This window comes from Lissotriton helveticus, chromosome 8 (genome assembly GCF_964261635.1).
Source record: "Lissotriton helveticus chromosome 8, aLisHel1.1, whole genome shotgun sequence".
Lineage (NCBI taxonomy): Eukaryota > Metazoa > Chordata > Amphibia > Caudata > Salamandridae > Lissotriton > Lissotriton helveticus.
In genome coordinates this window covers 1,080,662,706-1,080,806,884 of record NC_136069.1, presented here as the reverse complement: position 1 = coordinate 1,080,806,884, position 144,179 = coordinate 1,080,662,706, and positions in this window count along the sequence as shown.

The window sequence follows — 144,179 nt, the reverse complement described above, 5'->3', positions numbered from 1 at the left end:
GGTCCCTCTAAGTGCCCCAGTCCAGCCTGCCCCCTTCGGGGTGGTCCCTCTGGGAGGTCCATCAGGAGTGGTCCCTATGGGAAGTGTTCCTTTGGGTGCCCCGATACTGGTTGTTCCAGCGTGAGAGGCCCCTTTGGGAGGTATGCCTGCAAGGGTGGTCCCAGTAGGCAGCGGTACACAGGTCCAATTGACTGCTGGGGTGGGGATACCCAGGGAAGCCCCCGCTGGCTCCAACCCGGTCCCACCTGATTTAGTGGAACACTTTGCTGCAGTTCTTCCTTGGTTAGGGAGAGCAGGGATGATGTCAGCATCAGTGGGGGCGAAAGAAGTAGGGTAGGACCCTGTGATGGTAGCTCAGTTTGTGGCAACACTTGGGGGATCGCAAAATGAGGGGCAGGGTACTCCTTCTCTTCCCAACCCAACCAGTGGGGTTCCTACATCTGAAGCCATCAAGAACAGGCCGGTGGTCAGCCAGGCGACGGAGAAGTTGACTAAGCCTGCTGGTGCAAGCTCAGTAGGTAAGCAGGAGACACTGCCAATGTTAGGTGTGGGGGAATCCCACACCGGGAGAGAGAATGTGGCTAGACACGTGACACGTGAGGTGAAGGAACTCATATGGTCAGGCAGTTTTGTTAGTATTTTTTCTTTGCTTTTGGATGAGAGAGAAAGAGAGGAAGCCAAGAAACAGAAGGACTGGAAGCTCCCTAGGGAATGGGCAACTGAATTGTTAAAATTTAGGGTGGAAGAGAACTTGAATAACTGGATGAGGGGGTTCTCAGTATTCATGGCAGTGATGCAGAATGATTTCCTAACATACAGGCACAGATGGCATGTTATCAGAATCACATTAATATGGCTCATGACAAATATGGGGGGGTTTGGAAGCAGTATGACATTGACTTTAGGAGGGCTAAGTCATCTGACCCAGCCCTCTCCTGGGACCAGGTAGACACAATCTCCTTGTTGGATCAGTTTGGGGCAGCATAGTCCAATAATCAGTTTGGTACAGCGCAATCTAATAACAGGGGACAGGCAGTCCAACCTTTTTAACCCTTCCAGCCCTTTTGACCTTCCCAAAATACAGGCCCGGCCAATAGCCCAGGTTGTCTGCTCCCTTTTGGGGGTGGTCCCCAAAAAAGAGGAGGGGGAGTTCAGGCTGATTCACAACCTATCTGCATCTAGGCGCAACTCATTGAATGATGCCATCAATGACAAGATTTGTAGTGTAAAATATGCGTCCTTTGACCAGGCGGTTGAAATGCTTTGGGGTCTGGGCCCTGGTGCATTGATGGCGAAATCAGACATTGAGTCTGCTTTTCATTTGTTGCCAGTTCACCCAGCGGACTTTCACCGGCTAGGTTTTAAGTTTCAAGAAAAATTCTACATGGATATGTGTATGCCCATGGGGTGCTCGGTCTCCTGTGCTTACTTTGAAAAATTCAGTTCAATTTTGGAATGGGTTTTTAGACACGTGACCGGGCATCATTTTGTCATGCACTATCTAGATGACTTTCTTATCCTGGGGTCTGCAGGCTCCCGGAGGTGTGCCTGGGCATTGCAGGAATTCTGCACGCTCATGCGCGCATTTGAGGTCCACCTGGCACCGGGAAAGACAGTCCGACCAACAACAACGATAGAATTCCTAGGCATTGAGTTAGATTCAGTCCAGGGGTATTTCCGCTTACCGGCAGACAAGATTAAAAAAAGATCAGGACAGCATTGCAGCAGTGCTTAGCCAAGGATAAGGTTACCTTGCATCAGCTACAGCAGACGGTAGGGCAGCTAAACTTTGCTCTCAGAGTGATACCAATGGCACATTCTCTTTTTTTTAAATAACAATTTTTATTGAATTAAAAACAGTGCGGAGTCATCATTACAATATCATCACGATTTTAAGGATCACTTAATACATACAGCTGTTATTATTACAGTATATGCATCAACCAATGGCACATTCATTCTCCCGCTCCATCTCCCAGGCCATGACTGGTCTCAAAGAAAAGCAGCACCACACCAGGCTTTCGGCTGAGGTTAGGCAGGACATGCAGATTTGGATGGCATTCCAGCAGGACTTCAATGGCAGGGTAGTGTGGGCCGGTCCACCCACTGCCTCTGCAGAGTTAGGTTTATGGACTGACACTGCGGGCAGTGTGGGATTTGGCACCATACTTGGTCATGAGTGGGTGGCACAGCAGTGGCCAGCATCATGGGTGCAGAATGGGTTAACAGCTAACATTGGTTTTGTGGAATTGTTTCCTATCTGGGTGGCCTTAACAGTTTTGCCGGAAAGACTGTATAATCAATCGGGGCTGTTTTGGTCTGACAACATGACTGTAGTCAAACGTATCAATCAACAAGCAGCAAGGTGTACACTGATTCTCTGCCTGTTAAAAGAGGTAGTGCTGTTGTGTATGAAAGAGAACATACTGTTTAGGGTGAAACATGTGCCAGGTGTGTTGAATTATGCTGCTGATACACTCTCTCACTTCAAGATGCAGGTCTTCAGAGCACACCTTCCCTCTGCAGAAGCGAATCCAACATCCTTACCAGAAGGACTTTGGCAGATTGGTGCCTCCAACTACCGAACCTCGTGGCAGCTAGCCTAGCTCCCAGGACCAGGAAAGCTTATGAAGGGGCGTTTTGGGCATATTGTACATTCTTGGGAAAGGATTGGGCGGAGGAGTGGCATGACACAGGAGCACTCTTGCGTTACTTAGGTGCTTTACATGAAGAGGGGCGCTCAGCGGCAGCAGCCATGCGCCACGTGGCAGCAATATCTTTCTTGCGCAAACCAGAGACAGGGGAGATCCCACCAATAGCTTTACTGTCAGGAAGGCTTTAAAGGGTTGGCATCACATCTAAGGGTCAGCACCGGATTCAAGACGTTCAATAGGAGTTGAGTTGCTAGCATCCTTACTGAGTACACTTGACACTGTTTGCAACACCACGGGGGAAGCTCTGCTGTTCAGAGCGGCCTTTTCACTAGCCTGTTATGGTGCTTTATGCATAGGGGAATTAGTGGCCCAGAATAAATAGGATGCGAAAGGGGGTCTACAGTTAGACCATGCAAAAATACAAGGTGACACCTTATTGATATCAAGTAGGAAGTTCAAAACTGACCATTTGGACCGGGGTGAGGGGTCAGTGCTACATCGGGCACATGGTAATCTTTGCTGCCCCGTAGCACAATTAAAGGCATTTTTACAGCACAGACCTAGTACAGGGGGGGGGGGCATTACTAATTAATGTGGATGGTACCCCGCTCACCAGGTTTCAGTTTAAAAGAGTCATGGACATGGCAGTTCAACGGGTAGGTTTGGATCCTAGTTGCTTTGGAACTCATTCTTTCAGAATAGGGGCCGCCACGGAGGCAACAGCAAGAAGTTTTCACAGCAGCAATGTCAAAAATATTAGGAGGTGGTCCTCCAATTGTTACAAATGCTATGTACGGCTGCACATGTTGTGAGTGGGACGTTTGCATGCTACTGATGCATGTCTTTTATGCCTGTCTCTACAGTTTCTCGAACCTGTCACACAGGGGGGAAACTGGCTCCGGCTCTTCAGCAACTACCACCAAAGCAAGGACATGCACCTCCACCGGAACTAGGACCCCATGTGGTTTGATTATAGGCCATTCATATGTGAGACGTTTTAATGTATTTTTCTTTTCAGGAAATTACAAATACAGAGCTGAGCAGCCTGGTTTTAGGGTCTCACTGCATGGTAAAGGGGGTCTCTGCTTGAGTCAACTCAGGGGTTTTGTAAGGGACCTACTGAGCAAGGGGGGCCTCTCTCTAGGATCATTATCTTATACCTGGGAGGGAATGATCTGGTGAATCTGGGTAGAGAGGGCTAGTGGAATCCATAATCACAGAAGTGGGTTGGTTAGCTAAAACATGCCAGGGGTGCACCTTAGCATGGTCACGGTTGGTTCCTAGATGTCAATGGAGGGGGGAGGAGTCTGTGAGGGCACTGAACCACTCAGTAAGAAGGATCAATAACAAAATGGAGAGGTTGTTTACGTCTCCTCAGTTACAGACGATTGCCCACGGGTGCATCAGGGGGATCCGTGCTTCTGAAAAGACGACATCCACTTATCAAAGGTAGGTAATGCAATCCTCTCAGAGAATCTGCTGACATGGTTAGGGGGTTTCAGAAGCAGGGCATGACCTCCTAGTTAGCATAGCGGGGGCCAGATAGTCGGGCAACTATGCTGGCCTGTGGCGGTAATGTCATGATTGGTGAGCAGTAAATTTAAGGTCCTTAGAGGGCGACGCCATTCTTTAATGGGGTCGCCCAAGGGGGACGGACAAGGGGTCCCTCCCTAGAACTCCAGAGGCAGTTACAGGCTTTGGCTGGATGGGCATGCCTCCTACATGATTGGGCATTGGGCCTGATCCGGAAGTGAATCCAATCACTTCTGGGTCACGCAAGTAGCCCCCCAGCAGGCTAGAACCTGTCTAGTAAAAATGTGGCCATAAAAGGCTGGGGAGCAGAGGAATCTTTCTCTCTGCCATCTGCGCTCCCAGGCATGTTATCCAACCTCGCTAGGAGGCTCCTACTTAATTTCCCCACCCACCATCCCCTAAAGCAGAGGTGTGTAGGTATGATTCGTTCCAATCTTAGGTTGTATTATGTTCCAGTAAACATGTTTTTCCCTTTTCTAGGTATTATATTGTCGTATTTTAGTGCGAATCATTGGTCAGGCGGTAAGCTCATGATTGGTGAGCAGTAAATTTAAGGTCTTTAGAAGGCGGCGCCATTCTTGAATGGGGTCACACAAGGGGGAGGGACAACCTTGTCCCTCCTAGAATCCCAGGGGTAGTTACAGCCTTTTGGCTGGATGGTTGCGGGGGAGTGGGGAGTTACGCTTTTCCTAGGCTCAAATATGGATACGCAGAAAAGTAATTGCCATTATGATTATTGACGATGATATGTTTAGATTCGGATAGGAATAAATTGTATTGGAGTTATGTTAAGGTTAGCCATCTGACATCTGTACCTATCAATGTAATCAATGTCAATTGTATGTTTTTCTGTGTAATTTTGTAAATCTGATTTTATGAATTGTTCAATAATTTGTTAATAAATACAGCCGGAGGGTTCTCTACGTCGCCCTTTTCCAAAGAATCTCTTGTTCTTGATATTATGTGGGTCTTGACAAGGGAGGAGGGGGTATAAGTAGTACTAGGCCATATCACCCCTGAAGTCGTGGTAACTTCTCTCACCGCCTTAGGTGTTAGCCTCAAGGCAATGTCAAAGTACAGTTGTCAGCCCTGGGGAACATTACCAGATGGGGGCGATCCACTCCTATTCACAGACTGCCATTCTGGGCACCCACACCTTCGTCGCTGCAGATGTACGCGAGGCTGTGGCTTCGCTTAGCCTCACAGGCTGCACCTTTTTCCCTGCCAGGAGCAGACGTAGGGCATCAGCAGCTACATTTACATTTGCCTCACAGCGCAGCGGGTGACAGGAGCCGCATCAGAAAGTGGCCATCTTTCTCTTTCTCTGCGTTTGGGCACGCTCCTGTAAAATTATTTTTTTTGTCTACAAAATTTACAGTCCCTGTGCAAAATTGAAACAATTTCAGTGCTTTTGCTTATAAAATTTAAGTCCTTTAAAACAAATATATGTAGAAGCAAATCAATGTCAGGTATCATTTAAACGTTGCCGTAAAATATCTTCTGATGGACTTAGAGGAAGTGTTGTATAAAACATTGTGCTTAGTGTGCTTTTACATTCATGTCCTACTGAATCACAGAAGACAAACCCTTATGGGGGCGGAGCACTGTTTTGCGCATGGGAACCCGATAATTCTTGATTTAGCATAAATTTCACCACTCCTCTAGAAAGTCAGCCTTGCTCATTTTTGTTTCTCAAACAACTTTTAATGGAATTCCTTCCAAATTTCACAGCAATTAACATATTTTGTCCGTGAGCAAAGCTGTTCCAGCCAAAATGCGTTTGCGAGTAGTGGACTTTATGAGGAATACCAGTAACAGTTCTTTGAGCACACTGTGTGAGCATGGCTGACTGTCTAGAAGAGTGGTGAGAGTTGTGCTATCTTTAGTGTGCACTGTGTAACAAAAACAATGAGAGTTCAAACGCTTATACTGTGAAAGATAAACACTCTTATCAAAAAAAGGCTGCTTGCATAGGAAACATTATATTGCTGGACTACCAGAACTGTGGAGATGTATGTATTACTGCTCACATTAAATACCTAAAAAATAGAATGGACATTGGATGTGTTTGCCTACTGATTTTGTGATGTGTAGGTATGTTGTGATGTTCAAAGATTTGTGGATCATGCACATCAAATAATAAGGTTGATGTTGATGATTATTGAACAATTTAATTCTGAAATACAGTATCTCTCCTTTTACCACTACAGGAACTCTTGAACAGTTCTGCTAATGTTCAAAGCTGCCCTGAGGATTCCTTCAATTCCAGTAGTGAGACCCACACACTCCTAAACCAGCGCAGTGTATAATTTCAGTACTGAAAATCACCTGCTGCTCTGTAAGGGATACTGTGCAATAGTTCTGTATCTCATCCCTAACTTTCTACAACCCTGGCAGTACAAAGACCAAGAATCAGACCAAATCTAATAGGTCTGTCTGCCAATGCGACTCAATCATACCCAGCCACATCCACTGTTACCTATTCTACTGCCATACCGGATCCACATAGGGTAACAAAATCCGGACTTGCAATATCACTTTTCACCATAGCTCCTTAATGCACCCCATACCTGTAGAAAGCTGGTTCTGTATATACTACACCAAAGTAAGGTATAGTGTGCACAGAGTCCAGGGGGTCCCCAGAGGTATAGCAGAGGCTAAAGTAGGTAAGTACTAACAGCTTTCTTTGTGGTAGTGCGGGAGAGCAGTTAGGCTTATCCAGAGGGTGTGTTAAGCATTGATTGTATTCACTCAATCTAGACCGATGGCACACACTCAGAGACTGAACCCAGATCAACTGGGTAAGTATAAAACAAGGTATGCTTGTATTTTATTTCTAGGAGCAAGCAGGACTTGGTACAGGTAGATAAATATACTTTCAATTGTAAATCTTTACAGAGATATGCATTTGAGGATAGATTTACGATTGTTACAGTTTGGTATCACTTTAAAAAGAAGTGAACATTACACAGTAATTACTATTAGTATGCTTTTTAGTTACTTTTAGATTAATTTGAGTACTGGGGTGGTATGCCTAGATACCATTCCTAAGGATCTCACAATACAAGGTAAGTAAGACTTTCTTGGCTTTGAGTTAAAGTTTCTGTTTTCCCATACAAAAGGTTATCAATTTGGCAGGTAAGTAAATGTCTTACAAGTGGGAGTTTTGGGGGATAGGACCAAGGTTCCCCAAGGTGTAGATAGGCACTCAAGTTGCACCACCAGCTGCACTGTGGCAGTTGGGTGCAGGGGCCTAATCTTAGCCAATAGGACTAAGGGGGTCCTTGGTTAGGGACTCCTTACGAGAAGGCCACTCAGGTGTGGGAGCAAATCTCCTGGGGTTAAGGTCAGCACTGCAGGGGCCAACTACGAGCACAGGATCTGCATCACCTGTGGCACTGGGGCAGCCGGGTGCAGGGTGCCAAAAATCCGTCTGGGACCTTGGGCTTTTAAATGGAGACATTCAGGTCGGTAAAGTTGTTGCAGGCTCAGGCAGGGAGACTTCCTGAAGGTTACCACCAGCTGGAGAGGTAAGTCGGGTTCTTGGGGGATCCCTGGACACTGTCGGTTAGGCAACCCAAGGCCGTAGGCTGTTGGGTGCTGGGTATCTTCTGTCGTTGGATTTTCCAGCTCCGGTTGTGGTCGGTAGGCCCTTCAGCTTAAGGCTGGAGGCGTCGTCTCCATGTGGAGACGACACCTGCACCCTTAACCTCTTTGTGGTGTTGGTCACTCAAACTTGGGCCGTGGGCGTCGGGTGCAGAATGTTGCTGAATCGCGGAGTCGCCGGAACCTGGATTCTGGTCTTAGAGTCTTTGTTGAGCGAATCTGGTGCTCACGGGAGACGGGGGGGGGGGGCTACTGGGCATGCCAGTTTCTTCGCGGTGTGCAAAAATAACTATTGATGGACAGAATGCAGAAGAATGTCATACATTTACCCCAGTACAGAGATCTTGACCTAAATACATTGATTTTTTGCTCACCATGCCATTCCAGTTTGGACCCAGCCATATGTAAATCAGTCTTGACCCTGCGCCCATTGGGAACAGCCCAGCCCGAACTGTCAAGCCAGGTCCTTTCTGGACTGGAAACAAGCATCCTAGGACCGGTTTCGGTGTTTTACCCATCTTCAGCCAGGATACCTTGATTCCAGTGGCATGGAGAGCACGGGACTCAAGTCTTAGCATACCCGTTCCACTCGGGGTGACAAATGCAAAAATAACTATTGAGGAACAGAATGCAGAACAATGTTATACATTCACCCCAGTACAGAGACCTGGGCCTAAAGCCATCGTTTTTTTGCTCACCATGCCATTCCAGTTTGGACCCAGCCATATGCAAATCAGTCTTGACCCTGCGCAAATTGGGAACAATCCAGCCCGATTTGCCAAGCCAGTTCCTCCCTGGGCTGGAGGACCTGGCTGGACCCCTTCCACCATTTTGATTGGCCAGGCCTCGAGGGATGTGGTCTCTGTCCATATATTGGTCCAGAGAGGGGGGTTGCGTGCCCCCTTCCCCATTTAAAAAGGAACAGGTCCTGGGAGAGGGGGTCCCTGAGGCCAATTTGGTCTGTGAAGGGGCGCATGTTCCCCTCCCCCTTATTTTTAGTGGCCAGGCCGTGGGAGATGGGGTCCCTGGGGCCAATTCAGCCCTGGGAGAGGGGTTGCGTGCACTCCTCCAATTTACAATATACTCCCGGGTGCGCCTGCATTTGGGGTGTTGGCATATGGCCATGTCTGAACTGGGGGGGTGGAGTGAGCTAAAGAATGATGATGGATGGAATGGAAGGAGGATTTGTAAAGCGCGGTAGTTACCCTGAGGCGTCCTAGCGCTGACAGATGACATGAGCGGGAGAGGGGAACTGCTAGACTAATCCGGGTGTGAAAAGAGCAAGGTCTTTAGATGTTTCCGAAAGGATAACAAATTGGGTTCTGCACGAAGGGGGAGGGGGAGGGAGTTCCAGAGCCTGGAAGCATTGTACGAGAAGGCTCGTCCTCCACATCTAGCCCTATGGATCTTGAGAACCGTGACTAGGAACGAGGTTGATGATCTGAGCTGTCTCGCAGGGAAATAAGGAGTGACAAGGGAATGATTGATAGGGGGGCCCGTTCTCCAGAATGCTCGATCAGTGGTACATAAGGATTTAAATTCAATTATCCGCCTAACTGGCAACCAGTGTAGGCTCCTCATACCGGCCGTGGCCGAAGTACGGTGAGGAATTTGAAGCAAAGTGCGGGCTGCACAGATCTGGACAGTCTGTAGGATCTTCAAAGTGGACTGGGGGTCACCCAAATAGGGGCATTGCCAAAATGCAGTCTAGAAAGGATAAGTCCCTGGATCATTATCTTCCTGGCTTCAAAAGGCAATACAGGAAGGATCTTGCGTAGAAGCCTGATCAAGCCGAAGCAAGTTGCTGACAACTTGGTAGCTTGGGCATTGAAATTCAGGGCTTTATCAAGCCAAATGCCCAGGATTTTGATTTTATCTTTAGGTGCAGGGGATGGGCCAAGTAAGGTGGGCCAAAGTAACTTAAGTGCAGTAGGGGAAGGATGGCCAAGGAGCATTAACTCAGTTTTTTCACTGTTCAATTTGAGGTGTGACATGGTCATCCACCTGGAGGCCTCTTCCAGGCAGGTAATAAAATTGTCGGGATTGGATTCTAGTTGGTTGAGAGACACCACCAGCAGGGTTTCATCCGCGTAAGTGATGATTTTTACTCCGAACGGGTGGACCACCTCAGCTAGTGGCTCCTTGTACACATTAAATAGCGTCGGGTTCAAGGACGAGCCCTGAGGGACGCCGCAAATCAGTGAAAGGAGCGGTTGGAGAGGAAAGATTCCAACCAGGACCTAGCCTTGCCCGAAACCCCGATATTCCCCAGCCTCCGGAGTAACATGCTATGGATGACAGTGTCGAAGGCGGCACTAAGGTCCAGGAGGATTATGGCCCCTGAACCCCCCCGGTCCAAGATCATCCGTGCCTCCTCCGTCACTGCCAATAGCGCTGTTTCTGTCCCATGTTTGGAGCGGAAGCCGGTTTGTGAGTTATCGAGTAGGTGGCTAGATTCAATGTACTCCATTAATATGGAGTTAACATGTTTTTCGAGCAGGTTGCTCACCCAGGGGAGCAGAGAGATTGGACAATAGTTTTTTGGGTCCGCCTGGTCAAGGTTTGGTTTTTCCAATAGTGCCTTGATCATGGCCTGCTTCCAGGGGAGCGGCACGGAGGAAGAGATGAGGGAGGAGTTAAGGAGGTTCAGCACAATGGGAAGAATGTTGTCGTTCACCATTTCTAGGGTACGTGGTGGAGCCGGGTCAACGGGAGAACCCGATTTTACCTGTGAAACTGTGGAGTTAAGTATGGCAGGAGTAATCGGAGGAAAGAATTGCAGGGAAGGGGAGGCGTGAATCTCGGGGGTGGGGGTAGGGAGGGAACTGGTCACTAATTGGGGAGGAACAGAACTCATCAGAAAAGTGGAGTATATTGAATACATTTTTTCTGAAAAATAGTCAGCTAGATCATTACAGCGAACCTGTGCGTTGAAGGGATCGGGGCACGGTTCTCGTCGTTTTAAAAGAGTCTTACCGATCCTGTAAATTTCTTTCGGTTTGGAGGCTGCTAAATTGATTTCCTCTGCAAAAAAGGCTGATTGCGCAGCTTTTATTCCCCTTTTATAGGACCTGATCATGTCTCTGTAAATGGTTTTACTAGCAGGGGAGAAATCCAGTCTCAATTTCCTTTCAAGACATCTACACTTGCTTTTTAGTACCCGCAATTCAGGGGAGTACCAGGGGGCAGTTTTAAAATTCCGCTTCACCTTCATCCTTCTTAGAGGAAGTATCGAATCTAAGGAATTAGTGATCCATCTATTAAAGTCCTCATTTGCTGAGGTGGGATCCGGGTTGATGGGAGGTCTGGTCTTGTCTAGGGTAGTTTGCCAGTCACATACCGGAAGCTTAGACCACTTCCTCCGAAGAGATAGGTTTGTTTGTTGCGCCAGATGAGGCTTGTGGATAATCCAAGTAAAGGGGATGAGATGGTGATCGGACCAAGGGATGGGGGAGGGCGTGTGTACTTCCAGCCCCTGACAGTTGCTGAATATAGGGTCAAGAAGGTAGCCTTTTATATGGGTAGGACTTGCTACTCGCTGAGTGAGTTCCAAGGCTGCTAAGCTATCAATCAAGTGAAGGGCAGTCGGGTTTGAAACCTCATCCAGATGGATATTGAGATCTCCAAGGAGGGTGAAATTGGCGGGCGTGGTTGCTAGACCCGCAACTAGCGGGGGGAGATTTTCAACGAAGTACGCCATTGTTCCCGGGGGGCGATATATAAGGATCCCCGATAGAGTAATGGTGGGGGAAAGATCTAAGGCAAATATTAAGCTTTCGCAACTCGGGATAAGAGAGTGAGAGATTCGACACTGGAACAAGTCTCTGAAAATGATGGCTAATCCCGCGCCCTTCCCTGTTTTGCGATTCTCAAGTACCACTTGGTACCCTTGTGGAATGGCCTGAACCAGATCTGGTTCAGACTCATTGGTAAGCCATGTTTCAGTCAAAAATACGCTACCTGGGTCAAGATCCCGAATAAGGAGATTAATTTCTAGGGAGTGCTTCACTAGTGATCTGCAGTTCAGGAGAAGCATATTATATTTGACCGTGGGGGTGTTGCTGGTAAAGGTAGGCTTGAACTGAAAGCCGCACACAGGGCAGATGGTTTGAGGAACGTCAGAAGGCCAGAGATGGTCACATGAGATGGAAGGGTGACTCCTAAGTGCATACAGCTCACTCGGGCTGTAGCTCCTTCTTTCTGGCGTCCGAGATGTAGGGGGTATGGCCCCTAGCCCCGGTCGGCCGCGGACGGGCGCAGACGGGCTCGCCTTTAGCACGCCTTTGTCGCCCCAGCGGCGCATCCGCTGCACGGCCTAGACATCAGAGGAATAAATCCCTAAAGGGAGGGGTCAGGGGGCGTGTCTCGCTCTCTCCCCGGTTCGCCCTCCACACAAACAGCCTACAGCTGCGGTGGAACGGGGTCGGAGCGGGAGGCGGGAAGCGTGCGGCGTCAGGAATTTGATTTTTGAGCAAGAGGTTGGTTGTTTTAAAACCAATGACAAAGTGCAAAGTGCAAGTTAAGATACACAAGCAGGGGAACACTCACACGCCGACACAAGGGTACGGCCAACACGCTCACAGGATCTGTAACGCGAGCGCGAGGCTATGAGCCTTATGTAGGTGCAGCGTCAGGGGGCATGTCTCGCTCTCTCCCCGGTTCGCCCTCCACACAAACAGCCTACAGCTGGGGTGGAACAGGGTCGGAGCGGGAGGCGTGCGGCGTCAGGAATTGGATTTTTGAGCAAGAGGTGGGTTGTTTTAATACCAATGACAAAGTGCAAAGTGCAAGTTAAGATACACAAGCAGGGGAACACTCACACGCCAACACAAGGGTACGGCCAACACACTCATAGGATTAAACCCAGATCAGTTGTCTGGGGTTGAGAGTTTGATTTGCTCAAACGCTCTGTCCAGCATCCCCTTTGGTATCGCTTAGTTTCTTCGCTGTAGGCATGTTGGGCAGACAGGCCAGTAGAGCTGTGGGCAAAGCAGTGGTTGTCCTCTTCTTCCTGGTCAGCACAGCTCTTCAGTCCTTCTTGTTTAATCCTCAAATATGAGGATGCAAGGTTCTCAGTTGCCCCTAAATACTAGATTTAGGGATGTTTTAAAGGGGTGTGCAGGTCAGGACCAATGGGTCCCTTCCTTTATGTGTCCCTTCCTTTGGGTGGTACTCCCCCTGTTATGCCACCCTCCAACGGGAGGGGCATGAGCCTCTCTCTAATTGGCTGGGTCCCCTCATCTTCAAGATGGAGGGGAGTGAGATGGGTGTTTCACCTTGCCACATCCACCTAAGGGGTGGGGTTGGCAAAGGTGGGCACACCTCTCTTCCTAGCTTGGTTTTCCTGCTGATTCTCCTGCCCAGAGTGGGGGCAGAATCAGTGATAGGCTGTTGCTAGGGGCAGCAAAAGGCATGGACAGCTTCCAAAGGTGGCAGACCTTTGAAGCTTCCCCTTTGTGGACCAAGCCCATCCTGGGGAGGAGACATGACACCTCTGCCCAGGATGGGCTTTGTCTCTGGAACCAGAGAATGGAGGCTCTTCACCCAGGGTCCAGAAACCTGTCTGGTGGTGGCAAAAGGTGGGCAACCTTTAAGGAACCACACCAGGGCTGGTCGTTTAATAGGGGGCATCTCAAAGAGGCCCTCTGAGTACATTTTACATTATATCCTACAGTGGCATACGTGTGGGATTAATGTGCTGAGAAGTCTGCTACCAAACATCCCAGTTTTAGTAAAGCCATTATGGAGCTGTGAAGTTTGTAATGACCAACTTCTTGACTATGTACGCTTTATGGCTTTATTGCACTTACAATGTCTAAGAATAGACTTAGTTTTACGTATGCTGATATAGTATATCAGTCCCAAGACGCAGCCACCATTGGGATGATAAAAATCATCGTAATTCAAAAAGTAGTCAATCTTACTCCATTTTCATCTTCGTTCAAAGTTTTTTTATTATCCATTTAGTTCAAGTAGATAAAACGCGGTAACTCCGATGTACAAATGCGTGTATAATGCCGAAGCCTTTGATACAGCATGTCGGATTCCCTTGTTTCATAATGCTGTGTTTAACCCAATGCATTTCGGCCATTCGGCCTTCGTCAGGGGTATCTCTGAGATAAAGAATAAACATTGTATCAAGGATTGTTTTCAAATAAACATATTCAATTAATAAACTTAACTGTGTAAACATTAAATGCCCTCTCTGAATAAAATAGTTCCTCATTACATTTAAAGCACCAAACTTAACTACGAATTTGAACTCAACCCGTTAAAACCATTTTGGAATGAAAAAATCATCATTTGTTGTTAAACCCTCGTTAAACACAACGCATATGCTAAGAATAGACTTAGACACTGTAGGGGTACAGGGCCACTGTACCCTCACTTGAGGGCTAGTACACCCTGGTGAAGGTGTAACTTACCAAGGCCTCAGAAAGTGGATTGTAGCATGGCACACATGGATGTGTGCCATGTAGACTCTCCACTTTTCTCTGCAACAAAACATGCCGCCTGCAATGGCAGTGTGTGTGTGTTAAGGTACAAGGCCTCTAAGACTGGCACAATAGGTTCTGCAGCCCTTAGAGGCCTTCCCTGGTCACAGTGCCCTTGGTACCCATGGTACCTTTTACAAGGGCCTTACTTGTGGCCATAGATCTGCCAATTGCGGGTACAAAGGTACAGTTTTGGGAAAGAACACAGGTCCTTGGAACCTGATTGACAGGGACCAGGGCACATAAAGTCTAGTTGCAAAAAGTGGGGGTAACCATGCAAAAAGGGACACTTTCCTACAATACCCAACTTTGTTAATGCTACTGAACAAAGAAAGAAATGGTGTGTGTTTCGAGTACATCCCCATTATTGTGGATAGACTGTTCTTTTATCTTTTTCCATGTAGCCTTCTGGCAAATCTCCCCATAAAAGCAGGTCCTTATTAGAAAAGGTAATAGTCATGGAAAAAGATGAGTCTTGTGTAGAATACTGCATCTCTTGACCTTCAGTTGTAATCAGATGCAAAATCCTATTTAATTTATGAGCTCTAGCAATCTCATTACAGCAATTCTACAAGTTCTTGGCCAACAAATTCCCTTTAGAAACATGTAGAAAGCATAACATAACATAACAAATGGTTCTCAAAAGATCTAAAAACACAGCTTCTCCTGAGAAAGCTACAAAAGTAGTTAAGAAATACCTATCTGGATTCTGATAACATTATTTATAGACAGCAACAGAAACTCGGTAAGAAAAAGCTCGTTCAAGCCAAATCTGACTTTTTGTGCCATCATATCTTAAGGTCCACTAAGGTGACATGGCATTTTACAAGATAGAATAGAACGGAATAAAATTAATAATTCATTTCAAGACTTAGGCCAGTAGAAACTCCTATTATGCTTCTACTTGGAAGGCACAGCTGTTCAGAAGCACCTTGAAATCTAAAAAGCATCCACTGACATTCAATAACTGAGTGACATTAAAGAAGCTCTACCAACACCCCAGAGTCTCAGACTTTTTGACACAGTTGTTAATGACTTTGTGTTTTCGGTAACAGAAGTACTGTTTATGTGAGGAGTGCAGGTATGAAAAATCTTCTCTGGAATGCTCTGTTTAAGCGAGAGTGGGTATCATGATGACAAAGGCATTTTTCAGATTTCTAGCAATAACAATAGTGCATTGTAAGCCCACTGTGCTCATATTGCAAAAACGTGTGTGATGTGTAGATCATTATATTACACAAATACACGTACACAGTTTGTAGCAACCCAGATGTCAACAAGGTATGAGATGTGCCTCACTCTTGATAGGAGCTGTGACTGAGCTCCCATCAAGATAAACAATCTAGCAGCTGTAGAGTAAAAGCAGGTTCCTGGGAATAATCCTGGGCTTTTCCCTGATTTCGTTGGCACAAGCCACAAGCTTCACTGAAAGAAATTGCATGTAAGAATAGCAGTACCAAAACAGTATTACTTTGTTTTGTGTCATCATATCGCCATAGCTTCTGCACACTCAGGCCCTCGACCTATTGCATTTGCATAGGCCCCGCGTCACCAACTGAGCGGAATGACCCGTCACCCATAGCGGCACCTCGATGTAGTCAAAGGACCACTCATTCTGCAGGTTCCAGTACCAGCATACCACTTCACCAATAGAAGTTGGCCCATGTCCTATTCATCCCACCAGGCTTGCCCTCAGTGTCTAACCGACACATCCAGTAAATGGTTTTGAGTCAGTCCGTTACAGAAGGGGGAGAGTGGTCACTCTCTTGGTTAACAGTATAAGATAAAACAGGCCTCTCAGTGCTCTACTTAAAAGGCTGCAGGAGACCACATCCATCCTCATCAAAACCAGCACAAGACGTAGCTGGACATTGACCCCCAAGATGCCCTTTACAGCATTTGCGATATCCTCCCAGAACCCTCTGATCCCATAGCTGGTGCAAAATGAATTCTCATCATGGGCTTTTTAGATAACTACACCTTCTACATCTAGAGATCAGTTCCTGTACAAACTTTGAAATCTATTGAGGAGTCTAGGTAGTCTGTTGATGATAAAAATTTGATTTTGCTTCAAATTGACTGGCTTTACCACAGAATACAACAGCTTCAGAGATGTTTGTCACATAAGTTGTAACTCAGGCCCCTGGATGATTCCTTCCCATACTAACTGTGGTGCTGCCATTTTTATGTCCTTGGCATCCAAGAACTTCCAATACCAGATGGCAACCTCCTTACTTTTAGGCATCACATCCTTTAATAGCGACTCATCTTCCCAAGCATCTCCCATCTTCCTTGCGAGGCCGGGAGACAGCTGTAAATATTTGAACCGTGCTAAGGCTCCCTTAATCCTAGCTTTTAATATTTCCTGGGGTAGTATCCCTGTACTGAAGACAACTCCACCTAGGTAGCTATTCCAGCCCTCCTTAATGGAAGACTCAACCCGTCTCGCAAACACTCTGGGGTGCCTGGAAAATTTCAAATTGATGCAAAATCTAAATAGTAAATTATATTCAAGATTTTCCTGACTCTAAACAATAAGCTCAATGCAGCCTTTAAGACTTTTAATTGTAGTTAAAAAAAAAATTGGGGGCACCAAACTAATAAAATCACCACCAAGGTTGAACTATCCGGGGTACCCAAAAGCATTATTCAGTTTTTAACTGAAAGGCCATACAATACAGTTTCAGGTCCGGGATGGATAGGCCCCGTTCACAAGCCTGCGCCTCAGCTTTATCCACAATAATCTTGCACCACCGCATTCCAAATAAAGCTTGTTATTTTCCACTGAATCTTGGCTATAGCCGATCTTGGGAATGGAAGTGGGATGCATTTAAAAAGATGTCAGCTTAGGGAAGAACAATATTTTAATCAGATTAACTTTCCCGTAGATTGTTAATGGCAGATACATAAATCTGGCGAGTAAAACATCCACTTCCTTTGCCACTCTCCCTAGATTATACAACGGAATTGCCTCCATGGGGGTCAACAATAGCAATAACCAAATACTTAATCTCCACCCCAGCAACACCCTTCCAATCTGCTACATTCCAACACATCACCTCTGACTTTGAGTTGTTCACTAAATACCCCGATAGTGCCCCAAACTCCTCCGCCAGCCTTTCCACCCTAGGAATAGTCCAAACAGGGTCTGATGTATAACTGACCAGATCATCCGCATGCAATGCAATTTTATTGCTATAATGTGGGGAACAGAAGGGGTTTACATGAGTGCCTGTTCTAAGTAGCTGGACAAATGGGTCAATGCAAATATCAAAACAGAGTGGAGACAGGGGGGCACCCCTGCCGCATTCCTCTGTGAATATCAAAACTCCTAGTCAATGCCCCATTAAGCAGAATTGGCCAAGGAATTGTCATACAGCCTCTGAAGAGTCAAAATAAAACAAGGGCTGAAACCCAATACTGCCAAAAAACCTCCCATAAGTAAATCCAACATACTCCATCAAATGCCTTGGCTGCATCCAATGTCACCACTGCCCAGGGAACCTATCAAGCAGTAGCTAAATCAATAGATTCAATGAACTTCTGGGTAAGCTCACAGATCTGTTACATTGGCACAAAGCCCTTTAGGTCTGGATGTATTAATTGAGAATCTAATTTAGCTAATCTCCCCACCAGATTGCTCTTAAAAACCATAAAAGCTCCATTCAACAAGGAGACTGGCTTTCCTTGGGTCTTTGGCAGGCTTTAAATCAATATAATCGAAGCTTCCTTCCATGAGTCAGGGATGTGTACCTTATCCTGATATATTGAATTAAAGAGAACGTCCCATTCTGTAGCGCTCTAGGGGGAATGGCGCTGGGACCTGTCACCTTTCTATTCGTAATATGTGAGAAATGCTCACTCTTTTTCTCCTGAGTAATCTGTGCCTCCACAGACTTTTTACCCTCCACCGTAAGCCCAGCAAGATCCTTACCGCTCAGCCATTCCCTGGGCCTATCCAGATCCGGAGATATGTCTTCTCTATACAGTTATTACTCAGGAGCCACAAAGTACAGTCTGGTATGTGCTTGAGAGGGATGTATGATGTTACAACGCATACTTTTACAACGCCTACCTTTATCTCGCAAGTTTTACAACGCATACCATTACAACGCATAATGCTTTTGGGCGCTGGATAGTGAATAGTTTAATTTACTATTCCAACTCCATTCCCCGTGGATAGTAGGGAAGGTGTTGGATAGTACATTAAACCTATTCCCTATCCTAGAGCGCCCCCCAGCACTATGCGTTGTAATGGTTTGCGTTGTAAAAGTTACGTTGTAATGGTAGTTCGTTGTAAAAGTTTCGTTGTAAAGGCTGTATACCGCTTGAGAGCCGCATTGATGCTGGGCCTTCCCCAAGGAGACAGTGTGGGATGGGAGATAATTGGGACAGTTAAAAACAACACCTTTTCAAAACTGGAAAATGGAAGATTTTGAAAAATATCTGGGGAATGTATTTTCCCAAATGGCTTGAAACTGAGTCAATTTTATGTGGGTGACATCTAATATACTGCTATTTTTTAAATAGAAGATGGGAGCACACTGCTAGCCTCTCCGCCGTATCGGCCCTTTGCATTATGGTCAACGCAGTACAAGTGTTTCAAAAAACGAGTCGAAAGTTCAATGACACTGTTGTAGCTGCCGGCCTGTGTTTTCAGGTTGTAGGCCGAAAAGCTGTGTACTCTTTAATTGCCTCAATAAAGGTTTTGGAAAAAAAAAAAAGTTTAAAAGTGTTTCACCACAATCGGTGCAAGTAGGTACTTGAAGTGTAGTTATCTCTAGACATGAGACATGGCTCGTGTTTCGGGATTGATTCCCTCATAAGTAGAGACAGTTCTGGGGTAGCAGAGCAGGCCGCCAAACATCTGTCAAAGGCTTCGTTGCCCCTCCAGCACGCAGGTGCGTCTCCAAAAAGCTCGTCAGCTTGGATGGCTCACGGGAGCCACTGTAGTAGAAATAGAAGATGGGAGCACACTGCTAGCCTCCCCGCCGTATCGCCCCTTTGCATTATAGTCAATGCAGTACAAGTGTTTCAAAAACGAGTCGAAAGTTCAAAAGTGTTTCACCACAATCGGTGCAAGTAGGTACTTGAAGTGTAGTTATCTCTAGACACGAGACATGGCTCGTGTTTCGGGATTGATTCCCTCATCAGTAGAGACAGTTCTGGGGTAGCAGAGCAGGCCGCCAAACATCCGTCAAAGGCTTCGTTGCCCCTCCAGCACGCAGGTGCGTCTCCAAAAAGCTCGTCAGCTTGGATGGCTCACGGGAGCCACTGTAGTAGAAATAGAAGATGGGAGCACACTGCTAGCCTCTGCGCCGTATCGCCCCTTTGCATTATGGTCAATGCAGTACAAGTGTTTCAAAAAACGAGTCGAAAGTTCAAAAGTGTTTCACCACAATCGGTGCAAGTAGGTACTTGACGTGCAGTTACCTCTAGACACGAGACATGGCTCGTGTTTCGGGATTGATTCCCGAATCAGTAGAGACAGTTCTGGGGTAGCGGAGCAGGCCGCCAAACATCCGTCAAAGGCTTGGTTGCCCCTCCAGCACGCAGGTGCGTCTCCAAAAAGCACGTCGCTTGGATGGCTCACGGGAGCCACTGTAGTAGAAATAGAAGATGGGAGCACACTGCTAGCCTCTCTGCCGTATCGCCCCTTTGCATTATGGTCAATGCAGTACAAGTGTTTCAAAAAACGAGTCGAAAGTTTAAAAGTGTTTCACCACAATCGGTGCAAGTAGGTACTTGAAGTGTAGTTATCTCTAGACACTGAGACATGGCTCGTGTTTCGGGATGGATTCCCTCATCAGTAGAGACAGTTCTGGGGTAGCAGTGCAGGCCGCCAAACATCCGTCAAAGGCTTTGTTGCGCCTCCAGCACGCAGGTGCGTCTCCAAAAAGCTTGTCAGCTTGGATGGCTCACGGGAGCCACTGTAGTAGAAATAGAAGATGGGAGCACACTGCTAGCCTCTCTGCCGTATCGCCCCTTTGCATTATGGTCAATGCAGTACAAGTGTTTCAAAAAACGAGGCGAAAGTTTAAAAGTGTTTCACCACAATCGGTGCAAGTAGGTACTTGAAGTATAGTTATCTCTAGACATGAGACATGGCTTGTGTTTCGGGATTGATTCCCTCATCAGTAGAGCCAGTTCTGGGGTAGCAGAGCAGGCTGCCAAACATCCGTCAAAGGCTTCGTTGCCACGCCAGCACGCAGGTGCGTCTCCAAAAAGCTTGTAAGCTTGGATGGCTCATGGGAGCCACTGTAGTAGAAATAGAAGATGGGAGCACACTGCTAGCCTCTCCGCCGTATCGCCCCTTTGCATTATGGTCAATGCAGTACAAGTGTTTTAAAAAACGAGTCGAAAGTTCAAAAGTGTTTCACCACAATCGGTGCAAGTAGGCACTTGAAGGCTAGCGGTGTGTGATCCATCGTAGATTACTGCTATTTTTTACTTTAAAAATCTGGAGTCTTCTATCTGAATTTGGTCTATAGAAAAAAACACCCAGAAACAGAAAAGAAGTTGCTATGTTAAAAAAAATGACAAAAAACTAAACTCATGCAGCTTTTATTTCTCTGCTGCTCTTTTCCTGAGGTATCTCTCCGGCCGCATGGAGACAGAAAGAATCCCACTGAGACAGATAGAACTCCGGGACGCTGTGATCGGAGGAGCAGGGAGGCCGACTATTTTAATTTGGATGCTCTAGATATCAGAAGGATTACCCCGTAACTAGAACTAGCTGACGAAGCATATCCAGCACGCGGCTACAGTGTCCAACCAAGTCCTTACACTCGAATCAGGACAGCAATACAAAGCTAACCGGTGGCCCCTCTGACACAGTGCTGAATTAAAAGATTTGATAACAAGATATTATCAATCACAAGTACACCCAGTCTGATCAAGCAGGGTATTTGTTGCCTCTAATGTGTACCCAAATCAGGACACCATTTAGTATATGACCTCAGAAGGAAAACCTGAGTGATATATATATATCGTTTGAGAAACTGTCCTGAAGAAGGTTTTTTAACCGAAACGCCGCGTCGACTCTTGTTCTCAAGAACAATTTTTAATTCATTGTGTAACATATTGTATTCTGTGTAATCATGTTTTGTGTATTGTAAAGTAATTTTATGTATTTATTTAAAAAAAAACTATGAAGTGCAATAAATTCATGTTTAATTCTATATTACAGTTTTGCCAAAAATGTATTTGTTGTAGTATTTTTACAGGCTGTCACAAGTCCAAATAGACAATCTCCTAGTGAATGTTCAAATTGCATGCTGTTATCTATTTGAGGTTTCCTACATGCATGGAATGTTTTTATTTAGGATGACATTTTAGGTGTGTGTGGTGGCTGTGCCATTTAATAATTACTGTGGGTAACCAATTCCTTTAGACCACATCTACGTCAGTAGTAGACCTAGGGACACTTCTGTTTTTCTGAGATCTGCCAGGCCACCAGCGGCTTATGGGCTATACTTTGAGTACCACTGGGGTGGAGAATAGTGAAAGCAGCAGCCCCTGCATGTCCTCAGCCTTGTTTGAAACATCTCCCGAGTTAACAACCAGCTCCTTAATGGTATTCCTGCACCTCTCAACCCTCACCTTCCGTTGCCAGTAACACACCAACGTGTTTCTCATACACAAACTGTCTCATGCATCCAGTGTGCCACCTTTCACTACATTTTGTATCCAACTTGATTTTAAAATGTAGCTGTGCCTCCTCCAACTGCTTCAATGTCCTTTCCCTATCGACTGCAATGTTTTGCATCTGCAGGTCAGTCCCTAAATTCCCCACTTCTTGCTCCAATCTGGTTACTTCCGCCTTTTCTAAAGACAAGATTCTCCAAATCCGGATGCTGTAAAAGTCTTGGAAGTAATATGGCGGCAGTGCTCTGAATGGCTGCAAGCTCCCCGGGAGAGAAATGCTTAGAGCCTCAAGGTATGCTTCCCTGCTGCCCCCCTGCCCAAGCGCTTACCTGGCAGTAGTTGATGTATGCTCCCCTGAACCCTGGGTTATTGAGATTGTAGGTCTGAAATACCCTCTGTGACAATTACAGAATTCTCTTTTGATGTGCCAGCTAGCACAGCAGAGACACTGCACAGGAGCTGCAGCTTAGCAGGGCAGCCTGGGCACAAGCTTGCAATAGTGATGGTAGCGCCAGCACAAGTTGAAGCACAAGCATAAGCAGGAGAAGATCCTTGACTGCCATAGAGGCATGCACAGTGGCACACAGTAGCCCCCTGCTTTTGGTGAGTGGCAGGCAGAGAAAGAGGGTTTGGGAGGCTGTAGAAGAAGACAAGAGGGCATGGTGATTTATCCATATGGATAAGAACGGTCAAACTATTGGTAAGGTTGGCAGCAAGACCTCGAGATATAGGATGCATACTACTGCTATAGCGGCTACTAGGGTAAGCCCTGGGCTTAAATTTACTCCTGCTATTTTGACCAAAGCAGTGAAGGGGCGACCTTGCATATTTGGTGGGGTTATTGGAGCCTCTGGCACTAAATCAGGGAAGACAGCTATATATTACCCAGTAAGAGTTCCGGAGGAAGGGGCAGGAAAGTATCTGCTCCCAAGATCAAGGTAACGCCTTCACTCAAATCTTTTTTTAACGTCTTGACCTCATCAGCTCTATGAGTGTTGAGAGGGGCTTTGAAGAGCACATTGTTAGGCAGGGCATGAGAATGGAAATATCCTTTGTTACTGCCGTTCCCGATGCCCCAATGTGTCATTCGGGCCCCTTGAAGTGGAAAAAAGTTCAGAGGATGATGAAGATCTCCGTAATATGGCAGAGATTGTCACTAACAACAGGTTTGAAGCTCATGCTGTATTAGAAAAGGCAAGTTGTTGAGCACTGTCATTGGACCAGCAATAGAAGGTCAGAGCATAAATAAGCAGGACGCAGCCCGAGGAGAAGCTAGCAGCCATTCTCCTGGCTTGAAAGAAGAGGTCAAAGACAGGTTTGAGGTCTCAGAGGCCAATCAGGTGGGCATCCAAGCCTCTTGCTCTGCCTTGTCTCAGAAGCTTGATAAAAGAAAAGCACGCAATAGGGCATTAAAGGAGGAGGTTGATTGGATTAAACAGGATGTTATAAAAAACACCACTGGGATGAGTTTGTTGACCAAGCAAAATCAAGGTTTGAGAGAAGATCTTGAGAGGATTGAGAATCACTCCTGGAGGGATAACCTCAGATTCCTGAATGTACCTGAAGCCAAGGAAGGCTTACATGAAGTCTTTCAAAGTCTCTCTGGCAGGACACAGTTCTAATGGATAGGTCAGACATCCACTTAGAGAAGGAAATATAGAGTGCACACAGAAATCCCTTGCAGAGGAATCCTCAACAGCAGAAGCCAAGGAAGATCTTGGTAAACTTCTTTTCGTATGCCACAAAGGAGGTTCTATTGAGTTCTGCCTTAAGGAGGTGCTCGCTCACTTCTAAAATGTTCTTTTTTACCATTAGATCAGATGTGTGTAAAGAAACAGACCAGTGGCAGTGAGAGCATGGGAAGACATTGGATGAGCTGCACAAGCTGGGGGCTAAGGTGCAATTAAAGTTCCCAGCAATGCTTTGCATCATGTGGAAATCAGATGTTTAACTATCATGCTGTGGTGGATGTAGATGCATTGATGGAGCAAACTCCTGATTTTTAGAAGTTCTTAAATGCCAAGTTTTGTAGGGTGGATGGTGTAGGAGGAACATTGCAGCTAAGTATCATTTGAGGGTGGTTTGTTTTTAGTGTCTCCCAGGGAGCCTCTTAGGCCTCCACAATGCCAACAAGCATTGGGAGGGTTCCCAGAGGTGGAGTGCTGTGGGGGATGTAGGAATGGGCACAGAGTGGTGAGCAGTGGGGAAAACTGAAAAAAGAAATGTCCTCAGGTATGACCAAGCATTAGTTTCCTTTGTGCGCAGGCCCAGGTAACCCACTGGAACAGGGGGCTAAATTCAGCTGAAGATAATAGGAGGTGTTAAGGATTACATTTTCTAACCAGGAATGTCAATTGTCTTAGGAGTTGGGGTAGGCAGAGATTGGTGATGCTGTATCTTGAGAAGCCTTCTACACATATCATTTTACTGGAGACTCACCTGGCTGCAAATGAGAGTAGAGCCTTCTTTTCTAAATTGAGATGGGTGGAGAGGTACGTGGTCTCTGAGCAATAAGAGTATAGTAAGTGGGTTGTGATGCTGTTAAGGATGGGTGGTGGGGTGGAGGTCACAGCCTCAAAAACAGGCAGGTCTGGTAGGTGGGCCTTGGCAAGCATGAGATGTGCTGATTTTGAGTGCCTGTGTGTAGGTTTTTTGGACCGGACTGGGATGACCCCCATTGTATAGGGAACCTGGAGTGGAATTTGATTCATTTAACTGCCCGCTGGTTCTTGGAGGTGATTTGAATGTCTTATTGGCCACCACCCTTGACAGATCAAGTAGGAGAGACTGCACTCAAACACCTCGAACTAAGAAGGCCCTTAGAAATATGCTGCAGGATTTGGGGTAGGTGGATGTATGGAGCTATCTAAAGGGCCTGATCAATCAATCAATCAATCAATGCATTTGTAAAGCGCGCTACATACCCGTAGGGTTGTGGAAAAGTAAATTTTGCCATGTTCTGTGTCCCTACGTGTTCCCCATGTTATGTTGTATGTGCATGATTAATATGCATATGTATTCCCCATGATCGATTAAAGATGCAATTACAGTTGTGTCCATCTCTAGTATGCCAGTTTCCAGTTCTCGTGAAAGCTACGAGTGTTAGGTCTATGTAAAGCTATGTTGCCATGTTTCACAGTGTGCACGTTAATTCAGTAAAAGTCCCCGTTTCTAGGCCTCAAAAGGGCCCGGACACCAGATTCAGCTCCTGTCTCCTGAACTCTCTCCGAGGAGCGATACAGCCCCCACCTGTATCCCTGACCCTTCACTTACTTCCTGCCTCACAGTGCCCGGCTCGGCCTGGCTCTGCCTGTCAGTCTGCCAAGAGTATGTTATGATTCTAGTTATCAGTCCAGCCCTCCTTCTCTGCATTCCTGAGCTACTGAATCGCATCAATAGTTTCCGTCATGGTCTAGCCTTTACGTCTCCATGTAAGAGAAATACTGTATTAATGGTCATTTAATATTCCTCAACACGCACTACATGTAGAATAATGCATGCACCAGTCTTAGAGTCTGTTAGCCTTTACCCTGATAACTTTTGGATTCTATCAACATGTTCTCTAAACATCAGATACTAGATAGTGTTTAGGTACATGTCGCTCTGACTCTCCAGACTTTCGTCTCTCCTTCTAGCGCAGAAGTCATAGCCCCCAGCTTCTCCCTAGTAATACGTCATTGCCAGCTTGCGCGCACCACTAGGTTAGAGGTCCCGGCTCCTTAGGTAGCCCCCTCCATGTTTCCGCCCCATTTATGACATATTCCGTTACGTTTACATCACATGTCTATGTATACGCCCTGTTTACGCCTCTTGTTACACCTACTTTCTGCCTTATCTTTCGCGACTGCTACAGGCCCTGCCCACTGCTACGCCTATTGTATTGAACATCATGTGTTTTGTTTAACTATATATACTTGTGCACTGTTATTAAAAGTTGCTAGCCATCCCAGATCTTGCCCGTGCAGGTTGTCCTGTTCCTGTCCTTTATGCTGTATTAAACCTGCAAACTCCAGCTACCTCGAATCTTGACTCTTATTTATTGAGCTATCTGTTATTGTATATCCAGTCAAAAATAGAGGTATTATTTATTTATTTACCACATAATGGCGCCCGAATAGGTACTTGCCCTTTCCCCACGCGCCGGTGAAGCCACGCAAGCCCCCTGATCCTCTGCAGCCGTGACGGAACCATACCGTGCACGTGCAGATATTTCTGCTTCAAGTATCCCTCAGGCCCACGGAGGAGACGGAGGTTGCGGTCCAGCATCCAGACGAGGCGGTGGAGGAACGCGGCGAGTCCCGACCAGAGCCCAAGCCGAGAGTCCAAGGTCCGAGTTATCCGGAGGCCCACCCGTAACAGAAGTCCGAAGTTCGTCCGTCCGTCATCGTAGCAGTCCAGTCCAGTCCGAGGCCTTCCGTTCTTGCTGCCCGGTGAGTACCGTTGCTGGGGTAGTATCTAGACAGGGTCAATTGCATTGTCTCTGGTCCGTGGGTTTGGGTACACAGATCCAACACGAAGTGTCCACTTAGGTGGATGCGGGTCCTGACGTGTCTCTTTATGAGACCGGTAAGTTTCGTACTGTTTTAGCAGTGCATCTAGTTTCTGTTCTAGTCCGTTCTGTTCTCGAGAAATTCATGTATTCTGTTTTCAGTATTCCAGGTAGTATTTTGTCAGAACTGTTATTTTAAATGTCATTCATGTATTTCAATGTCGTGGTATGAAAGTGGTGTTTCTTCAGTAATTATCTTGTTCATTGTGTATTGTATTGTGTCTAGACTCCAGCCCAGTCATGCCATTGTTTTCCAAGTTACGTCAGTTAAAAACTAGAAAAGGTCTGTTAGAAGAAGCAGTTCCTGTCCCGCCTAGGGACAGTCCAGGTCATTTTATGTATCAAAAGCATGGCATAAGTGCCATATTATATCTAGATTTATGGGTGGAGTACACCAAACAGTTAGAGGAAAAGTATAGATGGCCCGTATCGGGTACATGGGATGCCGAGTGCATCATGCGAGTAGAAGAAGTATTATGGAAAAAGAAAGCCAGACAGTCACAGAAAGATGCCATCGAGTTATGGCGCAAAGAATCTCATAAAAGAACCGAAAAAGAAATCAGAAAGTCAGAATTAAGTAGAGAATCCTTAGAAAGAGCCCAAGAAAGGGAACTAATCGAAATAGGTGAACGAGTTAAAACCGAACAGTCAGACAGACAGAGAAATGCCCTCATTAAGGGTATGTATCCTCTTCTCGCCGAGGGCTTGCCAAAAGCAACCCCGGAGGCATCCAGTAATTTTCCGCCGCCATTAGTTCCGACCAAGCTACGTCACAAACCGACCGCAGCTGATATTTTTCTCTCGTCCTATTTGGACGACACAGTCCCAGAATATGCAAATCCTGTTCCACCAGCTCCTGTAAATAATGTAATTCATGGTCCTCCAGTCACCGGGGCACCTGTTGCAGCACCTGTTACGGTACCCCCGGTCCAGCCCGTAGTACAAATTCCCGCTACATCAGTCACTCTGCCAGCACGAAGAGTATCAGTCGACGATTCCAGTTTAGGGGCCGCGGGAGGAGGTCCTCCTGGTACCCCGCCGCCAAATAGACGTCTAGGGGCAGTCGAGTTACATGAACGTGCGTTACAGCGTACGCCTAAATATCAGTCCATTGCAGAAATCAGGCGAGCTCTTACTGAATGCTGTTATGATCCAGTCCCAGGCGAGGATAGTATGGTTATATATTCCGTACGTATAAGACAGGTGTCCGAGTATTTGGTCACCCTACCGAATATGAAAGAGGATCTAGACAGAATGTATCGTTTCATTCGTACAGGACAAGATCCAGAAAGTATTGGTGAAGTCATGTCTCTCAGAAAATCTGAGATCCAGTTCATGCTATTAAAGTTTCTGATCAATTGTTTAATTAGGGAACAAGATTCCCCGACTAAAGATCCGACCGAAATGAAAGTTCTGACAAGGTGGAGTGATAATATAGCCGAGGGTAAGCACAAGACACTCAATAGTATAGAGAGTATGTACAAGAAAATTCGTAAAGAAATAATAAGGTTACACGAACAACGCAAAGAAGCTCTAGGAAGCGAGAAAGAAAATGACTCTCCTACTGAAGAGGTAGACGACGAGAATACCGCCAGAATAGCGTATGTAGGTAAATCTAGAATTCCAGACCGACATTCACGTCTAGACTACAAGAAAACTGTTCCTCCTCCAGCACCAGAACAAGGTTCTCTAGAACAAGTATTTCAAGCTACCGATCACATTCTGAAATCACGAATCGGTTATAGTGAACTTAGTACCATGCATGAACAAGAACTAGCCCGATCAGCAGTTCGATGGACTACTGATTCTACCACTTTTCCAGACGAAATAGTGGCACAAATGTTTCTGAAACTGCCCCCAGCCGAGCAGCGACTGGTGGGTATGTATATGATCCAGCACCTCATTACGCTGTATGAGGGTCAACATTCTGATCCAGGTCCGTTACATGATATCCTGAACGAGTTACTCCAGTATAGATGGAAAGGTTTAGGTACCGATTTAATTAGTGTCATTCTAGAACAGCGCCACAAATATAGAACGTTTTTGAACCCGCATTTTGTTCATGTCTCACCTCCAGAAAGTAAACCGTTTTACATAGACAGACAGCATCCGTTACGAGAAGTACACCCAGTTAGGACACCAGATGGTGAAATGCAACGAGTATTTGTTTACACCCCAGTTACAAAGATGGAACTCTTAGAGATGAAGAAATTAATTCCCTGTCACGACAAAGATCCAGCAGGGTTCCACCGAGAATTAAAAGACATGCTCCGTATGGGAGAATACACGTATCCAGATATTATTAAAATGTTAAAAGTCCTGTTGCCTGCGGGCATATACGAAAAACTCAAGGAAAAGGATTGGGAGGTGGGAGAGAAAAAGATCGATTGGACAGCTCTAGAAGCTGAAGATAAGATACGAGTACCGGGTACCGGTCTTGGAGATAAATGTAAAGAATTACCTGAACTGTTAATACAAGTTTTGCCTAGATTATTAGCCACTAAAAAGGAAGACTGGGATGCGATCTCAGCCTGTAAACAGAAACAAGACGAAGACACTAGTGATTTTTATTCTAGATTTGAGAAATGTTTTATAATAAACAGTGGTTTAAAGACGAGTAGTGAGTCATACCCTCATCTTTTTGTTACTAAATTAGTCGAGAATTCAAGTCCACAAGTTAAGAATCGAGTTTTGAAAGTCGAAAGTACATGGCAAGCTAATACTCCGTCCCAAATGCTCCAGATGCTCCAGTATCACCAGAATAGAATCAGAGAAGAGCAAGAACACGAGAGAAGACGTATGAAAGACACGAAAATGAAAGTACTAGTTGCACAATCTGTTCCACAGGACAGTCAGAAGAGGGGTCCGAATCAAGCCAGTCATCCTGCAGCTCCCGTTAAAGGGACATGCAATTACTGTAAACAGCCAGGTCATTTTATAAACGAGTGTGCAGTTCTGAAACACAATATAGCCACTGGTAAAACTAAAGAAAGACCACGTCCGCCTAGACAAGAACAAGTTTCACAGACTTCTCAGCCACAGAATGCACAACAGACAGTTCCAGCACCGCAGCCTATCGCTGCAACTCAGCATGTTACACAGCAGATGTACCAGTATGCCCAGACAGAGTATCCAGAGTATCAAGCGTATTCATGAAACAGCCTAGAGAGGGAGGTAGGCTTGCCTCTCATCGAGATTCCTGTAGATCAAGAAGGTCCCTATGTTCACAGTCAAGTATTAGGGAAAGACAGAAAGTTTTTGATTGATACAGGGGCAAGTAGGACGACTATTAGTCATGACGAGGTTCCAGGGGCTCCGCTCTCAGGCTCTAGAAATGTTTCCCTTGGATTTTCAGGGAAGCCTATTGTAAACGAGATTTCCAAACCAGTTACTCTAGAAGTAGGTCCATTGTCCCGAACTACTGATCTATTACTTACGAAGTCCTGTCCAGAAAATTTGTTAGGTATTAAGACACTGAAAGAATTAGGTGCAGTTATTTGCTGTTCCCCAGAGGGAATACGTTTGTTTTTGCGTGACTTCAAGGGTCACTATGTTTTGCGTGATTTTGATCCAAGATTGTCTAATGTTCCGCAGCATCTATGGGCGCAAGGTCCAACTGATGTTGGTTGTATGCAAATCACACCCCATCGTGTGACTCTCAAGCAAGGTATAGTCTTACCACGAATCAGACAGTACAGATTGCCACCTGAGGCTGTAGCAGCCTTATCCAAAATTATTGACGAGCTCATGGCTCAAGGAGTAGTTGTAGAAACTGACTCCAATGTATGTAATTCTCCTATTATTCCAGTTATAAAACGTACTGATCCAAATGCACCCCCAGTATATCGATTAGTGATTGATCTTCAAGAACTCAATAAATGTATTATTCCCCAGTATCCAGTTGTTCCAGATATCTCATCTCTGTTGACAGCTATTGATTCTGAGGCAATATTTTTCACCGTAATCGACCTCAAGAACGCATTTTTCAGTGTTCCAATTCATCCAGACAGCCAGTACCTTTTCGGTTTTTGTTTAAATGGAAGAAGCTATAAATTCACACGAGCTCCTCAAGGTTTCACAGAAAGTCCTAGTATTTACAGTCAAGCACTTAAGAGACAACTAGACAATATTCACATGCCAACTGACACTGCCCTGCTCCAATATGTCGATGATCTACTGATCACAGCCCGTTCTGAACGTGCTTGCGAGCGAGCATCACTTACAGTTCTGTATTTCCTAGCCGAGATGGGGCACAAGGTGTCCCCTTCGAAGCTTCAATTCTGTGTCCAGCAAGTGATCTACTTAGGCCACTTACTGTCCATGTGGGGTAGGCAGTTGACACCTGACCGTATCCAGTTAATAGCGAGTCTTCCTCAGCCCAAGACACAGAAGGAGGTACGTGCTTTTATCGGCCTCACTTCTTATTGCCGACAATGGATTCCTCAGTATGCATTTCTAGCCAAGCCACTGATACAGTTAACGACACAGGAGGCAGCCGTATCGACTGTTCTCCCTTGGACATCTGAACATACACTTAGTTTTAATGAATTAAAGAAAGCCTTATGTCAAGCTCCTGTTCTAGCAACACCGAACTACAGTAAGCCTTTTACACTTTTTGTCACAGAACGTGATGGTACAGCATTATCTGTTCTCACACAAGATCAAGCCGGACAATACAAGCCCTGTGCTTATTTTTCTAGCACACTAGATCCAGTAGCCCAGGCTCTGCCTACGTGCCTCAAGTCAGTTGCAGCCACAGCACTAGCTATCAGACAAAGTGATTCCATAGTGTTAGGACATTCCCTGACAGTACAAGTTCCACACTCCGTGGAAGTTCTTTTAAACCGAACACAGACTCAGCACTTGACCATTGCACGTTTAACAGGTTATGAACTGACACTGTTCCAGCCACACATAGAAATCAGACGCTGCAACGTTTTAAATCCTGCTACACTGTTACCGTCAGTTACTTCAAATCCTGCCACACATGACTGTGTGGAAGTTGTTAACACTATGACAAAGCCAAGACAAGATCTGACAGATATTCCATTACCAGATCCCGACCTGACACTTTATGTGGATGGTTCATGTATGAGAACAAGTACAGGAGAATTAGTAGCCGCGTATGCAGTGACTACTGACACTGAAGTTATTGAAACACACCGTATTGACACCCTGTCTGCTCAAGCAGCAGAGCTAGTTGCTCTGACACAAGCCTGCATACATGCCAAGAACCTGAAAGTTAATATTTACACAGATTCACGCTACGCATTCGGAGTCGTACACGACTTTGGAGTGCTCTGGCAAGAGAGAGGTTTCATGACTTCTCATGGAACCAAGATTCAGCATGGTTTCCTTATTCAAGCTCTGTTAGATGCAATACATTTACCGACATCTATCGCTATCATGAAGTGCAAAGCACATACTAAAGTTACTGACATTATTTCCCAAGGTAATGATCTAGCGGATCGAACAGCCAAGCTTACAGCACAGACTCCAGACATTCCAGTTAACGCAACACTGACACACACTCCAGATCCGACTACATGTATGACAGTTAAGGACCCCACTCAAGATGTCATAGATATCCAGTCACATGCTACTCCCGAGGAAATCAAGAAGTGGTCCGAACAAGGAGGGGTCCAGACAGATCAGGGATGGTTGACGAAGGGAAAAGCCACATGGTTTCTCCCCGACTCAATGGTTCAAGTCATTATTAATACCGCACATAGTCCAGCACACTTAGGAGAAAAAGCCATGTTAGACAGTATCCAGAACATTTGGTTTAACAAGCATTTACGAGCTGCAGCCAAGCAGAAGGTCCGTACTTGTATGATATGTTGCCAGTTCAATCCAGGTAAAAGTGTCCCGGTGGAACAAGGTGGATTCCAACCTCCTGACCACCCTTTTGAAGTCCTCCAGATGGATTATATTCAGATGGAGCGATGTCGAGGTTTCAAGTATGTCCTTGTAGTTGTATGCGCTTTGTCCAGGTGGACAGAAGCATATCCAGTCCCAGATTACACAGCCGCGACCACTGCCAAGCAGTTGGTTCGTGAATTTTTCCTCCCCCGCTATGGACTCCCTAGGGTCGTGTATTCTGATAACGGCCAGCCATTCTCATCTGAACTAATGAAGCACGTTTCCCTTTTGTTAGGGTACCAGTGGAAGTTCCATTGTGTACGCCATCCAGAAGCAGCCGGTCTCGTAGAGAGACATAATCAAACCTTGAAAATCCGTATTGCCAAAGTCTGTCAAGAAAAAGGTGTAGACTGGTTAGTTGCCCTGCCAGTTGCCCTGTTCTATATGCGCATGGTCGCACATTCCAGATCAGGCCTGTCCCCTTATGAGGTCGTATTCGGCCGCCCCCCGAACATGTGGGGTACACCCAGACCCCGAAGTATTACAGATGTTTCCAGTAATATGCTGACAGATTACCTAGCTTCCTTGATGTCTGCCCTACACTCTTGTCATTCACAGGTTGCCGCTGCATTTCCCGACAATACTGAAGTCAAGCCACACGAGGTCCTTCCTGGCTCCCTGGTTTTAATCCGGAATTTTGATCGTTCAAGTCCGCTGGAGCCTCGCTGGAAGGAGCCGAAGTTAGTCCTTTTGACCACCCGTACTGCCGTCAAGTTAGAAGGCAGGAAGGGGTGGGTGCACCTGTCGCATGTCAAGAAATTTCACGGACTCCGACTAAAAACTGTTTCCAAGAACATTTCCAAGGATTGTCAAGATTTTAAAGACTGCCAAGATACTATTCTTAAGGACTGTCCCGCAAATGACATTGATACCAAGCCTCCCCTGTTAGAGGAAACTCCGCAACAGGAGTATAAAAAGAAGTTACGGTCTAGTAAAATAAGTCAGCCAGTTTAATTGTCTAAGTCCTCCCCTAGGTGAAACGGTTAGACAGGTATCTGACATGTATGAAATAGACCCCCATAGTGAGAGAGTTAGTCAAAACTCAATCCGATGTATCGCTTTTCTAAGTTTTATTTTGTTTTTAACTTTGATGGTTACCTGCACGAGTTATGCATTTCATTTATGTTTTCCAATTTCTCATGTAAATAAGTTTTCTAATGCTACAGTAGAGCATACGTTTAGTGATCTGCCTCCTCACGAACTATCCTATCGTCTTGCTATGCGCAACAATACGTTTATCCGTATGTTACATTATTCACACCAGACCAGCAATGCCACTAATTGTTGGGTGTGTGGTCGACTCCCCCCTTTCCAGACACCGAAGGGAGTTCTGCCACTCTTTCCTTATCCGTTTTCACATAATGGTTCCTGTGGAGCCTGGTCCATGTTAACGTCATCTTCAAATGATATGTCTTTTCTGAACAGTACATGTTTTCCAGACAAGCAAGGTCTTCCCCACAGAACAGGGTTAGATCTAGAGAATGAAGTTTATAATTTGGGTAATTATTCTTCGAATTTCATGGTCCTGAATGTTCAGTCTGATCCTACTCCAGATTTACCTGCTATTTCAGTACTACCAGTCAAAGGCGAATTATGTGTCCGAAAAAATGGTTCCGCACATGTAGGACATAGTGATTGTACTACTATTGTTAAGTATAGTGACAGTGGGAAATCTATTTTCAAAGCTTCACGTCATTCTTATTTTGTTTGTGGTCAGACCGCATATGTTCGTCTGCCCCTCGATTGGGATGGAACCTGTTACATTGCCTTCCTACTGCCACCAGTTTTTCTAGCCCCATCCGATTATCATAGAAACACACATCTAGTACACATTAGACATAGAAGGGAGATCGAGTCCCCGATTGTCGATCAAACTGAAACTGCTCTAGAACAGTATACAGATTTCAATAGAGGTTTCTTTTTCTTTATAGGACCTATCCAGAATAGTAAGTTAATCCGTAGGTTAACAAGAACCCTTGAAGCAGTAGTGAATGAGACTGCCTCTGCCCTAGGTAACTTAACGGAAGAGCAATCTGCTATGAGATTTGTCGTGCTCCAAAATCGTCTCGTTCTTGACGTCATACTGGCCGATAGAGGAGGAGCATGTAGAGTCATCGGATCTAGTTGCTGCATTTTCATTCCTAATAACGCGCCGTCTGTTTATTCAGCTATAACCAGACTTCATAAAATTGCCCATCAGTTACACCAGAATCCAGGCACCTGGACATGGTCCGGTTGGTTTTGAAGTATAATTTCTGCTTGGGGATGGAAAGTACTGTCATTTCTAGGTATTGCAGTAGCGATCATATTCAGTTGCTGCCTCTGTATACAATGTGGCCCTGCGATTTGCGGCATTTGTGCTACCTCTTGTATTCCTAGTCCCAAGTCCCGTCCTAAATCCCGTTCCAAGAAAATTCGAGACGAGCAAATGATACTGTATGAAATGATAGATGGTATCATGAATATTGATGTTTCTTGATGGAAACGTAGTGACAAGGAGGGAATGTGGAAAAGTAAATTTTGCCATGTTCTGTGTCCCTACGTGTTCCCCATGTTATGTTGTATGTGCATGATTAATATGCATATGTATTCCCCATGATCGATTAAAGATGCAATTACAGTTGTGTCCATCTCTAGTATGCCAGTTTCCAGTTCTCGTGAAAGCTACGAGTGTTAGGTCTATGTAAAGCTATGTTGCCACGTTTCACAGTGTGCACGTTAATTCAGTAAAAGTCCCCGTTTCTAGGCCTCAAAAGGGCCCGGACACCAGATTCAGCTCCTGTCTCCTGAACTCTCTCCGAGGAGCGATACAGCCCCCACCTGTATCCCTGACCCTTCACTTACTTCCTGCCTCACAGTGCCCGGCTCGGCCTGGCTCTGCCTGTCAGTCTGCCAAGAGTATGTTATGATTCTAGTTATCAGTCCAGCCCTCCTTCTCTGCATTCCTAAGCTACTGAATCGCATCAATAGTTTCCGTCATGGTCTAGCCTTTACGTCTCCATGTAAGAGAAATACTGTATTAATGGTCATTTAATATTCCTCAACACGCACTACATGTAGAATAATGCATGCACCAGTCTTAGAGTCTGTTAGCCTTTACCCTGATAACTTTTGGATTCTATCAACATGTTCTCTAAACATCAGATACTAGATAGTGTTTAGGTACATGTCGCTCTGACTCTCCAGACTTTCGTCTCTCCTTCTAGCGCAGAAGTCATAGCCCCCAGCTTCTCCCTAGTAATACGTCATTGCCAGCTTGCGCGCACCACTAGGTTAGAGGTCCCGGCTCCTTAGGTAGCCCCCTCCATGTTTCCGCCCCATTTATGACATATTCCGTTACGTTTACATCACATGTCTATGTATACGCCCTGTTTACGCCTCTTGTTACACCTACTTTCTGCCTTATCTTTCGCGACTGCTACAGGCCCTGCCCACTGCTACGCCTATTGTATTGAACATCATGTGTTTTGTTTAACTATATATACTTGTGCACTGTTATTAAAAGTTGCTAGCCATCCCAGATCTTGCCCGTGCAGGTTGTCCTGTTCCTGTCCTTTATGCTGTATTAAACCTGCAAACTCCAGCTACCTCGAATCTTGACTCTTATTTATTGAGCTATCTGTTATTGTATATCCAGTCAAAAATAGAGGTATTATTTATTTATTTACCACAGGGTTTCAAGGTATTGGGGGGGGCTGCTACTGATCGAAGAGCCAGGTCTTGAGAAGTCCTCTGAAGGCAAGCAGGTCCTGAGTCTGTCGTAGGTTGGTAGGAGAAGGATGTGCCTCCAGTGGTGGTCTTTCGGATGCGAGGGACTGAGGCAAGGGTGAGGTTGGCAGAGCAGAGGCAAGGGTGGGGGTGTAGAAGCTGAGTTGGTCGTTGAGGTATGCTGGTCCGGCGTTGTGTAGGGCCTTGTGTGCATGGATGAGGAGTTTGAAGGTGATCCTCTTGTTGACGGGGAGCCAGTGCAGGCCTCTCAGGTGGGGTGTGATGTGGCTGCATCGGGGGACGTCGAGGATCAGTCGTGCCAATGCGTTCTGGATGCGTTGCAGCCCTCTCAGGAGCTTGGTTGTTGTTCCTGCATAGAGGGCGTTCCCGTAGTCCAGTCTGCTGGTGACTAGGGCCTGGGTCACCGTTTTCGTTGTGTCGGAGGGGATCCATTTGAAGATCCTGCGGAGCATTCGGAGGGTGTTAAAGCAGGACGCGGAGACGGCGTTGACTTGCCTGGTCATGGTGAGGGCGGAGTCGAGGATGATCCCCAGGTTGCGTGCGTGGTCGGTGGGTTCTGGGGCTGTTCCTAGCGATGTTGGCCACCAGGAGTCGTCCCAGGCTCATGGGGTGGGGCTGAGGATGAGGATCTCCATCTTGTCTGAATTCAGCTTCAGCCTGCTGTCCTTCATCCATTCGGCGACGGCCTGCATTCCTCTGTGGAGGTTGGCTTTGGTGGTGTGGGGGTCTTCGGTGAGGGATATGATCAGCTGGGTTTCATCGGCATAGGAGATGATGTTGAGGTTGTGTTGTCGTGCGACGTGGGCAAGTGGGGCCATGTAGATATTGAACAGCTTCGGGCTGAGGGAAGATCCCTGTGGGACGCCGCAGATGATCTCGGTGGTCTTGGAGCGGAAGGGTGGGAGGCGGACGCTCTGGGTTCTGCCGGTGAGGAAGGATGTGGTCCAGGCCAGGGCCTTCTCTTGGATTCCGGCATCATGGAGGCATGCTGTTAGGGTGCGGTGGCAGACCGTGTCGAAGGCTGCCGACAGGTCCAGAAGGATGAGGGCGGCTGTTTCTCCTTCGTCCATCAAGATCCTCACGTCGTCGGTGGCGGCGATGAGGGCGGTCTCGGTACTGTGGTTGCTGCGGAAGCCGGACTGGTATGGGTCCATGATGCTGTTGTCTTCGAGGTAGCGGGTTAGTTGTTTGTTGACAATCTTCTCCGTGACTTTCGCCGGGACAGGGAGCAGGGAGCTGGGCCAGAAGTTCTTGAGGTCCTTGGGGTCCACCTTGGGTTTCTTCATTAGGGTGTTGATCTCGGCGTGCTTCCAGCTCTCCCAGAAGGTTGCTGTCTCGAAGGAGGTGTTGATTGTTTTCCGGAGATGGGGTGCGATGGCTGTGCTGGCTTTGATGAAAATGTGCTGATGGTATGGGTCCGACGGTGATCTGTAGTGGATAGAGTTCATGGTCTTGATGGTGTCTTTGTCGTTGATTTTGGACCAGGCGGTCAGGCAGCTGGTGCGGGTGGAGGTTGCAGGGGTAGTTTTGGTCTCGGCGGTGGATGTGGGGGTGTCGGAGTTGAAGCTGTCGTGGATGTTGGTGATCTTGTGGTGAAAGAAGGTGGCCAGTGAGTCACACAGGCCTTGTGATGGTGGGATGTCGTTGGTGTTGGAGCTGGGGTTGGAGAGTTCTTTCACGATGCTGAAGACGTCTTTGGTGTTGTGTGCGTTGTTGTCTAGACGGAGCAATACAAAAGGGGATGATGGACGGAGCGTTTGAACAAATCAAACACTCACCCCCAGTCAACTGATCTGGGTTTAATCCATCACCATTCTTTAGTTCACTCAGCCACCCCAGTTCAGACATGGCTATATGCAAATCAGTCTGACCCTGTGCCTCATGGGAACAGTCCAGCCCGAACTGCCAAACCATGTCTTTCCTGGACCGGAAACAAGCATCCTGGGACCGGTTTCGGATTCATAATCCTCATCAGCCAGGCTATCTTGAATCCAGTGGCCAAGTGTCAGTCAGTCAGTCAAAACAACTTTATTTGGTTTGTTACAACCATAAAAGTACAATTTACCTCTTATCTTACTAAAACAGAGAAAAATAAAAACAACAGTAAATACATAGCACGGCGGTATCAATAGACATATTACATCTTAATATACGTATACTTTAACTATCATTTTTAAAATCGGAATGTTATAACAATTTAAATAAAAACACTTAATTCATATCTATACAACATCTTCTTAGTCATGCAGCACTATTTTAAACACTAATTGTTTCACATTTATTTGATGTCAGGGACTTATATTATTAGATTTTACTCTGTGCAGCTGAGGAATACCTTAACTTTTTTCATATATTTCCCCAACGCACATGCTATATCTAAGTTCTCCATTTCCATCAACAATTTGGCAGCTTGCATCCTATTTGTAATATTATAATTTTTAAAAATCGGACATAAAATCTCCTTTCGTAAATCTAAAAACCACATACAATCTAATAAAATGTGTATAATATTACAGGTAGTGCCTAAAGTGCAAGAGCAGATCCCGTTACAACTTATCATTTGATTTCGGGCTCCATTATTAGCATAACATCGGTTTATTCCAATTCTCATTTTTAGGACTTCCCGCCTTAAATTATGACTTGGTAGCCGGTCCACATACGGAAAGTGTTGGTCGAGCTCCCAGGCAGATGTCATGTGGGCTACCGAGCTTTTTTGTGAAAGATACTCCCGGTCATAAGTGCGGGACATCTCGGTACCTTGGAGCCTTAGTTCTCTCTTACCTATTATTATATGATCTTGTAGCGGGCAAACCTTCAGATAGATCACCCTGTATGCATTCCTTATTGATGCTCTAGCCTCTTTTGCCCAGGGTAGGTTGCTCTTTGTAATTTCCTCTTTGGCCCACTGAGAGATTTTGAGGAGCTCATCTGTTCCCAATCGCTGCCAGAATCGTACAATGGCCATACAGGCGGTTATCGCCCACGAGGTAATTCCCAACTCAGGTCTGCCCGCCTGTACCATAGAAGATTTGGGCAGTGCAAATAGGCTTTTTAATATATTTCCCTCCTCTCTATCCTAGGAGGTCTTACTGCTTAAGTAAATAACTTCGGCTCCATTCAAGAATTGAGGGGGCACCATTGCTTGATAGGATTTCAGGACCGGTCTGTCCGACATTTCTCCGTAAGTATTGTTTAATCTTTTTAAACCTTTCACGGAAGCCAATGCCCTCATTTTTAGTGCTTGTAAATGAGTATGCCATTTCAGGGTACCAGAAAACCACATTCCCAGATATCTATAATCAGCTACCCTCTCAAGCAATACTGTGCCCAGGTACCAAGAGAACTTTGTTTTTCTCCTACCAAAACAAACAATTTTTGTTTTCTCCATATTTACTACTAGTTTTTTCGGTAGTACAGTATTCTTTGAATCGATTTAAGTTTCTTTGGAGCCCAATCTCCATCTGATCCATGATTACCAGATCATCGGCATAGAGGAGGCATGATATCTGATTTCCTCCCAATTTTGGGTTTGCCCCTCTAACCTCTCTCAACTTTTGAGGCAGGTCTGCTAAGAACAGAGAAAATAGTAGGGGGGGAAGTACACAACCGAGCCTTAAACCGTTGGGATTCTCTTCGTCAATCCTCACTCCTTATACAGGATTATCTGTGCCCAATTTTCTGTTTGCAGTTCTTGGATTAAAGCTAGCAGGTCACCCTGTATTTCATAGCTAACCAGTGATTACCACAGCTGCTCCCGGTCCACCAGATCGAAAGCTGCACGGAAGTCCACGAAACAGGCGAATCATTTTCCCCCCTGATCGATCGACTTCCGTGCAATGGACCAAAGAGCGAAACAGTGGTCAACAGTTGAGTGGCCTTCTTTAAACCCTCCCTGTTCTGGTGGAACTATCTGATTGTTATCCACCCAGTCCTTTACTATACCCAAAATTACTTTAGAAAAGTCCTTTTCGCCTATATCCAATAGGTTTATTAGGCGATAGTTTTTTGGGGAGTTTACATCACCTTTCTTATGTATTGGCCTGACAACTGCCCCTTTCCAATTATCTGGGAACTTGCCTGTGTTTAGGATCTCTTGGAACATATTAGAAAAAAACTCGAACTGCCAAGCCATGTCTTCCCTGGACCGGAAACAAGCATCCTGGGACCGGTTTCGGATTCATAATCCTCATCAGCCAGGCTATCTTGAATCCAGTGGCCAAGTGAACAAGGGACTCACGTCTGAGCATACCCTGCCACACTTAGGGCGAACAAAGCGATACAAAAGGGGATGATAGACGGAGCGTTTGAACAAATCAAACACTCACCCCCAGTCAACTGATCTGGGTTTAATCCATCACCATTCTTTAGTTCACTCAGCCACCCCAGTTCAGACATGGCTATATGCAAATCAGTATGACCCTGCGCCTCATGGGTACAGTCCCGCCCGAACTGCCAAGCCATGTCTTCCCTGGACCAGAAACAAGCATCCTGGGACCAGTTTCGGATTCATAATCCTCATCAGCCAGGCTATCTTGAATCCAGTGGCCAAGTGAACAAGGGACTCACGTCTGAGCATACACTGCCACACTTAGGGCGAACAAAGCGATACAAAAGTGGATGATGGACGGAGCGTTTGAACAAATCAAACACTCACCCCCAGTCAACTGATCTGGGTTTAATCCATCACCATTCTTTAGTTCACTCAGCCACCCCAGTTCAGATATGGCTATATGTTAATCAGTCTGACCCTGTGCCTCATGGGAACAGTCCAGCCCAAACTGCCAAGCCATGTCTTCCCTGGACCGGAAACAAGCATCCTGGGACCGGTTTCGGATTCATAATCCTCATCAGCCAGGCTATCTTGAATCCAGTGGCCAAGTGAACAAGGGACTCATGTCTGAGCATACCCTGCCACACTTAGGGCGAACAAAGCGATACAAAAGGGGATGATGGACGGAGCGTTTGAACAAATCAAACACTCACCCCCAGTCAACTGATCTGGGTTTAATCCATCACCATTCTTTAGTTCACTCAGCCACCCCAATTCAGACATGGCTATATGCAAATCAGTCTGACCCTGTGCCTCATGGAAACAGTCCAGCCCGAACTGCCAAGCCATGTCTTCCCTGGACCGGAAACAAGCATCCTGGGACCGGTTTCGGATTCATAATCCTCATCAGCCAGGCTATCTTGAATCCAGTGGCCAAGGGAACAAGGGACTCACGTCTGAGCATACCCTGCCACACTTAGGGCGAACAAAGCGATACAAAAGGGGATGATGGACGGAGCGTTTGAACAAATCAAACACTCACCCCCAGTCAACTGATCTGGGTTTAATCCATCACCATTCTTTAGTTCACTCAGCCACCCCAGTTCAGACATGGCTATATGCAAATCAGTCTGACCCTGTGCCTCATGGGAACAGTCCAGCCCGTACTGCCAAACCATGTCTTCCCTGGACCGGAAACAAGCATCCTGGGACCGGTTTCGGATTCATAATCCTCATCAGCCAGGCTATCTTGAATCCAGTGGCCAAGTGAACAAGGGACTCACGTCTGAGTATACCCTGCCACACTTAGGGCGAACAAAGCGATACAAAAGGGGATGATGGACGGAGCGTTTGAACAAATCAAACACTCACCCCAGTCAACTGATCTGGGTTTAATCCATCACCATTCTTTAGTTCACTCAGCCACCCCAGTTCAGACATGGCTATATGCAAATCAGTCTGACCCTGTGCCTCATGGGAACAGTCCATCCCGAACTGCCAAGCCATGTCTTCCCTGGACCGGAAACAAGCATCCTGGGACCAGTTTCGGATTCATAATCCTCATCAGCCAGGCTATCTTGAATCCAGTGGCCAAGTGAACAAGGGACTCACGTCTGAGCATACACTGCCACACTTAGGGCGAACAAAGCGATACAAAAGTGGATGATGGACGGAGCGTTTGAACAAATCAAACACTCACCCCCAGTCAACTGATCTGGGTTTAATCCATCACCATTCTTTAGTTCACTCAGCCACCCCAGTTCAGACATGGCTATATGTTAATCAGTCTGACCCTGTGCCTCATGGGAACAGTCCAGCCCAAACTGCCAAGCCATGTCTTCCCTGGACCGGAAACAAGCATCCTGGGACCGGTTTCGGATTCATAATCCTCATCAGCCAGGCTATCTTGAATCCAGTGGCCAAGTGAACAAGGGACTCACGTCTGAGCATACCCTACCACACTTAGGGCGAACAAAGCGATACAAAAGGGGATGATGGACTGAGCGTTTGAACAAATCAAACACTCACCCCCAGTCAACTGATCTGGGTTTAATCCATCACCATTCTTTAGTTCACTCAGCCACCCCAATTCAGACATGGCTATATGCAAATCAGTCTGACCCTGTGCCTCATGGGAACAGTCCAGCCCGAACTGCCAAGCCATGTCTTCCCTGGACCGGAAACAAGCATCCTGGGACCGGTTTCGGATTCATAATCCTCATCAGCCAGGCTATCTTGAATCCAGTGGCCAAGGGAACAAGGGACTCACGTCTGAGCATACCCTGCCACACTTAGGGCGAACAAAGCGATACAAAAGGGGATGATGGACGGAGCGTTTGAACAAATCAAACACTCACCCCCAGTCAACTGATCTGGGTTTAATCCATCACCATTCTTTAGTTCACTCAGCCACCCCAGTTCAGACATGGCTATATGCAAATCAGTCTGACCCTGTGCCTCATGGGAACAGTCCAGCCCGTACTGCCAAACCATGTCTTCCCTGGACCGGAAACAAGCATCCTGGGACCGGTTTCGGATTCATAATCCTCATCAGCCAGGCTATCTTGAATCCAGTGGCCAAGTGAACAAGGGACTCACGTCTGAGTATACCCTGCCACACTTAGGGCGAACAAAGAGATACAAAAGGGGATGATGGACGGAGCGTTTGAACAAATCAAACACTCACCCCCAGTCAACTGATCTGGGTTTAATCCATCACCATTCTTTAGTTCACTCAGCCACCCCAGTTCAGACATGGCTATATGCAAATCAGTCTGACCCTGTGCCTCATGGGAACAGTCCAGCCCGAACTGCCAAGCCATGTCTTCCCTGGACCGGAAACAAGCATCCTGGGACCAGTTTCGGATTCATAATCCTCATCAGCCAGGCTATCTTGAATCCAGTGGCCAAGTGAACAAGGGACTCACGTCTGAGCATACCCTGCCACACTTAGGGCGAACAAAGCGATACAAAAGTGGATGATGGACGGAGCGTTTGAACAAATCAAACACTCACCCCCAGTCAACTGATCTGGGTTTAATCCATCACCATTCTTTAGTTCACTCAGCCACCCCAGTTCAGACATGGCTATATGTTAATCAGTCTGACCCTGTGCCTCATGGGAACAGTCCAGCCCAAACTGCCAAGCCATGTCTTCCCTGGACCGGAAACAAGCATCCTTGGACTGGTTTCGGATTCATAATCCTCATCAGCCAGGCTATCTTGAATCCAGTGGCCAAGTGAATAAGGGACTCACGTCTGAGCATACCCTGCCACACTTAGGGCGAACAAAGCGATACAAAAGGGGATGATTGACGGAGCGTTTGAACAAATCAAACACTCACCCCCAGTCAACTGATCTGGGTTTAATCCAACACCATTCTTTAGTTCACTCAGCCACCCCAATTCAGACATGGCTATATGCAAATCAGTCTGACCCTGTGCCTCATGGGAACAGTCCAGCCCTAACTGCCAAGCCATGTCTTCCCTGGACCGGAAACAAGCATCCTGGGACCGGTTTCGGATTCATAATCCTCATCAGCCAGGCTATCTTGAATCCAGTGGCCAAGGGAACAAGGGACTCACGTCTGAGCATACCCTGCCACACTTAGGGCGAACAAAGCGATACAAAAGGGGATGATGGACGGAGCGTTTGAACAAATCAAACACTCACCCCCAGTCAACTGATCTGGGTTTAATCCATCACCATTCTTTAGTTCACTCAGCCACCCCAGTTCAGACATGGCTATATGCAAATCAGTCTGACCCTGTGCCTCATGGGAACAGTCCAGCCCGTACTGCCAAACCATGTCTTCCCTGGACCGGAAACAAGCATCCTGGGACCGGTTTCGGATTCATAATCCTCATCAGCCAGGCTATCTTGAATCCAGTGGCCAAATGAACAAGGGACTCACGTCTGAGTATACCCTGCCACACTTAGGGCGAACAAAGCGATACAAAAGGGGATGATGGACAGAGCGTTTGAACAAATCAAACACTCACCCCCAGTCAACTGATCTGGGTTTAATCCATCACCATTCTTTAGTTCACTCAGCCACCCCAGTTCAGACATGGCTATATGCAAATCAGTCTGACCCTGTGCCTCATGGGAACAGTCCAGCCCGAACTGCCAAGCCATGTCTTCCCTGGACCGGAAACAAGCATCCTGGGACCGGTTTCGGATTCATAATCCTCATCAGCCAGGCTATCTTGAATCCAGTGGCCAAGTGAACAAGGGACTCATGTCTGAGCATACCCTGCCACACTTAGGGCGAACAAAGCGATACAAAAGGGGATGATGGACGGAGCGTTTGAACAAATGAAACACTCACCCCCAGTCAACTGATCTGGGTTTAATCCATCACCATTCTTTAGTTCACTCAGCCACCCCAGTTCAGACATGGCTATATGCAAATCAGTCTGACCCTGTGCCCCATGGGAACAGTCCTGCCCGAACTGCCAAGCCATGTCTTCCCTGGACCGGAAACAAGCATCCTGGGACCGGTTTCGGATTCATAAGTCTCATCAGCCAGGCCATCTTGAATCCAGTAGAAAAAGTGAACAAGGGACTCACGTCTGAGCATACCCTGCACACTTAGGGTGAACAAAGCGATACAAAAGGGGATGATGGATGGAGCATTTGAACAAATCAAACACTCACCCCCAGTCAACTGATCTGGGTTTAATCCATCACCATTCTTTGGTTCACTCAGCCACCCCAGTTCAGACATGGCTATATGCAAATCAGTCTGACCCTGTGCCACATGGGAACAGTCCAGCCCGAACTGCCAAGCCATGTCTTCCCTGGACCGGAAACAAGCATCCTGGGACCGGTTTCGGATTCATAATCCTCATCAGCCAGGCTATCTTGAATCCAGTGGCCAAGTGAACAAGGGACTCACGTCTGAGCATACCCTGCCACACTTAGGGCGAACAAAGCGATACAAAAGGGGATGATGGACGGAGCGTTTGAACAAATAAAACACTCACCCCCAGTCAACTGATCTGGGTTTAATCCATCACCATTCTTTAGTTCACTCAGCCACCCCAGTTCAGACATGGCTATATGCAAATCAGTCTGACCCTGTGCCCCATGGGAACAGTCCAGCCCGAACTGCCAAGCCATGTCTTCCCTGGACCGGAAACAAGCATCCTGGGACCGGTTTCGGATTCATAAGTCTCATCAGCCAGGCCATCTTGAATCCAGTAGAAAAAGTGAACAAGGGACTCACGTCTGAGCATACCCTGCACACTTAGGGTGAACAAAGCGATACAAAAGGGGATGATGGACGGAGCGTTTGAACAAATCAAACACTCACCCCCAGTCAACTGATCTGGGTTTAATCCATCACCATTCTTTAGTTCACTCAGCCACCCCAGTTCAGACATGGCTATATGCAAATCAGTCTGACCCTGTGCCTCATGGGAACAGTCCAGCCCGAACTGCCAAGCCATGTCTTCCCTGGACCGGAAACAAGCATCCTGGGACCGGTTTCACATTCATATTCCTCATCAGCCAGGCTATCTTGAATCCAGTGACCAAGTGAACAAGGGACTCACGTCTGAGCATACCCTGCCACACTTAGGGCGAACAAAGCAATACAAAAGGGGATGATGGACGGAGCGTTTGAACAAATCAAACACTCACCCCCAGTCAACTGATCTGGGTTTAATCCATCACCATTCTTTAGTTCACTCAGCCACCCCAGTTCAGACATGGCAATATGCAAATCAGTCTGACCCTGTGCCTCATGGGAACAGTCCAGCCCGAACTGCCAAACTATGTCTTCCCTGGACCGGAAACAAGCATCCTGGGACCAGTTTCGGATTCATAATCCTCATCAGCCAGGCTATCTTGAATCCAGTGGCCAAGTGAACAAGGGACTCACGTCTGAGCATATCCTGCCACACTTAGGGCGAACAAAGCGATACAAAAGGGGATGATGGACGGAGCGTTTGAACAAATCAAACACTCACCCCCAGTCAACTGATCTGGGTTTAATCCATCACCATTCTTTAGTTCACTCAGCCACCCCAGTTCAGACATGGCTATATGCAAATCAGTCTGACCCTGTGCCTCATGGGAACAGTCCAGCCCGAACTGCCAAGCCATGTCTTCCCTGGACCGGAAACAAGCATCCTGGGACCGTTTTCAGATTCATAATCCTCATCAGCCAGGCTATCTTGAATCCAGTGGCCAAGTGAACAAGGGACTCACGTCTGAGCATACCCTGCCACACTTAGGGCGAACAAAGCGATACAAAAGGGGATGATGGACGGAGCATTTGAACAAATCAAACACTCACCCCCAGTCAATTGATCTGGGTTTAATCCATCACCATTCTTTAGTTCACTCAGCCACCCCAGTTCAGACATGGCTGTATGCAAATCAGTCTCACCCTGTGCCTCATGGGAACAGTCCAGCCGGAACTGCCAAGCCATGTCTTCCCTGGACCGGAAACAAGCATCCTGGGACCGGTTTCGGATTCATAATCCTCATCAGCCAGGCTATCTTGAATCCAGTGGAAGTTGTCTAGATGGTCCTTGAAGGCGGTCCTATTGGCAGTCCTGATGAGTTAGTGGTGTTTGCGGGTGAAGTTCTTGTGGGCTGTGTGGCTGTCTGGTGTTCGGTCGTGGAGCCATATCTTCTCCAGCTTACAGCAGGTGCCCTTGGAGGTCCGGAGGTTTTCGGTGAACCATGCGGTTTTCTTGTTGGTGTGGTTGGTTGCGGAGGTCTTGAGTGAGGCGAGGGAGTCGGCGCAGTCGTTGATCCACTGTTTGAGGTTGATGGCGGCGGTGTCGGGGTCGGTGGGGTTGGCTGGTGGTCTCAAGGCGAGGGTGGTGGTCAGTTGGTACATGGTGACCTTGCCCCAGCAGCGGCGTGGCAGCTGTTGGGTGCGGTGGTGTGTGGTGGGTTTCTTGAAGGTGAAGTGTACGCATCTGTGGTCGGTCCAGTGGGGTTCGGTGGTGTGGTTGAAGGAGACGTGGGGACTTGCAGACAAGATGGCGTCCAGTGTTTGTCCAGCGGCGTGGGTGGGTGTCATCAGGAGCTGTTTGAGTCCAAGGTTGGCGAGGTTGTCGATCAGAGAGGTGGAGTTGGTGTCGTTGTTGTTCTCGAGGTGGAAGTTCAGGTCCCCAAGGAGGATGTAGTCCATGGAGGTGAGGGCGTGGGTGCTGATGAGGTCGGCGATGGTGTAGTTGAACTGTGGTCGGGGTCTGGGTAGTCTGTAGACGAGTGTTCCTCTGAGGGTGGTGTTGGGGTCGGTGTGGATCTGGAAGTGCATGTGCTCGGCAGTGGTGATGGTGTCATCGGAGTTGGTTGAGACTCTGAAGGTGTCCTTGTGGATGATGGCAATACCCCCTCCCACTCCGTTAGTGCGGTCTCGGCGGGAGATCTTGTAGCCCTCTGGGATGGCTATGGCAATGTCTGGTGCTGAGGTGGCGTTCAGCCAGGTCTCCGTCAGGAAGGTGACGTCAGGGGTGGTTGAGTCTAGGAGGTCCCAGAGTTCGATGGCGTGCTTGCGAGCGGAGCGGGTGTTGAGGAGGATGCATCAGAGGTGGTTGGGTTCTCTGGTTGAAGGTTTGGCAGGCCGGGTGCTGGCCAAGCTGCAGTTCCGGCAGGTGAAGGGCCCTTGGGTGCGCTTCGGGATGGCCTGGTAGCAGGAGCGATCTCGTCCGGGGTTGAGTGCGTGGAGGGTGCTGGAGTCGTATTGCAGTCTGGTGTTGTGGCGGTCTCGGGGTCCGGGGGTTCTGGTGCTGGGCGCGGTTCCGGCGCGGCCTTCGGCGCGCAATCGCCGTGCCATCTGCGCTCGTCCGCTGCGTGTCCTGGTGGCGGACATTTAAGGCAGAAAGGGAGGGGGGAGCAGCTGGGAGGCGGGAGCGGGCGGCGAGGAGCGTGGCCTCATGAGGAGGTGGCGGGGAGAAGAGGGTTACCGAGGGGAGAAGGGGGGAGGGGTGGTGGCTGGCGAGGGAAAGGCAGCAAAAGATAATGGAGAAGAACCAAAGTTAGGAAGATAACACTGGCAGAAACAGGCAAAGAACACAAAATATACTCCAATCACAGGACAGAGACACAATACCCAAGTGGCACAGTGAGCAGCGGCAGCGGTCACCGTAGGCTCGACCTTGTGCTGGGAGGGAGCGGCAAGACGTCAGCTGGTGAGGCGGTGTGGCGGTCGGGGAGCGGCTCGGCCTGCAGGCAGGTCAGAGTGACCGCAGTCGCCGCGCAGCGGGCACCTTTTGAGGCAGGGAGGGGGGAGCAGCTGGGAGGCGGGAGCGGGGCAGTGAGGGGGCGTGGCCTCACGAGGAGGTGATGAAGAAAACACAAAATGCACTACAATCACATGAAAGCAAAGGCAGCAAAAACACTGGAGAAGAAACCGAGTAAGAAGATACCACTGGCAGTACAGGCTAAGGACAAAATACACTCCAATCACAGGACAGAGAGAGAATACTGAGGAAATTCGGTTCCGACTCCATTTTGTGTTTCACCGCCATTTTTTGTTGCTCTCACTCAGGCAGCGCGGCGAACAGAAAACTCTTGGCCTTCGTACTGCCACATATCAAATAACCCCTCTATCCTTGAGATGAAGTCGATTTTAGGAATCAGTCCGACTCACTAATCCTTATCCAAAATGCCTGTTGGCCTTCAGTATTCTTGTCTCGACTCACTAATCCTTGTCTCAGACCATCTGTTGGTTTTCATTGTCCTTCTTCCCGCCTTATCCTACCTTGTAAATTGGCCTTTTCACAATACACAAACATGTCTACCACTGTTGATTAACTCAGGGACGCCATTATTGAATCACCTGTGGGGTTAGTCAAAACATGACCTAGGGGGTGGATAATGTAATCCTGTGGTGTCCTGTTTTTCCCCAAAAACATATCTTTTCATTGGTTTAAATTTTGCGCATTGGGAGTGTTCTTATGCAGGTGTAAAAGAATATAAAAGACTGTGAGCCCCGGAGTAAAGGGGCAGTCTCCTGAGAACATACCATTGGTGTACTTCTAGGATCACTGTGCATAGCTGCAGCTAATAAATCCTGTTGCCTACGCTTAAGAGAGTGTCCCGTGTCTATGTATAACTGAAGCAGGTGAACTCGGAGATTTAGGCGTGCCCTGCGCCGCTAGGCCCTTAAAGGCCTGGTTCTTCAATTGGCGCCCAACGTTGGGCGGTGTCAAAGGTCGTGGTCAAGCCCGAGGGTCGTGAGGAGCTACGTGAGGAAATTCCGGAGGAAGCGCACCACATAAGTGACCCCTGCATGTCAGAAGTGGACCGAAGGTCTTTACCACGCGGCTTCTCCTTTCCGATGGCTGCTGGTGACTGCTACCCTGACTGCCGCCCTGTTTTGGTTCACGTTAGTGATGACTGGCATCTCGAGACGATAGACGGACCTCTGTTGGCGTGAGAGAATACTTAGTTAAGTAATTGTGGGTAGCTTCCACATCTTTGTTTTTGATTTTGCTTTGATTCGATTGTTGCAATAACCGAAGCCGAGGGGTGAGTACATTTGTACTGTGTTAGTCGATTAACCCCTTGATGTTAGTAAGAGGCCATTGAAATACCGATGCCTGGTTTCAGTAAGTGCAAGAGATGGTGTTTTTGTTGTTGTTTAAGAGATTCCCGACTAGAAGACACTTGTCCAGTGCCTTCAGTAGGAACTCCAAAATATGAAATTTATTCCAAACATGGAACTGGTCCTATCATCTTTGTCGACCTTTTGGAAAAATACACTAAGAATGACGGTATTTCACAATGCCCGAAGGATGGTAGTTTTGAGCCATGTGTGTTGGACAATTTAGAGGAAAGACTATTTAAAAGAAAAGCCTGGCCGGCAATGTTTGACTTATTTCGCATTTGGCGAAGGGAGTCAAAACAGAAAGAAATTAAACAAGCAAAAACAGATAAATAAGAAAAATAAATATTATGCAGGCTGCTCAGCAATTTAAAGACGATGAAACTGATCGTACGATTGAAGTTTTAGATAGACAACATCATATGACAGTAGATAAATGTTATCCAGCTTTGCCTACTTCTCCATCATTAGATGAGGAGAATGAAAAGGATCCCTTAATGTCCCTTATGTTGTCTGCTCCACCGCCTTATGTACCAGCTTTGGTTCCTCCTCCAGTACCTGCTATATTACCTGTTATATCTCCACCTCCGCCTCTGCCTATGCCTCAACCTATGATACCAGTCACTTCTGCGGGTTCTGATGTAATACCTCCTGTAACGACACTAGTTTCTACCCCTGTTACTGTGACACAAGTCTCTATTCCACAATCGGTTAGAAGAAAAGATAGTGGGTTCTTTTCAGCTTTAACTCCTTTCATGAATAAAGTACGTAATTCCCCTATCATAAAGAGAACTCTTAGAAGTCAGAGTCATCTCGATCTTCATGAGTCAGCAATACTCCAATCTCAGGCTCAAAAATGGATGACAAATGGTAATATGTATAGGTCGTCTGATATTCAAGATTCAGCTATGCAATGGCCTACATCCACTCAGCGGTATGTGTTCGATCTCATGTGTGAGATTTTGATTCAAATGTGGGAGAGTAAAATTCAAAATGGCCCACCTAAGGGATTATTAGAATTAAGAAGGGAAGTAGCTTCTGGAGCAGTGATAGGACAAGATTATAAAGATGCAATATCGAATTTAGTAACATATAGAGATCTTCTATTTTGTAAAAACTCAGGGGCAGAAGGAATTGTTACAACATACAAATTATACCCTAAGCGAGAGGTACAACCACTATGGCGCGATGCTGTGCCAGGGGCTAACGCCCCTGTGCTTGCTCATTTTCAGCAAGTGTGGGTTCATGTTCCGTGGAAAAGATCAGAGGTTATTGCATTAAAGCAAGCATTACCTGATCCGCGTAAAAATCCGGCAGAATAATATAAAGAATTAACGCAAACATTGTCCTCTTGCACTCTAACATTATCAGATATAGACATGTTGATGGGTCAAGTAGTCCCATCTGAAATATGGAATAAGATTCGTAAGGAGGATCACGCTGTAGAGCTAGGTGGTAATTGGGCTGCCATCTCACAAGAAGACCAAAGGCAAGTGGGTGGAGCTAAACCAGAACACATGATTACAGAATTACCCGACAGAATAATAACACTAATGAAGACTCTGAGGCCAGCACAAGCAGTTAATTGGGATAAGTTGTCCGCCTGTAAGCAAAAGAAGGATAAGTCAGTGTCTGACTTCTTTACACGTTTTGAGGAATCATTTGTTGATCACAGCGGGTAAGATATGGCTACGCTGGTGGTCAAAGATTGTTTGTAGATAAGTTTGTCTCTAATTTATTGCCGGAATTATCTACGAGACTCAAAATGTCCGAAAGTGCGTGGCCTGTGGCAAAGGAGAAAGAGAAGACGGAGAAGAAAAATAAAGACCTCAAAACAAAGGTTATTTTACAACAAGCGTATCCTCCTCGTTCTGCTCAGCGTTCGTATCAGCCACTTCCCCAATTTCAGAGGCTGTTACAGATATCTGAACCCTTTGTTCCAAGGTCTCCATTGGGTCCTAATCAATGTGCTTATTGTAAGGAAGAAGGTCCCTTCAAGAATAGTTGCCCGGTTTTGTTACATCGCATTGGTGATATGTCTGGGTCACGCAGCCGAGGTGGCTATCAGTTAACACCTAGGGGTAGGGGACGAGCTAGATCATTTTATGATCAGCAACAGCGTTCTTTTTCCCCTCAAACTTCCATGAATTATTTTGACCAACAAAATACTCAATCTGCTCAATATTACAATAATAATTATTATAACGAAAATGAGAGTCAAGATTTTCATACTAGCTAGGACAGCCATAGACGAAGTGAGGGAGTCATATCAGTTCCAGTAGATCAGAATGGGCCTATGTTGAGGTAGTTACATTAGGTGTTTCAGAGCCATTTCTATTGGACACTGGTGCAACAAAGAGTTCTATCATCCACTCCAAACTCCCTGGGGCACCTTTGTCTGGCTTAACGAATATTTCCGTAGGATTTTCTGGCGCCCCAGTTAAAAACCCAATTTATCAACCTTTGCCAATCTCGATAGGTCCTTATAATCTAGAGGCTCCACTTATTTTAACAACTGGTTGTGGTGAAAATCTGATGGGTCTGGATTTATAAAAAAGATTGTATGCAACCCTACATTGTTCTCCTTATGGTGTATACCTCACTTTGGGTAGGGAATTGATTTCTCCAGTGTATCTGTCTAAAGACAAACTTCCCCCTGAATTGCATTCTCTTCCTACTACTCTTTGGGCTACAGGTCCTAATGATGTTGGCCTTTTCCAAATCCCGCCTTATGTTGTCACCCTCAAACCCAATATTTTTTTTATTTTTTATTTTTTTATTCTTTATTAGGAATTATCTCAGGATGGTACATTCGGCATTTCAAGAAACAAATGTAAACAAACACTTTCTCCTTACAGGTTGTCATAAGTAATAAGTGGATCTCCGCAGTTACATCACATCATTGTACCATCGTGCATAGGACTTCACTCCTGTCTTCCCCTTCCCACCTCCCCCACCCCCATAGTACATCCCAGCCAGAGTAAACACAATATGACCCCCAACAACAATCCTTTAATGGTATAAGACTGCTCATCGGTGCCAAGACTGCAATCTATTATCAGCACTGTGCCTCGGCATCCCTGGGTCACCTTCATCCGAACCCCACCTTCTCCAAAGGTTGTTCCTAGGTATATACTGCATAACACATACACGTACACTACAGGCGTCTATAGGCCAATGTCGGGGTCTGCTGTGGACTGCGGTGGTTCACAAATTGTCCCGCGTGATTTGTTCCATTTCCCCCATATCCTAGACCACTTTCTGGGGCAACCTCTGTGTAGATAGACCGCCCTTTCCGCTACCATTGCTATGTCCATATCATTTTCCCACTGCGTTCGTGTGGGGGCCGCGCCAGAACCCCAGTTTCGTGCTGTATTCCTTTTTGCAACTGCTAATCCCAGTGTGGCCCATGTTTGTAACACCAGGTTGAGATCTGTAGGCTTCCAGATGTTAAGAAGGCAGCACCCTGGATCCAGCCGTATCTCGGGCTCACCCACCTCTGAAATCTCAGTTAGCACATGTTCCCAGTATATTTGTATGATAGGACATTCCCAGATGATGTGGAAAAATGTTCCCCTTTGTCCGCACCCTCGTAAACAAACTGGATCAGGGACATGACCCAGTTTGTGCAGCATAGTGCGTGGGTAGTACACTCTGTGTAATATTTTAAGCTGGATTGATTTTAAGCGTGATGGAATGGCCGCGTCTCTGGGTGACGCCACCGCATTCATCCAGTCTGTGTCATCTATATCTCCTAACTCCACCTCCCACTTGCGGCGGAGCACCACCATAGGGTCTGGGAGATTATTTACTAATTTGCGATATGTTTGTGAGATAGCCTTTTTTCCCAAATATTCTGTAAGAAGCCTGTCTTCTAGGGGAGAGGATCAGATCAGTGCCTGTCGGGATGGCACTTTGCAGTTTGCAGTGCATGCCTAATTTGCAGGTATTGGTATCTCTCTGTATCTGCCATTCCATATTTCTTTTTCAGGGTTGTGAATGATAGGACATTTTCCTTAGCCCATAAGTCCCCTATCTTTGTAATGCCAATAAGGTCCCATTGCCTGAACCCCTTAGTGTTAGCTAGCGTGCCCAGGCGGCGTGTGTCCCAGAGTGGTGTGGCTAGTGTGAGTACTCCTTCCCACCCCAGTGCCCTTTGTGCTGCATGCCAGATTTTAACCGTGTGTGCTGTGGGGCCTGTGAGGTTATGACGCCTTTTGTTTGTGTAGAGGGCCTTCATCAGTCGGTCCACTGGCAGTATCTGTCTATCCAGCCTGTAGGCTGGTTCGTCGTGTGGGGAGTGAAGCCATTGATTCACTGTCGTCAAATGTGCCGCCCAATAGTAAATTTTGATACTCGGTAGAGCTATACCACCGTCATACCAGCTGCGAACCAGTTTGGTATGTGCTATTCGGGCCGGTTTCCCGTCTCATAGCAGCGAGGAGACCTCTGCCTCAATTGCCTTGAAGTAGGAGAGCGGGACCGAAAATGGGGTGTTATGGAGTACGTAGAGAAACGGTGGGAGCGCAAGCATTTTAAAGAGCGCTGCCCTGCCCAAAAGCATTAGTGGGAGGGATCTCCAGTGGGAGACATCCAATTTGAGCCTCCGCAGGGGCTTCTGTAGGTTTTCGTCCATGAACTCAGATTCTTGCGGAGTCACGTATATGCCTAAGTATTTAATTCCCCCAGATGCCATTTGTAACTCACATCCCTGAGGCAGAGGAGGAGATTGTCCACTTAAGACGTATAACAGTGATTTTGCCCAGTTTATGGTATAGCCTGAGAAGTTGCCATATGACCCAAACAAGTGCGTCAGTTCTAGTAGCGAGTCTTTGGGGGACATTAGATATATGAGTACGTCATCCGCATAAAGGGATATGCAGTCTTCCCAGCCCTCCCCCCATGTAATTCCACGAACCAGCGTGTCTGTAAGCACTTTTGTTGCTAATGGTTCTAAAATAAGCGCAAATAGAAGCGTAGATAAGGGACATCCCTGTAGGGTTCCGCGTCTTAGCGCAAATTCTCTCGAGATATGCCCATTAGCAACCACTTGGGCCATAGGTGCTGTGTGTAACAGTCTGATCCAACTACAAAATTTGGGGCCGAAACCCATTTTCTGGAGCACTGCAAATAGAAAGGGCCACTTTACAAGGTCGAACGCCATAGTGGCGTCTAGAGAGAGGATGGCTGCATCCTCCCGCAGCAGCGGGGCACGGTGCAGTACTCCATAAAGACGCCTGAGGTTAAGGGAGGTGTTTCGTCCTGGCATGAAGCCGGACTGGTCCGGGTGGTCCAGCGTCAGGAGGTGGGGCTGCAGACAGAGGGCCAGGAGTTTTGCCAGCACTTTCGCATCTGCATTCATCAAGGATATTGGGCGGTAGGAGGACACCCGATCCGGGGGTTTACCCGGCTTATGAATGGCCACGATGGTGGCCAATCTCTGGTCCGGTGACATCGTACCTTGCGCCAAGCAGTCGTTAAACATGGGGAGCATGTGGGGGGTAAGCTTTTGGGTTAGTTTCTTGTAGAGTTCCACTGGCAGGCCATTTGGGCCAAGTGCTTTCCCGGTAATGAGGGCAACCAGCGCTTTTCCAATTTCAGCCGCTGTTAAATCGTTCTATAGGTCTTGCGCGTCTTCTACTGAGAGCGTGGTCAATCTAATGTCATCGAAGTACCGCAAGCAGTCCTCCTCCGTGACCACGTTCCTAGAAGTGTATATGTCCTCATAGTACGCTGCTAGATCGTCCACTATGTGTGGGGGTTCTGTGATGGTGGATCCGTCCTCCCGTGTGAGCTGAGCTATCCATCTGTCCGCCCTTTCCTTCCTCTCTATCCAAGCTAGCATTTTCCCAGTTTTATCCCCTAATTCGTAAATCCTATGTAACGTATCTGTATATCTAGTCCGTGCTGCTTCCTCTACGTAGGCCTTGTATTCTTGGGTCGCTAGTTGCAAAGTTTGGGCGGTGTCAGCAGCAGGGTTGAGCTCGTGGGCCAACTCCGCCTCATGGACCGCGGACTCAAGCGAATCATGATGTTCCCTCTGCTCCCTCTTATACTTAGTGATTGTGGATATGGCTTGCCCTCTAATGACCATTTTGTACGCCTCCCAAAGAATGGAGGGTGAGGTTACCGAATCTACATTCTCAACAAAATAGAATTCTGTGGAAGTTTGTAATGCTTTCGATATTGTATGATTTTGCAAATAGCCCGGGTATATTGGGTACAGTCTCTGTCGCCAAGGGAAATGCGTAGTGTATGTAAGTTGGATCGGGGAGTGGTCTGATATACCTCTTGGTAAGTGGTCTATTCTTGCTATCTTCTCTGGGGGCACCGATTGTGTCAATATATGATCTATACGGGAGAGACTGTTGTGCGCTCCTGAGTGAAAGGTATAATGTCGCTCCCCTGGATGTTTGAGCCTCCAAATATCTAACAGACCAATGGCGTCTATAAACTCCTTGAAAGCCTGTGCAGGCCTGGTCGGTTCCCTGGGAGGATTCCTGTCTAAAGTGGTATCCATGACTGCATTAAAATCCCCCGATAAGTAATTGTCCCTCCGGGAGCTCGAGCAGTAGTCCCCCAAGGTCCTGGAATGTTCCCTGATGAAGTGTAGGGGGCACGTAGACAGAGACTATACTGAGGTTACGACCTTCCCACTGACAGGCGATCGCGGCAAAGCGTCCCTGATCATCTGCCCATGTGCGCTTAAGTATTAAAGGTGAGCTTTTGTGTAGGAGGACACCAACCCCGCGTGACCCTGAAGAGAATTCTGCATGAGCGTCCTTTTTAAACCCCCATCGGTTCAGTGCTTTACAGGACGACCCCGTTAGGTGTGTTTCTTGGAGCAGTACTACTGTAGGGTTTCGTCGTTTCAGGTATTGCAGGATAAGCCCTCTTTTAATTTTGTGCCCCAACCCATTCACATTCCATGAGGTGAGTGTAAGGGGGGAAGTCAGTCGCGTTGATTGGGAATTGCTACCGTGCATGTCTGTCATAGTGCCTAATGTAGGAACGCATCCCGGCTTCCATAACGGTCGACGGGAAACACAAGAGCAATGGAGTGACTAGATGGTATGGTGGGAAAGGCCTATATGCCGATAATGATACGTGCATACGTGGAGTTAGTGTCCAACAAATCCAGCAGGAGCTATTCTGGAGAAAGTCTAGAACAAACAACAAAAACCAGATCCATAGAACGTGTCTGGTACTTAGAACTTGTACCCCCACCCCATTCCCTCTCCCGGTGGATCCAGAACTTTCCACCCTCCCCACAGCAACCAAAAATTAAGAAATAACAGTACTGTCATTACCCCTACCCCCCTCCCTGCCTCCCTGCCCGGCGGATCAAGAACCTTCCACCTCCCCAACTGAGCAGAGCGCTTAGTATCCCAATTTGAGTGTATTCTTCGTGGGGGTGAGGCTTCCGTGTCCGTTCTCGAGCCCCTCCCGTTAAGACTGTCTATCCAGTGTCCTACAGTTCAGCATGTCCTACCTTCAGGAGTCCTTTCCCCCGGGTCCAGGGTCTCACCTCGGGCAATCGTCCATTGCTGCCGGTGAGGACTTTCTCAGTTCCATGTCATCGTGGCCCCCCTCGGGCCTAGATCACAAGTGCATCCACTGGACTTAGGACTGTTGCCCTGGGTGTCTGTTGCAAGATACTGTCATATAGCTCCTGTATATCCTTATATCGTGTTAAGTTAGCATAGGTACATTTGAGGTTTAAACGCCATTTTTCTTTCTTGCAACTTCTGCACACGACACTTAATTGTTGACTAGTAGTTTGCCGTGGTGTATGTGAGAATAATATGTTATTGCTCTGATATCAGCTTTGCTTAATAAACTATGTCTGCACGAAGAGTGCTGAAGTTTCAGGAACAACACGATATGGAATTGTTATGGGGTCTGATCTCCACGCCTTCATAGTCATAACACAAGTGCAGCCTTTGCCAACTCTGGCTTCAGGCGGGATTGATATTGCTTTGCACGAGGCACATAGAACACACTTGATGCGGTGCACATGCAGAGAGAGCTGGTGTATGCTGATGTGATTCCTTCATGCTAGGACACTAAGGTATGGGCCCGCCCTGAAACAACCCAAAGAGACCTTCTTAGCTAATAATATAATATATGTGTTAGGGAGGGTGAGATATAAGTGTTGTTAACTCTTATTCATTACAGTATGTTAACATGCTGTCACCATTCGCTTTTTATGTCTTAGTAACTATGCTGATAATTCTGTTACTGATAATAAGTATACTTGTATTATCTAAGATACTGCGCCTGAGAAGACGGCATTAGTAAATAAACATTTCAAATGCACATGTGTCTTCTTTACTCCATGTTCTGGTTTGTAGTGGTAATATAACGAAAGAGTGTTCATGAGTCCCACGTACCCTGAGGTACTGTAAGTTCATGTTCTGGTTTGTCTAAACATTGGGAGTTTGATATGTCCAATGAGACACTGTAGCTAGCTCGGTAAGGGGTGAGTTGGTTGCTAAGGTGAGTTTTGGGACACCCTAATTTGCCGAGGTTCCACTCCTCTGTGCACAGTTCTGTGTGAGAACAGAAACCCTGCGACATGGCGCCCAACGGTTTCGGTGGTCTTATATCATGACACTCGAGTAGTTTATCGTTCATACCTTAACCCCTTCACCTCCGTTTCCGGAAAGCGGGGTGTCGGTGAAACCTACCTATTTTTTGAGATAGGTATTATTCAAGCTTGATTCTTTCTTAAACGGTTTCTTTGAATTACTACCCAGTTGTGCTACAAAGTATTCTTTGTGTTTTCTTGTTTCCAGTGTTGTCATGGCGGCGGTGGCCATTGCGCAGCATAGTCGCGTAGCGGTACGCAACTATCTTCAGACGTACCAGGTCCCGGTGGATGGGATGGCTGTGATTTTCGTGGTATGTGCAGATCCGGCGTTCCCTTACGAGTTGTTTTACTCTTGGGTTACGTTTCCGGCTGTGGACGCTAATTCTGGTTTGTTCCACTCCTACACTGCCTCGGCTGTCCCGGCTGAGTATACACCGTACAGGGCATTGGAAATACCTATTGATCATTGGCAGCATCGAGTTTGGTTTGATGGCGCCCTCCCCCACTCTTTGTCCGCTGCGAGGTTAGGTCCACTCTCAATTCCAGGCGCAAATTGGCCTGCGTTGGGTGGCTTTACCCCACACCCGAATCACGGCGCTTGTACCCTGCAGGAAATTCGTAGGCTGCATGTTGTTTCCATTTCCGTGATTCGTGCATTAGTGCAATACATCGGTCGCCACCTCCCTGGTGGTCCCCAGGGGGGTGCGGCCGTTCCCATGGATCGAGGCGGAATGCGTCTCAATCCAGTGATGGTTAATTCGGTTTTTGGTGCTCGTCCAGTTGACAACGATGACTTCCCATTCTGGCTAGCTGAGAAGTTTGATCAACTGGAGGCGGTTTTTCCGAATTCTACTCCTGCTGATAAGCATAGAATGTTGACGATTACTTTACCGAAGGATTTGACTCCTGAACTTGTTGACTGTGAAAGCTGGGGAAAAACATTTGCGGCAGTTTATATAAGGTGCTTCGGCACCCTGTCTATGACTGCCCTGCCTGACATCATTAGACGTGTTCAGAATGATCACGGTCCAGAGGCAGCGGTTGAATTGGGTATGCGCCTGTGTGGTTCTTTTGAGATTGTATGTGATCTCATTCTCTCCAATGTTAAAGGAGATGCAGTTAACTTTCAGGTGTCGAATGCTTTGGCTGCTCTGCCCGATGCCGACAAACCCCGTCAGTTGGCAAAAATTGTAGTGGCCGCTTATAAGACAATTGGCCGCACAAGTAGAGGTCTGAAATATTTTGCATTAAAGGAGAAAAAACAACCTCAGGGACAATCTGCAGTTGCAGATGTCCCGCCCAAGTCCAAAAAACAGAATTGGCCTAAAAAACAGACACAGGGGAAGCAATATAAGCAGACTCAGGATTCTTTTCCTGCGCTTCAAGCTCCTGCGCCGACAGAGAAAGTATATGATTTGCGCGATCGCGCGATGATTAAATCACCTGATCGTTTTCAGGGTTCTGATCAACGCTCTCCTCGTTCCTTACAGGAAACATCGGCCCCAAAGACCGGTGGAGGAGGGGGTGGACGTGGACGTGGTGGCCAATAGGGACGTGGTCAGTCCCGCCAAGCTGACGGCGCTGTGAAGCAGGAGGATTCTACGCCTAGAAGACCGCAGTTTGCGAAAAAGAAAGTCGCAGCCTTAACAGCGCATCGATATGCCACAGATAGTGAGAACGCGGCTTCGGAATCTGACGTGGGCTCTGACCTTGCTGGACAGCGCGGCGGAGATAACCATAGTCAGAGAGGCGCTGCGTCCACTACTGAGGGTGACAGCGACTGAAGTGTTCGTTGTAATTGAAACAGCCGATACAAGACTGGCTCCTCCTGAAAGACTTTTTGAAATTGTCCTGTTAATTGAAGGTGACATACAGCGTACTGTCAGAGGGGTATTTTGGGAGAACCTTTCGTCTACGTACGACATTTTGCTTTCTGAGGCTGACTGGCCCCCACCTTTTGTGCTCGCAGCGCCGCGAGGGGAGGAGGTAATCCTTCCCAGTTTCGCGCACACTGTCTCGACTGAGCATGCGCAGCATTTTGCAGAAGAGTGGGCTCGGGCTCTTGCACCGGCTCTGTACCGCAACCAATGTGGTTGGGATAAATTGTCTCCTTCCCACGAAATTCCTTTGCGGTCTGAGCCTCAGCCTCAGCCTCAATATCCCATACGGCGTGAAGCTAAAGCTGCCGTCGCAGAAATCCTTGAACAATTGGAATATCAGGGAGTTATTGAAACGTGTGTGTCACCGATGAATAATCCCCTTTTTACTGTGACCAAACCTGACGGATCATATCGTTTGGTTTTGGATTACCGTCATTTGAACTCGCATTGCCGTAACTGTGCGGTACAGAATACTCACGGCTCTGCGCTAGTGGATAGTCTAGTGCGTAAGCGTTTCAAGACAACGCTTGACATATCTAACGGTTTTTATGCACACAGACTGGATAGCTTCAGCTCCCAATGGACAAGTTTTACGTCCGCTGGTGTGCAAAAACGCTTCCGGCGACTTCCAATGGGCTACAAAATAGTCCTGGAGTCTTCACCTCAAGAATAGTCACTATATTGGAGAGTATCGATCCAGATGCATGTTCTTATGTGGATGACATTTATCTCACAGACGACGAAATTTGGATGCATCTGTGTCGGGTGAATTCAATAATTTGTAACTTTGCTGATATGGGTTACAAGTTTAATTTTGCAAAATCGCACATTGCAGAACACACAGTGTTGTTCCTCGGCTATGAGCTGAACAATGAAGGTCGAGGATTGGCTCCCCACTTCCTGGAGAAATGCGCACAGTTGCGCGCTCCTACAACACTGAAGAAATTACAGTCTTTACTGGGCTTCTTGAATTTCGGCAGAACTTATGTTCCGGAATATGCCCAGCGTATCAAGCCTTTGTATGCTTTGATACAACCAACTTTTTCAAAATCATGCTGGCTGCCTGAGCATTCGGCCATTTTGCAATCTTTGCAGGCCGATCTGCTCGCTTCTAAATACTTACTGACTCGTGCTAACCACACCAACCTGGTAATAAGAATAATTCCTGGGACAGTGGGTTTCACGTACCTCACTTTTAATGAAGGAGACACAGTACCTATTGCTTACAAGTCACACTTGTACACTTCGGCTGAATTGCGATTTCCCACTGTGGAAAAGGTTTTAACTGCTGTACAGATGGCGATTCTTAAAGAACGAGCTCTGTCACAGGGGAAGCGCATGTTAGTGGTAACACCCTGTCCTCATTTGGAGGCAGTCACGAAAGCCAGTGTACCAAATTCGAAGGCTTTGCACCCACGGTGGATTCAATGGGCAGCGTCATTGACGTCCACGGATGTCACGTTTATTTTTGACGCCTCTTTACGGTCGCAAGAGTACTTGCAGTATGAGTTTGTTCATCCTGCTCCTCTGGCTATGCGACCTTTGGAGGACTTCCATTGCATCATTTACACTGATGGGTCGGCGCAGGTTGCGCATGGCTCTAAACATGCCTACGTTTCCGCATGCGCTATTGTGGTTGGTGCTATGTTGAACGATGAATTCATTTCCAGGGAGGTACACACGTTGCCCCTGGGCGATTGCACTGCACAATTAGCTGAGCTTCGTGCTCTTTTACTAGCGTTGGAGTACGCAGATCCAAGTGTTACTACTCTGATTGTAAGTGATTCTTTCTACTGTGTCCAGTCTTACAATGAGAACTTGTTCTTTTGGATTCAAAATGAATTTCATGATTCCAAAGGTAGCACAATAAAACATAAAATGATCTGGGTTCGAGTGGCAGAGCTTAAGGCTATGTTGCCACTCGTTTATGTGATTCATACTCTCGGTCATCAGCGCGTAGGAGTTCACGCTGTTGGCAACTCGCTTGCTGATGAAGCAGCGAAATTAGCAGTATCTACATACTTAGTTGCAGCGGTTACTAGGTCACAAACCAAGATTGATAGCGACATCTTGGCAGCAGTTGCTGCCTCTGAGAAGGGAAGTAAGCATCCTGCGGGATTCCCTTCGAAGTACAAATACCACTTAAGTCCCGAAAAGGTTCCTTTTGTGACAATTCCTGACGTTGGGGAACGGCTGATTCCCAACTCGGATCGCAGAGCAGACTTGATTACAGCGGCACATGAGGGTGTGGCGTCTGCGCATGCGGGCGTCTCGGCCACTGTAACTCAATTACAACAACGTTTCTGGTGGCGGGGACTGTACAAACAGACGCGTGATTATGTCCTTCTTTGTGACATATGCCAGCAGATTAAACCTTCAACTGCTACGCGTCCGCCACAGACTCAGTTGTACATTTCTAATAAACCACTAGGTTGTGTTTATTTGGATCACTGCGGTCCTTTTTCATCTGATACTGCGTATAAGTACATCTTAGTAGCAGTTGACTCATGCACACGCTTTGTGTGGGTATGGCCACATCGCAGCGCTGATTCACGGACTGTCATTAGAGATTTGCGTATCTTTATAGGGATTTTTGCCTGTGGTACCTTCCATTCGGATCAGGGTCCGGCTTTCGCCTCTAAGGCGTATAAGGATGCCATGACTTCGTTGGGGGTCCAAGTCAAGTTTTCGTCTCCCTACAGACCTGAGGGTAACAGTGTAGTTGAGCGAATGAACCGTGATTTAAAGCAATCTTTGACAGCCCGAGTTATAGGCACTGGCAGAAACTGGCTGGCTCACCTCTATGGCGTGCAGCGTGCTCTTAATAATCTCCCTAGAAGGTCTCTGGGTGGGCGGACCCCATACGAAATGCTCTTTGGCATCAAGATGTACGTCCCTGACCTTGACGGTCTAGACTATGTGGTTCGCGCCACTTCCTTTGACGCAGATGAACATTGCAATGTTTTACAGAATCTACAAAAGACCAGAGACAGTCTTGCAAAGGAACATTTGCCCTCCACGTCGGATGATGCGTTGCAGATCCCGGTAGTTGGCTTGCTACCCCAAGTTGGAGAACTGGTTCGGGAGAAGATCGATAACAAGAAAGAATTTGGTCCTTCCTATCGAGCTCCAGTTCCAGTCCTTGGAGTGAAAGGCACAAGAACTGTCATTTTACCACCACTTCCTGGACGTAAGGAAAACAGGTTTATTTCAATTGACAATGTCAAGATACACAGAGTGGCCGATTCTTCTTAGCATGACACCGGCTGTTTCCTGTCCTTCCATTGTGAGGAATTCAGTTATGCCCACTGCTTCTAATATTGAACCTGAAGTGGCCATCGATTTACCTGCTGTTTCCAGTCCGTTATTAAATAATTTACCCGGAACTAACATTGATGAGATAGACTATACCTACCCCACTGATTTGTCCATGCCTGACCTGCAAGCTCGTTTAGCCACGGAATCCAGATTTTCATTTGACTCTGCTTCCCTTGCCTCGAAGAAACACTCTCGGATTGCAGTTTATGCTAGCCTGTGTAAAAAACATTTTTTGATACCCCCTTGGACTTACATTTGGCTGGTCCTTTTTTCAGTTTACCTTTTTATGTCAATTGGTTTTGTGTTTTATTTTTTTCGAATTATGAATGGACACTATGTCGAGGAGAGAACTTGCATTACTCATTTAAATGGAACTTTGGCCCCACTTTCCTCTTCACATTCTACACACAGATTAAAAAGAGACTTGACTTTGCTTAACATCACAGCATGGCCTGTCCTTGATGGAATCGTGTGGGATGCAGTTCGGTTTCAGATTCATGGCCCAACGGAAGTCGTTAATGTCCCTAATGTACTTAGAGTGAATATGGGGGATGTGGTGAAACAAAACATTCGTTCTGATGACTGGGATGTCAAAGCTGTAGAAAGTTTATTTTCTGATTTGCAATACTATGCTGCATTTGATGCTGAGGATTTATATTTAGAATCTGCTAATTATGGTGAATTATTCTGTTACCAACATTATGGCAATCACTTCTTACACAAAACATCATCCAGAAGGGATGCTGTTAACTTTACTCAGTGGGAACATTGCCCAGCGCCTCATCAGGGGAGTTCTGAAACATTTCTGAGAAAGTATACTTACTTCACTGACTTTAATCAGTCCAATCCCGAGTCCTTTTATTTTAAGTTTCGAAAAATGCCAATGTCCAAGGTTAGACTTACCGATACTAAATTGTTGTATTCCAAGTCCTTCCTTGATCAATTAGTTACTGGAGGCTATGAGTTATGGAAGGATACGATAGACCTTAAATCAGTTTGGGGTTCAAAGGCCTGGCAGGTACAAGGCACTGAGGCTTTGCACCGTGCATGTCTCATCCCGAATCATATGCTGTTTCTGAATGAAACAATTTCCCAGACCACATGCTTTGGATTGGCTACTTCTAAAAAATTAAACGCTCCTTCTTTCCCGGAGTTAGAGGAATATGATGGTTGGAGTAATTTTACTCAGTTATCCATTAGGGAATTACAGACTCTACTTCTTAATTCCTCCTTTAACATTTCCAGTGTGAATCCTAAGGGTTGGCTGCTTTGGCACCGTAGTGCTGATTCTTGCCAACATAGATTTTTGAATTTAACTGACGGTTTTAAAACTGTTAGATCTGATCCCCGTTTTGACTTATGTCATACTGTCACATCGTATTCTGTAGGCAAATTGTGTCAAAACTGGCTGAAACATTCAACTTTACCTGCGGTTAAGAATCACCTTTCTAAACTAAATGCAGACGTGGACTTGAATGATTTCATTAAAGGCCCGGCTAGTGGCAGGTCGAAAAGGTGGTTATATGGGGTTTACAATGAAATTTGGAAGCTATCGCAGATTGAGGCTGCTACACGCCTTAGGGCCATTGATCAAGCAAATCTTGAGAAAGTGCTTGCAGTTGTTGACAATAGCATTAATGTGCTTTCCTCTAGAATTTACACATTGGATAATATTGTGTCGTCAGTCGTCGATATTATACATGATGAAGTGTCAGTATTATACCATGGTCAAAATCAATTACGATCAATCATGCAGTTTGCATGGACCCTTCAAACACTGAAAATGGGTAAAGTTCCCTGGGGGTACATGAACGTTTCTTCTTTATTTGCACCGTTTAATTTGACTGACAAACAACGCTTACTTTCAATGCGTGATGCTTCCTTTTCTATGTTACATATTAAAAGGTTAGAATCTTTACCTTTTTCCGTGGCTGAAGCCACTGCTGCAACGTGGCTTATCCACGGTTTAATAACGCTGCCTTTTGCTTTATATAAATTTTCAAATTGCATGAAATATGTACCCATAGGTCGTTATGAACCTTTAGGTAGCGGTTTCCTTCATGAGGTCTGGTCACTCCCATACACATACAGATGTTTTAAGGATGACCAGGAAGTTTATCTGACAGGGGAGGAGTGCACTGAGACGCCAGATCATTCTTTAATGTGTAGACATATACAGTTACACGGTTCATGCAACAAGGACCGACCCAATATGGCTTGCGTTTTACAGGGCACGCCAGTTCCTGCTATCATCCCCACGTTTAAATTATTAGAGAATGGTAGTTATTTAATGCTCAATAATGAGGACTGTTGTGGGTTAATTAAAGGTATTCCTTTCATAGTAACAGTAAGTGAGCGGGTTTTTTGCTGCAGAAATGTGCTTTATCCTCCCACACGTGAACATAAGGAGTCTTCCATCTGGCCACAGATACCGACCTTGGGAGCAGAATTCAGCGGCATGGCAAGAATAAGGGCTCTTTTGTCCCAGAAAGAGGTGGCCTTGAGCTCGGCCCGTGAAACTTTCGTGCTTCACATTGCAAACACCCGTACTGAGGTTCAGGCTCTTTTGAATACTGATTTGCCTTTGCATTTCGGAGCGATGGTTCGAACTATCTTTAACGCATCCTCCACGAAAGGCCTTGCACATTTTTTTAAAGTTGTTAGCAGTGGTCTCGTGACTTCCTTTGAAAAGATTTTTGGAGTCATCCCTGCTTTCTTCCATTCTATTTTTTCATCCTTGTTTGGAGGGTTCCCGTTTTTACTTGCATTAGCAGCTGGCGCGCTAGTGGTTTTTTGTCTCTTCAAATATGGATGTCCATCCTGTGCAAGACCCCGCGCAACAGCTACTGACGCGGTTTCGCAACCGCATGCTTGAATTTTATGGCACACTGCCGTTGGCGACATTGAGCACGGCATATGGATTATCTTTTCGATTCTCCTACTTCACCTGTGTCCAGCCTGTATTTCACTGCCTGACCTGTGATTTCCAGTGGGCCATTGATTTGTGTCTCTGCGGACCGGTTTCTCCTGACGTCGATTTTAATCAACTGATGAGTCCTATCATTGCTCACGAGTTGGTTTGTTCTGACGAGAGGATTATGGCCTTAGCAGTGGCGCATGGACTAATTGGTCCCTGGGATGTGTTGTCGGCAGCACGGAAATTCTTGGAACTGAGTTTTCTTGAAAACCCACCGAGCTGTCCTCTGATGGTTATAGAGGATCCGGTGCTGGAGGAACACGTATGTTCCTTTCATCTTTTAAATTGGATGGCTGAACTGTTTTCGGATGAGGACAGTGACTTCATATTGGAGGCTGTTGCTGCTTATTTTTCATATACAGTTTTGTCATAGACACTGCTTCGAATTGACTTGCTGATTTATAGCATTTCGTTGACTTATTTGTCATGAATTTTTAATTTTTCTTGCCTATTGGCTTGAGCCACATTATATTTTTGGGCTATTTTTTAGCATTACCTTTTTGATCTTTAGTTTCAATTCATGCTCGTTTACTGTTGAGTTCTGCTCTCATGAGATGGCACTTCTGTTATCATATTTAGTCCGTTCTCGGATCATGGGGGGGTGTCATATAGCTCCTGTATATCCTTATATCGTGTTAAGTTAGCATAGGTACATTTGAGGTTTAAACGCCATTTTTCTTTCTTGCAACTTCTGCACACGACACTTAATTGTTGACTTAGCTTTCAACCTAGTAGTTTGCCGTGGTGTATGTGAGAATAATATGTTATTGCTCTGATATCAGCTTTGCTTAATAAACTATGTCTGCACGAAGAGTGCTGAAGTTTCAGGAACAACACGATATGGAATTGTTATGAGGTCTGATCTCCACGCCTTCATAGTCATAACACAAGTGCAGCCTTTGCCAACTCTGGCTTCAGGCGGGATTGATATTGCTTTGCACGAGGCACATAGAACACACTTGATGCGGTGCACATGCAGAGAGAGCTGGTGTATGCTGATGTGATTCCTTCATGCTAGGACACTAAGGTATGGGCCCGCCCTGAAACAACCCAAAGAGACCTTCTTAGCTAATAATATAATATATGTGTTAGGGAGGGTGAGATATAAGTGTTGTTAACTCTTATTCATTACAGTATGTTAACATGCTGTCACCATTCGCTTTTTATGTCTTAGTAACTATGCTGATAATTCTGTTACTGATAATAAGTATACTTGTATTATCTAAGATACTGCGCCTGAGAAGACGGCATTAGTAAATAAACATTTCAAATGCACATGTGTCTTCTTTACTCCATGTTCTGGTTTGTAGTGGTAATATAACGAAAGAGTGTTCATGAGTCCCACGTACCCTGAGGTACTGAAAGTTCATGTTCTGGTTTGTCTAAACATTGGGAGTTTGATATGTCCAATGAGACACTGTAGCTAGCTCGGTAAGGGGTGAGTTGGTTGCTAAGGTGAGTTTTGGGACACCCTAATTTGCCGAGGTTCCACTCCTCTGTGCACAGTTCTGTGTGAGAACAGAAACCCTGCGACAATACTCTCAACTCAGTCTGTAGTGCCACAGGTCATACCTCATTCAGTCTCCTCGTGAGCTGGTGGGCTTCCTCCTCCGTTGTGTCACTGCGTGCCTCGGTGCTTGGGTCCCTTAGCTGGTCTCCATCCTTCCAGCCAATCCTGCGCATCCCTCGGTGCTTCAAAAAACCAAGTTTTTACTTCCGATTCCACACGCAATTTCACAGGGTAAATCATTGAGTATTTGAGCTCTCGAGCCTGGAGTTCTTTTTTTACCTCTAGGAAGCCTCGTCGTTGTTGCGCCACCGCAGCCGTGTAGTCGGGATAGAAGTTGATTTCCGCGTTGTCGATACGTAGCGGTGGGCGAACCCGCGCAGCTTGTAAAATGGCGTCTCGATCCCTGAAGTTGAAGATTCGCGCCAAAATGGGGCGCGGATGTACGCCCAGTTTGGGTTTTCCGCCAGGCACACGATGGGCTCGCTCCACCGAGAAAAATTTCGATAGTCCTTTCGGTTGGAGCTCATTATGAATGAGGTCTTCTACATATAGATCCAGGGCTGGGCCCCCCACCGATTCCGACACACCTTTAGGGTGTACGTTATTGCGCCCTGAGCAGCCCTCCTGGTCGTCGAGCTTTGCTTTAAGCATGGCGTTATCATCCTCAAGTCTTTTAACTTTATGTTGCAGGTCCGCAGTATCTCCCAGGAGCCCTGTTGTCGATTTTTCCACTTCCATGAGTCGATCAGACATTTTCCCAAAGTCCGCTCTTATCAATGATATGTCCGTAGATATCGTGCCCATGGAGGTTTGCAATGTTTTCAGCACCGCCATTACATCCTGCAAAGTGATTTTCTCAGCGTTATTGGACGCACCGTTTGGCTGGGGTGGCGTTTGTTGTAGTTCGCCTCTTGTGTCGCCCTGTGTCTCCTTGCGATAGGCATATTTATCTAGTTTCGGGGCTTGTTGCCCTTTCAGGCCCCTGCCACTCATGATGGTTGCCAGGAAGGAGATTGTGCCCCGTGAAGTTCAGTGTGATACGGGGTACCCAACCGTCGCCCCGGCGTATCCTGCACTGTCCAATGGTCCAATGTTACAGTTCCCGCACCCGACCAGGCGGGCCGCTTTCGTCCTGTATGCCTGTTCTCCCGATTGCCTCTGCCCTCGAGTGGAGCGCGGGCCCCCAACAAGAAATCCCGTCGTCTCCCCGCAAGCCCGGGGGGAGGGGGTGGGTGGGGGGCCGTGAGTCAACACCGGTCCCCTCGCCAGAATGTTGTGCCGGTCAGCGCTATATTCCTGCAGGGCCCTGGGAGAACGTGCTGTAGGCAGCCGATGTCTGGCTCGGGCTGCGGCGGTGTTGCAGATTTAAGTGCTCCAACCAGAGGAGGCCCGCAGCCTCCTACCAGTCGTACACCGGAGCGTGTTTGCGCCCTTCGGCCCTCAGCTGCAGGTGGGGCTTCACTCCACTGCTATCGGGCCTTTGCTTCCGATTATGTGCTCCCCAGAGCAGCGCTTCTCACCAGGCGTCCATCCGAGTCAGTGCCGCAATCCCGCTGGGGTGAGTATGTCTCGCCGTTCCCTTCAGCACTACCGTCCCCAGCTTCTGGAGCCCAATGAGGCCACAATCCACTCTTCGGTGCCGATTCATGAATGTTGGAGGTTTCGTGACGCGGGTTAGTGCTACTTGCTCCTGAGGATGTGCCGCTTCAGGTTCTGCGGTGTGACAACTGTAGATAAATGGATAACTGGACGATTCTTAGGAAGAGGGCTCTCCGGTCACGGAGCTACGCTAGGTTGTGGCCATCTTGGCTGAATGCTAGCCATGCCCCTCAAACCCAATATTAAGTTACCACGCATACCCCAGTACAAAATTTCCAGTGATGGTGAAAAAGCTCTTTTGGCTATTGTTTATGATTTGGTTCAGAAAGGTGTGATTGAAGAGACTAGAGGGAATGTATGCAATAGTCCTGGTATACCTATTCTTAAACGTACTGATTCTTCCCAACCTCCTGTTTATCGCTTTGTGATCGATCTCCGGGAGGTCAACAACATTGTTGTTCCCCAATTTCCTGTCGTCCCAGATATCACTGCCCTATTGACAACAGTACCTGCTTCTGCTACTTGGTTTTCTGTTGTTGATTTGAAAAATGCATTCTTCAGTATTCCCATTGCCGAAGAAAGTAGAGATATTTTGGCTTCTCTTTAGGAGGCCGAAGCTTCCGATTCACACATGCTCCTCAAGGCTATTGTGAGAGTCTCTCCATTTATAGTCAAGCTTTAAAGACACACCTCGATACTCTCACTTTACCTCCAGGAGCCACCCTTATTCAGTTTGTAGATGATTTGTTGATTTCTGCTGATTCTAAGGACATTTGTAGACAGGCTACTATTACACTGTTACGACACTTGGCTGATCTTGACCACAAGGTCTCACTCTCTAAGATGCAATATTGCCGCCAGAAAGTTACCTATTTAGGTCATCTCTTATCAAAGGAGGGAAGACCATTAACTCCAGAGCGTATCCAAGCAATTGCTCAAATATCTGTACCAGAAACACAAAAGGAGGTACGTGCCTTTCTGGGCATTACCTCTTATTGTAGACAATGGATTCTGAACTTTTCTCTGTTAGCAAAACCTATATTAGCACTCACTCTTAAAGATACACCCCAACCTCTCCCTTGGACTGCAGGGTGTCAGAAAAGTTTTAATGATTTACGTACTGCCCTGTGTTCTGCTCCTGTGTTAGGTACTCCTGATTACAGTAAGCCTTTTACCCTTTGTGTCCATGAGAGAGAAGGTTGTGCATTGTCAGTTTTAACGCAACAATTTGGGGATAAGCAACGCCCATGTGCTTATCTTTCAGCTACATTAGACCCAGTGGCCAAGGCGTTACCTAGTTGTTTGAGAGCCACAGCAGCAACGGCAGTTTCCATTCGACAGTCTGCTGGACTGGTGTTAAATAATGCTCTTATTGTCATGGTACCACATGCAGTAGATATACTCTTAAATAGGACAAAGACCCAGCATCTTACTAGTGCCCGTTTGTCCGGGTACGAATTGACACTTTTTGCTAGTCATGTGCATATTAAACAATGCAATACCCTAAACCCAGCCACACTGTTACCGATCCCAGAAGAAACAAATACTCAAAAACAACATGATTGTTTCTTCCGTACAGAGGAGACAACAGGTAGAGTTGATCTAAAAGATACTCCACTCTTGAATCCAGATGGAATCTTATGGGCTGATGGCTCTTGTTTTAAACTCCCCAATGGTGAGACAACCTCAGCCTATGCAGTTACGACTTTGCATACAGTTGTAGAAACTGCACGTATTAGACAGAATTCAGCCCAGGCATCTGAATTATTAGCTCTAACTAGAGCTTGTGTATTGGCTAAAGGAAAAAGAGTGAACGTGTTCACCGATAGTCAATATGCGTTTGGAGTGGCCCATAGTTTTGGCCGCTTATGGAAGGAGAGAGGATTTATCACCTCCCATGGTGCTAAGATACAGCATGGCGAGTTGGTGAATGACCTTCTCGAATCACATACCTTGCCTACTCAGATAGCAATCATCAAGTGTAGTGCGCATAAGAAGATTACTGATGATGTTGGACAAGGAAATGCGTTTGCAGATCAGACAGCGAAAGAAACAGCTAGAGATGTTACAAGCCCCATGTACGTTGCAGGCCCTGCTAGATGGATCAGACAAGGAGGGATGTGTGAAGACACAGTAGAAGGTGTGAAAATGATTCAGGAAGAAGCTACAGAGAAAGAATTGAGTGAGTGGAGAGAGACTACAGGAAGATTGGACGTAACAGGGTGTTGGACAGAATTATCTGAACATCAACGCTGGCTATTACCAGATGCCTATGTGCTTCCGGTTGTTACCATGGCACATGGCCCAGCTCACATCAGTGCTAAAGGAATATGTAAACTTCTGGCTCCTGTATGGCAGAATGAGGGTATTCCAAAATGTGCAGATAATCTAGTTAAACACTGTATTGTTTGCTTGATGCATAACACAGGAAAAGGAACACCGACCCCAGCAGGCCATTTTGCTCCTTCAACATATCCTTTTGAAGTGTTGCAAATAGATTATATTCACATGGAGCGATGCAACAATCTTAAGAAAGTCCTTTTGGTGATGTGTGCCTTTTTTAGATGGATAGAGGCCTACCCCCTAAAGGACAATACTGCTCTATCTACAGCCAAAGTTCTTTTGAAGGAGTTTTTCCCGAGGTTTGGCCTGCCTCGAATCCTCTGGAGCGATAATGGAAGTGAATTCGTAGGTCAGATAATGCAGAAAGTATGTGCAGGTCTTGGAGTAAGACAGAAATTTCATGCAGCAAATTACCCTCAGTCAGCAGGCTTAGTGGAATGCTATAATGGTACCCTTAAACTCAAACTAGCAAAAATACAGGCCAGCACGGGTCTTGCTTGGCCCGATGCTTTATCCTTAGCACTATTGTTCACTCGAACAACTGTTCATTCCCGTATGGGACTCAGTCCCTACAAGGTTGTGTTTGGACGCCCAGCAAATGTTTGAGGAGTCCCAAGGCCAAAGAAATATTCTAAAATAGAGTACCCATTGTTAATTGATTATTTACATGACCTCACCACTAAATTGCGTGTCCTCCACCAACAGGTACAAGACGCTTTGCCTCAGGCTTCAACTGATCCTGGACATGGCATACACGCAGGGGATTGTGTGTGTGTGAAGAATTTTCAGCGATCAAAGAATTTGGAACCTCGCTGGAGAAAGCCGTGCCAAGTCCTACTAACTACACAAACAGCTGTAAAGGTGGTCGGCAAAAAAAACTGGATACATGGTGTGCATTGCAAAAAGGTACCCTTGCCTTTGCCTTATGACCAGTGGGTCCGTGAAGGTATTGGTGATTTTAAAAGTGAAAGGATCCCTAGATTTCTACCTTTCAGCGATGCACACCTGTATTGGACTCAGTCTGAAAAAGAAGATGATGACGTCTTGCAGGAAGCTGTCCCACCACATCTGAGGTTGAACACAACTAATCCAGAGACACTTCTTCAGAATCAGACTGTGCCGAACAAAACTAGATACAATTTGAGATCTAGAGTAACTAAGAACAATTAAGACACCTTTCTTTTGTTGTGCTTTTTGTGATATTGACCATCTAATTTGGTTGCAGGGTCGTGGTAAGAGCCTTAGTTAGGGACCCGAGTAGTGGCAATAGGTCTGCAGGACTTGCAGTGTCATAGGACACCTAATAATCACGGCTAAGTGAAGAAGGAAGACTGCCACGAGCAACACCTAGAAGATGGGTTCTGCTATGGTAAAGAAAAATGATGAAAATAATATAATGAAGAAATATTGTAAATTATTATATACCAAATGTAGTATAACATTGTGTATTTTAATCTCTTTATGTATTATATTAGCTTGTGTGGGTTGGATTGTTCACATTGTACAGCACAAACATATATCTACCCCCCAGGCCATACCTTTTCGCACTACTGTTTCCCCACACCAATTTCGTACACGACCTGAGCATGAGCAAATTAGGAGATGGAGTATCTCAATAATTCCTTCATCCAACTGTTACACCAGCATCAATTGGTGATCAATACCACCGATTGTTGGGTTTGTGGACTTCTACCCCATAATACAGATAAAGGAATGCCATATTTAGTTCTCCCTGAAAGGATCTGCTTGGGCTTACACCTCTATGTTTCCCAATGCCTATGAGAACCAACATCGACATCCTATTGGTCCGTACAGGGATGGAGTTGACGTTAGACATGACGCGCTAATAAAAGGAATAGTGGCTATGTCAAAACACTACAGCAAATTTAATGAATTCCCTACTGACGAACGACAAGCATACATTGATTGGAATGTGACACATTACGTCACCAGTCTTACAGACAGAGCCAAAAAGAAAAGATCCCCACCTATATATACTGTACCCCACCAAGGTCACCTATGTCTCCAGGGAAACGGTCAGAGTCCTAGGGCCCAATTGGGAAAAAGCACTTGTAACATTTTATATACCTATGCATCCCAAACTTCTCTGCCACTGGTAGCGTCTCAAGGAACATACTTCGTTTGCCATAATAGAGCCTATACATGGCTACCAGCCGATTTCTCAGGAACTTGTTATATGGCTTTTCTCCTCCCTCCAACATACACCACTCCTTCAGGACATCATAGAAATAAATACAGGAGAAGTGTCTTTGATCAAAAAGACACAGCAGGACAAGAGGGAGGCGACTTCCTCAAAGGATTCCTCCCATTTTGGGGCCCTATGGCCAATAGTAGAAACATCAGGCCTCTCATTCGAGTAGTTGAAGCCACAATAAATGAAACTGTCGGAGCACTGAGTAATATCACCGCCGAGCTTCAGGCGGATTGCCTTATGACATTACAAAACAGAATGGTTTTAGACATCATTCTTGCAGACCATGGTGGAGTCTGTAAATTGATTGGATCAAGTTGTTGTGTTTACATACCTGATAACGCACCTACAGTATACCAGGCCATCTCTAAATTACACCACATTGCTGAGTCCATCCACCAGGACGAAGGAAGTTGGTCTCTGATGGGATGGTTTTGGGGATTACTGGCCACATGGGGATGGAAGGTACTGACTTTTATTGGAATGATTTTAGCCATTGTCTTTTCATGTTGCCTCTGCTTACAATGTGGTCCCACCATCTGTGGCGTTTGTGCCACCATGTGTGTGCCAAGGCCATTTCGCAGCAAACAGAAAACATACAAATGATGTTGCAACAACAGCTTAAAGATATTATGGCTATCAAAGTAGACTCAGATTAACGTGAGTTTATGTATTGCCTGCGTAATGGCAAAAGGAGGGTCTGAGGAAATTCGGTTCCGACTCCATTTTGTATTTAACCGCCATTTTTTGTTGCCCTCACTCAGGCAGTGCGGCGAACAGAAAACTCTTGCCCTTCGTACTGCCACATATCAAATAATCCCTCTATCCTTGAGGTGAAGTCGATTCCAGGAATCAGTCCGACTCACTAATCCTTATCCAAACTGCCTGTTGGCCTTCAGTATTCTTTTCTCGACTCACTAATCCTTGTCTCAGACCATCTGTTGGTTTTCATTGTCCTTCTTCCCGCCTTATCCTACCTTGTAAATTGGCCTTTTCACAATGCACAAACATGTCTACCACTGTTGATTAACTCAGGGACGCCATTATTGAATCACCTGTGGGGTTAGTCAAAACATGACCTAGGGGGTGGATAATGTAATCCTGTGGTGTCCTGTTTTTCCCCAAAAACATATCTTTTCATTGGTTTAAATTTTGCGCATTGGGAGTGTTCTTATGCAGGTGTAAAAGAATATAAAAGACTGTGAGCCCCGGAGTAAAGGGGCAGTCTCCTGAGAACATACCATTGGTGTACTTCTAGGATCACTGTGCATAGCTGCAGCTAATAAATCCTGTTGTCTACGCTTAACAGAGTGTCCCGTGTCTCTGTATAACTGAAGCAGGTGAACTCGGAGATTTAGGCGTGCCCTGCGCGGCTAGGCCCTTAAAGGCCTGGTTCTTCAATACTCAAGTGGCACAGTGAGCAGCGGCAGCGGTCACCGCTGGCTCGACCTCGTGCTGTGGGGAAGTTAAAAATATGGCCATTATCCTAGGATGGATTACTTTTTTGAAGATAGAGATTTGGCAGCAAGATTAAACGAGGTTAATCATCTCCCCGGGCATATCTTGGACCTTCTTTCAGTTGCCAAAAAAAATAGTGCTGACTTTCCTCTAAATAACACTAAGTCTGCATCCATTGAGATAATTTGAGATGCTTTTAAAGCTTTTATTCGAGGGGTTTTGCAGAGTCAGGCCCATTTAAAAAATAATTTATACAAGGCGAAATTGATAAATTTGAGAACAGTCTATAGCTAAGTGAAAGGCAGATTCCATATAAGAAGACCAACATGGGAATGTGAAATAATATCGTCAACCACTATGAAGACTCACCACCCAAATAATAAGTTCAATTATTCATTTTTATTATTCATAAATAGTGTACGTATGATATCTGATTGTAACATTTTCTTATCTTTTGTTGTTTATATACTTCTTTTTTCTTATAAAGGTAATTTACAATTCATATGGGTAAATCCTTAAAATTACGGAACAAACAATGAGCACAAGACGTGACAGATGATGGAGGCAATGCGGCTGGGTAGTTCACATGCAGGCAATGCGGCTGGGTAGTTCAGTTTTTTCCTAAACTACAAGGCGAAATTGGGCAGAATGTATCAAAACAGTATTACTTTGAAGAAATAAATATGTTAAAATTCCCAAACCAATTTGGTTAAAAAACACTTCATCGAATAAAATGGTAGAACAATTAGCAAATATGATGTTGGAATGGGAGATAATAAAAGATAATTGTGAAGGTGTTGATGCTTGTAAAGCAATGTTAGGCATATGAATTTCAGTGCAACTGTGACTTGCCTCATTATTAAAAAATGGTCACTGGGGGTGCAGCATGGCATTTAGTATTAGCAATAAAAAACACTACACCACCACCACCACCACAAAGGTTACTTTTGAACAGGTTAATTCTTTAAAAAGCGCAGATGTCCCATTTTGAAGCAGCAGCAGTGCACATAAATGAACAAACTTCAAGACCGGGTAGCAAAAGTTTTATAATTTTGTATTGGTGCTCCAAATGCCTCAAACTTCTTTGACACGTTTTGTGGTGCATGGCTAGGCTTTTAGGAAGAATGCTGACTTTCAAACTACTCTCTCCAGGACCACGGACAAAACATTCCTCTTGGACATTCTGGGGCATATTATCAAGAAACAGCGTTAAAATGATCTCCGTTTTAGCGGCAGGAAACTGCCACTAAAGCGGTGATAATGGGCTTGATAATATGCCCTTATGAATTCCCATAGAAGCCCATGTTCTGGTGTGAACATGGGCTTCTATTGGAATTCTCCAGGGCATATTATCAAGCCCATTATCACCGCTTTATGGCAGTTTTCTGCCGCTAAAGCAGCGATATTTTTAACGCCACCCTTGATAATATGCCCCACTGTTTTTCTACAAGGCAGAACAACACACACTGTTTTCTAAAACTTGTTTTCCCTTCATAGGTTTCAGGGAAATAAACAGTAATAGATTCAACTAGATTGGTCATTGAAAACTGTTATTCCTGTGCATTTTCATACAACAGGTACCCTGATCCATGAGAAAACCCTTCAGACTTGTGTTCAAGGGAAAGGGAAAGCACAAATCAGTCATGCTGGGTACTTTGAGCCAGCTTTTTCCATAATTTCATCCTGGACATACTGTAATGGCAAATATGTCAAATAGTAACTACCAAATAATCATTTTGTTTTTAGGGGAGAAGGCACACACCAGGGTACCTATCATGCTCTCACTGCATGGAGATCCAAAAGAGGCAAACATATAGGTCCAAGAAAAACAAATATGTGGGAACCAGGAGCAAATTTAATGTTTCCAGATTGCTGCTAAACATGGGATATAATTTGCAATGTGGATTATCACACTTTCTACAGTGAGTGAATAATATGTTATGACAGTGACGTACCTGGTAATTAGGGGTCGTTTTAGCAAACGTAAGCACACTGCCAGTGCTTGTTGTGAGGATAGCACACAAACAGGCTTTGGCATGAACCATGACAGAATATGAAAGTGCAGAGTGTTGAATGTTTGCATTGCTGTCTGCACAAGTGTCAATGCAAGTGATGTGAACAGAGCACGCGTGTGCCACCATAAAAATGACTGGAGAAGTGGACTGAGTGCTAGAAAGTGTAGCAGAGAAGGAGGCCAGAACTTCCATTAAGCTGACAGGAGACACCTTCCGGGGAAATGATGTGAACATATTGCACGATTGTAACAGGAGTTTATGACATGATGTCAACCTGGAAATATTTTGAGCTCTATTTTGATGATGTGGCCATTTGCGCAGTAAAATACTGAATTATGCATGAATGTTTCAGACAAGTAGCATAAATGCAATTTTCCATTGAGGTGCCATTGCCACATATATTGAGTATTTTCAAAATAAATGTGAAGTATTTCAGGCATGCCGGTTCAACATTGCCTGTCGCATTGTTTGCTCTGTATTTTTTGTAACTACACGCCAAAGAGGCATTTCCTCGCTGTTGGATCATTACGTTATTGGTAGATTTTGTTTACCTGACACATCCTTAAATAAAGATCCCGTACCAGCTAAACAATTATGGAGCATAGGTTCGTTTTCATGTGGAATGCTTGCTCACATGGCACAGGTCACCACTAAATGTAATGGGATTGCCCCGTGTTCTTAAGAACCTGGGTATACAGTTATGAGCTACAAACAGTTCTGTCGGGTGAAAGAAATCTCCCCAAGGGGAATTGTGAAAAATGTTTTTCATTATACATTAAAAGTTAGAAGGGCATATAAGTGATCCCTCCAACATGTGGGAAGCTTCCCCTGACTCAAATAAAACAAATCTTTCAATGAAATGATATCTTAGAACCACTGACACAACACAACCATTGACTTATATTTTAAATATATTATTTTTCATATATCATAACATGTATATATACATATCTCTTGTCATATTTCTCTTTTCAACGGCTGTCCAGAAAACATAAAGAATAATGTATCACATTAACATACACATAGGGAAAATCAAAATTCTCCCAGTGATCACATACAAATATAAACATGGGACCATGGAACCACATATAATCAAAATGTCCCAAAAATATTTTTTTCAGTGTATCCCTATATCTTCATTACACATGCCAAGGATAGCTGACATAGGACATAAAGTGATGTCGTCCACATTTCAACACTGTGTTCAAGTGTTAGTGTCTATACATCATGGTGGATGTTCCACATGACTAAAACAGACCAAAGGACAGCCTATAGTGCGATGAATGTCTTATATTAGTGTTGTGTGGTTGATGGCAGGTAATCGTTGTTTAAAAACAGAATTTCATAAGGAGGGACCTAACATTGGCCACTCACCTTAAATGTATTCAAAGAAAGACGCACATGTCCAGAAACGTATCCATTTGTTATGTACCATGACATCTCAGACCCCAGCCGGGTTCACTCGATGTGGGGATGGGGTTTATTCGTCTTGATCAGTTACCCTCCTTCAATTGTAGTCCTCTTGCCCAATCTATAATTGGAAGGTAAACATGTTGTGGGTGGAGGAATATTTTCAACACAGTGATTTAAAAAAACACAATCCAATGCGGTGCATTCGGAAATGAATTAATCACACTTAGAGATAGCATATTTCTTCTTGTCATGCCTCCCCTGGGGTGGTGTAACATTTTGACACATTCCCAGGTCTACACTATTAGTAAATCTGGGAATGAACAAAAATTAATAGGTGGATGCAATGGGGCACTCAAGCTACACCCATAGAAGGCCTCCCTGAGCAGAGTAACACAATTTTGCGACTTGTACTGCCTTGTGTTACTCCGCATTTACTAAGCCACGCAATGTGGCCTTGTGCGGTTTGGTAAATGTCATTCTAGGTTTTGCGTCTCCCTTTTGCCTCCTTGCACAAGGACAATGCAAAACAATTATAAATATGCCCCTATGGGTTTTCCCCCTGTTGCTACCCTAAATATCTGAGGCAGGAAAATAAGTACTAGTCCTCAAATATAAGTACCGGTGCAATGGAAGTGATGTGAACAGAGCACATATGTGTGTTACCACCGACTGAAATTAGGCACTGGCTTTCATGTTATACTTACAACCCAGAGCACCATACTTACAGAATTCATGTGCCTCGGTCGCAAATTGCAGCTGCTGGACGCACTGGAGGAGCTGGGTGGGTGGGGTTAAAATAAAAAAATGCAAATTCGAGACAGACGAGGGAAGCAAGGGAGGAGCTGAGGGGTGAAGCGGCAACACATAGGGTGGGTTGGATTTCTGTGGGGTAGCAGCACAAAAGGGAAAGAGCTGAATAAAAATGCGTTCCCTGAGTATAAGTCATCTGCTCAAAAGAATAATAAAGTAGCGATGCTTAAGGGGATTGCCAAACAAAAGTATAGAACGGATAGCCATTTAATAAGAAGAGATCAAATAAGATTGACAAGACGGGCTCACTCAAAACCCACTACAAATATTGGTATTGTCCACTGCAGAACTTCAACAACAGACAGTTAAAAGCTGTCTGCAGGTAAGACATAAAAATAAGGAGGAAAAATACAATACCTGTAGGAGAACCCAATTTAATTAGAGGAAAAGTTTGATCATTTAATTATCTGTTTTCTGTTTTGAAAAAAAAGCGCATTCCAATTTCGAACCTTGCCCTAGATTGAGAAAACTGGAGCTTTGCTAAATCTAAACCTGATGTGATTTCACATCGTTTTGATAACTGCAAGTCAGTTGTTATTCCTTTCTAATTTTTGATAATCAGCAATTTTAAAATAAACAACAAGAGCGTCATTTTACAATTTTATGACTACCACGGGGAACTAAATGAGCCTCTTAGGTTTTTTGCAATACTGATTTTTATATTTTTTCTTTCCATAAGTACTTACACCGTGCTCTGATTTTCTAGACAATATAGAATAATCATACACAAGGTGAATTTTGGCCCCTTTAGTTACATTTAAATGCAGTTGTTGCAACAGGGAAATGGGAGCCAAGACACATTTGTGGAGGTGAGGCATTTGTCTAATGACCCTGGGCCTTGATACAAGCTCAAAACTGCATCTCTAATGCACTTGACAATTTGTGTCAAGCTATGTAACCATCTTATTTGTCCCTTGATTATCTCTCCTTCACCGTCTTCTTATCACCTGATGGAGCGAGATTTAGAAATATATTTATTTCAACTCGCAAAGTTAAACTTCCATAATACAAGTAATCATACTAACGTGATTGAAGTGAATATTATTAATCAACCTAGAGTAAATTGCAGAACATTTCATGTGGGAAACTAATATATGTGCTCATATATGTGCTTTATGTCGCAAATGCATGTTTGTGTAAAATAATAAGCTAAATCTTGTCTATTGTTTTTGTCAGAATTAAATGCGGATGTTTTATTAATGGCATGTGCTTATTTCTGTGTGCTTTTGTTTTGTCTTTTCGTCTTTTTGTTGCTCAGATCTGTTTGTTGCTTTATTTGCTTCTGCTAGGTAACATAAATTAATGGGTTAATAATTAGCAAAGGTGGGTGGGTAACAGAACAAACTTTATTTCTTTCATTAATCAATGTTTTGTGTTTGATTATGCATTAGTTTTACGAATGGGCCTGACAAAATGGATGGCGGTCTTGCAGCTTGTGAAAACTTGACCAGAGTGAAAGTCTTACCCATGCGCAGTCGCGCAGATGAAAGAGTCATCTTTTTGCTGAACAAGCAACGTTTAAGCAGAGACAAACGTGGTTGAGTTGAATATGTTCTTGGTGTCTTTTGCCAAGGACAGGATGCTGTGGGACTTGCCAAGATTAGGAAGTGAAAGATTCTCCTCGGGAAATGTAACTTTTTGAGGAAGCAAAGAGTATGGTAAAACTAAGAACAATAAGGGCTGTGATGAAGCCCCGGACTTGGTCAAAGGACAATGACCTAATAGTGGGCTGACGTGGTTCAGCCAATTATGAGTTTAGATTTTCGAAAAACGTCCGATAATGTTACTTTAGCTAGTTAGAAAAGGTATAAAAACTGTCCCCATGGGAGGGGGCGCTTGCTGCTCATCTTCTCCTGAGACCTGTTAGGTGATGACGTGCTGACGGACTTTCTTTGGAGCACGTAAGGATCAATAGGGCTAAATGACTTTTACTTTTATTCCTTTAGGTGAAGTGAGTTTTAGACAGGGAAGTTAGGGTTTAGGTGATGGAAAACTGTTTATTCTTTATTAAATCATGCTAATTGATTTTGCTTGAAACTGTTGGTTCTATTTTGCTAATCCTCAAATAATGCTGCTATAATAAAAAGATTCTAAAAAATGCACTTTCCTTGAATAAATAGTTAATAAATAAGATTTTGAAAGGACAAGCTGGCCTTGTTATTTCAAAGTCGTTACCATCAGCAGATCCATTTGCCTAAGTGGCTTAATTAAATGCAAAGTTTTACAGAAACCATGGTGAATTCATTATACTGCAGTTGTATATAAATGTGTATATATTTTATGAATAGGTTTTATTAATTAGGTCACATGATTCAGTTGCCCAGAAATATGTTTCGTTAGTTTATGGGCCTTGTGAGTGTTTTATGATTAATGATGAGTATTGTGGAGTTGGGTAGCGTTTGCTTATGACATATTTTCTATAGGGGCGCTGGATCAATTCTCTGGTAGCAGAGTTACGGTTGCTATGGTAACTGACATGCTACATGGTAGTTACATAGGATCGATGTTTAACATATGTTGAGTTTGTTCACTTGTTACATGAAGTCGAAAGGTTTTTTCCTGCAGTGTGAAAAATCCTAGTTGTGCCGGCATATGAGTGGTGTGACAAAGTAAAGTTGCACAGTGCATTTGTTCTGTTTCAAAATAGTGGTATTATTATCACTAGTGTTGCGGACGTACAACACGAATTTAGGGATTTTAGGTGTGCTAGGTAGAATGTATAGTGAGGATTGTCTATGAAATCGTAGCTTTTGAGTATAGGGACTTAGAGTCTGTTTTAAAACTCACTGTGAAAAGAGTAGTAGAATTTATCCAAACTTAAGTGAAGGGTAAGGTGACGTCGTTTCTTTTACTGACAAATGTGGATTTTTATGGTTGGTTAAAGTCCTACCAAGATTTCATGTATGTTTGGTTAGGGAGACTTTCCGTTTGAAAGTGCGTAAATGATTTTGTAATTCCGTTTGAGTTAAACTTTGAATTGTTACTCTATGTGCATTCAGAGGGAAACGAGTTTGTTATTACCTGTTTGAAGGGTAGAGTAGCCATACTTTATTAACGATTGTATATTCTGTGAGAATAGCGTCATCTATTCCACGCAAAAGAATACTTGAGTGATTGTATAAACTGTCACTTTAATTTAGTGAAACAGACAAATGGTTTGTTTTTTCTGTCGTTATTAATTGAAATTCATTGAAAAAGTGTTTTTAAAATGGTGCTGTGAAAGTATTTTGTGAAGGAGGGGTAAGCTCCAGGAGTGAGAGACGAAGAGCTGCAGCGGCTGTGTACGTCACAGGGTCCGCGCTGTGATTGGTTAACATACGTCACAGCTAGCGCGCTGATTGGCTCACGTGATTCTGACGAGCTGTTAGCTGATTGGCTCTTTCGGGAAGCAGTAATTTTATTGGTTGAGCAAGGTGCTGACGTAGCTTAACCTGATTGGCTTGCTGGTGTGTTTCGTGCACGGATTGGCTGGTTTAGCGGAACAACCAGGAAACATTTACGATCATTTTAAATGATCGGATTCGATTAAAACATGAGTTATTACTACAAAAAAGAGGAAAAAAAGCTTACATGGCTTCAGAAATTGAAAAATATATTTTCACCCGACAAGAAAATTGAAACGCGAGGTGAAAAGTTACTTTATAAGTACAAAACACCTGCAGCCTATATGGAAGGTGAATAGGGTTATCATACTTGCCTTTGGTTTGACAATTGGATGGATTATACCAGGAATGATGGTGTTTTATCTTGGCCAAAAGATGGTTCATTTAATATGAGAATTTTGAAAAATGTAAGAGAAAAAAATGACGGCTCTTGTGCCGAAGCCTAGACCAACACAATATGAGGCTTTAGTTGAATGGGAGGATGAGATGTTTGAACTTCGGCGGGAAAGCAGTGGTATATTAAGACCTCCAAAATCAAATTTTAAAAGAGAAACTCATGAGGATAGAATGCGTCGTTGGAGACAGGCAGACATGTGTGATGGTATGTACCCAGTGAGAGTAATGGTTACTGAAATACCAGGTCAAAGGAATACCCAAAAGAAAAATAATATTGGAGAAAGTGATTTGGAAGATCCAGTTCTAGAAGAAATATACCTTACAAATAAAATACAGACTCCTTTAAAACCAGCTTGTTCATGGTCTACCTCGATGGTTTCTAGAGGAACCACACCAAGTGCACCTCCATTTAATGAGGAATCACCCAGATTTTACCTGAATAATACAGAAACTCCTGAAAGATTAGAAACGAGAACTAATTCTAGTGCATATGGTGAAAGTAGAAATTTTCCTGAAACTCCAGTTTCAAGAAATGAGACTCCTTCCAGAGGTCTAATGGGTACTGGAAGAGATGAGGAGATTCCAAGTACTTCAGAATATTTTTGATCGAAAGAGGAATTAATTCGGCAATTGACTAAAGGTATGGAAGCAGTAACAGTTCCAGTAACGATTGGTCCTGTTCAGCCTGTTTTTGATCAGGGAGAAATTAGACATCCAGGTTTGACTATTCCATTAAATGCAGAAATTCAGAAAGTGGCAGAAAAGTTTTATTCAGAATGAACTGAAATTCATTGTGAGAAAACAAGGATGCCTGATTTAACTTTTAATCCAGATTCATTATGCAGAACACCAATGGGTGCAAAGTCAGATACTGAGTCTCCAGAGAAGAGAGTTGAAAAAGCAGATTCAGCCTCAAAGCTTGATGTCGCGAAACTTGAAGCAGATTTGGAGGAATTAATCATTGGCACAATTGGTCCTGACAGTTTAAAGCATTATCAAGAAGATGAATTGTTATTCATTTGTAAAAGTATACAATGGAAAACAAAAAATAAATATGAACAGTTAGAGGAATTGGCTACAGAATTAGAAATTGACTTGAGTAAACAGAAGAATTTGGGAAAACATTACAGATTAGACTTTACTGAAAAAGACATTGGTAATTTTAATGCGATGGGAAGCATTCTGCATATAAAAGATTTGATTGTGTATATTAAAAAATTGGGTGACTTGAGCAAATGGAGAGTGAAGTAGACTAAGAAAAGAGAGGAAGAAAGAAGAGAAAAGAGCATGTTGGCTAATCAGTACCCAATGAGAGAAATAGCAGGAGGTGGTTACGTGCCTGTTCCTTGGACTAGACAGGACATTCTGTTGTTCACAAATGATTTTCCCCGGTTGAGAGAGAAGCCTGTGGAATGGTATCGTCAGGTGGACAGGTTTATAGAGGTCTCGAAAGTTTTGTGGATTGATTTGGATGGATTATTTGACATTGTTGTTCCATCAGATCTTTGGACAGAATGTAAAGTCTCTGTAAGTTGGCCGAAGGTAGAGCCTGCTCGAGATGAAGCAACAGGTGCTCCATTACCAATTGTTATGGATCTATATGATAAAGTAATTGTCTGGTTAAAAAACAAAATTGCCCCTAAAGAAGTAGACTGGGTTAAAATTAACAGAACAAATCAGGAGCCAAAAGAGTCAGTGCATTCATTTTATGAAAGACTATTGTTGGTTTTTAAACAGTACAGTTGCTATGAAAAATTAAGTGAAAAGGACATGAGCCACTTTATATACAGATTTGTTTATATCCTGAGACCTGAGATTGGTGAGATGATCAGGAATGGTATTGTTGGATGGCAATCACTCTCATTCGACGATATATTAAGAAAAGCAAAATACTGTAGTGATGAGATAGACGCCAAACAGAAGAAACTTAAGGAGAAAACAATGTGGGCACAGGTAAAAGTAGATGAACAGCAGATTGCTAATTTAGAGAACAAAAATGTAAATATTAACCAGAATCAGGGTCAAGGAAAATTCAAAGGCAATTACAATAAACCAAAATGTAATGTTAACATTGAAGAATTGAAACAAAAGCTGCCTTGTTTTAATTGCGGCGAAATTGGACACTGGAAGCGGGAGTGTAAAAATCTGCCCAGAAATTTTTAAAATGGATCATTAAAACCACAGATGCAGAATGATGTAAATCTGCAGCAACAGCTACAGCGACAGTTAAACGAGCTGAATCTTCAGCAAGAGCTACAGCGACAGTTAGCGAATCAGCAGAGTCAGATTCCACAACCTCCTCTTCCAAACTGTATGAGTCGTAAGAGGTATAATTCGGAAACAGGATTCAGCGGAGGAGATCAGGTAATAAGACCACAAAGAGTGAATGTGCCAAATGTTTCTCGACAATTTTTGATGACAGAAAATGGTGGAAGTGATTCTGAGGATTACTTATGACGGTGCCTGAGAGAGGGGGAAGAGTGTGTGCTTGGAGCCACTCTTGAGGTTGACCAGTCTGGTCCATTTGTAAATGGCAAAGTGAATGATGTAGAAATCACTTTTCTTGTGGACACTGGTGCTACCCGTTCTACTGTTAGATCAGTGGAAATAGAAAACCTGCCTCTCTCTGGTGACACCATCCAAGTAGTTGGCGTAGCTAATCAACAGATTAAAACAGATTTGACAGAGCCTGTAAAAGTAGAAATTGGCAAATTCAAAGACAAACACAGATTTGTGGTTTGTAACAGCAGTCCTGTAAACTTGCTAGGGAGAGACATTCTCTGCAAGATAAACTGCAAAATATATTGCTCACTGTAGGGTATTGAACTTCAAACGCTAGAGGAAGATGGGCTTTACAGATTAACAATGTTAATGGTTGAAGCAGAGGAAAGTAAATTATTTCCTGTATTTGAAAAAGACAATTTACCTGAAGAACTGAAAAAGACAGTCAAAGCTGAAATTTGGGACTTATCAGGAAGTGAGATGGGCTTGATGAAAAATGTTGATCCAGTTAAAATCACAGTAAAACAGGGAATAGATTTTCCAAACATTCCACAGTACAAAATGAAAGCAGAAACAATTAAAGGTGTCATTCCTGTAATTGACTAATTCATAAAACAAGGTGTTCTAAAGGAAATTGAAAGCAGTCCTTGTAATTCACCGATTATGGGGATCAAAAAGCAAAATGGAACGTACAGAATACTTTAAGACCTGAGAAAGGTTAATCAAATAGTTGTTCCATGCTGCCCAGTTGTTCCAAACCCAGCAGTGATCCTTTACCAGATTCCGCATGATGCAGAATGGTATACTGTCATTGACCTTTGCAATGCGTTCTTTACTGTTCCATTGCATCCAGACAGCCAGCAAATTTTTGCGTTCAGATTCCAAGGTCGCACATTAGCATGGTGTCGTATTCCTCAAGGGTATACAGAGAGTCCATCTATCTTTAATCAGTTGCTAAAGAAATCATGGGAGAATCCAAATTTACCTGGAAAATCTACATTGGTTCAGTATATTGATGATTTACTGGTTGCAGCAAGAACACGAGATAACTGTGTCACAGATACAATTACTCTTTTGAATCATCTGGCAGATGAGGGACATAAAGTGTCACCAGCAAAATTACAGTTTTGCAAACAAGAAGTAAAATACCTTGGTCACAGAATTGCAAAGGGGATTAGACAAGTGACAATTGAAAGAATCAAAATGATTCAGGGGATGCAACCTCCAAAAACACAGAGACAAGTCAGAATGTTTCTAGGAATGGTTGGCTATTGTCGTCAATGGATTAGTGGATTTTCAGTAATTGCGAAACCACTGCAGAGATTGACAAAATCAGATATAAAAGATCCAATTGTTCTGACAGAAATTGAAATGGAAGCTTTTGAAAAATTGAACAGAAGCCTGTGTGAAGCTCCTGCTTTAGGTATGCCAGATTATGAAAAGGAATTTGAGCTGTACTGCAGTGAAAGGGAAGGATGTGCTTTGTCTGTTCTAATTCAGAGGCATGGAAAACTGAGGAAGCCAATTGCATATTTCTCAGCAGTGCTTGATCCTGTTGCAAAAGCATTACCAGGTTGCTTGAAAGCAGTAGCTGCAACTAGTGTAAGCCTTGAGCAAAGTGAGGAAATCATTATGGGGTTTCCTGTAAAAGTTTATGTACCCCATTCTGTTGAAATTCTTCTTACTAGAAGCAAGACGCAACATTTAACAAGTAACAGGCTTACCAAATACGAAAAAGTTATTCTGGGATCAGATAATGTGGAGAAGTGGAGAAGTGTGGCTCACTGGTTAGAGGAGGCAGACCTGGAAGCAGAGGTCAGCCCGGGACCAGGGTTCAATTCCCGGCTCGGCGGGGTCTTGAGTCCTAAAATGTCCATGGACTCGACAATTCTCGCTCCGGTGCCTACTCGATTCACGGGTTCACACTCTGCGACTCTGGGCAATAGCTTGCTTAATCTCCACAACGGCCCCTTGTGGCGGGATGCCTGGCTTTCACCTTGCGGATACCCTGACGGGGTTATCTCACAGGGGAATACCAGGACGGGTTCCCTAAGCAAGCGCTTAGAAACCGCTCGGTGATTTGCTCTATATAAATTCCTGTACAATTACATTTTACATTTAATGTCTCAATAGCAAGGTGTGTGAATCTAAATCCTTCCACATTATTCCCTGATGGTACTGTAACTGAAATCAAAAATGAGTATGACATTGACCATGAATGCTTTGGAATATTGCACCAAGCCTAGGCAGGATATTAAAGATGTTCCTTTGCCTGTATCAGATTTTGTTTACTTTGTTGATGGTTCTTGTCTGAGAACAGATGAGGGTTTTCTGAGAGCAGCATATTCAGTCTGTACAGTAGCTACAGTGATTGAAGCATCATGTCTTGAAGGAATTCGTTCAGCTCAAGTAGCAGAATTGATTGCTTTGATTCGTGCCTGTGAAAAAGCAAAAGATTTAAAAATCACGATAATAACTGACAGCCAATACGGATACGGAGTTGTGCATGATTATGGACAGCTCTGGTCTCAAAGAGGTAGTTTAACATCTGCAGGGAGTCCCATCAGGAATGCAAAATTGATTAAGAGATTAATTGATGGCATTCAGTTACCAGAAAAGATTGCTGTCGTGAAATGCGCAGCACACAAAAAGGGTGATGATTTCATTACTAAAGGAAATGCCTATGCAGACGAGATAGCAAGGTACTGTGCGAAAAACAATTTTTCAATTAATCGGGAAAAGAACGATGAACATGTCTTGAGCTCACTATTGCTAACATCAGTAGTTGAAACATGGCAGGGAGTAAAAGATTTGCAAGATGAAGCAAGTGATGAGGAGAAAAACATATGGTTAAGAGCAGAATGTAGACAGCGAGAAGGAGATGGAATTTGGACTTACAAAGATGGCAGACCAGTATTACCAAATAGCATGATTGCTGATATGGCTAGGATGTACCAATGTCTGGGACATATTGGAAGAGATTCTATGATCAGGCTTTTTAGACAGACCTGGTTTAATCAAAAGTTCAGAACTATTGCAGAATCCCTTTGTCAGAGGTGCTTAACTTGCCAACAAATGAACCCAATCAGAAAAAAAGTTGTGGGCAAGGGAACCATAGGACGGGAGGGTGGTCCTTTCACTAGACTGCAAATGGATTTTATTGAAATGCCACCACACAATAAATTAAGCTACGTCCTCGTAATAGTGTGTTTGTTTTCAAGATGGGTTGAAGCGTTTCCTACACGTCACAATGATTCAATTACTGTTGCAAAATTGCTTTTGAGGGAGATCATACCTAGGTACGGTTTTCCGGTGACTGTGGAAAGTGATCGTGGAACACATTTTGAAAACAGACTATTACAATTGATTTGTGAAGCTTTACACATAGAACAAAAGTTGCATTGTGCATACAGACCAGAAGCATCAGGTGTTGTTGAACAAATAAATGGAACTATTAAGAATAGACTTGGCAAAATGTGTCTAGCTACAGGTATGAAGTGGACTGATGCACTTCCACTTATTCTAATGTCTTTGAGAAGTACCCCTGATAAAAAGACAGGATTAAGCCCAGTGATATTCTTATGGGCAGGGTCATGAGACAAGCATTTATACCTGTGGGAAAGTTGATGACTATTAATGATAGCGTCATTTTAGAGTACTGCAGGAATTTGTCTGATTTAGTGACTTCTGTGTTCAATAAGTGGGAATTGAAGTGCAAACAAGAGAAAAAGAACAAGCACATGATCTGTTACCAGGTGACTGGGTTAGGACTAAAATTCATCGAAGAAGAAACTGTCTGGTACCCAGGTGGCAAAAAGCAAGACAAGTCATTCTAGTCACAACAAATGCATTGAAATGCAAGGGTCTGAAGAGGTGGATTCACGCAAGTCATACTATTCGTGTACCTACACCTGAAAATTCTGACGAAGAAAGTGATACTACTGCAGATTCAGATTCTGAAGAAGAACAAGAGAAAAATCCAGATCCTGAAGCTCGACAGGAAGGTCGACATCTGGAGAATTCAACTGCGAATGAAGCATTGAATGAAAAAGATTTGGAAATAGTGACAATAGACTCTGAGAATGATGAAGATCTGCTAGAAAAAGAAGCAGAGGAAGAGTCTGATCAAGTTGTGATTCAAGACTAGAAGAGTATTGAAAAGCAGAAAAGAAGCTCTGAAAGCAGGAACAGAAAATCTGAAACTGGGAAGTTGAAGGTAATTGAAGAAGAAAACGAATTACCAAGTACCAGCTATAAAGGTAATGTTCCAAACGGAGTGAGGCTGCCGAGTAAAGAAGTACCTGAGTTTAGAATCCAAATATCTTACAGTGAAACTGATGACAGTGATAATGAAGAATCTCAAATAAGAAATTTCAGGAAAAGAGCTTGGAGAACAGAGTGTAATGTGACCGAGCCAAAGAAGAAATTACCGAGAAAAGGTGATAACTGGCCAAGAGAAAATGAAGGTCTAAAGTACAGATTGATAAAGAAATCAAAAGAGCAGAATAATGAGATATCAAGTCAAAAGGATCCAGAAAAGAAAAGTGAAGCAGGAAAGAAAGTAGAAGTCATTAGTAGTAGGGCAAAGAGAGTTGTAAAACCAAACCAAAAATATAAGTCACCTGAGTGGACTTATATAATTATTCCACCTGCAGTGGAGGTTAACAGCAGTAGTCAGGAAGAAATAGATGGCAATAGTGACAACGATTGAAGTATTTTCTGTTAAAATTTAGGGTTCTTGTTTTGGCATAAGGCTGAAGAAATTGTGTAAGGTGACACAAGGTCGAAGAAATCTTGTTAGCTGGAAAACAAATTGTGACGCAAGGTCGAAGAAAAGTTGTTAGAAGGTGGGTTTTTTGTTTAAAAAAAATAAAAATAAAATACAATTTAAAAAAAGGGGGGTATTAGAAATTTAAAGAGACATTTTTAATGTTTGTTTATTCTTTATAAGGCTTTGTAAAAATACCTTACGTTTTTGTTAATAACTGTTCAAGGTGTTCTATACTTAAGAGATGCTGTAAAATGGCTTTAATTTGTGTGGTCCTAATAATCCTGCTTTGGTTAATTCTAGCTGTCATTTTCCCTTTTGGAATTGACAAGGAAAAGTATAAGGTTAATATGACGAGCAAAGCTTCAGTTAAACAAGAAAAACATAGTGCAACAGGTGAAACTAACAGAGTTATTGATCATAGACCAGAGATTCACCAAGATAGATCTACTGGTGATTTTTCTAGCAATACTTTTTCAAGACTCCTGCCCGAATATGTAAAGGTCATGGAAGTCAAAGACTGCTACATTTGTGTAAAATTGCCTGCTTCTGTTTCAGAGGGAGTTACTTATAATATGCTTCCTCTTACTTATGGTGTAACCTGTAGTGTAATAGCTAGCTTGTTTTATCAGACTGGTCGTTTAGAATATTACTATTCGAACCATGACAACATTTTTGCAAACCTGAAAATTGAAAATAGCTTAAATAAGCACAAACAAGCTAAACAGAAGAGGGAATTTTTGACTGTCCTGAGCTCCACAAAGGCGGTCGCTCCCCCACGCTGCTCCCAGACCAGTACCTGACCTGACCTGGTATCGTAGCGCTGCTCGCACTGTAATTGCTGATTACACAAAAGCTGATCTCTGTGAACTGCAAGCATTGTCGCATTCTCGAGCTACTAAAGATTAATTGGATTATTAGGAGCGTTGCGCCGCCAGACTGCGCTTAGTTTGCTTATTGTTGTCCAGTGCTGTTGTCCTTTGCCTGATTGCCGATTTACGCCGAATTGTGCAGATTTATCTAGCGATCTCTGTACCATTGCTTTGCCTGTGCTCCAATATCACCCTGATTGCCTTTTGGCTCGCTGCCATTTTATTTGTTGTCTGTTGTGCCTCCCAGCCCGGCTATCCGCCCCGCCCCCGCCTCCCAGCTGACCCTCCCTCGCCCCTCCCCTCTCCACCATCCTCATATGACAGATGCATTTTCGCGCAGCGTTCACGCGCAGCGGACGCGCCCCATGCACGCCGAAGGCGCGCCAAAGGTAAGCCCGTCTACACCCGTCCCCGACTGGACCGCGCCCAGTGCCAGACTCCCTGGTCCCCGCCATACCCCCTCCACTCGCTTAACGTATGCCGCCGCTACTCTAATTGCCCTTAACCCCGGACGCAATCCACAATGCTGCGTAGCTACCCCTGGACACACCCATGGACCTTTCGCCTGCCACCCCTGCAAATTCACCAGTACCAAGACCCACACCAAACCCCCCTCCAAAAACATCTCCGACTGTAACCAACTGAAGTGCATCCTGCTGAACACCCGCTCGGTCCACAAACACGCCACTGAACTCTGGGACCTACTCAACACCACATCACCGGATGTCGCCTTCCTTACAGAAACCTGGATGAACGCCTCATCAGCGCCCGACATCGCCATTGCCATCCCGGCCACTTACAAGATCATCCGAAAAGACCGCACCAACCAAACAGGAGGAGGCATCGCCATCGTTCATAAGAACACCATCCGAATCACGGCCAGCTCTGACGACAACCTCGCGACCGCCGAACACCTCCACTTCCAGATCCACACCGACCCCAGGACCACACTCAGAGGCACCCTCATCTACAGACCACCAGGAACTCGCACACAATTCAACGAAGACATCACTGACTTCATCAGCCCACATACCCTCACCTCCGAGAACTACATTCTACTGGGAGACCTCAACTTCCACTTGGAAAAAATTAATGACAGCAACACCAACACCCTTCTGGACAACCTGGCCAATCTCAGACTCAAACAACTTGTTGACACCCCCACCCACTTAGCTGGACACACGCTTGACCCTATCTTCACCTCCAGCAAACACATCTCCTTCGATCACACCACAGCTCTCCATTGGACGGACCACAGCTGCGTTCACTTCAGCTACAAAAAGACCACGACCCACATCCCGCCACAACCAATTCCTCGAAGAAACTGGAACAAAATCACCACCGACCAACTCTTCACTTTGCTTAACCAAAAACCCCCCACCATACCATCGGACCCAAACCAAGCTGCCACCAAACTCACACAATGGATCACCCACAGCGCTGATGAACTAGCGTCCCTGAAAAACCACCAGATCAAACAAGGTAACAAAAAGGCCCCCTGGTTCAACGATGACCTTAAGAAATCCAAGAAGCTATGTCGTACCCTCGAGAAAACTTGGAGAAAAAACCCAACCACCAAAGACCTCACCACCTTCAAGGACGCCACTCGCAAACACCACCAATTGATCTGATCCACCAAAAAATCAGCACTCAAGGATAGACTCGACAACAACACCCACAACAGCAAGGAACTATTCAACATCGTCAAAGAATTTACCAACCCCACCGCCGGCACCAACTACATCACTCCCTCCCAAGACCTCTGCGACTCTCTATCCTCTTTCTTCCACAACAAAATCGACGACATTCATAACAGCTTTGATAACCTGTCCGAAGAACAACCCACTCCACCCACCTCCGAACCCAAACAACACTCTCACAACCTTTTCACCTGGAACTCAATCACGACTGAAGACACCATCCGTCTGATGAACTCCATCCACTCAGGATCACCAACCGACCCATGTCCCCACCACATTTTCAACAAAGCAGACTCTATTATCGCACCCCATCTCCGTGACGTCATCAACTGCTCATTCAACTCCGCTACCTTCCCGGAAAGCTGGAAACATGCCGAACTCAGTGCCCTTCTGAAAAAACCCACAGCGGACCCCTCTGAACTGAAGAACTACCGCCCCATCTCACTCCTCCCCTTCCCGGCCAAAGTCATCGAGAAAGCCGTCAATACCCAACTCGCCGCCTTCCTTGAATCCAACAACTCACTTGACCCCTCACAGTCCGGCTTCCGAGCCAAACACAGCACCGAAACCGCCCTCATCGCCGCTACTGATGACATCCGAACGCTACTGGACAACGGAGAGACAGTTGCCCTCATCCGACTAGACCTCTCCGCTGCCTTTGACACAGTCTGTCATAACACCCTCATACAACGCCTCAGTAACGTCAGAATACAAGGAAAAGCATTGGACTGGATCATCTCGTTCCTCGACGGAAGAACCCAGAGAGTCCGCCTCCCCCCTTTCAAATCTGAGGCCACCAAAGTCATCTGCGGCGTACCACAAGGATCATCACTCAGTCCCACCCTCTTCAACGTGTACATGAGTCCCCTCGCATCCATCGTGCGACAACACAACCTCAACATCATCTCCTACGCCAACGACACCCAGCTAATTCTCTCCCTCACCAAAGACCCTAACACCGCCAAAACCAACCTACTCGAGGGAATGAAAGAAGTAGCCGAATGGATGAAGAACAGCTGGCTAAAACTAAACTCGGACAAAACAGAAGTCCTCATCTTAGGATCATCCCCCTCTGCATGGGACAACTCATGGTGGCCTCCAGCTCTGGGCACAGCAACCATACCTACAGATCACGCTCGTAACCTGGGCTTCATCCTAGACTCCTCCCTCTCGATAACCAGACAAGTCAATGCTGTCTCATCATCGTGCTTCAACATCCTACGCATGCTCCAAAAAAATTTCCGCTGGATCCCCACCGATACAAGAAAGTCAGTCACCCACGCACTAGTCACTAGCCGACTAGATTATGGAAACACCCTTTACGCCGGAACCACTGCCAAACTACAGAAAAAACTCCAACGCATCCAAAGCGCCTCAGCCAGACTCATACTGGACATCCACCGCCAAGCTCACATTTCCGGCCACCTGAAAGATCTCCACTGGCTTCCCATCAACAAAAGAATCACGTTCCGTCTCCTCACACACACACACAAGGCCCTCCACGACAAAGGACCCGAATGCCTCAACAAACGAATGTCCTTCTACACACCCACCCGCCAACTACGTTCATCCAATAAAGCCCTCGCCACAATTCCGCGCATCAATAGATTCACCATGGGAGGAAGATCTTTCTCCTACTTAGCGGCCAAAACCTGGAACTCTCTCCCCAATCACCTCCGCCTCACACAGAACCACCCCTCCTTCAGAAAGCAGCTAAAAACCTGGCTATTCGATAAGTAACGCACCCACCCTCCCCCAAGCGCCTTGAGACCCTCTGGGTGAGTAGTGCGCTATACAAATCACTTAACTTGAACTTGAACTTAATTTTTCATTGTAACAAATGAACTCACCTATGAGTATGCTTTTAGAAATAATTTGACGTGTAAATTGAGGGCTGAGGAAAAGTCTTTCCTGAATTTAGTTGAGGAGAGAAGAGCAATTTACAAAATAAATGAGATGCTCAAACAGACCAAATCAAAATTTTGGCAGATCGAGGACGAAAAGCTTAATGGTAAATCATTTGAGAATGTTGCTATACACATAGACTAACCAATTAGTGGTAAATTTTGTATCAGGAGAGATAACACATTGTTCGATAATTATTTTGTGGGTGCAAGCCATTGTGAGGACACTTATCAAATCATGGGGGGTTGGGGATTCAGAGGTGGCAAGGAGCCTATTTTTCCGGGAATATATTTTGTGTGCGGAGAAAAAGCCTACTATAACCTCCCTGATCACTGGTATGGGACGTGTTTTGTTGGACTTGTTTTTCCAAAAATATTTCATGTTGACAAAAATGCAGAAGGTTCATTTGAAATCAGCAATCATTTAAACAGGTTTAAAAGAGAAAGTTTCTCAGAAATTATGGGAGACATCTTTGAAGCAGTAATACCTTTAGTGGGTATAACACTGAATGCTGGTAGAATCAGAAAATTGTCCACAATTGTTGACAGGTTGTCAACTGACACAGCTAGTGGTTTCCAATTAGTGGATACTGAGCTTATTGCTATACGGTCCATGGTAATGCAGGATCGTATTGCTTTAGACATCCTGCTAGCAAAAGAGGGAGGAGTTTGTGGCATTTTACATGTCCAACACTGCTGTACCTACATTCCTGATAAGAGTCAGGGTATTGAGATGTATATCAAAAATATCACTGAATTGCAATCAGAAATTGTTCCCCTAGAAGAGGATGATTTTTCAGAACGTTTATCCAAAAGATTTGCAGCATTCTAAACCTGGTTTCAAGAGATTGGTGGTTCAATTCTTGGCAAAATACTGTCACCTTTATTAGTTATAGTTTTTGTGATACTATTGTTGAAGATCAGTTGCATGTTACACAAGAGAAAGAAATACCTGAGGGAAAAGAAGCGGATATAAGATCAGAAAGGAACAGGAGAGAGAGATAGAACAAGAAGAGTTTCGTAGAACTCAATATGAAAGTTGCAGACAAACAGCTGAGACAAGTCTTTAGAAATACTAACACAGTGAAAATCAAGACATGTTTTTCTATGGGATAAAATGTTGCTAAATTTTTGGGTGTGGTTTGGTGATTTTGAAATCACCAGATGAGGGAGTTGATGGAGCGAGATTTAGAAATATATTTATTTCAACTCGCAAAGTTAAACTTCCATAATACAAGTAATCATACTAATGTGATTTGAAATCACCAGATGAGGGAGTTGATGGAGCGAGATTTAGAAATATATTTATTTCAACTCGCAAAGTTAAACTTCCATAATACAAGTAATCATACTAATGTGATTGAAGTGAATATTATTAATCAACCTAGAGTAAATTGCAGAACATTACACGTGGGAAACTAATATATATGCTCATATATGTGCTTTATGTCGCACATGCATGTTTGTGAAAAATAATAAGCTAAATCTTGTCCATTGTTTTTGTCAGAATTAAATGCGGCTGTTTTATTAATGGCATGTGCTTATTTCTGTGTGCTTTTGTTTTGTCTTTTCGTCTTTTTGTTGCTCAGATCTGTTTGTTGCTTTATTTGCTTCTGCTAGGTAACATAAATTAATGGGTTAATAATTAGCAAAGGTGGGTGGGTAACAGAACAAACTTTATTTCTTTCATTAATCAATGTTTTGTGTTTGTTTATGCATTAGTTTTAGGAATGGGCCTGACAAAATGGATGGCGGTCTTGCAGCTTGTGAAAACTTGACCAGAGTGAAAGTCTTACCCATGCGCAGTCGCGCAGATGAAAGAGTCATCTTTTTGCTGAACAAGCAACGTTTAAGCAGAGACAAACGTGGTTGAGTTGAATGTGTTCTTGGTGTCTTTTGCCAAGGACAGGATGCTGTGGGACTTGCCAAGATTAGGAAGTGAAAGATTCTCGTCGGGAAATGTAACTTTTTGAGGAAGCAAAGAGTATGGTAAAACTAAGAACAATAAGGGCTGTGATGAAGCCCCGGACTTGGTCAAAGGACAATGACCTAATAGTAGGCTGACGTGGTTCAACCAATTATGAGTTTAGATTTTCGAAAAACGTCCGATAATGTTACTTTAGCTAGTTAGAAAAGGTATAAAAACTGTCCCCATGGGAGGGGGCGCTTGCTGCTCATCTTCTCCTGAGACCTGTTAGGTGATGACGTGCTGACGGACTTTCTTTGGAGCACGTAAGGATCAATAGGGCTAAATGACTTTTACTTTTATTCCTTTAGGTGAAGTGAGTTTTAGACAGGGAAGTTAGGGTTTAGGTGATGGAAAACTGTTTATTCTTTATTAAATCATGCTAATTGATTTTGCTTGAAACTGTTGGTTCTATTTTGCTAATCCTCAAATAATGCTGCTATAATAAAAAGATTCTAAAAAATGCACTTTCCTTGAATAAATAGTTAATAAATAAGATTTTGAAAAGACAAGCTGGCCTTGTTATTTCACAGTCGTTACCATCAGCAGATCCATTTGCCTAAGTGGCTTAATTAAATGCAAAGTTTTACAGAAACCATGGTGAATTCATTATACTGCAGTTGTATATAAATGTGTATATATTTTATGAATAGGTTTTATTAATTAGGTCACATGATTCAGTTGCCCAAAAATATGTTTTGGTAGTTTATGGGCCTTGTGAGTGTTTTATGATTAATGGTGAGTATTGTGGAGTTGGGTAGCGTTTGCTTATGACATATTTTCTATAGGGGCGCTTGATCACACCTTTCTCTCATTTTTATTTCTGCCCTCTATCTCCTCTTCCTTGCCTATCTTCCTACTCTGTGCCCTCTTACACTCATTTGGTCCTAACCCTTCAATTCTTTAACATTTCTTAGTCATTTTCATTCTTTCCTCCTACTTTCACACTCCCTGGCATGAGCTATGATAATTGTTCAACCAATAGAATGTGGAGGTGAGGGACAACTGAGCATTGTGTAGCACAGTGCATCTAGTTTTCAGCTTCAGCTGTGTGTGTGAGATAGATTGTAGTAAAGTCATGGTAGAAACTTCAAGACCTTCACACAGGGGTGGCTCCTCCCTTCGAGCGGAGGAGCGTCACCCCTCTTAAATTACCCTCAAAGTTAGAAAAAAAGGATAATTCATTATTGTTTTATTTTTCATCCTCCCCACCTGAACCAAGCGTCAAGACGGGGGGGGCTGCTGCATGACAGCAGCAGAAAGGAGGGTGGGCTGTTTGTGCACTTTTCCAAGTGCGTATGTCCCTTTGTGCACTTTTCCAAGTGCGTATGTCCCTTTGGCTGGCCGTCTTGTGACGGTCAGTCAGACATGCGCAATTTGAAACGCTAAGTAAAACTGAATGAACAGCCGCGGCCGGTAGTGGGAGTACCGGCCGGGCGGTGACGTGGGGAAGGGCAGGGTGGGGGGGTAGTAATGTATGGATTGCGGACTTTAACAGGTAAGTAAACATAAAAATAAGTAAAAAACGAATTTTGTTGTGCGCACTGCATCGCATTTGGTGATGCAGTGCAAGCAACAAAATTCGTTTTATCTATTTTTATGTTTACTTACCTGTTAAAGTCCGTAATCCCACCCTGCCCCTCCCCTTCCCCATGTCACCGCCCGGCCGGTACTCCCACTACCGGCCACTGCTATGTATGAAGACAGCTAGGTTAGAGTAAGTGCAGGCATCCAGGGTGGGGGGGAACACCGAGGAGGCCGCTCCCTCCAATCATGGATCTGCAATTACAGCAGGAGAGCAGGGCCAGGACTAGTGCCTTCACTGCAGTATCCAGTTCCTCAGTAAAGGTCTGGAGCGGAGGTCGTTGGTTCAAGTAAGTTCTATTTTTAATATTAATATTTGCACACGCACACCACCCTGCCTGCCTGCCTCACACCCCCATAGATGCCAGCCACCACTGCCTTCCCCTGCGAGAGGATTCCAACTTCCCCAGCCCCCAAAATAAGTCAAGGTGCCCACCGGCACAGATTATCCACTGCCTAAAGAGCATACACAACTAATTGTATTTATCAAAACGTTATGTCGGTCCACAATGAGTACAAATGTTCTCTTCCTGATAAACTGGTTTTATTTATAACCAAAGCGAGCACTATTTGGCTGCATCAACACTTTCTTGAAAATAATTGGTTTGCATTTTCGAGTCTTGCATTACATTAGATCCATAATGTAGGGAGATTCTATGCTGAGTAAGATGCAAACTGCTACTCCTATTTAGAATTCCTTCGTGGTTACGGCCTAAGGACCCCTGAGAGAAATATCCTGAAAGTGACATTTTTAAACAAAAATTATCTTTTTCGGACCGAAATAATATATATGCATGCATTTGTATGATTCATTTGTGTATTCTCGTTTATAAATGCTTTTTTACCGAAATTGAATGCAGAATTGGGATTCTGGTTGTTTCCTCCTATCTATTAGAAAAGTCACATTTTGTACAATTACTGGATCGCTAACTATTTACTTTCAAAGCCAACAGGGTATTGTGCAGATATAAAATGAAGTCATGTAAGGTTACGACGTAAGATTAAATCTAAGACATTTAAGATTGCTGAAGGTCCAATACGATGCACTGGCTATGCAAATTCCTTCAAAGGGTAATTTATGCATGCAACTTTTATGTCGAAAGAGGCCGTTAAAAAGTTTAATTGTATTCAACTGAAAAATGTGCATGCTAATTATAATTGCAACCAGACTTCTTAATGAATGTCACTATGCCGACCTCTCTGGAGGGACCGCGAGTGTTCCTGTGCTGAGGTATCAAGAGGAAGATACCCCTTAAGCTATAAAATTAATATGCAGAAGAAAACAAAAAAACAAAAAAACGAGGCCTGACTTTCATCATTAGCAGGGTCTTGCTAGATGCAAGCTCTTCTGTATTATGGTTCCCCCTGGTGTTTCATCATGATGACGCCGAGTTGCTCTTCTTTTATGAGGCTGTGAATTGTAATGTTTCAAACTAAGTTATACACCACACAAAAAAATCAAATACCCTGCAGGGCAAGCGAAAATGATGCATACTTTTGGTGATACATATTTTGTCCCACACACTTTGCTAATATCTGAGTTTAGGTTCCAGGGGAGGATGTAATCGCCAGTGGCAATATGGTGATTACACACTTTGCACACTTTGAATACCCGAGCCTTGATTGCATATAACATTTTCCTGCCAACCAAATGTAGTTACATAAACACTTCTTACTGTGTAAATGTTTTTTTTTAACATTGTGCCACATTCTTGGTCACCATACACCGTAGCACCACAGAATGCAAAGATTCAGTGCAAATCATTCGTCGTTCACATGTTTTGTATCAAGTATGCCTATTAAGCTTTGCAAATAAAGGACGCAATCACACTTTTGAGCCTCCATGAAAGGCGTATTTACTGAACTTGGAAAAGGTTACTGAAAATGCTAATTGAAAGACAGGTTGAGTCAATGGACCAAAGAGATCAGATTCCCTACGTGGCTAGAGTAGAAGAGGGAAGAGGAACAGACCATGATTCTAAGGAGGCTTGGGGGAGGGGCTTAGAGGGGCACCTACTGTTCCCAAAAATTAAAACAGCTCCATTATTTCCACTCAATTTGAGGATCGCTTGAATTTTCACAGATCCAGTGAGCCACCATTTTGTAGTATATTCACCATTGTGGATACGTGGGCCTGGGTTCAGGTCAACAATGCCACACATTCACGGCTCTAAGAGGCACATGCATCAACATTGGAGTTTGCGATTCCTTAATTGCGAAAAATAAGGAATCGCAATTAAGGAATCGCAAACTGCAATGCATCAAGAAATCGCTAAATAAATTGTGATTACTTAAAATTCCTTAATTGCCATTCTCAATTTAAGAATCGCAATTAAGGAATCCCTTCCCATTAATTCCTATGGGCCTAGAGGCCCATAGGAATGAATGGGAAGACATTCTCATTTTGCGAATCGCAATTAAGGAATCACAAAATGAGAATGCAATTTCAAGGGTGCAGGGGGGGTCCAAAGGACACCCTGTGGCACCCCTGAAATTTGCCATTAACTAAATTTTTCACACACACATGCCCCAAGGGCATGTGTGTGTGTCAAATGGCACTTTGAAAAATGCACTTTTGTGCATTTTTCAAAGTTTTCGCAAATTACCATGAAGGTCAACTTCATGGTAATTTGCACCCCTTATTTGCGAATTCGCAAATTTTAAAAGTTTGATGCATTGCATTTAAGGAATCTCAATTTGAGATTCCATAAATGCAATCGCAATTTAAGAAATCGCAATTTTGCGCTTTCTTAAATTGCGAGAACAACAAAATGCATAATGCATCCCAAAAATGGAAATTGCATTCGCAAACGGCCGAATTTTGCGTTTCGCACCGTTTGAGAATGCAATTTCCTTTTATGCATGTGCCTGTAAGGTCATATCTGATTTAAAAAAAAAAATCATGGGTGCAAAGTGCCATTATGTACGCACAAAAACTGTCATCAGTGCACACTGTGGCCACGTAGGATGCATAACTGCTCAGAAGGTGCGGCTGGGTAGGTGTTAGCCCTATGCCCAACGACCACTGAGTATGGCCAAAAGCTGTATGGAAGCTGGCCTTATTCCAGGCCCTCCCAATTGATTATAGCCGGTGTCCTTTGCTCACAGGGCGGGAATGACAAAATGTCTGTTCCTAGGTGAAAACACGGGTTGTGTGACAGAGGCACGCATGGCTAAACCATGAGTGATGCTACTATGTGGCCCCAACAATGAATGCATCTGAACCAGGCATTCCTTTACCACGCATATCTCTACCACGCACGCCTTGATGATGCAATATAGTGGTAAAAGCATGATTGGTAAAGGGATATGTGTGATAAAGAGTACCAGTACACCAACCACCCCTCCCCGTGTTAAGCCTTGAAATCCTATTACCCTACCTCGTGCCCCCATCTGAGGCCTCAAACCTGCCCTGCCCTTAAAACAACTCTTCCCCTCCCCTGCTATGAGTCCTAAAACCCTGCCCCTACCAAAAACTACCCTGACCCCAGCCCCCTCACCCCTCACCCTAAAACTTACCCAGCGCTGTCCATAAAACTACCTCAAACCCTTCTACTGCCCTGAGGCCTAAAACCCTGCCTCAATGTAAAAAATGACCCCTACTTCCCCGCCCTGAGCCATAAACTGCCCCAGTCATAAAAACTCCCCCCAAACCCAGCCCCAGCCCTTAAACCTACCCCAACATCTCGCCCACCCTGAGCCCTAAAACCCTACCCCCTTCCAAACAGTACCTTGATCCTGAGCCCTGGGCCCTAAAAGAAACCCCACCCCTAAAAACTAACCCCCCAAACTCAGTCCCAGCCCCATATACTTGTCCATGTCCAGAGCTTCCTGTTCCGATGCTTCCAAATCTTCTCCCCGCCCATCCTGAACACTAGACCGCTATCTGCCTTAACCATGCCTATGCATGGTTAAGGCAGATGCATGGTTCAGGCAAGTGTGGTTACACTTGCGGGGAAATGGCACACGTGGCTCAGCCCACATTGTAAAGACCATTTCCCCAACCCATGTACCCACAGCCCACTGTGCACAGCTGAAGGCTTGATTTGGTCGAATAGGTCTTGTATGGAAAGCATGCCATTGGCCATTTCCCCCACTTGTGACTTACTGTGAATAGTCTGAGGCTCTGTGCATCTTCATGAGACGGGATATGGGCTAGCTGAAGGTCCCAACCTAATGTAAAGGGTTTTCCTGTGGTTCACTGCACACATCCAGAAGACAAGTGGAGCTGCTCTGGATTGATGCCACTTGTTGCAGCAAATAATTAAAAAAAACATTAAACAAAATACTAAACACAATTCTAAAAGATTGTAATTATCTTTGCCCCTAGTTAACACCCATTTAGTCACATTTTCAAATTATATTTTGATTTAGACTCTACAGATGTCAACAAAATAATAAGAATTAATACAATTTCAATACATAGACTTTCATACTATAGACCATTTACAACACAGCTTCTAAAATATTTGAGAAAAGTTAAAAAAAGTTACACAAGTTATAACTTACAAGTTCATTAGGTGGGGATCGTAAGAGCTCAATTAAATCCCTAGCAGTAAATATATTGTATTTAAAACATAAGGGTTTTAAAAAATGGTGTTGGACCTCTACCAATAATTTATTTGGACTGACATATAGCGAAGGTTTATATCTGAACTCCTCCGTTGTCAAATTTGTATTAACCTGTCTTATCACCAGAGTTGCTCCAATGCATTATATAGACTTTTAAAGGTACAATTCCTAGGTGCAGCAAGACAATGCAGCGTCAAACACTATGTTCTAATGTAACTCCCAGGTATCTTTGGTGGATCTTATATTCTAGGGTACCTGCATAGGATTTGTAATGCGATAACTGAGAGCAATGCTTGAGATCAAGCTCAGCTCTTAATCGCAGTGTCATATTCTTCAAAAATAACTTCAAAGGTGCAGGAGACCAAGACTGCCAAAGTGCTATTGTGCTTTGGGAAAGTTCTTGCGCTGTCGCAATATTTTTGAGTCACTATTAAAAGTTTACATTTTTAAAAGGACCGTTAAGGAGTCTGATTCGGCATGCAATCAATTATACGACCATCTGATTATATATTGCTAGGGCTCTAGAAAAGGAGTTTACAATGGAGATCTCAAGGCGCAGTGCATGAAATTGAACTACTTAGTTTACTGTAGTAATTTTTCGAAGCAGCTTTCCTTCGTTCATGTTTGAAGTATGCCATTTGTGTATTGGGATGTATTCCAGGGCATATGATAAGACAGAAGGAATGTTTGTGCTATATACTTTTAAGAGGGGATGGAAGTGTCTCTTTCCGGAGAAAAGGTACAGTCTCTTCATGACACTGATATGGGCTTCTGCCTTAACACCAATATGCAGAAGATAGGAGGAGACTTAGCGTGTCTGAGAGAAAATGATCGCTAGATAGGTATATACTTCGGCTACCTCAATGGCCCTCCCACCTTGCGCCCATTCATAGTGGGTATAATGTTTTCTCCCCCTGAACGGTCCTACCTTTGTTTTAGAGATATTTACTTCTAGAAGATTTTCCTCTGGGGGGCGTTGCTTGGCGCCCACTGAGCATGGCGGCACTCGGGTGAGCGCTCCGCTGAGGACCTGCGGTTCGAGCGGCACCCAGATTCACCGAGGACGGATTCGACTGCCGGATAGTGGCGAGACGGTTTTGCGGCTGATTCCGCCGCCCGCAGTGGCTGTTTTTATCCTTTTCCGATACAGCTTAATGTCGCCATTTTGTTTTTTCTTTTTTCCTCGCCTGATGAGCGCTAAACAGCATTTGAGCCTCAGGCTTCTCCAATTTAAACTGCCACTTACAGTTATTTTTACAGCGGTTTTCTCTGCACAATACTGGGCCTATCACCAAGTCATGAAGAGTATTGCCTCTCTCCACACGTGACAACCATTTTGAAATCTACCTCAGCCCTGCACGCCGCTGCTCCATTATACTGCTGTTGAAGGTCTAATACTGCTGCCTTTCTTTATCCCCGGAATGACGCTTGTACTTCCTGCCTGCAGTTCGCTTCTTAATTCAGTGGCTGATACTTAGCTTCCTGTTGTGGGAGCCTGACATTCTCCAATATTGTGCTGATTACGACGCTCTTGCTGTTTGCCTTCTTTCGTACCACAGCTTTTTTCTTTTTCTCTTCTCCCCCTGCCTTCCCATTGGCTTTCTTGTTCACCAGGATTCGTGTTTTTCGGAACATCTCCTCCTGTCCTGCTTACATTCAAAGTCTTTCCTCGATATTTGTATCTTATGGGCAGCAATAAAGGACATATTATCTCTACCAATTTGAAGCACAGTTTTATTAAGAACTCCAAACTCTTCTCCACATTTGCTCAATTCGAGGCTTCACATTTGTCCACCTCTCAGGATACACAATTCACGATGGAAACGCCGGCGACAGCCTCGGGGAAAGCCACCTCTAAGAGGCTGAAAAAAGACCCTCCATCTCCGCCTAAGTCATTGTCGTCTGTCTCTGTGGAGCTTCTATTGGAGGAAATAAGGGCTCTTCGTGCCTTCATGGAGGAAACGAATGCCAAGCTGCAAGTCTTAACAGGTAATTGGCCGCAAATGGATGTCACATCAGTAGAACACAGTGTCACATCCTTTCAGGAAATGACGACCAAGGTTTCTCAAATGCACTCGCAGATTTCTTCCCTTCAAAGACAGCTGGAGGAGCTTGAAAACCGCAACAGACGTAACAACCTCCGTATCTATGGCCTGGTGGAGGGCTGTGAGGGGAATGATCCTATCACCTTTTTCAAATCTTTCCTACCTAAGCTTTTGCACTTCCCTGAGGATAGTGTGCTTAACATCCAACGTGCTCACAGACTTGGACGAATTCTTCTTCAGGTTCTACCACATCCCGACCGAGAGGAGTCATCATGTATTTCTTAGAATATACAGATCTCTTGAAAGTTTTGTCAGCGGCTAGAGCGTCTCCACGGCTTACTTGGTCAGGATCCTCCTTGTTTTTTGCGCAAGATTATGCTAAGGCTACAGCGAACCGACGCAATGCTTTTTTGGATATGAGAGCTGATCTTCGATCCATAGGTGCCCGATATGGACTTTTCCACCCGTGTCTTTTCAAGGTCACTTATAACGATAAAACAACAACGTACGAAGATCCTGTACGTCATCAGAGCTTCCTGAATTGCTGCAGGACTGCCGATATGGATCTCTCTGGTCCTTCGTCTTCTTTTCCTACTTGAGTCTCTTGTTTTGTTTGCTTTTTTTGTTTGTGTGACTCTTCTCAATATTGTACTTTTTTCACGTGTTCCTTAATTTCCATTATCATTCCTCTGTTTTCCATGTTGGTGAATATTTATGGAAGGATTACGTTACAGTTGTATTTTCCCTAGTTCACCCCTTGCATTTTCAGTAATTTTGAAACTGTTGGTTTTCATGTTCGTTTTTGATATCCTCTTTCATTGTTATCCTCATGTCTTTGTAGATTCTGAAACTCATTCCGTGGTGTTCCTCAAGCTGTGCGCCTCGCTGACCCTACAGGTTCCGCCTGCTCCATGTGGTTCCACCTCCCTCGCTTTTCTTGTTCCTGACTTCATTCCGAGTTGCTCTTCCTTACCTTCCCTTTCTGTGTAGGTATATTTTCCCTTCCAATGTTTCACATTTTTGACTTATCATGTGTCCTCCTTCTCTCTCTTTTTCCTTCATTTTCTTTTCTTAATGGGTGTCATTTCTCCTTCTATTATTCTTTCTCCTCTACCACTTACTTCTTTCTATCATCTTGCCTACTCATCAGCGATATGGCTCCTTTTCTCCTTTACTCTTCGATTTCTCCTTGATCTCTTTCACTTCTTTTTCTCCGCTTTCTTTATTCTTTTTCACTTTGCTTTCTATTCTGTCAAATCTTTCCTACTCCCTTTTTTCTTTTCTTACTATACGCCTTTACTGATTTTGGGTTCTCCTTCTCTCATGGGCTTTCATTGTATTTTTATCCAATTTGTTTATCATACTTTGTATTTTATGGTATGTCGTTAAGAATTGTTTCCTGGAACGTTAAGGGTCTCCATTCTCCCATTAAGAGACAAACAATTCTATCCCATTTGGCTAAACTGAATGTTGATTTTGCACTTTGCAAGAAACTCACCTTTCTGATGTTGAATCTGCTAAACTTGAAAGAGGTTGGGTGGGTGAGGTAATTTATTCTCCTGGTGAAGGTAAATGCAATGGTGTAGCAATTTTATGTCGTAAATCCCTTTATTGCTCACTAATAACTCAGGATTCAAATACTGATGGCAGATGGCTTTACGTCAAATTGTCCTTAAGAGGTGTTCCAATTTCTTTTCTTAATGTTTATGCTCCTACAGGAGGAGATCCCGGATTTTGGCACTTGATGGCTACACACATCACCAAATTTATGGAAGATAACTTTATCTTAGCAGGAGATTGTAATCAACCTCTTGATCCCTTCCTTAACAGGCATTCTAAGGCCTCCTTTATCCCCAACAGGCCCCATAAACTTTTTGGCTCAGGCAGTCTCACAACATAAGCTTATTGATGCTTGGCGCCTCTGTAATTCGACCACTAAAGAGTTTAATTTTTACTCCCCCTCTCATCACTCCCAGTCTAGAATTTATTATATTTTTGTATCCCATAATACTGCACAAACTCTCACTAATGCAGAAATCGGTCCCATCTTATTGACAGATCATGCCCCTGTCTCAATTAATATTGATATCTTGCCTAAAATTGAAGGACCCAGGAGATGGCGTTTTAATAAAACTCTCCTATTAGATCCCAAATTTAACGCATCTTTTACTAATTTTTTTACTGATTTTTTTTAGCTTAATGACACTCATTCTATACCCAAACATACTATTTGGGATGCCTTCAAAGCTACAGCAAGAAACTTTATAATTAATTTTGTCTCCAAAAAACGGAAGACGGCTCGGAAATTCACTGGGGATCTTCTTCAGAAAATTAAGAGATTGGAGCACTCCTATTACACTTCCCATTCTCAGGACAGCTTGACAGCTCTTATTGAAGCTAAGATGCAATTCAACAAGAAATCTACGGAAGATGCTTCTCTGTTTTTGTTAAAATCTAGTGCAAAGTTTTATGGGGCTAAGAATAAGACTGGGAACATTTTGGCTAACTACTTGAAAGTTAAACACAACAAGTTAAACATTCAATCTATCTATGACGAAGATTTAGATCTTAAGCATAAGGATGCTGATATTCTGACTGAATTTTCTCGCTTTTATAACACTCTCTACTCTTCAGACACTCAACCCTCCATCCAATCACTTTTGCACTTCTTCTCCAGCATACATGCACCACGTCATTTCCCTCTCGATTTAACCTCTTTGGAATCAGACATATCCCAGCAGGAATTACTTACTGCACTTCAACATCTTAAGAAAGACAAGGCCCCTGGACCAGACGGTTTCACGGTTGAATTTTACCTCCAAGTTTCCAAATTACTGATACCAAAATTACATTCTCTAATAGACTCCTTTGTCACATTGGGCAATTCCTCAGGTTCCTTTTCTGATGCTTACATTTGCCTTATACCTAAGGAAGGAAAGGATGCCAAATATTGTAAAAATTACAGACCCATTTCCTTAGTTAACATTGACTACAAACTATTTGCCAAATCGCTTGCTGCGCGGTTAGATCCCTTTCTACCAGATCTTTTAGAGACAGAACAATCTGATTTTGTCAAAGGGCGTTTTATTACTGACAACACTAGACTCCAGTTTACTGTCCTTTCCAAATCCTCCCATTTACAATACCCTCTTGCAGCGATTGCCTGGGATGCCAAAAAGGTATTTGATAGGGTTGAATGGACCTACCTATTCTATGCCCTTAAATGGTTTGGTTTTGGACCTAAATTTATTTCTTTAATTTCCCTCCTTTACTCTAATCCATGTGCAGCAGTTTGTGCCAATGGTTTAGTTTTTTCTTTTTTAACTCGGAGAAACTAATAGAGATCCAACAAAGATCCAAGGCTTTAGAAGAGAGTATACTATTGCCAGAAAGACGAGGAAAAAAGAATTAAAAATATCCCTCTGGAAAGCATTACACAATAGTGCACTTGCGAAGGACTCCCAGGCTTTCTGGAAAATAGTTAAATCTCCCTTATTAACTGATCCCGGCGGACCAACAATAGACGTGGCCATTGACGAGATCACATGGACGAGTCATTTTTCGAAAATCTTCCAACCTACATCTAACTGTGATTCGTATCAGGCTGTACACAATCCAGTCACCTTCCCTATCTCTCTGGAAGTTGATTTACAAGATTTCGAAAAAGCTCTATCCCTAAGTAGGCCTGGAAAAGCTCCCGGTCCCGATGGGGTCCCCGTTGATTTATTCAAATTTCTTCCCGCCCTCTGGACCCCAATAATTACGAGAGTTTGCATGGCAACTATGGAACTCGGATTGTTGGACTCATGGTCATCATCAATAATGGTCCCTATTTTCAAGAAGGGTGACAGGCAAGATGTCAAGTGTTACCGCCCAATCTCCCTTCTTGACTCCCTAGGCAAAGTGGTTGGCAGAGTCCTCCTTGGCAAATTGCAACAGTGGGTAGCGGACGAAAACATTCTCTCTGACCTACAGTTCGGTTTCAGGGAGGGCTTTGGAACTATTGACCAAGTATTGAATCTCTCCATGCTTATATCTAAGTATACCCTCGCAAAAACAGGGACAATTTTCATGACATACGTGGATTTGTCATCCGCATTTGACTGTGTCTCACATCCCAAGCTTTGGTCGCTGCTGAGTAAGATGGGGGTAGACCCCCCTCTTCTGGACTATCTAAGAGAACTCTACAGCGGGGCCACAGCGAGAGTGAGGTTTGGTATAAGAGGAGAACTGACGGCACCGTTTGGGGTAGAGCGGGGAGTGAGGCAAGGCTGCGTTCTCGCCCCCTTTCTATTTTCATTATACACCAACGGTCTCGAAGAGTGTATGCTGAAGGGGGGTAGAGACCTCCCAAAAGCTAAAGATCGCCTGATCCCCGCTCTGCTCTACGCGGATGATGCCGTCATTTTAGCCCGAACCCCAATTGAACTACAGAAACTACTGACCAAATATGCAGATTTCATGGCTGCCCTGGACCTGCACATAAATGTAAAAAAAACCTTTGTTATGGTGACAGGTGGCGCAAAAAAACACGCAAAAACCATTTTTCTGGAAAAACAAAGAATCGAAAGAACCTCACAATACCCCTATTTGGGCATCATGGTAGATGATGCCCTAAGCTGGACACCGGCGGTAGAGGCCAGGAGACATCTCTTCAAAAGAGCGATCATGGCACTAGTGAAATTTTCAAACAGACTAGGGAAAAAACCCCAAGTCGAACTGCTCCAAATATACGCTGCAAAGTGCCAATCCATTGCATTATATGGTGCTGGGATCTGGGGGCATATTAACACCAGCCCTATCCAAAAAGAGGAAAACACCTTTACGCGATTCCTCCTATCAATATCACGAGGCACATCCATCTATGCCTCGCACATTGAATTGGGAATCCCCTTCATTGAAGACCTGATTAAAATCCAACCTCTAATGCTTTGGAGAAGAGTCTGGCTATCCGAAGAAAATAATCTGACAAAAAATATTCTTCGAGATATCATGGAGTTGGACAATGCAAAAAAAATACCCTGGCTCACATACATTAGAAAATTCCTCTATGATCTAGGGATTGAGAAATACTATAACAACCCAGAACTAATGAGTGAAATTTCTAAAAAAGATTTAAAGCAAATAGCATTGAGTCATTTAGACTCCCTGAGATTGGTAACGACGGCCACAAAAAAATCTGCCATGCATGCAATTCTGATTCAGCAGACCTTGAAAATTCAGCCTTATCTCACATTGGAGATTTCCACCTACGAAAAGATGCTCCTAACAAGGTTCAGATTGAACCTATTTTTCAGACTGGTGACCTTCCCTGATAAAAATAACTGGAGCACCCAAATGGTCCTGTGCCCTTGTGATGATCATTCCCACCAGTCTACCATCCACACAGTACTTTTCTGTAAGTTCTATCACCCACATCGAAAGACATGGCTTATCCCTGTATTAAAAAAATGGGGTCATAGGCAGTGTCGCCCAGCGATGTTATCACTTCAACTTTTGGACTCTGAATGCACGGTTTACCATGTACTAAACTTTTTAAAATGTATTATGAGACATAGAAATAATTTGTAAAACCGTAAATGTACTATCTTCTGACTCTTCGTAATATTTTAAAACCTAATTGTAATTGCTTTTTAAACGAATGTTTCTAATATCATGTTATCTTTTATGGCTTTTTCAAACTGTAAAAACCGAATAAAGATTATTATTATTATTATTATTATTATTATTATTATTATAAATTACTGATACCAAAATTACATTCTCTAATAGACTCCTTTGTCACATTGGGCAATTCCTCAGGTTCCTTTTCTGATGCTTACATTTGCCTTATACCTAAGGAAGGAAAGGATGCCAAATATTGTAAAAATTACAGACCCATTTCCTTAGTTAACATTGACTACAAACTATTTGCCAAATCGCTTGCTGCGCGGTTAGATCCCTTTCTACCAGATCTTTTAGAGACAGAACAATCTGATTTTGTCAAAGGGCGTTTTATTACTGACAACACTAGACTCCAGTTTACTGTCCTTTCCAAATCCTCCCATTTACAATACCCTCTTGCAGCGATTGCCTGGGATGCCAAAAAGGTATTTGATAGGGTTGAATGGACCTACCTATTCTATGCCCTTAAATGGTTTGGTTTTGGACCTAAATTTATTTCTTTAATTTCCCTCCTTTACTCTAATCCATGTGCAGCAGTTTGTGCCAATGGTTTAGTTTTTTCTTTTTTTAACTTAGGTAGAGCTCGCTGCTAGAGCACATACCTTTGCCGCCTGGAAGGATTTCGGAGGCTCCTGGACTCTGGTGACTCGTTGCGGGTCCCTGCTGTTGCTGTTGAAATTGGGACAGATCTACTAAGACACTAGGTAGACGCGGGATTGAGGGACTGCGAGGACCAGCACTCCCTGCTGCTATCAGCTGGTGCCTCTTCCCCTAATCAGCCCACCTGCCTGCTCGCAGCTATTTAACATCTCGTGGACCCCGCTGCCCGGGAGCCGCTCGCTGCTAGAGCACATACCTTTGCCGCCTGAAAGGATTTCGGAGGCTCCTGGACTCTGTTGACTCGTCGCGGGTCCCTGCTGTTGCAATTGGGTCAGATCTACTAAGACACTGGGTAGACTCGGGATTGGGGGACTGCGAGGACCAGCATTCCCTGCTGCTATCAGCTGGTGCCTCTTCCCCTTATCGGCCCGCCTTCCCGCCCTACTTAACCAGGCCCCTCCCACGCAGTGCGGGATGTGCGCGGGACGTGCCAGGGCGAGCCCGTTTACGCCCGTCCAAGCCCGATCAAGGCTGGGCTGGGCCACCTCCCTTGGTTCTACCGGCCGAGATCTAAAGGCATCAAGAGGTACTGTTGTTTGATCCCAGAAATAGAACAAGACTTCTCGGGGGGGGGACAGTGTTAAAACACTTTAGCCAACACGCGTGCTATCATTGTCGGGTCATTGAAAATGAATCCTAAACCTGGTAATGGTAGGAAAACACAGCTGGGGGGAGTGTAAGAGGTACTTTGGACACATTTTAAACAAAGGCAGTCTCGAACTTGGATCACGAAATTGCTGTTGCTGAGAGCCGCTTGTCATTTGAGATGCAACGAAATAAGCATTCTTCTCTGGGCTCAATATTATTGATACCTTCCCCCCCCATACATAGCTCACAGAGAAAAGGGAATCCTTCTATTACAGACACTAGCATTCCCCTGCTATTCCAGGATAATTCCCTACCATTATCTCAAGCGTCAACTAGGAGGGTGCACTATGATGTTGTAAACTTGAACCCCTCTCTTGATCTCTCTCTAGAGGAGCCCTCTTTGCTACAGTTGCCTAATCCCACTCCTGTGAACAAAAAGAGTAAAGCCCCACAAAAAGCATCACGGCAAGGAACACTATTGAAGAGGAAGAGAGGGGGAAATTTACATCGGGGTAGGCGAACCAAAGCACCCAGAATAGGTTTAAGTCCCCCCACTGATCACCCCAAGCCAGAACAACAGAAAGATTTGCCTCCATTAGAGTCAAAGTTCCGGGGATTTCAGGACTTGCCCAAAACCCAACCCGCAGAATCTGCCCCAAAAAATTGTACAGTTAAGGATATAGAACATCTAGTTAGATCCTTACTTCTCCCGGTATTAGAGCGGGTAAAAAGACTCGGTGATCAATTGAACACCCTAGTGGTAGAAACTACTTTAAACACACACCTTTTAAAAGGCTTGGTAGCCCATAATCTGAATATTATGAGCAGGGGGCAGAAATTGACAAATAATTCCATGACAAGGGATACCTTATCCTGTGCTAAAAAGTCTACTGGGATGACTGAGAAAGCAGAAACAGCCGTTAAGGTGACGGGGCGTAGAGAGTCAGCTAGCCTTATACCTAACACTCAACCATCAGCCAACCTACAACCAGCTACCAAGGTCGCTAACATAGATAAGGCCCAGCCCCTAGACAAAGAAAAGCCCCTTCACTAAAAGAAAAGGATGCCACATTGACTTGCCACCAGAGGCTGCCCCATATGTTATAGTGCTCACGGGGGTCCCAGAACTTACAGAAGGGAAGAGCGAAGGCTATACTGAGTTAAAAAATAAAGCAATACACTGGCTCAGACAAAATAGGCCATTGCCCCCCAACATAGACGGAGAAATAGCGTATGTGAGAAGACTAGCTTGGGTAGGATCGAGACCCAAAGACATTAACGGGGATGTAATTATCATCAATTTTAGAGATCGAAGGGTGGTAACGCACATTGCTGATTGGTATCAGGAGCATGGAGGCAGTGGTATAGCGTCTCGAGCTCCGAGCTACTTTTATCCTGAGGCATTGTTTACTTCCCGTGGCCCGCGTGGTTTCCCTACTAATTTCAAACATATCGCCCATACCCCTTATCCCATGAATAGGAATCAACAGAGATCCACCTACCCGGCCTTTAGGCATATAGAAAGGCCCACCATCTACCGGGGTGACAGTACACAGTAGGTTCTTATACACCATATTGGCCAATTCCCCTAGCAAACCATTATGATGTTTTCTCTGGTCTAGATGATTTAGATTGACACCAGAGAACTACTGCGGTGGAGCTCTCACGAAGATCTATTACTCCGCCGCCAATAGCGATTAACCAGCAGAGGAGGAATATATCTCTGGCGACGGCAGGGGATTTGAAGGACTCAACTGCCCTTATTGGGAAGGAGGTAGCAGTGAACAACTAGACAGTCCGATCTTAGAGAATAATCTATCCTTGGTTTTCCATTCCGCATCAGAACCCCAGACTCCGTCTACACATAAGGGAAATCAAGAAAACCATGTTTTACTTAATACATCCCCCAAATGGAGGGATTCTATTTATAGCCTCCTTTCCTGGAACGTTGCTGGTCTGGCAAGTAAAGTGTCTCAGCAACTCTGGCTAGATGTTGTTACTGAACACAGCGTTATTTGCCTACAGGAAACATGGTCCATGGAGGAGCAACATATAATCGGGTACCAAACTTTTCATACCTCAGCGGTGGCCAGTGCACAGGGCCGTAATAAAGGGGGCCTGAGCACATACGTTTCCACCACCGGGGGCATTTAAGTACGTAAGTTTCTGTCCACTGAGTTCTTCCAGATATTGAGGTTAAAACTGGGCCATTTGAACAACATGATTATAGTAAATCTGTATAACAACGTGCCACCCGACATGAGGGAGATTATATTTAGGGCTCCCGGTTTTATGGTATTTATTTTTTTCACATTTCCGTCTGTATTTATCCACATTTATTTTTGGGTCATGTTATCTGTATTTATCCACATTTATTTTTTGACGCAAGAAAAAAAACGCTAAAGCTTGTATTTTTCCACATTTATTTAAATTGACATGCACACTTGCACTAGATTGTTATAGCTATTTTTTATTGGAGCCTATGCTTAGTGCACCTTACATATTGGGAGTCAATTTCTTCCCTGTCCTCTAAGAAAAGATGCATTAAATTGTAATTTTGATTAGGTCCCATTTGGGCAGCTGTCTTGCAAAATGTAAACGCATTACTACCTCTTTTACTCACATTTAATCGACCATCACAGAGAGTGTCTGCTTGAAGAATATCAGATCATTCTTAGTGTGCACTAGAAGACGACCTACCCCATGAGGCATTGTAAATCGCCAAAATATCTAAAGAATCCTGCATCTTCATCTGTACAGAATAGTGCTTTGATATGGACACTATGGGGAAAATGCTGAGCACAGGTGGTGCAGCAGTTATTTCTGTTCTTGTTTTTATTTTTATTTCAATAGCACTTAAATAAACATTAAATAGAACAAGCATTTGCAATGCAATAGGTCTTGCATTAGTAAAAGTTTGAGCTTTTGGCGTTGCAAATATTAATGCAACACCAATAGCTCTAATTTTTAGTAATGCGAGACCTAAGTATGCTACTATGGCACAAAATGCACACAAAGATGACAGGACAATGGGAGTAGGTATTTGGTAAACAAAAGATATGTGATTACAAAGTAGGCCATAGAGACATCACATTAAAAAAAAATACAACATAATATAGGGGCGGAGTGTCCTTAATTATTAAAGAGAATCGGAATGTCAATACAGAACAGACTGAAGAAAAAAATCAGAATACATTTAATATATAAGCAGATGTGAATGTCTGTTCACACAAACAAATATGTATAAAAGAGGAGAACATTGCTCTCACGTTTTCACAATAATGAGGCAGAACACAAACCATGGGTCTTCCCTGTCTAATAAGTGGGTCCCCACAGCATCCCATATCTCAGATATTCATAGGCCTTTAAAGAAATGGGGGCTCCCTGAATATTGTGGGCTTCTTGCACCAGGCCTCTAAATGGAATATATGGATTGAATGTATAGGTTTTCGTGGGGCAGCTCTGCCCTTTCTAATTGTTAGGAATGCGCTGCACTTTTTAACCCCTTGAACCATAACAATTTTCTAAAGAGTGTTTACAAAACGTGGTGTACATGAAACATCTTAAACACGTCTAATGTAAACATGTCCCTTTTGAAAACATGCCGTCCATACATAAATACTATTTTTGGATATGCAGCTTAGCAATTAATGCACAAGTGTAGGCACCGTCTGTAAGGCACAGACCAGCGCAAGAATCGAGGAGAGGCACCTGATCGGCCATTGTACATTACCAACCAATGTGCTAGCGAAAAGAAAAGCACTGAGTGATAAAAAGCAGCCTTATTTGTCAGTGTCTTCGCAGGCTGGCAGTGTCCTATTTCGGAGCGCTGTTATTCTATTCCTTGTTTTACACGAGTGCTGGAAGGGAAGGAGAGGGGAGGGGATGGGGGGAGCATGGGTAGAAGGTTGAGGCGAGGAAAGGCACCCGAGAGGCCATTGTGCGTGCCACGCACTTTACTTTCGTTGAACCACAGGCCAAGTTTGTCGTATACAGACTAGACCCCAGGACAGTGCGCATGCATGGCTTGTCTGTGTACTAAACTAAAGAAAAAAAGGTTAAAAATAAAAGACAATTGGTGAAGTTTTTCTGACCCCTAAAAGCAACTTTACTTTAAATATATATCATCTGTAAGGTGGAATTTCGAAACAAAAAGTATAAAAACGTTCTCACCAGGCATAATATTAGCAAAGAAGCAAACAGAATACACTAGACTTCTCCAATCCTAAACATTTGAGAATTATTTTTGGGACATCGGGTATCAACTCACCCAAAGAATCGCGAAACCAATGATAAACCCATTAGTGTTTGTTTGCACTGCTGCCTTGCAATCATTTTCAGTTATCAGTCAAATGAACCTGGGTCGTTGTTCTGTTACCCACCATCGGTACGGTTCCAAAAATAACATTGTTTAAGGGGAGGATGAAAATCACCATTGTCAGCACAGGAAAGGAATGTCCATGTTTATAGTTCTGCATCAGAGAGCCCCTGCTCGTGCCTGCACTGACTGGTGCCGTGACAGTGTGCATGCCTTGTCTGTGTACTAAACATAAAATAATGGTTACAAATAAAAGACAAAGGGTGAAGTTCTTCTGAACCCTAAAAGCTTTGTGCTAATAGTTGTTGGAGGCATTTCGGCCCCCAGCCCCCACACCCCACCCCCGCCCTGCCACATCAACCTCCTTCCCCCCTCCCATACAACACAAAACAAAATGTTGCTGGAGCTGCAGACGAATTCGGGGGGTGTTTTCACACCTCTTAATGGACATCGGCTGCTTGCACTGCTCCGACGATTATCTTGCGTGATCTACTGCTGTGAGGGGTGCTTGAGTGTCTCTGTAGACACGGCGCTCTCAGTTCTTCCCTCTGTGGAGCAGTTTCAGGGCAGCAGTTTCCCGTTTCTTTTGGCCGCCCCTGTGCACCTCTGACTCGGATTTTACAGAGGAGCACAGAGGCAGGAGGATTATTTGTTTTATAAGTATTTTCCCGTTTTTATATATAAATACAGGCAAAAACCAAAAAGTTTTCCGTCTGTATTTATATGTAAAAATCCATTTAAACGGAAAATCGGGAGCCTTAATTATATTCAACAAGCTTTTGTCGAGCTTAATCACTCTATATGACCAGTCAGTAGGAGAAAAGGTTAAGATCTGGGTGGGGGACTTCAACTGTACGATCTGTCCTTATAACTCGACAGGCATGTGCGGCCTATCTGAGCATAGGGAAGAATGCCCCACTCATTTCAACCACACGAAACTTGGTGGTATTCTCAATAAAATCCTCTTTTATTTTAATCTGTCTTTTATAAACGAGATATGCAGACCGAGTATACCGTTTCAACCTACCTTTAACGGGAGGGGGAGCAACACCACAATTGACTTTACACTAATTTCCGCAGCGCATGCTGGGCTGGTAGCAACTTGGGAAACGGGTCAGGCTCTGTTTTGTGATCACTATCCTATATCCTTTAGTATAAAAGTGAAAAAACCGACGTGAACGGCAGTGGTTAACTCACCATATACACCAGAGATCAGATTGGCCTCAAAAAATGGTTACACTATTAAATGGGAGAAGGTAGAACCCATAGGCTTTTTGAAAAAACTAGTTTCAACAAATGCTGAAGATATACACACTTGCCTGGCACAAGATGAGAACTCATAAAGAGTAATGAACTCCTTTTCTAAGATACAAGGAGAAACGGCCTTTACAACGAAGCCGTTTCCCCGAAATCTTTAACCACGCATGCAGTACAACGCATGCGTGGTTACCACTAATGCCTTTACCACGCATACCTTTACTACGATGTTTGTAGTAAAGGCATATGTGGTAAAGGTAAAAAGAAAAAAAGGGGGGCTTGGGGGGGTCTCCCCCCCCAAATAAAACAACTCACCATAAGTCACGTCGGCGTCAGCGTCGTTAAAGAGAAATCGGAAAAAAATGCCGTTTTCTCTTAACGACGTATGACGTCACCACGCAATTATTCGAGGAAAAGTTTATCCGTGGTAAACGAATTCCGTTGTAACGCATGCGTGGTAAAGGCATGCGTTGCAACGGAATTCGTTGTATCATCATATATTCGATACAAGCCGCCGTAAAAACTTTATTGATCAGAGAACATCGGGTGGAGGTAACAAATGCCCACAGGTGGTTTGACAGCAAGTGTACCAAAGCATTAACAACTCTTAAAAAGGCCTTGCAGACAACACCAAAAAACCCTGATTTAATTCGGCAAGCTAGAAAGTCATATAAAAAGATAATTAAACTGAGAAAAGCCACGCTAAAGAAAGAGGCATGGGTAGCCTTAAAAGAGGCGTCGCAAAGAAGAGATAATACGGCCTTTTGGAAGATGGTAAATGCCCCCTTTTTGCAAAACAAAGAGGCTGATTTTATTGATATTGCAACAAAGGGGATCACTGGGTGGCTCATTTTAAACATCTTTATGGTAGACCCACCCCTGGTGACCCCGGGATTCCCTCAGTGATGGGATTATGAATCTTTCTGATGGTAGTCACCCTAGCCCATTCCCATTAGCCATAACTTTTAGCTGCCAGGAGGTTATTAAAGGGATAAAAGACAGTTCATCAGGTAAGGCATCGGGCCCGGACGGCGTGCCGATCGATGTCTATAAGGCTGATTAGATCTGTGGGCCCCCATGATAACGAATGTTTTAAATAAGGCGAGCCAACATGGCTTTATATCCTCCTGGACTGACGCTATAGTTGTACCTATCTTTAAAAAAGGCAACAGGAACGACCCAACTTGCTACCGGCCAATCTTGCTGGATGCGTTGGCGAAGGTGGCGGGTCGTATTATCTTAAATAGGCTTCAAATTTGGGGGGAAGAAAATCAAGTTATTTCAATTCTGAAGTATGGCTTCAGATCAGGAAGGGGGACCTTGGAACAATGTCTAAATCTGGCTCTACTTATCTCGAAATATACCCAGGCAAAGAGCGGAAATCTTTTTATCTCCTTCATCGATTTAAGTTCCGCTTTTGACTGCGTAGATCACGAGTTCCTATGGATAACACTTAGAGATATGGGGATTGATAGTCAAATTATTTTATTTATTAAGGAACTTTACAGAGATGCAGGTGCAAGGGTGAGGTATGGTCGTAGGGGGGAGTGTTCAGATAAATTCCCTAAAAAGAGGGGGGTTAGGCAGGGGTGCATTTTAGCACCCCTGTTATTCACCTTATACATTAACTCAATCGGACATCTTAGGGACTCACAGCACGATTACCCTATACCAATATTATTATACGCAGATGACGTGGCCCTAATGTCGCGGACTAGACTAGGACTACAGAGGACTGTGGATAAATTTACCTCCTTTATGAGGGTTAGAGGCCTAAGAGTTAATATATGAAAAACCTATACAATGGCCTGCGGGAAAGGTACAAAGAGGGCGCCCTGCCCAATTTTCCTCGACGGTAAGAGAATTGAAACCACGGATAGATTCTGTTACTTAGGTGTTAATTTTGATAGGAGGAGCTGTTGGCAAACAGCAGTGAATACGAGGCAATTAGCTTTTACACGCACCATTGGAGCCTTGAGAAACTTTGCAACCAAGTTAGGGGGGAAGCCAGCGAAAGAATTAATTTACATTTATAAAGCTAAATGCGTTTTTAACCGCTACATACGGTGCCGGCTTGTGGGGGACTGAAAATGCCCAGGTGATACAACGCTGTGAAAATCAGTTCCTCTGCCACCTACTGGGTGTTCCTAAATCTTCATCTTCGTGTATGCTGCACATCGAAGCAGGCCTTCCCTACATATCAGATACCATTAGGATTTCTCCCATACTCCTTTGGCATAACGTTTGGGGTTACCCGCGAGACCTCACTAAACAGAGACCTAATAAATGACTTTTTTTCTTGACGGAGTGAACAAAATTAAATGGCTATCCTATGTGAGAAACATGTTCAATGAGATAGGACACCCGGAATTCTTTGATAGGCCAACTAGTATGGAGACAGTATCAAGAGGCTCGCTCAAAAAGAGGGCCCTCGAGCACTTAGCTAGCTCTAGGTGGAATGTTGAAAAAGGAAAAAATACTATCATCAGATATCAGCAAATTACCTTTCATGAAGGGCTACAAAATTATCTTATATCTGTGTCAAGCCCCTATGCTCGTATCTTGCTGACTCGCTTCAGGCTAGGCACCTTTTTTCGCTTGGTTACTTTTCCTCTTTGTAATAATTGGTCCATGGATAACCTTGAATGCCCCTGTGATGTCATTTCTTATCAATCGAACATACATTGTGTGCTGTTCTGTAAATTTTATCAGGCACCACAAAGGGCGTGCCTATTACCTATCCTCAAGGCATGGGGGATTCGAACCTGTATATTAGCCTTCGTTAAATTGCAACAGCTAGAAGAAGATAATGTTATCCATGCAGTAAATAGTTTTTTAAAACTTGCCGTAAAATTCCGGAACACAATGTGATTATTACAATTTGGTCATGATGTGTAATAGCTAAATATTATATTTGTGAAATCAATTAGCTGTGACCTAGCTTTGTTTTATATGACTGTGTACTTCGTAAAATCTGCTTTTATTATCTGCTTTTATGATTTTGACTTCTGAATCGAATAAAGCCTGTTTTGAATTTGAATTTGAAACTTAGGTAGAGGCGTTCGTCAAGGGTGTCCCCTATCTCCGTTTCTTTTAAATTTGGCTTTAGAGCCTTTCCTTTCCAAGCTTTGTCAAAACCCTAACATTCATGGTTTTCAAACTATGCAATCTCATATCAAACTCGCGCCTATGCTGACGACATTTTACTTTTTATCTATAACCCACATGTTTCTATACCTGCCTTCCTAGACGCGAATACTCTATAATTTCTGGGTACAAACTGAACAACGACAAGTGTGAGATCTTACCCCTAATTACATTTTTTTTTAAACCTGACTTTAGTGCTTCCAATTTCACTTGGAATTCATCTCACATCAAATATTTAGGTTTACACGTTACTCCCTCAATTTCAGACACGGTCTCACTCTGCTTAAACAAGTGCATTCAGAAGATATCCGACTTAACAACTAAATGGTATCCTCTTTATTTATCATGGTGGGACCGCCTTAATACTATTAAAATGATGTTGTCCCCCATAATCCTTTATACGATTTCTAACATCCCAGTTCCTATTCCAACAAAATTCTTCAGGAAAATCAATTCAATTCTCTCTACCTTTCTCTGGATTGGCAAGAAAGCCCGGATGTCCATTCTCAGACTAATACTCCCCAAGTCGGAAGGTGGAGTTAATTTCCCGGACTTTCTGGCATATCAAATGGCATTCCTTTTACGACAGGCATCCTTTTGGCTACAAGACCCCGATGCTAACTGTACCTTGTGGGTGACGATTGAACGCCTTGCGTTAACCCCTTTCTCCTTTGCTGAATAGCTATCTTTTTCCCGTAAACCACAGGCAATATCCACTCCCATACACAAATTTACTACCAAATTACTTTTATCTTTCAACCCTACCCCTCCCACTACAGTTTGCTGACTTTCTCACTTCCACCATTTGGCATAATAAAAACCTGCTAATTAAGAATAAACCCTTTTACTGGAAGTCCTGGAGGCAAACAGGATTACTGTGGGTATCTCAAATATTCTCATGCTCTACCTTCATACCTTTCTCAACTCTTAGCCAATCTTTTAACTTACCTGCATCTTTTGCTCATAAATACCTTTTACTCAAAGAGGCGGTGATACTGACTTACAATTGTCTCTTACATTCTCATACACTTCCCCCTTCTGAATCCTACCTCACAACTCCATTCTTTTTTACGTACTATGTCTAAAGCCTCCTCTATTTACAAATTTCTCCACAATATAGACTTAATACGACCAAAGTCGAAAATAGAAGAGCAATGGGAGCATGATTTTACCACGACCTGGCCAATATCTTTATGGAATAAGATATGAACCAAAATACGCAAATCGTCCAGAGCAGCGACTATAACACAAACTTTGTTCTTTATTTATAATAGACTTCTCTTCACACCACATGATCTAAATAAAACATTTTTTGCAATTCCAGACCTCTGTTGGACTTGCTCTTCCTCACACGCCGCTCTATTTCATATGTTGTTCACATGCACTGTTGTTCATGATTTTTGGAAACAAGTCTCGTCCCAAATTAATGCAATTTTTCACCCTCAAGTCCCTTTTTCTTTCATTCATATTTTCCTGGGTAGCCTTTCTTCCTGCTGGGATGATACCACACTTAATGTTCAAATTATTGATTTATTGCTGGCCGTTGCATTCCAACAGATTACAGCTCATTGGAAAAACTTTTCGAACATTTCTTTTAGAGCATGGTGTTATACTGTTTGTCACAACCATAGACTGGATACTGTTTTTGTCTATACTATTCATATGGCAACAAAACGCATGGATTTATGGCTTCCCATTACGCTATACCTTGATGCATGTGCTAAACGCTCCTTTCTGCCACGACCTGACCAACAGGAAGTTTCGAAGCCCCCTTAATTAATTGCCTTGATGTTCCCTATTTCTTTTTTCTCTTATTATCTCCCATCACAATTTGCATTGTCCCATGTTTATGATATATCGCCTTATTTGTTTTGCCTCGAAATCCTTTTCAATTATTATTATTGATGTATTGCTATATTTGATTGTTTTGACTTCTTTACTATATCGTTTATGTACCATTTATTGACACCCTTCTTCTGAACAATAACATTTATTTTTAAACTTAAAAAAGAAGATTTTCCTCTGTGTAATTAAATAGTGCGTCTATATTTTGTTTCAAGCCAATCAGTGTAAGGTCAAAAATTACCACATCCTTGGCATACATTAGGATATATATGTTGCAAGATGCTATTTTTGGAGGAAAATTGATTATTTTTAAAAAGCATTCTGGTAGGTCACTTAAAAATAAGGAGAACTATAGAGGAGTTAATAGACATTTCTGCTTTAGGCCATTCCATCATTCATTTTATTTATGATGTTGGTGCTCCAGAATATGCGACCTTGTTTTTGCACCATTAAGGTATCACCATTTGTGTGCGTTAAAGACTATGAAGAAGCACGCTGCAGAGTTAATTCAAGTTTCAAATGCAGTATTGCGTGATCACTCCTTTGAATGATTTGAGAGTTGAGGTGTTGAGAATTCTGGATTAAGTCCTGGCTACAAATTATGTAATCTAAGTAGAAGAGCTGGTAGCTCCCTTTCTCGTATAAGCGGCCGGGACATCTCTGTCTAATCTGCCATGGAATATCACTCCATTGGATAATTTGAGTAGCATTTTCCAACGTTTGTCTGCTTATATAGAGACTAGAAACTCTGGTAATGGTATAGACCAAATTTCTGCCAGATCTTTATTCCTATAGGTTTTCAGAAGAGCGTTAGAAATGTTCCTGTTAAAATCACCAATTAGGAGAACATGCGATTTTACGCTTGCTTCAACTGTAGTTTTTTTAAAATCAAATATTCTTGCTAACAGCGGATTACATTCAGGGCCTGGAGGGATGTAGATGTTAAAGATAAATAAAGATTGGACTGAGATAGATCTTTCTTTCAAATACTTTAACTTGACACATTGAGCATTGGTGCAAGACAAATTATTTCAACGTCCTACTGGATTTCTTGCCTTAATAAGATTGGTGGCCCACCGTTTGCATGGCCTCTTCTTTTTCCCACAGATGGGCTTTCGAAGACGAAGTAATCTTTCTGATTGAAACTAATTTGGGTCCACATCTCTTGGAGGCACACTATAGTGGGGGAACTTTCATGTATACAAGATATTTTTTTACACTCCTTGCGGTATTAAACGCTCTACAAATAGCAATTAACATAACATAAAATAACATGTTGTTTAAGTTACCTTTTTACTAAGTTTTTCTGGTTTGGATACATTGTAGTTCCAGATCTGTCTTTCTCTGTCATTGGAAACCAATGGTTATAATTTCGACAGGAGCGCATGGTGGGCTGCAGTTCCTATGATTAAATTGAGGTTGTTATTGCCTTATCTCATTGCCCGACACTGACCTTATTGAGACCACAGGAGGAATATTTTGGTTGACTCCTACTACATTAAACCCATTTTTGTGAAGTTGGGGGGGGGGGGCATTGATGTGAATTTTTTTAATTAAAACCACAAATATTTATACATAGCAACAACAAATATCCATAAAAAAGGGTGTTTCCCTTTTTTGTTCTCCAAAAGCAAAAACTATTTCTTATCATAAAATTTACACTTCTTCATTTTTGTGAAATTAGTCACTCTTTTTTAAGATTATAGTCAGAATTTCCCTATACTAGAATTACACTCTTACCATAGTGACTTCAGATTTGTTCGAGAAAACCAGCAACTTTATTTCTTCAGAAGTAAGTGAATAAAGACAGTGACATTTTTGAACGAGATTAAGAATCTTTTGGCAGTTCAAAGGTTTCTTTCCTGTAGGGAAAAGATCAGTTATCGCTAAAATACAGTATTGGTTCTGTGAACGCTTTCTTCTTGATATTTTGGAGTTTGAATTATTTTCTTCTTCAAATTTTTTCATAGACCAGTGATAATGTAATGGATTTAAACTTTTAAAATTGGGCCAGAGGGAGTTCAATTGCATAGAGGTTTCCTTCATGTGAAACAACAGGAATGTTTCATCATTTTGCAAGGGCTGTATCATAGGTGAGTTTCCTGTTACCGCCCGTTTTGATTCTTCTGATGTCTCAGTAGTAGAGAGGGTTTGCTGTGGGAACCTTATTTTCTGACTTTTTTTCCCTTGGAAATTCTGCATTGGATTCTTTTACTATTGTAGATGTTTTTATCTGCATTGTCTTTTTTGCACTGGTGTTTTTAAGGGTGTTGATCCCTTAATTGACTTAGTCCGATCTGTATTTAAGGGATGAATTAAAGAATCTGATGCTCCTCTTTGGTCGAATATAGGAAACTAGGGATGCCGCCGTTTCAGTCGCTTTCACTGGGTGGAACCGGAAATAATTTTTGTAGGGAAAACATTTTGTCTGCTTCTGCACCTTTTTTCTCTTCTCTCTTGCTAGTCTCCTAGTTTGTGTCTCACTTGTTTTTTTTTAACTTAGTTTGTGTGTGCCCCTCGGCCTGGAATACTGTATATCCCGACTTCTTTTCCTCTATATTGTTTTCCTCATTGACTATTGCATTTGGGATTTGAGGATATAACAGAATGTGCTTGTAGTTATTATGTTTCACCAAGTATTAAAGCACTGCAGTATTTCCAGTTTCTGATTGTTGGTAGATTTATCTAAGAGAGCCAATATCGATTTGAGAATACTCTGCAAAGCAAAGAGAGAATCAGAAATTGAATCTTGCCTATTATTAGATTGTGGGGATGTGAACAATGGAAAATCTGGGAAGTGAGATAGATTCTCTTCTAAACCAGATGGGTTACTCAGAGTACTGTTAAATATTTGTAATGTCTCCGTTGGTCTAGTCTCCACTAAATGAAGCGCAAGATTCAAGTTTAGGTCCGGGAGAGTGTAATCTGTTTCCAGAATGTAAGATGAAGTTACTTGAGCTACTTGGGAGTAGAGATGATGCTGCTTGGTTGTTATTGTGAAGTCAGGTGAGTTGTTTCCTTCAATTATGTCTTCTTATTGGTTTTATTGATTAGCTTCTATTTTCCATGATTTGTTTTTTCTTCCTTGGATTGTGTAGGTGTTAATATTTGCTTGTTTACTTGATTAATGGTTTCAGTCATTGCAGAGGGGTAAACGAAACTTAGATATTTCAAGTGTCCCTGGGAGAACTCCTATATGAGCAGATTTCAATTTACTCTTTCTCAGAGATTGCTCTGAGCCAAGTGTTTTTATATGAATAGTGTGGTTTCTTAGTTTTTTTTAAAAGACATGGCTTTATTCACTTTTAGAAGAACTTAAAGAGCCTTTATATTTGGGTGGATTCCAGACAGAGATGATGGGTTCTTCCACGTCCTCCAATTGAAATTCCTTCTAATGGAAGATACTCAATTAAAATACTCGTGGCTAAAGCAGCAGGAATTCAAGGGAACTCAGCTACGTACCTAGTGGCAAATCAAAACTATCTGGCAGCTGCTTCCAACTATTGAACAGTAAGGCTGAACTGTGTCCCTTGCCTCTACTCACTTCTCACCTTTGTGCCCTGATCAAATGTATCATGGGTGCTTAGCGAGCATGGCAGCTAAAAAGCCTACAACAAGGAGCAGCTATCCAATGAGAAATGATGCCAGAGAAAGGGAGGAAAATAGCTATACTCTAGGAGCACCTTTTCATGCCTTATGTTAGCTCCAGGTTGTACAAAATTACTAGGCCAGAAACGGTTTGGCTCCCTGTCAATTTCTCCTAGCGTAGTATTGTCTGACTCAGAATTGGAGCATTTGCTGCTTTTACTGCTCCTTTCCTATGTAAAGACCAAGAGGGACAGATTGGGGGGGGATTTAAATGGACCCCCTGATGGGGCCCACTCAGGACTTAGGGATGCCCTCTAGGTGGTTGCAGATAGAGATAGTATGGCAAATTGCTCCACAGTGGCTGTAGTCCTATATTTGTGAGAGTATAAGAGATCTAGTCTCCCAATCCAGTCAATGGTTCCCCAAGAAGAAGCTTAATCTCCATGATTAAAATACAGTGTTGTGCATGTAGGGCGAAAGCAGAAGAGACGGAAAGCAGCCCGACCACATTGGGTACGGGGCTGCTGGAGCGGTGATGTAACCGTGGGGACCACTAGTGGGGTAAGGGGGAATTCAGGCAAGTTGCGAGCAAGGAGGAAAGCTAGCAAGAACGAGCAAGAGCTCACCAGGCCAGCCCATAAGCTGCGTCTAGACCTAGCTGGGTCCCATCCGCTAGGGCGCGAGGTCACACTTCTGCTGGAGATCGGTACACCCCTGTGCTTGGTTCTTCTGCCTCTAAACCCCATACTCAAAGGCTTGAAAGCACAGGGGTATCGGCTTCGGGTTGTGTCATGACTCAGCTTCGGCTGTGGCTCTGAGCTTCTCTAACTGCTCACTGCTCCAAACCTCGCACTATGCATGTGTCACAGCAAACGGAAATGCACCGAAACAGACTTATTTAGTAAAAAAGGCAAAGGAATACCTTGAACAAACAACAGTTAAAGTAACATTAATTTCACAGTTGAAAACCTACTTTTATAGTGAGAAGTTGCACAAACTGTACCCCGGGCTCGTTCGGATCTGTTCATGACATCGCATATAACAAAATTAATAACATTAAAAAAAGCCATCCTCAAAAGAATCTTTGATGAAATTATTAATTATATTACTGAAATCACATGGAACATCACTAAATAATTATATTATCATAGAGTTAGAAAAATAAATTAATAATTGTACCAGCATTAGCAAGTCCTTTTGAAAAATAAATATAAATCACACATACAGTATTTCAAATTCTACATGTACCCAGGGCCTGCAGCACTATTTGTGCCACCTACCAAAATAGGCTTTAAACACATGTTTCATGCATGCCACTGCAGGCTATAATGTAGTTTAAATTGCCACACCCACCTGGCAAAATGCAAATTTTGCCAGACCTAAACATTCTTTTTAAATACATATAAGTCACCCTTAAGGCAGACCCTAAAAGCTCACAAGGCAGGGTGCATTGGATTGAAAAAGAAGGACACGTGGGTCTAAGTTTTACTTGTCCTGGTAATGAAAAACTCTTACAGTAATTTTTGACTATTGCAAGGCCTTTCACTCCAATAGCACAACATTGATATACCTTAATATACCTAATACGTGTTAGCTTAAGTTTGGGAGCATATAGAAAAATTATGCTTACCCTCAAATGAATTGTAATTTAAAACCATAATTAATGGTATAGTCAGATTTTAAGCACAATTCTGAAATGCTACTTTTAGAAAGATGTCATTTTCTTGCCCTGACCATTTAAAAAGCTGCTGCCTGTGTCCTGGGTCACATGACTATGAATAGTTTAGCAGCTGGCTTTTGTGTATTCCTCCCAGGCAGTGGCCTAGGTGAGCAATGCTCAGAAGAGAGCTTGAGGTACCGATGGATAGTGCTCAGAAGAGAGCTTGAGGTACCGACGGATAGTGCGGGGCCTCGTAGAACCTGAGCATGGTCCAGGTGAGGTGAGGTCCTTTCCCCTGTCAAGACGGAAATAATTAGAACAATTGACATGGAGGATATGTGTACTTAGGTTGGTACACGCTGTATAGTTTTCCAACCTTTATTATTTCACTTTTTGGTATGTTTTAGTTCAGTCACTATTTTCCAAATAACACGTGCAACTATTCATAGAACAGAGGCCCTGATGAAAGCCATGGGACGGGTTGCTCGCTAGGCAGAAACATGTTGGCCCCTCTTTAGTCAGAAATTTGTGGCTGTCTTCTTTTGCACTGTTCTGGTTTTTAATTAGGAGATATTGTTCGGCTAAGGAATAAAATTTATGTATGGAGGACATATCATCCTATTTTAACTCACCACTTTTGTCTTTTGTTGCACTGTAATTTCACTACACACCATCAAAGATCAGCTATCAGACGTTATCCCGTATCGATTGGTGGACTAAATCCAAGACCAACAACTACCGGTGTGGCGTCTTTATCCCAATGATCAGGGGATTAGCCAAATCACACCTGGGTGGGCCAGATGATATGACTGATCATCGAGTCTGTTTGATGGTAACCCTTTACCTGATGGTGTGGATTTTGTCAGCCACTCTCTGATATGGTTTTGGTGTCTCTATAGTGTCTGATGTTTTTCGTCATATTCGGTTGTTCACCCTTATATCTCTGAGGCTGTCCTTAGGTGACTTAGGCACCCCTGTGACTGTGTTAGTCCGGTTTGGCAGCCCTGTCAGATTATCTGGCATTTAGACCCCCTGTGTTCTTTTGTGTTGTACATTGACAAATGGTTCTCAGCTTATGAGTCAGCCCTAAGGATGCATAGGGACCCCAGAAGAAGATTGAAGAACTAGTCTCTGGAAACACATGCCCATTGTGGGAGGGATATCCTGCTGACCCTAGAAGTAGATGACCAGATGGGATATGCCCCCATGAAACCATTCTTGTCACCAGGTTTGGGCTTACCCCCGAGAAATACTGCATGATTTTTAGGAACAGCCACAAGCTCTTAAGCCACTTTTGGTTGGATTTAATTGATTACTCTGTATCTGTATTTTAAACGCTCAACGCGCTTCCTACTCACTGGACAATAGCAGCGGGAGTTTCTTTCTTGCCAGAGTTCACCAGAGGCAGCGCCTGCAACTCGCCGGACCCGCTTCGCGGGTCCCGCAGCGCGGCTGTCACAGAGGGAGCTGCTGTTCGTCAAGGGGCTGTTGCTAATCGACCGGCAGGGCTGCGAGCACTAGGCAGGGACTCCGTGGACCAGGAGTCCCTGCGCGCCCGATTACCACCAGCTGGGCTTCTCTCCCTGCCGGCCACGCCCTCCCGCCTACGGTAATAAAGGAGTGTATTGCCTGCAACCTGGTGGGACTGTATTTTAAACGCTCAACGCGCTTCCTACTCACTGGACAATAGCAGCGGGAGTTTCTTTCTTGCCAGAGTTCACCAGAGGCAGCGCCTGCAACTCGCCGGACCCGCTTCGCGGGTCCCGCAGCGCGGCTGTCACAGAGGGAGCTGATGTTCGTCAAGAGGCTGTTGCCAATCGACCGGCAGGGCTGCGAGCACTAGGCAGGGACTCCATGGACCAGGAGTCCCTGCGCGCCCGATTACCACCAGCTGGGCTGCTCTCCCTGCCGGCCATGCCCTCCCGCCTACGGTAATAAAGGAGTGTATTGCCGGCAACCTGGTGGGACTGTATTTTAAACGCTCAACGCGCTTCCTACTCACTGGACAATAGCAGCGGGAGTTTCTTTCTTGCCAGAGTTCGCCAGAGGCTGCGCCTGTAACTCGCCGGACCCGCTTCGCGGGTCCCGCAGCGCGGCTGTCACAGAGGGAGCTGCTGTTCGTCAAGGGGCTGTTGCTAATCGACCGGCAGGTCTGCGAGCACTAGGCAGGGACTCCGTGGACCAGGAGTCCCTGCGCGCCCGATAACCACCAGCTGGGCTTCTCTCCCTGCCGGCCACGCCCTCCCGCCTACGGTAATAAAGGAGTGTATTGCCTGCAACCTGGTGGGACTGTATTTTAAACGCTCAACGCGCTTCCTACTCACTGGACAATAGCAGCGGGAGTTTCTTTCTTGCCAGAGTTCACCAGAGGCAGCGCCTGCAACTCGCCGGACCCGCTTCGCGGGTCCCGCAGCGCGGCTGTCACAGAGGGAGCTGCTGTTCGTCAAGGGGCTGTTGCTAATCGACCGGCAGGGCTGCGAGCACTAGGCAGGGACTCCGTGGACCAGGAGTCCCTGCGCGCCCGATTACCACCAGCTGGGCTGCTCTCCCTGCCGGCCACGCCCTCCCGCCTACGGTAATAAAGGAGTGTATTTCCTGCAACCTGGTGGGACTGTATTTTAAACGCTCAACGTGCTTCCTACTCACTGGACAATAGCAGCGGGAGTTTCTTTCTTGCCAGAGTTCACCAGAGGCAGCACCTGCAACTCGCCGGACCCGCTTCACGGGTCCCGTAGCGCGGCTGTCACAGAGGGAGCTGCTGTTCGTCAAGGGGCTGTTGCTAATTAAGCATGGGCGTAAAATCCGCTCCGCTCGCGGATTTTTTGGATTTTCGGCAAATCCGCAATCCGCGAACGCTCGCGAATTTGTCGAAAATCCGTGAATCCGCTCGCGGCGGATTTTTTGCTTGGTTGCGGCGCGCGGCGTGGTGCACGGCGTTCACTTTCCGTCATTTTAGCGTTTGCCGAGTTGTTTTTCTTTGCGAGTGACGCGCCATTTTAGATCTTGCTGCGTGTTCCCGCGGGAGTTTGTCGCCCGCGAATACGTACTCGCGGCTTGCCACCTTGCACAGCACACCTCGCGAGAGTTCGCAATTGCGAACATGTAGTTGCGGCGGAAAGGAACAATCTCGCACTTGCGAAATAGAGATTTTGCAATTTCGCACAAGAAAATCACCAGCAAACAGGATAAACCTTCAGAAAATTATGATTTTTATCAGAATCACTCCTCAGGTTGACATTTGCATGGCCTTTTTTTTTGCAAGGAGTCCATTTTGGGGGGGGGGGAGGAAGGAAGTGCCCCACAGTCTCCAACTTCCTGTTCCTGTCCAGCAGGCTCCTCCCAGTGCTTTGTCCATCTCCTGGTCACTTTCATTTGGATCTGGAGCTGGAAGGATTACTTTTTGTGGGTGCTGCTGGATATTTGGATTTGAGGCCTTTTTGACTGTCTTTGGATCACTTTTGGATTAGAAATCAACTTTCACAAGTAAGTTTGTTTGGGGCATTACAGTTGCTGCAAGTACAATTTTGGAACTTTTTCAGAAAATTAAATAAATTATATTGTGGGTAGCCACAGTATCCAGTAGGACCAGGGTTGGTTATGGGTGCATGATACAACTGTTTTGTTGAATTTAAACACCATTGAGGCCATGGATGGGCTGGGATTGTGCAGATTTTATTGTTTTTTGTCGTTTTTTTGGGCCTGCTGGTGTGGCCCTTTGCCCAGGGGTGGTGAGTGTTGCATGGGCCTAGTCTTTCTGTGGGGTGTCTTCTTGAATTTAAACATAATTGAGGCCATGGATGGGCTGGGATTGTGCTTATTTTATTGTTTTTTGTCGTTTTTGGGGGGCTGCTGGTGTGGCCTTTTGCTTGCCCAGGGGTGGTGGTGGTGCATGGACTGAGTGTGCCTGTGGTGTTGTCTCACTCTCTTTGATGTAAACATCATGGATGGCATTGGATTGTGGTGATTTCTGGCTGTTTTTCTGTTTTTTGGGGGTGTACTGTTGATGTGGTCTGGCCATGTGGGTGGTGGTGGTGGCCATCTTGAGTGCTGGCTGGTACAGGCAACATGTGCTTGGGGTGTAAGGGGGCCATTTTGAGGAGAGGCAGTGTCTGAGGCCTGCACTTATTTTGCCTACTTTTCATCCCTTATGCCCAGGGGTAGTGAGTGTTGCATGGGCCTAGTGTTTCTGAGGGGTGTCTTCTTGAATTTAAACACCATTGAGGCCATGGATGGGCTGGGATTGTGCAGATTTTATTGTTTTTTGTCGTTTTTTTGGGCCTGCTGGTGTGGCCCTTTGCCCAGGGGTGGTGAGTGTTGCATGGGCCTAGTCTTTCTGTGGGGTGTCTTCTTGAATTTAAACACCATTGAGGCCATGGATGGGCTGGGATTGTGCAGATTTTATTGTTTTTTGTCGTTTTTTTGGGCCTGCTGGTGTGGCCCTTTGCCCAGGGGTGGTGAGTGTTGCATGGGCCTAGTCTTTCTGTGGGGTGTCTTCTTGAATTTAAACATAATTGAGGCCATGGATGGGCTGGGATTGTGCTTATTTTATTGTTTTTTGTCGTTTTTGGGGGGCTGCTGGTGTGGCCTTTTGCTTGCCCAGGGGTGGTGGTGGTGCATGGACTGAGTGTGCCTGTGGTGTTGTCTCACTCTCTTTGATGTAAACATCATGGATGGCATTGGATTGTGGTGATTTCTGGCTGTTTTTCTGTTTTTTGGGGGTGTACTGTTGATGTGGACTGGCCATGTGGGTGGTGGTGGTGGCCATCTTGAGTGCTGGCTGGTACAGGCAACATGTGCTTGGGGTGTAAGGGGGCCATTTTGAGGAGAGGCAGTGTCTGAGGCCTGCACTTATTTTGCCTACTTTTCATCCCTTATGCCCAGGGGTAGTGAGTGTTGCATGGGCCTAGTGTTTCTGAGGGGTGTCTTCTTGAATTTAAACACCATTGAGGCCATGGATGGGCTGGGATTGTGCAGATTTTATTGTTTTTTGTCGTTTTTTTGGGCCTGCTGGTGTGGCCCTTTGCCCAGGGGTGGTGAGTGTTGCATGGGCCTAGTCTTTCTGTGGGGTGTCTTCTTGAATTTAAACACCATTGAGGCCATGGATGGGCTGGGATTGTGCAGATTTTATTGTTTTTTGTCGTTTTTTTGGGCCTGCTGGTGTGGCCCTTTGCCCAGGGGTGGTGAGTGTTGCATGGGCCTAGTCTTTCTGTGGGGTGTCTTCTTGAATTTAAACATCAAGTCAAGTCAAGTCAAAACTCACTTTATTCGATTAAATAAAAATCATAAAAGTATACTATAAAAATACATAAAAACATCATACAAAGCTTTAAAAATACCGTACATTTTAAAATTCATTAACAATACATATAAAATGACCTGGCACACAAGAATAACACTGTTAGCAGGAAATAATTCATGTTCCTTTTTTTTCCAAAAGTATATGTTAATAGGGGCAAAGCTGAGAAATTAATTCATACTACCGGGTATAGGGCAAACATTTACAATAGCTCCATCTAAACTCGTGTGGGATCTCTTCCGTCTAGCACGGATAGATGCAATCAAAAAATTGGCTACACCGAACATCACCCGATGATTTTCCATTAATTGTAAGAACAACAATGCTGGCTTCAACTGTAGAAACCCCATTTCCCTCAGGAGAGGCTTGATGTACTTTGCCCTACCTTCAGAGAAGAAGGGACAGAAAAAAATAAAATGTGTCAAATCCTGATCGGAAAAATTATCACATTCACATGGGGCATTTTCCCATGGCATACACCAATTTTCATAATTTCCCAACAGAAAATGTGCCTGATTGAATCTAAATTTGGTTAACAACCAACGATGATAAGGACGTGTGACAACAGACAAATAGGGTTCCATTGACATTGAATTAATCAACAAAAAATGTGATCTTACTGTTGGTTTAGAGATCTCAATCGACTCTCGATCCATTTCTCGGGCCCTAATGAAGTTCTGTTTCACCCAGTTAATGTCATCTTTACTCAAATTTTCCGGGTTTGAATACAATTCCGGGCGACCCATGAGTGCAGTAGATGTTTTGATGTATGCCAACCATTTGATATCAGCCACTCTATCCCGCCCCAAACAATCCTTAATAATTTTATGATTCAGTGTAAGTTTGGGGTTAAGCCAAGTTCTGATCCATAATAAAAGCGGTGCCATGTTTAACATGTCCGCAATATAGCCCATACCCAGCTCTGCATGGACCGCAAAAGATGAAGTGGATTGGGGAAGGCCCAGGAGAGATCGCAAAAATTTGTTTTCCTCTCTCTGAATCAAGGTTAGATCTTTATAACCCCAGATTGCTGCCCCATACCTGGCTATGGCCATAGTTTTGGCTCTATAAATCGCCAGAATGGCCTCAGGCGGTTTCCCACCCAATCTTTTTGCAAAGCCAAGTATTGCGGCCGATGACTTTTTCACTGCTACTCTTTTATTTGCCACTTGGGGGACCCAGCTGCCCAGGTCATCAAACACCACACCCAGGTATGTGAAAATTCTTACTTTTGATATTACTGAGCCATTGCACAAGAGCGTCTTGGTATTATTCCTCCCTTTCCCCACGAACATCACGTGCGATTTCTCCACATTAATTACAAGTTCCAGGTTTTGCATAAAATTCCCGAAGGAATTTAAGAGGCGTTGCAAGCCTATGGGAGTCCTGGACAGCAGCACAGTATCGTCCGCATATAATAATACTGGTAATTTGGTGCCCCCCATACATGGGACATCTGCAGATGCTGCCGCCAAACTTGCACTTAACGCATTGATATATAAAGAAAATAACATTGGGGCCAAAATACACCCCTGTCGTACTCCCCTCCCGGATTTAAAATCAGCCGTACACTTCCCATCTTGTGACATGCGTATAGCCGCTTTCAGATCCCTATGCAGATCGGCCATGAAATACACCAATGCCCGGTCTAGGCCCATATCCAGGAGCATGGTCCACAGCTTTGACCTATTAACTAGGTCAAAAGCTGTGGACAGGTCCATAAACGCTAGATAAATTGACCCCCCTGCAGCCACAGTGTATTTGCTGACTATTAATTGCAAGTTGAGACACTGATCCTCAGTACCTCTACCAGATCTGAAACCATACTGTGCGTCACACAAGATGTCGTTATTGGTTTCCCACGTTGCAATCTTATTTAGGATCACCTTCCCCAATATTTTAAAAGACGAATCCAGCAGTGATATCGGTCTATAACATCTTGCGTCCCCCCTCTGGCCCTTTTTGAAAATAGGGACTATTATAGACCGTGACCAGGTCGTAGGCAATCTTTTTATGTCAATGCTGGCCGTATTAAAAATATTTGCAAGGGCAATAGACCATATGGAAGGATTAGATTTATACATGTCTGCCGGGACCCCATCTGGGCCCGGCGCCTTATGAGCAGTAGTATCTTCAATAGCCTTTAGAACTTCCTTAACGGTGAACCGCAAAGGTAACCCTGGTTGTTCACTTAGTGTTGGCGTAAATGGGTCTATCTGAAGATTACTCCCATATATTTTTTCAAAATGGAGCAACCAGTCTTTTTCCGATATATTTAGTTCCAACGGGGAGTTTACCTTCTCGCTGAACAAGGGTGTATTTATGATTTCCCAGAATTTGGAGCTATCCTTCAGGGTAGCCCGATCATAAAGTGAGACCCAAGCATTATTCTTAATCTCTTTCTTACGTATTTCTACAACAGACTTATAATTTTTCCTTAATCTAGCCACTACTTCGGTATCCCGGGGTGACCTTTTTAATGCTGTCAATAAGTCTCTGTGGGCCTTTGAACAGTTTGCATCAAACCACCCATGCAGCTTTTGCTCCTTATGTTTCGTCTTAACTGTTAAAATCGCGCTTACTTGTTTACAAATAATATCAAATGAGCTGATAATGTCACCTCCGAACTTAAGTGGGTCCAGACAGGTATTGATTTCATCACCCACCTTCTCGGTAAGTTCACAAAAAAAATCCTCTGGGATAATTTTACCCCACTTGACCCGCCTCCCCTGGTCTTGCACAATTAAATCCAAAGGTGGGTTAGTCTTTGGAGATGTGGATAATATCGCTAAATTTTTATTACTTAATTCCATAGCTACTAGGTTATGGTCGCTAAAAGTACTTTGTACAGCATTATAAAAAATAACATTTTGTAACAGACCTGGGGACACAAATATAAAATCAATAATAGAGTTCGAATCTCTTGCGCTAAAAGTAGCTACCCGTTCATTAGGGTTGATAAACTCTGGCTCAGACAAATCAATATCAGACAGTAGTTCTTCTAGCGCGACCCCCTTTATAGAGTGTTCAAAATGAGATTGAGGGAGACAATCCATATCTGAATACACCCTATACTGACAATTTTGCTGACACAAGTGTGTGTTAAAATCCCCAAGCAAAATTAAATGAAAAAAAGTGGTTTGACTATCCTTATATGTAGTTAAAAATTTTGCTAAAACGTTGATATTTTCATTACAGTGAGTACCATGAGGCGCATTATAGAAGTTCACATAAAGTATCTTAACATTATTGGGTAAAGTTATTTCACAGGCTAAGAGATTATGGGATGTGGTGCTTACAATCTGCGCTACTCCCCTATGTTTAACGGAGATGAGGAACATGAGCCCACCTCGATTTCTACCTGCGCTGGAACTTTGAGCAGCTTTAAAATAAGAAGTATAGCCATCCAGCCAGAAGTTACAATCTCTATCCCAGGTCTCCTGAAGGGCCACCACCTCATAGCCCCTTAGTTGTTCCAACCATATAGCGTCATCTCTTTTGGCGCGGAGACCAGCAATATTCCAGCTTGCAATCTTAACGGTCTCCCCACCTTCCCTTTCAGTAGTGGTAATAGATTGGGTCTGGTCCGTGTCAGCAACACGACCAGACAGTCAATCGTTCTCATCTAGATGAGACAAGGCAGTAAATCTATTTGTTAGAGTTAAGGTAGCCCGATTAATAGCTCTGATGGGATCAGTATAACTGGGCTTAAAGTTAGGTTTTTGCAAAGCCCATGATGACAGACTAGAGCTCCCTCTACAAGTACCATGCTGCTTATCCTTGCCTAGGGGTAGTTTGGGGGTAGATGGCGGGGGGTAAAAATAACCAAGTGGTACAGCTCGGATCCTACCCTCCTTAACATCCGTTGCATCCCAAAAAAGGCGAGCGGCCTCATGGGGGCTATCAAAATTGACAATAATACAATCGCCTGGAAGGATTTTTGCTGTATACCCCAACCAATCAACCCGCCTTCCCATAGTGATATGGGTAGATATATCCCTTGCCCCTGTGCAGTTTTCATCACACCATGCTTTTACATTTGCTATCAAGGAACACTGGGGCTCCTCCTCCCCTGGGTTCAAATGTGGGATGTTTACCAAGACCGCAACAAAGGGGGTCGCCTCTGGTGGTAAGTGAGTACGTGGTTTCCCCCGTGTTCTTCTTCCCACCTGTGACTGTTCCTCTAGGCGAACTAAGGTATTTCCAGCGACATTAATCATCTTATCCCCAACTTGAGACCTCATCGGTTGAGCAGTCGCCCCAGCCAGATTAGAGGCGCGGTTTGAGTATGATGGCATAGGGAGAGGTGGAGGGAGAATTGAAACTATTGGGGTAACACTCCCTATCCCCTCCATTGGAGTTTCATGTTGGTCATTGGGAGCTGGTATAGCCATGGGGGGGGGGTTTGGGCAAGCAGGTGCTTTAGGACATAACTGCATATTTAACCTTTCACATTTCCCCACAATTTCCGAAACACAGTCTTTTAAAGTCTCCACAATATCGTTAGCAATTTGCACAAGGGTACTCTCAATTTTATCAGTAAACATTTTTTCCACCATGGCTCTTATGCTTTTTCCAAGTCTCCTAGCCATATAACGGGATGTTACAACGTGCTGCTTAGAGTTCCATTTAGTTCTCTTTGAGCCCCTCTTGGTACGCTTAACGGCTGAGGGTTCAGGGTCTTGAGGACAGCTATGGTCTACAACAGCGCCCAACAAGTTAGGATCATCAGGGATTACAGCAGTACAAATGGGTAATAATGCCCGGTCTTTAGCAGTAATGATCTGGACCAAGGGCTCCAGAGGTATAAATTGGGACCCAGACAAAAGGGGCACCTGGTGATCTAGCAGAGGTGTGTCCAACCCCAGTTCACGTTCGGTAGCTGCAATCTCCTGGTTCAACTTCCCTACAGCAGTAGTTAAGTAGGACATGATGCTGGCAGACGCTGCGCCATTCCGTGGGACTTTTGATTTGCCCGCGCCAGCAGTGATAGATGTTTGAAGTTTCCGCTTACCCATATTGTAGGTTGGGCGTTAGGGGGGTGACCGTCCCGTCCCTCGTCGTCCCCGGACGGCCACAGACGGCCCGCCCTCTGCCCGGGCTCCGCCCGGCGCCGTCCGCGCGCGTCCCGCGAGGCGGGAGTAGAGGCTCGCTCTTATGCGCCTCCGGGCGCGGGAGTGTTACGCTGCTGCCGGTGTCCCCGTGTGAGAGCAGGGGACGCTGGGTAATGTAGTCTCGACGCTCCCCCCTCTCGGCGGCCGCGGTGCTGGAGCGGCGGCGGGGGAGAGCGGAGCAAGTCTGCTGGGTAGCTGGTGAAGAGCAGGTAGGAGTTCAACAACAATATCCCCAAGCTGGCTGACACCCCCGCTCGCCCGCAGGAGAGGCTCGCTCTTATGCGCCTCCGGGCGCGGGAGTGTTACGCTGCTGCCGGTGTCCCCGTGTGAGAGCAGGGGACGCTGGGTAATGTAGTCTCGACGCTCCCCCCTCTCGGCGGCCGCGGTGCTGGAGCGGCGGCGGGGGAGAGCGGAGCAAGTCTGCTGGGTAGCTGGTGAAGAGCAGGTAGGAGTTCAACAACAATATCCCCAAGCTGGCTGACACCCCCGCTCGCCCGCAGGAGAGGCTCGCTCTTATGCGCCTCCGGGCGCGGGAGTGTTACGCTGCTGCCGGTGTCCCCGTGTGAGAGCAGGGGACGCTGGGTAATGTAGTCTCGACGCTCCCCCCTCTCGGCGGCCGCGGTGCTGGAGCGGCGGCGGGGGAGAGCGGAGCAAGTCTGCTGGGTAGCTGGTGAAGAGCAGGTAGGAGTTCAACAACAATATCCCCAAGCTGGCTGACACCCCCGCTCGCCCGCAGGAGAGGCTCGCTCTTATGCGCCTCCGGGCGCGGGAGTGTTACGCTGCTGCCGGTGTCCCCGTGTGAGAGCAGGGGACGCTGGGTAATGTAGTCTCGACGCTCCCCCCTCTCGGCGGCCGCGGTGCTGGAGCGGCGGCGGGGGAGAGCGGAGCAAGTCTGCTGGGTAGCTGGTGAAGAGCAGGTAGGAGTTCAACAACAATATCCCCAAGCTGGCTGACACCCCCGCTCGCCCGCAGGAGAGGCTCGCTCTTATGCGCCTCCGGGCGCGGGAGTGTTACGCTGCTGCCGGTGTCCCCGTGTGAGAGCAGGGGACGCTGGGTAATGTAGTCTCGACGCTCCCCCCTCTCGGCGGCCGCGGTGCTGGAGCGGCGGCGGGGGAGAGCGGAGCAAGTCTGCTGGGTAGCTGGTGAAGAGCAGGTAGGAGTTCAACAACAATATCCCCAAGCTGGCTGACACCCCAAACATAATTGAGGCCATGGATGGGCTGGGATTGTGCTTATTTTATTGTTTTTTGTCGTTTTTGGGGGGCTGCTGGTGTGGCCTTTTGCTTGCCCAGGGGTGGTGGTGGTGCATGGACTGAGTGTGCCTGTGGTGTTGTCTCACTCTTTTTGATGTAAACATCATGGATGGCATTGGATTGTGGTGATTTCTGGCAGTTTTTCTGTTTTTTGGGGGTGTACTGTTGATGTGGACTGGCCATGTGGGTGGTGGTGGTGGCCATCTTGAGTGCTGGCTGGTACAGGCAACATGTGCTTGGGGTGTAAGGGGGCCATTTTGAGGAGAGGCAGTGTCTGAGGCCTGCACTTATTTTGCCTACTTTTCATCCCTTATGCCCAGGGGTAGTGAGTGTTGCATGGGCCTAGTGTTTCTGAGGGGTGTCTTCTTGAATTTAAACACCATTGAGGTCATGGATGGACTGGGAATGTGCAGATTTTATTGGTTTTTGTCGTTTTTTTGGGCCTGCTGGTGTGGCCCTTTGCCCAGGGGTGGTGAGTGTTGCATGGGCCTAGTCTTTCTGTGGGGTGTCTTCTTGAATTTAAACACCATTGAGGCCATGGATGGGCTGGGATTGTGCAGATTTTATTGTTTTTTGTCGTTTTTTTGGGCCTGCTGGTGTGGCCCTTTGCCCAGGGGTGGTGAGTTTTGCATGGGCCTAGTCTTTCTGTGGGGTGTCTTCTTGAATTTAAACATAATTGAGGCCATGGATGGGCTGGGATTGTGCTTATTTTATTGTTTTTTGTCGTTTTTGGGGGGCTGCTGGTGTGGCCTTTTGCTTGCCATGGGGTGGTGGTGGTGCATGGACTGAGTGTGCCTGTGGTGTTGTCTCACTCTCTTTGATGTAAACATCATGGATGGCATTGGATTGTGGTGATTTCTGGCTGTTTTTCTGTTTTTTGGGGGTGTACTGTTGATGTGGACTGGCCATGTGGGTGGTGGTGGTGGCCATCTTGAGTGCTGGCTGGTACAGGCAACATGTGCTTGGGGTGTAAGGGGGCCATTTTGAGGAGAGGCAGTGTCTGAGGCCTGCACTTATTTTGCCTACTTTTCATCCCTTATGCCCAGGGGTAGTGAGTGTTGCATACTTGCATGTCCCTAGTCTTTCTGTGGGGTGTCTTCAATGTAAACATCATGGATGGCATGGGATTGTGCTCATTTTTCTGTGTTTTGTCGATTTTTTGGGGTGTATAACTGAACTGATGTTCCTCTGTCTTCCATTGCTTTTAGGTGCACAAGAAGACTCAATAGAACCACCAGTGCCAGGAAGAAGTCCTGCAGCGGTGTGTGCAGCATAACGTCACGCGACGTCACGTCTGGACACAGAACCCTCTGCAACTCGTGCAACTGCTGCCTGCTGACCTGCTCTGAAGAAGATGGCCCCAAAAAAAGTAACCCGTAGCTCCTCTAGCAAGAAAGGTGCCAGTAAGGAGCAGAAGAAGCAAGTTACCAAGGACACTGGTGTGCCGCCCGCCCCTTTTTTTGTGAGTAAAAAAAAAAGTATGCCTGCAGCAGCTGCAGCGGGATCTGCTGGGGACCAAGCTGGCAGCAGCACCCCCGCTCCATTGGGCTCAGTGCCACCACCACCACCACGCCAACTTAAGTCCAAGCCCTTGAGTGCTGCAGAGGCAGCCAGTATACTTCTTCAATCACCATCGACCAGTGATGTTGGCTCATCGCAAGAAAGCAGCAGCAATGTCCCTCAATCAACACAGGTTGTTGTAGCTCATCTGACGAGTGTTGAACAACCACAGCGGCAACAACAATCACATGTGCAAGTACAAGCCCAAGTACATGTGGAAGGAGAGGCAGCGCAAGGAGATGCGCATGCAGAGGTGCATGGAGGGTCACAACAAGTGCCCACAATAGTTGTTCCTCCCGAAGTAGGGGCACATCAGGAAATCGACAATCAAGGCGAGGTATCATTTGAGGAAGCCACTCCTCCTGATGATCCTTCATTGTCTTCCACAACCCTAGCAAGGAAGAGATCAAGGGTGGTGTCTACATCCTCTTCAAGCACACCTCCTTCTGATGATACGGATCAAACTTGGGAACCAGCACCACAGCCGTCTGAGAGTGAGGCACACCATGATCCAACAAAGGTACTTAAGCGTAAAAGGAAGCTCGTCCAAAGTCTCAGACTTATGGAGTGTGATGAGGCTCAACAAGAAGTGGCGGATACTGCTGCTGATGAAGACTCTGCCAACGACGACCCAGTCATCATAAAGGTCACTGCAGCCCCAGCGGGCATGCAGCAAACAGACATTTTGACCCTAGCCCGAAGAGCTGCTGCGCGTGATGATGATGATGATGATGTTGTCGATGAGGAGGCAGTGGAAACACCACAATCATTGGAGTTAAGTAGTACACCAACTCGTCCCGCTTCCATATTTCTTTCTGGCAAGAAGAGACCTGCGTCAACCTCGACCTTAATTAGTGGCGGTGAAAGTGGAAAACGTACAAAAGTTGGCCAATCCAGATCCTCCACTTCATCTGGCATTAGCTTCATGACCACCACCACCACCAGTATCGCCGCCTCCTCCAGGTCCCACAGACACTTCAAGTCCCCAGTTTGGGACTTCTTTACTGTTTGTCCCAAAAATCCAAGGTTTGCCATTTGTACCCTTTGTAAGCTTGCAGTTAGTCGTGGTAAGCCAGGTAGCAACTATGGTACCGGCGGCCAGAGTGGTCATCTTGACAGAAAGCACGCTGTCCAATGGTTTGCGCACCTAGCTGCGATCAAGAAAGGCCAAAATCAAGGAAACGTTGATGTTTCATCTGATGTTGACGAGCAGGAAGAAGACGTGTCAAACACTTCCCTTACACCCAGTACCCCTCTCAGCAGCACACCCAATGTGAGGCACACTAAGAGTGTTGGAGCGAGTGAGACACCAACGCACAAAAGTTCACCAGCGAGCAAAATTGGGTCAACGAAGTCATTATCAGCCCGTAAATGCTTGGTCCAGGGCAACATTAGAACAATGCTTACTTCAGAGGTGCCATATGAACGCAACCACCCACTGACGCGTCTGTATAACACTAAGCTGGCTAAAATGCTAGCTGTGGACCTTCTACCTTTTTCTTTTGTAGAAGCGGTAGGTTTTCTTGAATTAGTTGCAACGCTCTGCCCTAAATGGAAGGTTCCGAGCCGGTTCTATTTTGCCAGAGTTGCGGTTCCAGCACTACATGAAGATGTGCTGCAGGCGATTGGGGCAGCTTTGCAGAAGAGTGCTGTTCACACAATACATCTGACAACAGACATGTGGACCAGTGGCCCAGGCGATGATTACATGTGCATCACTGCACACTGGGTCTCTTTTTCAGGTGTTATAGCAAAGCTAAACGCAGGTGTTGACCCGGACCAAGTTTTCAAAGCTGCTCGGAAACATGCAACACTAGCCATGTTTGCCTTGGAGAAAAGTCACACAGCAGAAAACCTTTTGGAAGAGTTTGACAAAAAGGTGTTGTCAATGCTATCCCCCCTAAAACGCAAGATTGGTTATGTTTCCACGGATAATGGCGCCAATGTAGTTAAGGCCATGTCACAGGGTCACCATGTTAGAGTGCCGTGTTTGGCGCACTGTATCAACCTGGTAGTTCAAAAATTCTTGAGTGATAAAGAGAGTCCAGCGTTCGAGGTAATGGCCACCTGCCGCAAAATGTGCAACCATTTCAGCCATTCTTTTAAGGCCCGGAAGCATCTGCGGAGACTGCTACTTCAACGTGGAATGCCAGTGAAAGCACTCATCCAGGAGGTGGCAACACGTTGGAACTCAACCTTCTACATGCTTGAGCGTCTGCATGAGCAGTATACGGTACTCGATCACTATTTCTTGACAGAGGCTACATCTCAGAAGGAGGACCTGCGGATGAGTAAGGCGCAATGGGCCATAGTTAAAAGCCTGACAGACATGCTTCGTCCTTTTGAGTTCTTCACGCGTGCAGTCAGCCAGGAGGACTGTAATTTGGGAAAAGCTATCCCATTGTTGTGCATACAGGAGCACCAACTGAT